This window comes from Lagopus muta, chromosome 26 (genome assembly GCF_023343835.1).
Source record: "Lagopus muta isolate bLagMut1 chromosome 26, bLagMut1 primary, whole genome shotgun sequence".
Classification (NCBI taxonomy): Eukaryota; Metazoa; Chordata; class Aves; order Galliformes; family Phasianidae; genus Lagopus; species Lagopus muta.
Window position 1 is genome coordinate 3059899 of NC_064458.1, and position 122543 is coordinate 3182441.

The 122543-nt window shown below is 51.3% G+C and overlaps 7 protein-coding genes across 12 annotated transcripts in view; 5 read left to right on the plus strand and 2 right to left on the minus strand.

Annotated features, from left to right (window-relative positions):
- The window catches only part of ADAMTS10 (ADAM metallopeptidase with thrombospondin type 1 motif 10), a 49017-nt gene extending 38643 nt beyond the window's left edge, over positions 1–10374 (plus strand). The window contains exons 16-25 of the mRNA XM_048927917.1: positions 2205–2338; positions 2647–2770; positions 3135–3215; positions 4727–4890; positions 5304–5430; positions 6045–6174; positions 6336–6540; positions 6945–7121; positions 8207–8363; positions 8699–10374. Of these exons, the coding sequence (XP_048783874.1) occupies positions 2205–2338; positions 2647–2770; positions 3135–3215; positions 4727–4890; positions 5304–5430; positions 6045–6174; positions 6336–6540; positions 6945–7121; positions 8207–8363; positions 8699–8808 (1409 nt within the window). The 3' untranslated portion in view covers positions 8809–10374. The remainder of the gene's footprint in view (positions 1–2204; positions 2339–2646; positions 2771–3134; positions 3216–4726; positions 4891–5303; positions 5431–6044; positions 6175–6335; positions 6541–6944; positions 7122–8206; positions 8364–8698) is intronic.
- An 868-nt stretch (positions 10375–11242) lies between these two features.
- On the plus strand, positions 11243–25080 carry MYO1F (myosin IF). The gene is made up of 28 exons (XM_048927918.1): positions 11243–11385; positions 14278–14415; positions 15867–15956; positions 16298–16392; positions 16730–16817; positions 16997–17086; positions 17192–17323; positions 17397–17531; positions 17606–17738; positions 18296–18492; positions 18581–18661; positions 18798–18884; positions 18978–19064; positions 19255–19422; positions 19526–19611; positions 19827–19908; positions 19998–20104; positions 20305–20403; positions 20474–20618; positions 20719–20833; positions 21447–21616; positions 21962–22107; positions 22287–22433; positions 22516–22664; positions 22845–22928; positions 23034–23235; positions 23902–24068; positions 24172–25080. The coding sequence occupies exons 1-28, from the start codon at positions 11383–11385 to the stop codon at positions 24246–24248; spliced, it is 3300 nt and encodes a 1099-aa protein (XP_048783875.1). The 5' UTR covers positions 11243–11382; the 3' UTR covers positions 24249–25080.
- Positions 25081–25779: 699 nt separating this feature from the next.
- On the plus strand, positions 25780–32786 carry ZNF414 (zinc finger protein 414). Of its 2 annotated transcripts, XM_048927928.1 has the most exons (9): positions 25780–25876; positions 27951–28060; positions 28261–28338; positions 28422–28529; positions 28715–28820; positions 29071–29600; positions 29929–29979; positions 30728–30886; positions 31149–32786. In XM_048927928.1, the coding sequence occupies exons 2-9, from the start codon at positions 27991–27993 to the stop codon at positions 31223–31225; spliced, it is 1179 nt and encodes a 392-aa protein (XP_048783885.1). In that variant the 5' UTR covers positions 25780–25876; positions 27951–27990; the 3' UTR covers positions 31226–32786. The 2 variants fall into 2 exon arrangements, with proteins under 2 accessions (XP_048783885.1, XP_048783886.1); XM_048927929.1 differs by lacking the exon at positions 29929–29979.
- A 105-nt stretch (positions 32787–32891) lies between these two features.
- Positions 32892–41557, minus strand: LOC125685123 (acidic leucine-rich nuclear phosphoprotein 32 family member B). 2 transcript variants are annotated; one of them, XM_048927938.1, is made up of 7 exons: positions 41363–41557; positions 38356–38505; positions 37788–37910; positions 36495–36693; positions 36067–36185; positions 35624–35678; positions 32892–34809 (listed from the first exon to the last, which is right to left on the minus strand). In XM_048927938.1, exons 1-7 carry the CDS (start codon positions 41414–41416, stop codon positions 34721–34723), a joined length of 789 nt encoding a protein of 262 aa, XP_048783895.1. In that variant the 5' UTR covers positions 41417–41557; the 3' UTR covers positions 32892–34720. The 2 variants fall into 2 exon arrangements, with proteins under 2 accessions (XP_048783895.1, XP_048783894.1); XM_048927937.1 differs by having other exon boundaries at positions 36067–36188.
- A 10089-nt stretch (positions 41558–51646) lies between these two features.
- ACER1 (alkaline ceramidase 1) lies at positions 51647–62342 on the plus strand. Its single transcript, XM_048927940.1, has 7 exons — positions 51647–51889; positions 53580–53683; positions 58640–58754; positions 59071–59209; positions 60435–60572; positions 60932–61069; positions 61830–62342. Exons 2-7 carry the CDS (start codon positions 53591–53593, stop codon positions 61996–61998), a joined length of 792 nt encoding a protein of 263 aa, XP_048783897.1. The 5' UTR covers positions 51647–51889; positions 53580–53590; the 3' UTR covers positions 61999–62342.
- Positions 62343–75241: 12899 nt separating this feature from the next.
- Positions 75242–103924, plus strand: MLLT1 (MLLT1 super elongation complex subunit). Its single transcript, XM_048927927.1, has 12 exons — positions 75242–75452; positions 78280–78460; positions 81227–81309; positions 89405–89548; positions 90930–91055; positions 93179–93724; positions 96799–96886; positions 97298–97409; positions 98380–98479; positions 98661–98732; positions 100338–100409; positions 100877–103924. Exons 1-12 carry the CDS (start codon positions 75441–75443, stop codon positions 101003–101005), a joined length of 1665 nt encoding a protein of 554 aa, XP_048783884.1. The 5' UTR covers positions 75242–75440; the 3' UTR covers positions 101006–103924.
- Positions 103925–105329: 1405 nt separating this feature from the next.
- Positions 105330–121598, minus strand: ACSBG2 (acyl-CoA synthetase bubblegum family member 2). Of its 4 annotated transcripts, none has more exons than XM_048927921.1 (15): positions 121470–121598; positions 117847–117976; positions 115333–115412; positions 114758–114999; positions 113676–113764; positions 113037–113157; positions 112511–112591; positions 111912–112061; positions 111560–111736; positions 110718–110899; positions 110209–110442; positions 109306–109523; positions 108328–108467; positions 107178–107424; positions 105330–106801 (listed from the first exon to the last, which is right to left on the minus strand). In XM_048927921.1, the coding sequence occupies exons 2-15, from the start codon at positions 117969–117971 to the stop codon at positions 106686–106688; spliced, it is 2202 nt and encodes a 733-aa protein (XP_048783878.1). In that variant the 5' UTR covers positions 117972–117976; positions 121470–121598; the 3' UTR covers positions 105330–106685. The 4 variants fall into 4 exon arrangements, with proteins under 4 accessions (XP_048783878.1, XP_048783876.1, XP_048783877.1 ...); XM_048927919.1 differs by lacking the exon at positions 121470–121598 and adding an exon at positions 118325–118432; XM_048927920.1 differs by lacking the exon at positions 121470–121598 and adding an exon at positions 118349–118370.
- Positions 121599–122543: the final 945 nt, after the last annotated feature.

The following is a 122543-nucleotide window of genomic DNA, read 5'->3' on the forward strand; positions in this document are numbered from 1 at the left end:
TGGTATCAGAGGATAACACTGTCTTCCCATGCAGGGGTGCAGGAAAGGAAATGCAGGCATTACAAGTAAGGGACTGGAAGTGGTGTGTTCCTTGTTTCTGGGACCCAGCACCAAGCAGCTTCTACTGATGTGAACAGCATGGGCTGCTCATGCTGGGCCCTTGGATGAGCTGGGATCACGGCGGCACTAAGGGGGCCATTCCTGTCCCCTACCCCAACAAATTCTTTGCCCAAGTGTGAGTGATGTGGCAGCACAGACACTCACCTGCCCTTCTGCTGGTAACGTCGCTGTTCTGCAGGATGTTTTGGAGCATATGTCCATATACCAGGAAACATTCAGCACTCTGGCTGAGCCTCTTCCCCAGCTGAGCTCAGCCACTGCACCCTGCAGCCACCCTGCTGCTGAAACACACAGTAGTGTGAGGATGCCATTCACCCATCAGGCTCACAGTGATGTCCCTTCCTGGATGGGAAACATCCCAGGCACACAGGGCACCAGTCCCATGGGCATTTTGGGATGGGACCAAGCCATCCACTGAAGCCTGGTGTCAGCCACAGAGACACTGTGGACTGAGGTTGAGTTCTCCATGGGGCCACACGGTGCTTTCCTGGTGGTGATTTATGACGGTGCTGCAGCTCAGACCCCAGGAACGAAAGGCAGCCCCAGCGAGAAGTGCTGAGCTCAGCCTTTCAGAGCTCAGCAGTCAGCAGATACCTCATGGAATGCGGCTTTAATTGTTTGTTTATTTTGTTTTATTCGCTTAGTTATTCATTTTGCTCTTGGCGGATGCAAGAGCCAAGGGAGGGAGGAATGGCTTACAGGGTTGGGAGAGGGCTGGCGAGGAGCAGGGGCTTGCAGAAAACAGGAGATTGCTCATCAGAAACTGTAATGCGCTTTAATTCTACTATGGGACAGAGCAGGCAGGAGGAACAAAGTATCCTTGGAGGCACAGCACAGCAGGTAAAGGTCGGTACCCACAGCAGATCCCGCTCTTACAGACCATGGACTGCTCATTCCACTGAGCACTGAGATCTGTGAGTTTTCTGGGTCACACTTTCACTGTCTTCCGTGGTGGCTCTGGTGCTGCAAGGGTGCAGCAGAAGTTGGTTTTCCATAGGGAGGGCCAATGGAGCACCTTCTCCAGGGGATTGCCCAGGCATCCTGCTCCACAGCATGCCTGCAAGCAGCTGAATTCCCCTCTCCTGTCTCCTCCTGCTCCTCCCTCCCCCCAGTTTACTCTTCCTCCCCTTCCCCCCCCCCCCCCCCCCCCCCAGCTGCGTTTTGGTGCTCCCAGGCACAGCTGGGCCACCCCTCCCCTCCATCTGCCCCTTTGATGTGTAATAACGATTTGCAGATTTAGAAGATTTCGGTTGCTGCAGTGTAGGGGCTTCCCAGCTCTGGCAGGCAGCTCATGACCGCCTCCAGTGCCTGCAGGAGCAAACTGCCAAGATCTGGGGATGCTTCTCTCTGCTGGGGTCCTCTTTGGCCAGTTCAGTAAAATCTAAAGATAGCACAGAGGAAGTTTCTCTGCTCAGTTCTCTGCTCCCAGCTTCTTTCCTCCCTAACCAGTCCTGTTCCCAAGCACCATAAGGCAATATCCACAGACCCAGCCTTCTTCCTTAGCTGGTGCCCACCTTGAGCATCCTTCCCCCTCCTCCTCATCTTGCTGTAGTTTTCTTTGCTGGGAAGGGCTCAGTTCCCATCAGTTCTGAACAGAAACAAAAGCTTCCTCTGGCCATATGGTCTGGAACTAAGGGTGGACATAGGCTGTTTAGTTCCAGCCTTTGGGGTGATCCTGGACAAATTTCTTATGAGCTGCTGCCTCAACTTTCCTGTCTGTAAAATGGACTCAAGGGTCTCAATAGCCTTTGCAACGTGCCAGGTGACCCAGAAGTGACTGACACCACATAAGAGCAGGTCAGTTTGTTTCCTTCCCTGTCACATACTGCCCATGTTTCCTAGGATGGGCAGGAAGATAAATGTATCACCATGTTTTGGTGTCCAGTTCAGGGGGGTCTCACCTTGCTACTGGTCCATACAATGTCTAGGTATTGCTGTGGGTCCCTCTGCATGGCAGGGATGTCATCCTGAGCACCCGGGTGACAAGCAGGATGAGGCCATGAGGAGGCCGAGGGCGAGGTCTGCCTCTCTGCATCTTTTCTTTCTCTCCTTTGACATCATTTAAACCTCAGCATCTTTCCTAGGAGGGGTGAAAGCCTGTTCCCTCAACTGCCTGGCCGAGGGCTTCAACTTCTACACGGAGAGAGCTGCAGCTGTGGTGGATGGGACGCCGTGCCGGCAGGACTCCAACGACATCTGCGTCAATGGGGAATGCAAGGTGGGACAGGCTTAGTGTGAGGGCAGGGCCAGCATGGTTACCGATGACACTGTGGTGTGGTGGCATGCCCAAAGGACACGATGCCATCCAGAGAAACCTGGGCAGGCTCGAGCAGTGCCCCCAGGAAAACCTCATGTGGTTCAACAAAGCCAAGAGCAAGGTCTGCATCTGGATCGCTGCAACCCCCACTACCTATCCAAGCTGGGGGATGTTAAAGGATTGAATAATAGATTCATAGCATGATTAAGTTTGGGAGTGGGCTTCAGGGCCCCACCAGGATGGCTAATATTGCACTGCTCCTTTTCCAGCATGTGGGCTGTGACCGTGTCCTGGGCTCTGACGCCAAGGAAGACAAGTGCCGTGTGTGTGGGGGAGATGGCAGCTCCTGTGAGACTATTGAGGGCATCTTCAACCAGTCACTGCCGGAGGGAGGTAGGGAGCAGGCAGCCAGCATCACCCACCATGGCTCACCATGGCCATGTTGGTGACACCAGCTCCTGGGGACACATGGGACAGGGAAGGACGCCCCAGGGAAACAGTGGGAAGGGCTGAAATCAGGGAGTGCATTGCTCCCCTCTGATGACAGTTGGCACCCAGGTGCCTGGCTCCAAGTTCCTGCCCCCCTTCCCGTTCTGTTTAATTGCAGAAGGTGGCTAAATAAGCACCTCTGCTCTGCCACCATCTCATTTTGTGTTTTAATCCCCAGGTAACAGGTGACATGCACTGCTGATGGGATGGGGCTGGCTGTGGGCTCGCAGGTTGAGCCCCCTGCTCACCACCCCGTGGTGTCTTGCAGGTTACGAGGAGGTGATCCAGATCCCCAAGGGCTCCGTCCACATCGACATTCGGGAGCTGAACCTCTCCATCAACTACCTAGGTGAGGAGGGCTGGGAGATGCTGAAATCCCAACCAGACTCTGCTTGGCCAGCCCTTAGCCCTGTCATTAGCAGAGGTCCTGGCTTGGTGCATGGGCATAGGAGAGCAGTGGGGTTTGCTAGCAGGGATTCTTGTCCTGACTCAGCCACAGCTCTCTGCAGCTCTGCCTCCATCCTGTGCTCACCACACAGCAGCATAACACTGAGCAAACCCTGCACCCCACTTGGCACTGCCTGGGGCTCCTTGGCGTTCCCCCTACTGCCAGCATGTTGGGCTGGGGATTAAAAATAGACCTTCTCATATTTTCCTCGGGCTTCACTTTCCAGCCAGGCTCCAGCTCGCTTTTTTTGCAATGGGCTTTTTTCTTTTGCCTTGTATTCCTTTTCTGTCCTTTGTGTGATGTGTGCCAATCAAAGAAGGGTGGGCAAGGTGCTTGAGTTCCCCCCAGCAGCTCTCCTGAAGCTGGGTCAGGGGAAGGTGGCCGTGGGGTCCCCTGGCTGTGCCCCCCAGGACAGTTCTCTTGGTTCAGAGATGCTCCAGGTAAATTGAGGACACCTCGTGTTCATTCAAGCTGGATTTCTGTGCGCTGGAGGCACAGCCCAAGCTCATGTCTCTCTGCTGCTGCCACCGAGGACTGTCCATGCACCCCGGGTGGGAAGAGAGGGAGCATCCTTTATCCTCAGTACTACAGAACTTCCTTTCTGTCCCTGATGACAGTGCCAGCGGTGAGGGCAGGGGTGAGGCAGATGTGGACGCAGATGTGTCGGAGGCAGAGCATGGGAATGTGGGCGAGTGCCGGTCTCCCTCTAGTGCCTCTCATAAGCAATCGCAGCCGGGCTACTTGCCTTCTCCAGCAGCCCTGATCCAGTGTGCACAGCTGGATTTGAGCCTGCCTTCTTGGCCACAGCTTGTTCCACTGCCATGTGTCCCATCACTGCCCCTAGCAGCTGGTCCAGCTCCCTGCAGCATCATTTGATGGCTGGACCAGATGATCATAGAGGTGTTTTCTAACCTTAATGATTCTATGATCCCACCTGTTCCCACTGTGGAAAATGAGGCTGAGTATATTGATCCTCCCACATAACAATGCTCTGAGCCAGGCAGATGAGATGTTGGATGTTGGGTGCATGTGGATATGGGTACATGTAGGACAAGAGGTGACGGCCTTAAGTTGCACCAGGAGAGTTTCAGGTTGGATGTTAGGAACAATTTCTTCTCTGAAAGAGTGGGCAGGCATTGAAACAAGGTGCTCAGTAGAGTGGTGGGGTCACCATCCCTGGAGATGTTCAAGAACCATGGAGATGTGGCATTGAGGAAAATGGTTAGTGGGCTTGGTGGTGGTTGTTTGTTGGACTGGGTAATCTTAGTGGTCTTTTCCAAGTTTAATTCTCCTCTCCTCTCCTCTCCTCTCCTCTCCTCTCCTCTCCTCTCCTCTCCTCTCCTCTCCTCTCCTCTCTTCATGTGGGCATGTGCTTTGCCTTCCTGCTGACTCTGGCTCCCCTGTCCTGGCAGCATTGAGAGGTGATTCTGGTGACTACTACATCAATGGGAAGCTCTCCATCGACCCGCCACGACGCTTCGACATCGCAGGCACCACCTTCCACTACAGGAGATCCCCAGACGAGCCTGAGTCCCTGGAGGCCCTGGGGCCCACCAATGTCACCCTCTTTGTCATGGTTGGTAACAGCACATTCCTTTGTGCCCCCCCCAGACCTTGTCTAAAGGGACTTTGTGGTGTCTACATTGGAATTAGAGATAACCAGCCCCTGTCCTTGCTGCTCGGTGTAAAAGGGGTGCAGGGATCAAAGGTAAATTGCACTAAATTCTCAGGTCTCCATCCCTTAATCTGCCAAGATATGGAAATACTCATTTTGAGAGTGCACAGAATCTTGTTCTCTGATTATGTCACCTTCATGCCTGTTCCAATGTCACCTCTGGTGGTTGCTATGTTCATGATGGACGGGGCTGAAAGAGGGAAGGGAAGAGACTTCAGCCACCCTGAATTCCAGACAAGACACTGGGGCTTGGGGGCACCATCAGAACAACCACAGCCATGCTGGATTCTGTGGCACTGATGTGTTCTCCACAGGTCCTCGTGAGGACAGAGCTGCAGGGGATCCGGTACAAGTTCAATGCTCCCATCAGCAGAGATGCATCCAACCAGTACTCATGGCACTACACCCCGTGGACCAAGTGCTCAGTGCTGTGTGCAGGAGGTGAGGTTTGACCTGGTGTCAGCAGAGGGAAGCTTTCCCCTGGATCCCTTGGGCTGCTTCCCATGGGGGCTGACACAAGGGTTTGCATCAGGTCTTATTGTAGAATCATTTGAGTTGGAAGGGACCTCTGAAGGTCTTGTAGTCCATCTCAGTGGCTATGGAGAGCCTGGATGAGAGTGAGAATGGAGAGCCCTTGAAAAGCAAAGCCTAATAATGTTTCCCGCTTAAAGCTAAGGCCCCTGACCTGCTCTTGTTTGCTGGACACCAACTGAGGCTGATGTTTCCATCTCCTCTGCCAACTGTGCCCACTAGTTCTTCCTGAGAGGTGTCAAAAGACAAAGTCTAGGATATTTTTCAAGGGCAATATCATAGAAGAGTGGAATGGCTTAGGTTGAAACGGACCATAAAGATTATTTAGTTCCAACCTCCTCCACAAGCTCTGCTGGATGCTGTCTGCACAGCTCTCTTGGAGATGCTGGAGGCAAAGGAAGCCTTGATTAGGAGTAGAGAAAAACGTTCCAGGTTGATAAGGTGCAGCAAGTGGCAGCGCCTGCAGCCTGGCTCAGCTCAATCCTCAGCCTTGGTCTCACCCCATTGCCTCCTTCTCTCGGCAGGCAGCCAGATCCAATCTGTCGTGTGCAGGAAACTCTCCGACAGCTCAACAGTCTCCAACCATTTCTGTAGCCCTGAAACCAAAATGCTGGAGCGGCAGAGGCCGTGCAACACCGAGCCGTGTGCCCCTGCGTGAGTACCACAGGTGGAGGGAGCATGGATGGAAGAAGGTGAAATCCTCCCCTCTGCCCCTCCCAAGTCACAGTCCTCTGCTGCAGTCCCTAAGGATGACGCTGCCTGGGGAGATGTCTGCTTTGCGCCCTTTCCATCTTTGCTTTTCTCTCTATCCCCAGCTGGGTGATTGGGAACTGGTCCGAATGCAGCCGAAGTTGCAATGAGGGCGTCCGTACACGCAGTGTCTTTTGCAAGCGTAAGATCTCTGCCACTGAAGAGAAGACTTTGGATGATGCCTCCTGCACCCAACCACGGCCAAAGATGCTGGAGCCTTGCAATAACCAGACGTGCCCTCCAGAATGGGTCGCTCTGGACTGGTCTGAGGTAAGTGCTCATCCACTGCTCTCAGCTGCCCAAGGATGTAGGATGGTGTAAGTCACTGGGGTAGAATCATAGAATCATAGAATGGCCTGGTTGAAAAGGAGCACAGTGCTCATCCAGTTCCAACCCCCTGCTATGTGCAGGATCACCAACCAGCAGCCGAGGCTGCCCAGAGCCACATCCAGCCTGGCCTTGAATGCCTCCAGGGATGGGGCATCCACAGCCTCCTTGGGCAACCTGTTCCAGTGCATCACCACCCATCACCACTGGTGATGCTGCCCATGGAGAGAGTGACATGGGGAGTTGTCCTTTTGCAGCTTAGCAGACAGGAACATTGGTGGGCAATGCTACCACTCTCTCTGCTCCTTGTTGCACGTCTTGATTGCACTCATGTCTCCTCCCTGCAGTGCACCCCAAGCTGTGGGCCAGGTTTCCGCCACCGCATCGTGCTCTGCAAGAGCGGCGACCACAGTGCAACACTGCCCACCTCCCAGTGCCCCGAGGGCTCCAAACCCCCCACCAGCATGAGGTGCAACCTGCGACGCTGCCCACCCCCACGCTGGGTGACCGGCGAGTGGGGAGAGGTATGGATGCTCCCTCCCTTATCCCCACAAATCCCACGTGAGCCTTTTACCCATGCCCTTGGTGGCATGGCTATCAACATGTCAGCGTGACATAGAGTTGTCCCCACATCTCCCAGCCCTGCTGGCTGGAGGGATGCCCTGAGGCATTTGCAGAATGTGCCATGAATTTCTGAGTGTCCCCTGCCAGGTTGGCAGTGCTCTCTCCCCTCCAGCCAGGTAGAGATTGAGCGTTCCAGCTGCTCTGCAGCACAAAAGGTGAAGGTGGGTTAAAGCAAAATTTAAAAAAATAAAAATGTAAAGTAATAATAATAAAGGGGCCAAGTGCCACCTCCACATGGCACATTTGGCAAACTTCTGAACCCCCCACCGGCCCATTATCCCTTAGATCTATGGCTTCAAACCTCACTGCTACCCAACAAGGAGGGGTGTCCTGCCATGGCAGTGGGACTGGGTGCTGCCCACCCCTCATTCACGTCCTGGGGACTACACAATGTCATCAGAGAGAGCTCAGTGACCCTGGGGCACAGACATCCCTTGTTCTGTGTGCACATGGAGCAGGCACAAACCCACTGTCAAAGACTGAGCCCCAAATGTACCAGCACCCTCCCAGCCAAGCTATAGGGTAAAGGGACACGCTGTGACAGTATGACCATAGCTGGAACATGGCAGCAGCACAGCAGGTGTCTAGGCACAATTCAGTGCGTGTGCAACCACAAGGACACCTGGCGGTCACTGCAAGCTCAGCTGTCCCTGTGTGGGACACAGCTCATCCCTGGGACACAATGGTGTGCTGGAATGGCTGCAAGTGAGGCTACCATCGTTCCCTCCAGCATGGCAATGCTGGCATCCCTTTTGACTTGGGAGCACAGGAGGTCTGGGAAGGGGTAGTGGGTCAAGGCTGCATGGACAGACTCTTGCAGAGAACCCTGGAGCCTTGGATCAAGATTCTGGGAAGCAGGACTGGAGCTCTCAGCTGTGCCACTGCTGCCAAGAGAAGGAACAATTGCTTCAAGCACCCCTTGCACCTCCTGGGAGCTGCTGGGCCCTCTTCCCCCACATCACAGTGTTGTGTTCTTCCCCGGCAGTGCTCTGCACATTGTGGCCTTGGCCAGCAGCGACGATCCGTCCAATGCCTGGCTCACACCGGGCAGCCCTCCAGCGACTGCCTGGAGACCCTGCAGCCCCCCGGCATGCAGCAGTGTGAGACCAAGTGCGAGTCAGGACCCACAGACAACCCTGAAGGTAAGGGAGGCAGTGGGACTGGGGGAAAAGCTCTGAGCCCCACCAGCTTCAAAGCCACAGGGTACAGAGGCACAGCTCTGGGTGCAGTGGGGTGAGGCTATGGGGTACACTCAACGCTGTACCTTGTAGGCCAAGGCCAAACTGGTCGCCATGACCATGATTGGTGAAGTAACAGAGAGGTATCTTTCTGAGCACCAACACATTCTGCTGCTCCATAGCAAACAGCCCATGGGAGCTGGACTGCAGGAGCTTGAGGGGGAATGGTAAAAGCCACCGCACGGGGCTCCTCATCCTGGGCTCATCTGTAACTCCACTCTGTTTTGTGACCCATCCAGAATGCAAGGATGTGAACAAGGTGGCCTACTGCCCGCTTGTCCTGAAGTTCAAGTTCTGCAGCCGGACCTACTTCCGACAGATGTGCTGTAAAACATGCCAGGGGCACTAGGAACACGGTGACCCCACGGGAAAACTGGAAGGCAAGAGGTGTGCCAGAGGGCCACCGAGCCAGGCCCTTCCTCTCGCCCCGGGAACCTTCCCCTGGGTCCAACACAGACACTGATCGTGCTTCCAGAGGGAGCCGGCGTCACCCCACCTGTCCCCCAAAGACACGCACCTTTCGTCCCCGAGCATCCCAACGGCAGGATCCCAGTTAAACCACTGCTGGCTGCTGCAGAGACCACGGCCAAGCGCGAGAGGAGCAGGTCAACGTGGTGGGAGAGGGAGAAGCTGGGCAGAGCGCGGCAGCAGGGACATTACTTGAAATTCTGAGACTGTTATTTATTTTGTAGCGGACCCAGGTCCTGCAGGTACCGAAGTTCCCACATCCCGAGGGCTGGGGACACGGGGACGAGTTTTCAGGTGCCACGGGTGATGTGCTTCTGGGTGCTGGATGGAGATGAGCTGCCTTGGGGTGCGGGGTGGGAGCAGGGCTGTTGGCTTCGTCATTTGCACCCCATCACCTTGGGACCTGCAGAGGGTGATGGAGAACAGTGAGCGGAGCAGTGACACCAGTTTAACTGGGAGAGGGAGTTCTTCCAACTCTCTTAACAGCCTACTTCGACTGGGGCTTCCCTCTATTTTTCCTAAAAGCCCTTGTCACTATTATGACTATTTTTTTATTCTGGAGGCACCTCAAAGCACAAGCTGTCAGGGCTGAGGCATGCTCAGGATTGCACGATCCTTTATGGGGCATCAAGGATGTGCTGGGCTGCAAGAAGAAAGCCAGGGAGGATACAGGAGGAGAACTCATGGCCACAGTGTCCCCATGGCCAAGCCATGAAGTGGGATAAATCTGTGCCCGGCCCTGGCTGGCTCCTCCCCAGAGAATGCCGTGGCCTCTGAAGGTGCTTTCCCTCTAAGTGTGCTTTGCCTCCAAAGGTGCTTTGCCTCCAATGGTGCTCTGCCTCCGCTGGCATCTCACTGCGTGCCCCTCAGGGTGCCAATCCCAATGCCACCCCCAGGAGACCTCCAGCCACGAGAAGAGAGCAGGTTAACATTCTTCCAGTTCCCCTCCTCCTGGCCAAACCCACCCGTCTCCACAGGCCATAGCAGCCTGCAGGAGAAGATCCGAATTTGCAATGTACCAAGCATATGCTTCTTGTTACTAGTATTATTTTGGGGCCTTTCTGGCATCACAAAGAGGAGAAACCTTGTCCCAGGCCATGCTCTGTTCTCCATGGAGGTCATCCTCAGGGTGCAGGGTGCAGGGTCAGCCCCTTTTCCCAGAGGAGACCCCTCCAGCCCTGACGTGTTCCTCTCCTGTCTGTATTTTTCCCTGCTCGGAGCTGATTGCAGCTTCTCTGGTGCTCAGCAATTCCCTTTGGCTGGCGAGCAGGTGTGGGTTTGTCTTCCTTCCCAGTGCAAAGCTCCATTCTGACATTTTGGGAGGGGGTGTTTTCACCTTTTTATATAGATATATATAATGAAAAAAAAGTGTTTAAAATACTAACTCTGAGGAGGAGCGACGTAACGGCATGATTTATAATAAAGGAGTAGCTACGATCCCAGGTGCAGCTTCTGGTCCCAGTGTTATTTCTCCACTGGAAAGCCTCAGTCCTGGGCAGCCCCCCCCTCTTCCCCCCCCCAGCTGTGATGCTGCTTTGCTGATGCTGGAAGAGGGATTTGTGCACAAAAAGAGGTTCTAAGGGGTTCCCCGCATCCCAAGGGACCACATCAGGTTTGGGGGTTTGCCCAGAGCTGCTGCATGATATGAAGGAACCAACTTCTCCTTGGCAGATCCCAAGGTATGAGGAGATCACTGAGGCTGGTTTGGGATTTTAGAGGGGGTTTTTTTCAGGAACTGGCAGTGCAAGAGATGGAATAAGAGTGGGTAATGGAGCAGAGATGCTGTGTTGGTGCCCAGCTGAGCAGATTTCAGCCCCAGCATTTACCTTCCCACAGTGACAGTTTTAATGGCATTTCCCATTCCTGCCTCCTGAGGCATGAAGCAGTGCAATGCAGGGGATGTGAGATGGGAGGCAGCCCTGCTCTCATCCCCCACACACTGCAGCCAGGGAGGGCTCTGAAACAGCTTCAGGCAAAATGCTCCTCATTTGTGGTCCATCTGATCCAAAAGACCTAAAAAAAGGAAGCAACAACCAACCCAAAGCATCTCGCTGCTAAATCCACCTTGAAGCAGAGCATCCCCCAACACAAACACATCACACTGTACCCCACAGTGGGAGAAAAGTTTCTGCAGAGGCTCTGAGCACCCTGGATCCAGGCAGCATCCATCAGCACCACCCACATCCCATAAGATGACCTCAGAACCCACTGGCAGTGGCACTGGGGACACACTGGGCAGGGCCACCCCAAGGCCCTCCAGCAGCAGGGAGACGCCCTCCTCCTCTCCCCCACCCAGAAAAAGGGCCCTAAATGAGGAAGTGGGAGGAGGAAAAAACTGAGTTGCAGTCTGTACTTGCAACAGAAACACGAAAGAGAAGCCCAGAGTGATGGACTTTGGCCCTCGGTGACAACAGCCACGGATGCTCCGTTTCCAGGGACAAGACACAGGGACACCATGGTGAGTGCCAGAGGGGTCCTTGCTGAGCTGCCTGCCCCCACCTCTCCCCCAGATGTTGTTGGGATGTCGCTTCGCTCTTCCTACTGCCACAGTGCTGTCCCAGCACTGTCCCTCTTTGCAGCCACCTGGGTCCCTCACTGCTGCTTGACGGTGCCACTGTGTCCCTGGTGGAGAGGGGACAGAGACATCCAGGCTTGAAGAGAAGGAGCAGAGCTGGGGCTGAGTGCAGGGGAGCAGCTGGTGATGAGTTCTCAGTGCAGGATTGGTGCAGGATTGGAGAAGGATTGGTGCAGGACTGATGCTGAGCTGATGCTGGGAACACTGACTCAAGCAGGATGAAGGGCAGCAGGTGGTGAACTCAGTTCAGCACAATGCCTGCAGGGGAACCCCTGTGTTCCTCCCAGCCCAGCTTCCCACCAGCACTTCTGGTTTCAGGGCTCAGTGCAGAGGCAGAGTGCATGGGTGGGGTGAGGGTTGCTGGATGTCCCTGTGCTTGAGTGGGGGGACATACTGGGTGCTCTGGGCCTTAACACACACCCTGAGGCTGCTGCAAGGGCAGCAGCCACAGTTGGAAGTTGATCTGGAGGATGAAGATGATGATGGAGGCTCTCAGAACGAAGATGATGCTCAGATGCAGCTGCACAGCAGGGCCGCAGCCACATCCTCCAGCCCACAGCTCTGCTCCCTGCACATCTCTGCATGACACTGTCCCCAAGCATCACTTCCCACCAGCCAGGAACTGAGGGACAGTGGCTGAGGTGCAGCACAGCATCTTGCCTGCAGTAATACTGCTTTGGAACTGTCATCTCTGCAAGGCCACTGCCATGCTGTCCCCATGAGAGACACTGTCCCCTCTGCGCCTGGTGACATTTTGTGTCTCCACAAGGAGCTGTGGGGCTGTATCCCCTCTCCCTGTCCAGTTTTAGCCCCAAAACATTGGGGTAATGCCCCATCCCCAGATGTTGGTGCCTTGGAGCAGGCTGCTGGTGGTGATGCAGCGCCTCGTGCTGCTCTTCTTTGAGGCTTCCTGTGGTTTCAGAGGTGTTGGCTGCATCTGCCCTTGCCTGTCTCAAGGTGCCACCTTGGGCTGCTCTGCATCCGGAGCTCACAGGGTTATTTCTGCTGGTCCATACCTGAGTTTTGAAGAAAAACAAGCAACAGTTTGTGATAACTGCTGCAGGGCCACTCCCCACGCTCAGTGCTCCCAGGGTTACTGGGTGCACCCATGCTTACACAGGCACGGTCCCCTTGCTGCTGTGAGGAGAGTCCTGGTGGCCTCTACACCACCATGCATGGGGCTGTGCACAGAGTGGCTGCAAAGGATACGGGATGCCTGGTCCAGGTGATGCTTAAGATGCTTCTGCTTGGCTCAAGGATGGAGTGGCTCAGAGAGATGTCTGGTCCCAGCGCATCCAGGCAGATGGTTGTCACACCCCTGCTCTCATCCCTTGCTTTGGCCAGTGGTGATGGAGGGATTGGCCCAAACCTCAGAGCAATTCAACTGCTGCCCTGCACAATGCTTTGCTTCCCATGGGGACTCCACCCAAGCCCCTCAGCCATCCCTGGGGCTCACTGAGCAGTGAGATCCAGCAGTGTCCAACAGTGCTTCGGAGTCCAACCACCTCCCCCTCTCGCAAGGCTGCTCCCCCGGCGGAGCAAACTGCAGCATCACAAAACCCTTCACCTCGTGGGATGCACAGAGGAAAGCCAGAAATGAGGTGGAACCACCCATGACCCTGCTGACAAACCCTTCATTCAAAGTGCTCTGGTGTTTTTCCTGCAGCTGTACTGTATCTGGCACCAGGCTGAGCCAGGAAAGCCCCTGATCTATGCCCAAGGAAGGAGAAGCTCCGGGTGTGAGCACAAAAGCTCTGAACCGCAGACCAGGAAATGCCTGTTTTTGCCTTAATTCTGTGCCGGAAATGGCGGTGTGTGAGCAGGGTGCCTGCACAAGGAGATCTGGGTGATGGGGGCTGTGAGTAGGGAAGGAATCAGTGTCCCCATGGGCTCAGGTTGGGGTCACCAGCAGAATTGTGGGAGACAACACTTGGACTGTGCCCCCTGTGTTTTTTCATGGGCTTGTTAGCATGGAGGGGAGGAGGAGGAGCCAAAAAAGGCCAAAAACAAAAACAGTGAGCAATGAACGAGAGAAGAGAAGAGGTGTGAGCAGCCCTGATCCCACCCATGTCCATGCATCCCAACTGAAGGCACTGGGACATGGGAGCCAAAAGCCCTTTCAATCACTCACAGAGTTGCTGGGTACTGAGATTTTGCATGAAACAAACGCACTGTGCCTAGGGCTGCAGATCTCAGCAGCCCCCCAGGAATGGAGGGGGTTGGAGCAGGCTGGTGCCACCAAGTTCCACAAGGTTCCCTCTGTGCTCCCTTCTAGTGCTGCTGGGTTGTGCCAGCCCCAAGGGTGGAGCTGTGAGCAGCAAAGGCAGCCAGGTCCCCTGGTCTGAGAGCTTGAGAATGGGCAGAACAATGAAACAAAAGGGGAAGAGAAAAAAAGGGAAATGGAAAGAGTAAGAGGCTGGGGCTGATGGGGGAGAAGTGAAATCAGCTCTGGGAGCATTAGGGTGAAAGCGGAACCGGGGCCGGTGGCCATGGACCAGCTCTGGTCCTCTCCTGGGATGAGGACCCTTTGAGGGGTTTCTTTGTGCACAGTGTGATCCCACCCCACCCCAGGTTGTGTGTAGCTCCACGTTGGCTTAAATTGCAGCTCACAGTTTTCCTTTCTGCTACCCACGAGGACAATGTAGGGGCAATTTGGGGCAGCAGGAAAGCAGGTTCTTGGGATTCCCTGGTTGATGCTGCTGCCATTTGGCCCATTTGGGTACCAGCAGTTTTGGGGCTGGATCCTGCTGCAAAACTCTGTGCCTTTCCCTGCAGGGCAGCAAGGAGCGCTTCCATTGGCAGAGCCACAACGTCAAGCAGAGTGGTGTGGACGACATGGTGCTGCTGGCCAAGATCTCCGAGGAAGCCATCGTGGAGAACCTCAAGAAGCGCTTTATGGATGATTACATCTTTGTATCCTTCCGAGGGTGGGGAGGGGGAGAAATGGAACTGTGCTCCAAGACTTCACCAACACCCACAGCTTGTCAACCTATGCATGGGGCTGGGATCAGGATCAGCCAGGGGGATGCAGGTGGTGGTGGCAGCCCTTTAGAGCTGGTACAGCACATGTGCACCACTGCTACCCAGGGGAAGGACCCCTTACTATCATCAGCAGCGTGATCCCACTGTTTTATGTTCACAGGTTCTGGCATCATCCTTGGCACTGGTCCAGGGTGCCCAGAGAGCTGTGAGTGCCCCATCCCTGGAGGTGTGCACGGCCAGGCTGTGTGGAGCCTTGGGCCTGATCTGGTGGGATTTGAGGTCCATTCCAACCTAAGCTATTCCATGATTCCATCATCACTGACATTATCCCCTCCTGCTGTTCTGTGATTCTGTGATTCTGTTGCCCAAACTGCATGGATGCCCACCAGGCATTCTGCACCAACCACAGACCCAAGCAAACGCTGGATGGGGTGGGAGCGTGCATGTGGATGGGACACCACTGAGCCCATGCAGAATGCAAAGCCGCTGTCCCTTACGTGTCGTCCCCCAACCCACATGCATCTGTGGTTACAGGCTGTCACAGAGGTGACACTGCTGAGCAATAAGCACGAGGTCTGGAGGCTCTCAGGCTCCTTGAGGATGGGGAACTGCTTCCAGTTGAGAACCCAACCCAGCATCTGCTTGGGTTCACAGCCAGCTCAGCACCCAGCTGCATGGCCACATGGACTCAATCCCCAGCTCCAGGGGCAGAGGAGAGGCTCTGTGGCTGCAGAATGGGACGTGGTAGGAGCTGGGGTGTTGAGCGCTCTCTGCAGCTGTGGTTTCCCCCAGTCTCAGCTCTGGCCTTAGAAGGCGATGCTCAGCCCTGGCTGGACGTGACGCAGCTTGCTGCCCACTCTGTCAGCAGCCCCAGGGCTTTAAATGTGTTTGGGGGTTGGGTTTGGGGTTGGCTTTTTTTGGAGGAGGAGGAAAAAATACCCCACGCAGCCTCTTTCTTCCTTTTTTCGTCCCCCTCCAGCTGTGACTCAATGCCCCACGCTTCTGCATTTCCCAAAAAAAAAAAACCCTGAAGTTCTTCCCTGAAAAAAGGACATCAGCCCCACACCAACTACATCCCCAGCATCAACCCAAGGGGATTGATGCACCTCATCCCCACCCACCACTGCATCACCTCTAGGCACACCCCCAACCCGTACACTCTGGGGATGCTGCATGCAGACCAAAAGGCTGAATGAGCATCAGGTCCTAAGCTGAACCCCTTGTGACAACCCTAGTGCTGTGTTTGGAAGAGGGCTGAGACCCCCTGACACCCATTGCTGATGCTGTGGGCAGGAAGGGGAACATGGGACGTGGGATACAGGGCATGGGAAATGGGACATGGGACGTGGGAGAGGATGCACGGACCTTGACCTGCTGCCCAGACCTACATTGGACCAGTGCTCATCTCTGTCAACCCCTTCAAGCAGATGCCATATTTCACCGACCGGGAGATCGAGCTGTACCAGGGGGCGGTGAGGCTGCAGAACTGGCAAGGGGCTCACAGGGGTTCAATAGCATTAATTTGCTTGCATTTGCATGCAAGCACTTGGGATTTTCCCATGAGCTTTGGGTATTGCAGGGGTCAGTGCTCCCAAACGGTGAGTTTGTAAGAAATGTGAGTACACAAAGGAAATTCAGCTCATAGCGCACACCGAAGTGACTTAAAACCATACCTCGGTGCTTGGTTCTGCTCTATGCTCTTCCACAAGTGCAGGCTACTGAAGCAAGCACCTGGCACTGTGCTGCTGCCTTCAGCACACGTGGGCAGAGCTAAGGAGATCCCAGCATCACCATCCTTACACCCCTGTTTTAGGCTCAGTATGAAAATCCCCCCCACATCTATGCCCTGACGGACAACATGTACCGAAACATGCTGATCGATGGGGAGAACCAATGTGTCATCATCAGGTAGGGGATGACCAGGTGCCCCAATACCCTTCCCCAGCACTTGGGGTGCCCCAGGCAAACACAGGATGAGGGGTGGCTGCAGCCCAGTGCAGTCTTGGGCGCTGTGCTCCCAGCTGGGGACTGAGCTTTGTGCAATGCACTTTTCCGGCTGAGTGTTGCAAGGAAGGGGTGAGGAAATGGGGCAAGGCTCAAACTTCCCCTTCAGCCCTCCCTCCAAAATCCAGCACCTCCTGCAGCTCCTTATGCAGCTCTGTCCCTGTCCCAGAGCCTCCAGCATCCCACGAGATCACCCTATGGCCCCCGTTTCACCTCTCCTCTGTTTTTGACATTTGCACAGTGGAGAAAGTGGTGCTGGGAAAACAGTGGCAGCCAAATACATCATGGGCTACATCTCCAAAGTGTCCGGGGGTGGTGAAAAAGTGCAGGTAAGTCTGATTCCCACTGTGTACCCATCTCTTCGCCTCCCGACATCTCTGCTCCCCAATCCCTGCACAGAGCAGCTCCAAGTGTCTGGGTCCCAGCTCCATCCCCAGCCCCTTGGGGCAGCTGCATTGAGTGCAGGCACGTGGTCCTGCTCCCCCTCATGCCCTGCTCTGGCCACCAGCACGTGAAGGACATCATCTTGCAGTCCAACCCACTGCTGGAAGCCTTTGGCAACGCCAAAACCGTCCGCAACAACAACTCCAGCCGCTTTGTAAGTCACCAGGGCTGGCACAGAGCATGCTGCCTGCTGGCACCATGCGGTGTCACAGACAGGATTTGTCCACAGGGATGCACTGACAGCTCTATGCCCACACAGGGGAAGTACTTTGAGATCCAGTTCAGCCGGGGCGGAGAGCCAGACGGGGGGAAGATCTCCAACTTCCTGCTGGAGAAGTCACGGGTGGTGAGCCAGAATGAGCATGAGAGGAACTTCCACGTCTACTACCAGGTATGGGGCAGCAGGGCAAGCTGGGTGCAGGGCCATAGGGCCGGTGACTGCATCCCCCCCTGATTTCCCACAGCTCATTGAAGGGGCATCCCAAGAGCAGCGCCAGAACCTGGGCATCATGAGCCCCGATTATTACTACTACTTGAACCAGTCAGACACGTACCAGGTAGAGGGCACGGATGATCGCAGTGATTTCCTTGAGACCATGGTGAGTGCCCCCAGGAGGGTTCCCAAAGCTGTCAAAGTCCAAGCTGGGACTGACGACGCCCTGTGTGCCCCCAGAACGCCATGCAGGTCATTGGCATCCGGGGTGAGGACCAGCAGTTGGTGCTGCAGATTGTTGCTGGGATCCTACATCTGGGGAATATCAGCTTTCGGGAGGAGGGCAACTATGCCCGGGTGGAGAATGCTGACTGTGAGTAGCTGAACTCATCCTTGTTCCAGGGAGCAAGCTTAGGTACCACAGAGACGCTTGGCAACAAATCACAATCTCTCCATAGCACTACTGACCCAGTAGAGAGGTAGCAGCAGTAGCTTCCCCAAATCTGATGCATCAGTGCAGGTTAGGGACTGAACTGTTGGAAGGGTGCTCTGAAGAGATGGACCTAGATGTCCTTGTTGACCAACAGTTGATAACTGTTGACCAATGACTGAACAACAGTTGACCAACAGTTGACAAATGGTTGACCAATGGTTGACCAGTGGTTGACTGCAGGTTGACCACCAGCCACCCGTGTGCTGTGGTGGCCAAGAAGGGACCCTGGTTGCACTGGGAAGAATGTGGCCAGCAGGGAAATTGAGATTATTCTCACCTTTTCTCTGTCCTGGGGAGGCCACATCTGGAGCACTGGGCCCAGTTCTTGTCCCACATCAAGCAGAGCTGCCCCATTGTTGGCCCCCACTGTGTTTGGTGGGATGGGAGAAATATCATGTAGAAGGGGGTTGCAGGAAGCCCTGACCCCCTCTGCCCAGCTCTGGCCTTCCCTGCCTACCTGCTGGGCATCGACCGTGACCGCCTCAACGACAAGATCACCAGCCGCAAGATGGACAGCAAGTGGGGCGGCCGCTCTGAGTCCATCACTGTCACCCTCAACGTGGAGCAGGCAGCCTACACACGGGATGCCCTGGCCAAGGGGCTCTACGCTCGTGTCTTCGACTTCCTTGTGGAGGTGGGTGCCTCCTTGTGGAGGAGCACGGCCATGGGATGGGGGTGTTTGCCGTTCATTTGAAGTGGATCCTGCTGTCCTTTTCCTGCAGTCCATCAATAGGGCCATGCAGAAACCCTATGAGGAGTACAGCATTGGAGTGCTGGACATCTATGGCTTTGAAATATTCCAGGTGAGTCCTGCTTTGCTGTGGGAGCCCAGTTGAGGACTGCCCTGCTCCAGAGAAGGGGACCTGAAGTAGTATCTCTGTTTGGGGTCACCTTGATATAGAAGAAAACAGCTCAACCCCTTCTTTTTCTGTTTTGTAGAAAAATGGTTTTGAGCAGTTCTGCATTAACTTTGTGAATGAGAAGCTGCAGCAGATCTTCATAGAGCTCACCCTGAAGGCAGAGCAGGTATGAGGAGGCTGAAATCCCAATTCCCCCACCCTGCACATGTCCCACGAGTATAGAAATGGAGCCCCTCCAGCTCTCCTGTTGCTCCCTCAGGAGGAGTACGTGCAGGAGGGCATCAAGTGGACCCAGATCCAGTACTTCAACAACAAAGTGGTGTGCGACCTGATAGAGAACAAACTGGTGAGTGGGGGGCAAGGACCAGCCCTGCTGGGTGCACCCCCAGGGAACAGCAGCTCCATGTCTTGCATCCAAATTATAGTTCAGTGCAAAGCTGCTTTGAGCAGCACGGGACCCCCGTTTGCAGCCAGGTGCAGGACTGAGCCCTGCCTACAGCCTTTGGTCAGCCTTAGCTTTGCTCTCCCTCTTCCAGAACCCCCCTGGGATCATGAGCGTCCTGGATGATGTCTGTGCCACTATGCACGCTACCGGCGAGGGTGCAGACCAGACCCTGCTGCAGAAGCTGCAGGCGGCCGTGGGGACCCACGAGCACTTCAACAGCTGGAACTCAGGCTTCGTCATCCACCACTATGCAGGCAAGGTGCGGCACCCTGCAGCCCGCACCCCACATCCTGCACCCTGCACTTGGTACCCAATATCCTCAGCCCCAGCATCCCCCATTCTGAGCTCCCTCCTGCCCCCAGGTCTCCTATGATGTGAACGGTTTCTGTGAGCGCAACCGGGACGTGCTCTTCACTGATCTGATCGAGCTGATGCAGAGCAGCGAATAGTGAGTCTGGGCAGTGCAGTGATTCCCTGGGCCACCCCCAACAAGAGATGGGCAGCATCCTCAAAACCCATCCATAAAGCTTTATTGGTTCTATCCCTATTGGAACTGGTGCTCAGCATCAACCTGTGGGGCAAGCAGGGCTTGGCAGAGGGCACACAGGGCATGGCACCACCCACCCAGCAGCTCTCATCTGGGAGCTCTCCTTTGCTTTTCAGTGCTTTCATCCGGATGCTTTTCCCAGAAAAGCTCGATGCTGACAAAAAGGGCCGCCCAACCACTGCAGGCTCCAAAATCAAGGTGGGTCCTGGGGTCTGCAGGAAGGCAGCTGGGGGCTGCTGGGCTCCCACCGCCACCTTTAACGCTTCAGAGGTCAATCTTTGCAACAGAAGCAGGCTAACGACCTGGTGAACACGTTAATGAAGTGCACGCCACACTACATCCGCTGCATCAAGCCCAACGAGACCAAGAAACCACGGGACTGGGAGGAAAGCAGGTAACAGAGCGGGGTATGGGAACTGCAGGTGGTGCTGAGGTGGTGGCTGTCCTCCAAAAGACTCCGGTCCTGCTGTGCCAGGGGAGTGTGGGGACACGTATCTCACTGAGTGAGCATCCCTGTAGGGTTTCATCCCATGGCATGCATGGGCACAGAGCTATGGGGATGGGTAGAGCTGTGCCATCGTGTGCACCCCGCAGGGTGAAGCACCAAGTGGAGTACCTGGGACTGAAGGAGAACATCCGTGTGCGCCGGGCAGGTTTTGCCTACCGCCGAATTTTCCACAAATTCCTGCAACGGTGAGGGGACGGGGGGCTGCACGGAAGGGACCCATGGCTCGGCCAGCACTCACGGCCCCTCTGCTGACAGCTACGCCATCCTCACCCCTGAGACGTGGCCATCGTGGCGTGGGGATGAGAGGCAAGGCGTGCAGCACTTGCTTCGCTCCGTCAACATGGACCCGGACCAGTACCAGATGGGTCGGAGCAAGGTGTTCGTCAAGAACCCCGAGTCGGTGAGTGATGGGGGCACGGTGGGCAGCTCAGCACAGGGTCTAGCAACACGGGGGTTGGACCCTGCCCAAGGCTCAGCATCCACCTGCCCCCATCCCACAGCTCTTCCTCCTGGAGGAGATGAGGGAGAGGAAATTTGACGGCTTCGCACGGGTGATCCAGAAGGCCTGGCGTCGGCACATCGCCATCCGGAAGTACGAGCAGATGCGGGAGGAGGGTAAGGCTGTGATGACCAGTGTCCTTCAAAGGGTGCCCTTGGCCAGGGATAGCCCTGCTCCTAATTACAGATGTAGCATCGCACAGTGATGAGGGACATTTATAGAATCACAGAATCATTAAGGCTGGAAAAGAACTCCATGGTCATCAGTCCAACCATCAACCCATCACCGCCTGTTCACTCATAGAATCATTAAGATTGGAAAAGACCTCTGAGATCACCATGTCCAGCCAAAAACCCATTGCCACCATGCCCACTAACCACGTCCCTAGGAGAGATACATGGAGATACCCAGATTCTTTTCCTACACCTACAGGAGGGAGGGGGTTTCTTGCTCCAGTTTCTAGCCCTAAGGAAGCTGTGGGGCAGCCCCTCGCTGTCTGGATGCATTCTGCTGCCTGCAAAAGAGATGAGCTGATGTTTGCAGAGGAATGGGAAAAGCCAACCACCATCCACCAGCATAGGCAATTCCCAACCCTCCTAAGCATACAGTGAAAAACAGAGAAAACAGAGTAGCTGAACCCCTCCTTCCCACAACACGAAGTTTTGGGGACAACTGCTGCATTTCATAGCCCGGTGATGCCCAACCAACATTGCTTTGGGTCCCACACAGCCTCCAACATCCTCTACAACTTCAAAGAGCGGCGGAGGAACAGCATCAACCGGAATTTTGTGGGTGATTACCTGGGCATGGAGGAGCGGCCGGAGCTGAGGCAATTCCTGGCCAAGAGGGAACGAATCGACTTTGCCGACTCCATCACGAAATACGACCGCAGGTTCAAGGTGAGGGGAGCAGGGGACAGGCCAAGCTGTGTTCGGTGGTGGAAATGCAATGCAGTGTGATGCAACCCTTAACCTAACGCTAACCCTAACTTCATCCTAACCCTAAGGCCACTGCAATAGAATGGAATGCAATGCAACGAAATGAAATCCAATACAATGCAGTACAATGCAAACCTAACCCTAACTGTAACCCTAACCTCACCCAAGTCCTAACCCTAACCCAAATGCAATAAAATCAAAGGCAATCCAATGAGAAAAAATGAAATTCAGGGAAACTAAATCCCTTGGGAGGGACATTCTGCTCCTCAGTAACCACCTCTCACCCTCTGAGCCCACCTTTTCCAGCCCATCAAGCGGGATTTCATCCTCACCCCCAAATACTTCTACCTGATCGGGAGGGAGAAGGTGAAGAAAGGCCCCGAGAAGGGGCAGATCAAGGAGGTGCTCAAGAAGAAGGTGGAGATTCAGGCAGTGAGCAGTGTCTCATTAAGGTGTGTTCCCCCAAACCATCCCCATCCTTTGGTACCCCCAACCCAACCCCACTGCTAGCAAAGCCGCAGCGACACAGAATCTCCATTCAATCCTCCCCCTTGGGAGGCTCACCCCCCCCCCCCCCCCCGTCCTGATGGGGTGTCTGTACCCACTGTGACACCCCTGGGGCTGCCCCCAGCACCCGGCAGGATGATTTCTTCATCCTTCACGAGAAAGACACCGACAATTTCTTGGAGTCCATCTTCAAGACAGAGCTGGTCAGCCTGCTGTGCAAGCGCTACGAGGAGCTGACCCGCAGCAAGCTGCGCCTCAACTTCCAGGACACGTAAGGACAGGGATGGGGAGAGAAGACAGAGCACTATGAGGCCATGGCTTCATGGCCATCATGGCCCCTCTCCTCCTCCCAGACTACAGTTTCGGGTGAAGAAGGAGGGTTGGGGCGGTGGTGGCACACGCACTGTCACCTTCACCAGAGGACAGGGTGATGTGGCTGCCCTCAAAGCTGGAGGCAAAACGCTGACGGTCAGCATCGCGGATGGGCTGCCCCGGAACTCCAGTGAGTGGTGGTCCTGGGGCATCTGGGGGGGACAAGAAGACCGGGGCCATAGGGAATGGCAGGGCTTGGGGACATTGGGATGAGCCACTGTGTGCACTGTGGGGTCTATGTTTTGCACAGGAGGGATGTGGGTTCCCATGGAGGAGGATACCTAATGGGGTCTTGTGTCCCCCCACACAGAGCCCACCAGGAAGGAGGTGATGCAGAGCAAAGGTGGCGGCAGGCGGCCACCACCATCCCGCAGTGCCCCCCCAGCACCCCAAGGTGAGCAATGCCTATGGGCTCCTTTCCTCATCCAGCTGTCCTCATAGAGGGGGCTCCCCCATTATGGATGCCCCCTCATAATACAGCATCTCTGGGGGGTTCCAGGTAACTACAGGAATGGTGCTCCTCAGTTCCCACGTGGGGATGGTCAGGCCAAGCGGGACACCTACACGCCAGCCCAGAAGCAGGCACGGGCACCCCCAGCCAACGCATTGCCCCCCCAGAATGCAAGCCGCCGGTCAAAGGCACGACCCCCATCTGAGCAGAACATGGAGTTCCTCAATGTCCCTGACCAGGGGGTGGCTGGGTAGGTTCAGTGCCCACCACCCCATCTTCCCATCCCATTGCCATGGAGACAAACCGAGCAAAGCGGGAGGTGGGAGCACGATGGGGTTTGGGACATGGGATGCAGTCCTTGTTGCTCGTGCCTGGTGCTGCCACCGTCACATCCTCCAATCCCATGGGGACAATTGGCTGCACTGGGAGGTGAGAGCAGGATGGGTTGGGGATAAGGGATGCCACCTTTGTTGCTCATGCTGTGTTCCCATCCTCCCATCCCATTGCCACAGATGACAAACTGAGCAGAGTGGGAGTGGGATGGGGACACAAGATGCTCCCCTCAGTGTTCATTCTGCTTCCTCACCATCCCATGCTCTCATCCTATTGCCATGGGGACAAACTGAGCAAAAGGAGGGGGAGGTGGGAGAAGAATGGAGTTGAGAACGTGGCACGTCCCTCACACTGCTCACACCATGTCCCCACAATCCCATATCACAGCCATGGGGACAACATGACTGCACTGGGAGACAGGAGCAGGACAGGGTTGGGGACATGGGATGCCACCCCCAGTGCCAACGCTGCATCCCCACCACCCCATGCTCCCATCCCAGGGACAAACTGGGCAAACTGGTAGGTGGCAGCAGATCAGCACTGGGGGTGTGCCATGCTCACACCTGGTGTCCCCATCGCACAGCATGCAGCGGAGACGCAGTGTGGGTCAGCGGCCCCCCCCAGCCAGTCGCCCCAAGCCGCTGCCCAAAGCAGCCGTGCCGCGCTGCCGGGCACTTTATCAGTACATCGGACAGGACGTGGATGAGCTCAGCTTCAACGTGGGAGATGTCATTGACATCCTCCTGGAAGGTACTGGCTAGATCTTGGCTCCCTGTACCAGCCCCATATTTCACCCGATGGATTTTTTTTCTTCTCCCACACTTCACCCCATCGATTTTTTCCCCCCTCACAGATATCTCAGGTTGGTGGAAGGGACGGCTGCACGGCAGGGAAGGGCTTTTCCCCGGGAATTACGTGCAGAAGATCTGAGCTGGGTGCTGAGGACACGGAGGCGTGTGCCACCCCGGGGTGCTGTCCCCAATGCTGTTCCTGATGATGGCTCTCCTGCTCCATCACCAGATCCCATCCCATCCCTGAGCTGTGCCATCGACAGCACCAAACTGTGCAGCAGAGCAGGGACTCTTTGCTGCTCGTTCACACGGAGTTGTGGAACTGTGGGAGTGAAATTTGGGGCACAGTAGGATTATTTTTGGTAACTGTAGAGGTAAAGATATGGGCGGTAGCTTTGGGACTACAGCATTGTTGCCACTTTGCAAACACAGCACATCAGAGTCGGACTTCAAATCTAAGCCTGGAGTTTGTGTTCCCGCTGACCTCACTGGGACCTATGGCAAAGGATCCACACATGAGGACACAGGGGACACCCACTGGCTCAGCCCCATTCCCTGCACAGCCCCTCCTGATCACAGCGCAGAGCCCAACCCCATCTCACGCTCCTGCACACCCCAGCACTGCATGGAGCTATGGGGTGGAAACCCTCATGCTATGGGGCTGGTCCCTGTGCATTCTCAATGCCCCCCGTGCTGCTGGGGACCACGGCATGTCAGGGATGCAGAGCCCTGTGCAGCCTCAGGGCCCTTCGTCCCCTCCCCGGATGGAGGAAGTGACGCAGCCCTGTTGCAGCCTTCTGCCTCACAGCCCAGCCCTCCTCTTCCTCCCTCCCCCCACCAAGGGCTGACTCTGGGCCAAATGTTGGGCTGGGAGGGTTGCCTTGAGCTCAAAGGATCCTGTGGGGTTGGGGGTTGTGCAAGGCAAAAGACTGCTGGGAAATGGAGTCCTCACGTGGCAAATGGCATTTAGGGCCTGGGGTGGGGGCACAGGGGGGGGCACGGGGTTGGGGGGTGCACGAGTTGGGCAGCACGGGACACTCAGTGCCATAGCTCTGCTTGCCACCCTATGGTCCTGGGGGGGATTTCTTCCCATAAATGCAGTTTTAGGGTCCATGTTTAGAGAGGGAGACTGCAATGATGGCACCGTTCTCCTTTTAATTATTAAAAAAAAAAAGAAGAAGAAAAAAAGAAAAAAAAAGGCTTTGGGAACTCAAAGGGTGCAGGAATCGCCCTCCTGCAGCCTCTGACCCCTCCTTGGGGATGTGCAAATGGGAACGGGATGCTGCCATCATCTCCCAACCCTACACTGATGGGGGCAGCCCGGGAGGGTCCTGGGGGGCTCGGGGTAGAGCGACGGGTTCGGGATGCTCTGAGAGATGCTCCTAGGAACTTGGGGGGGCTCAGCGGCTCATGGCACTCTCTGCTGGGTGCTCGAGGTGAGGGGTGGAGGGGGGTCTCCAAAGGATCCCAAAGGGGGGGTGCTATCAGGTGCTGCTCTGGGGGCTCCCCGCAAACCTCCCCCCGCGCTGCCTCCCGCACACAATGGGGCACAAACAGCGGCCCCCCCTCGCCCCGCACCCCTCCTTCCGTCCCTCTCCTTCCTCCTCCCCATCCCCCCCACTCGCCTTTTTCCTCCTCCTCCTCTTCCCCCCCCCCCCTCCCGCCTCTCCCCCCCCCCCGGCTCTCGCGACAGCTCCGAGAGCAGAAAATGGCCCCGCGGCCGCAACGCCGCCGCTGATGCGCGTTCCGGGCCCCCCCGCAGCCCCGGTACGTGCGGGCGGCACCGCGCTGGGAAGAAGGGGGGTGGGGGGGGCACTGCGAAGGCTGCGGTGCCCTCAGGGTGGGGTCAGCCCCTATAGGGCTGTTTGTATAGGGAATGCTGGCGGGGGGGAGGGGGGGTGGCTGCTGGCCATAAGGGCTGCTGGCCGGGATTTGGGGTTGAGGGGGGGGGCTGACAATTGTACCGGGTAGCTGCTAGCAAGGGGGGTGGCTGCATGGGGGGCTATTGGCCACGGTGCTGTTCGCCGTTGTGTGTTGTTGGGGGGCTGTCAGTAATACAAAGGGAGTGTTAGCAGGGGGCTGCCGGCCATAGGGGGGTGGTAGCAGTGGTGTATTGTTGTTGGGGGGCTGTTGGTAAGACAAAGGGGCTGTTAGCGAGGGGGGGGGGGAGGGGATAGATGGGGTGCTACTGGTAGATGGGGATAGTAGCCATGGGTGCATGGTTAGGGGGCTGTTAGCATGGGGGGCTGTGAGCCATAGAGGCTGCTAGCCGTGGTGTATTGTTGTTGCTGGAGGGTTGTCAGTAATAGAAAGGGGCTGTTAGCAGGGGTGGGCTACCAGCCACGGGTGTTGGTAGCCATGGGTGTATTATCTATAGGGGCCATCAGCCACAGGGTGCTGCTAGCCAGGAGGTGCCAGCCATAGGGCTAGTAGCCATGGGGTGAGCAGATGGGAGCTCCCCATGCATGGCATCCCTCCATCCCTGTGAGTTTGGGAGTACCAGGACATGTTGGCACCCTGAGCATCCCTGGGGTGACCCCGCATCCTCCTCCATGGGGTAAAGATTGGAGGGGGGCGTAAAGGCAGCACTGGGGTCCCTGCTTGGCTGTCACCTCCCAGGGGCGGTCCCATGAGCCAGCCTTTGTCTCTCATCTCCCAAGCCTCGGAGCTGCTGATCACAGAGATGCTGGGATGGGATTATCAGTCCCATTTCTCCTCCGGAGTGGATTTGTGAATGTCTTTAAATCATCCTCTAGTTTGCTTGAGGGAGATGAGCTGTGTTCATTATTAATGGAATCAGTCCCAAAGCTGCTCTGGCTGCAAACCCCTCGGACCCCAGCAGGAGTTATTATGGGGTCCCCACTCAGCACAGCAGTTCCATTGGATTTGCAGGAAAATGCTGTGAGAAGTGTGCAATGAGGGTGCAGTGGCTCCAGGATTTGGGTTTCCAAGGCAGGGTTTGCTCTGGGGTTGGGGGTGACATCTCCTGCCAATGGGAACGTTGGTTTACAGCCCTGTGCTCAGTGTTGCAGGATGCTGTCCTGCTAGAGATGACAAATGGCAGCAGAACGGTGCAGGTGCCACCACCTCCCCCAAAGCTGGGGTTTGCAGGGCCAAGCATGCTGTGTCCATGCAGATCCTCACTGTGTCAGGGACAGTTCCTGGAGCAGTGATGTTCCTACACTGTTTCTTGACCCTACCTATCCCTGGGATCATCATAAACCACCACCTCACTGGAAACCCAATGCCACCATCCCCAATGGCACCACTTGGTCCCAGTGCCAGCCCACTCCAGATGAGGACATAAGGCAAAGGCAATTTTCCCAAGTTTGTTTTTTCAAGAAATCAGGAAATTCATTGGAACCTGGGGGCTGCCAGCCCCTGGAATGGGTACTGCTTGAGGGCTCCACCACCAACCCCAGCAACACCTTTCAGTGTCACCCCATGTGCTGAGACAGCCCCCGCCCTCCCCTATCCATCCAGGCTGTGCTTCTCAATACAGCTTGCAATCCCACAGCACCACAAAACCATGTGTTTTAAGCTGATTTCCCCCTGAAAAGCTGAGGAAATGCTTCTATTACTGTGTCACCTGGGGGAAAGGGGGGGGTCCTGTGGGTCCAGGGTAGGATTTGCCTATGGATGCTGTGCTGCACCTGATCCTACAAGCTGGTGATGCGTGGGGCAGTGCCCCATGGCATGTGGCAGAGGAAGTGATGCTTGCTTGCTTTGGGGACCATGTGTGGGGTGGGAGAGGTGAGGAGGGAGGGTGTTGGCTTTAACACCCAGAGAAGAGCAGTTGCTCCGTGCTGAGCGTTAACCCCTGCTCCTTGGTTGGGTGCAGCACCACGAAGAAGAGGAGAGCCCCGTGACCTGCAGCGGCCATGAAGACGGAGAAGGATGAAACTCTGCCCAACTTCTCCCTGGGTGGGAAATACGTTGGGGAGGGAGCAGGTGAGTCCCTGGGATGGTGTGGGGCAGGCTGCTGTCTGAGGGGTGTGACACTGGGGGACACCAGAAATCCCACTGTAGGCATAGAGCTATGGCCCCAACCCCACCCCAGATCACGCTCTGCTCCATAGCCAGGGCAGAGTTGAGGGTTTGGGATCACGATGGCTGCACAGAGCACTGACCCTACAACCTCTTCCCTGCAGGCCCCATGACAGCACTGGGGAGTGGAGGAGCCCCCCCAGCACAGGACCTGCGGCTCCTAAAGCGCCGTCCAGCCCCAGGTGAGCTGAGTGCATCACCCACCCTGCTGATCCGTGGGTGAGTAGGGATAGGGGATGAGGCCAATAGAGGTGTCTTCTTGCAGGGAAGCACTATGCCTGCTCCAGCTATGGCTGCAAATTGGCCTTCCCCAGCATGCAAGAGTTGATGGACCACCTGAAGGTGCACTACAGACCCACGCAGTCCCTTGAGGGTAAGGGGATGGCAAGATGGGGATGCCATGTGGTGCACAAATAGTGCTCGTGGAGCCCAGAGGGGAGTGTGGGGGTCACAGTGGTGGCACAGCATGGAAGGGGATGGGGACAACACCAGGATCCTCACCCAGGGGCACAGTGCAGCCAGGACAGTGCTGACTCAGCCCCATCTCTTTTTTTGCAGGCAAAACCTTCCAGTGCCCCACGCTGGGCTGCACAGAGACCTTCCCCAGCATGCAGGACCTCATGACCCACATGAAAGTGCACTACAAACCCAACCGCTACTTCAAGTGAGTCCTGGTCCCCCCCACTTGTCCTTGTTTCCCATTTGTCCCTATCCCCTTCTCATTCCTGTCCCCACCCCATGTCTCTTCATGGATCCATCCCATGTACACACAACCCCATCCCATGCCTCATTTGAGGCCACCCAGTACCCCACCATAACGGGGCAGACCCCAGGTCGGGGGGGGGTCTGTGTGCCCCAAAGTGACCACGGGAGGACTGACTGCCCCAGACCTGACACTGCCTGTGGCCCCACAGATGTGAGAACTGCCTGCTGCGCTTCCGCACCCACCGCTCCCTCTTCAAGCACCTCCACGTCTGCTCCGACCGCGCCAGCAGCCCCGCACCGCCACCCCAAAAGGCCGAGAAGCCCACCCTGCCTACCGCCTCCACCCAAGAGAAGGAACCCACAGCCAAACCACCCCCCGAGGGGCTGCCCAAGCCTCCCACTGTCATCCGGCACACGGAGAAAGAAGCCATCACCACAGTCCCTGGCACAGACACGGCCTCCAGCCTGCCCGACCTGCCCGGCTCGCTGGAAGCGCTGCCGCTCGTCCCGCCGGCCCCGCATCCCTTCCCGCTGCTGGAACCCAACCTGTTTGGCCCTCCGACCTTGACTCGCTTCTCGGGGCCTCCTCCTCCTCCTCCTCCCCCTTCCTCGGTGCCGTTCCTCTCCTACATGCACCCCCCGGTGCCCTTCAGCCTGCCCACAGCCCAGCCCCGCCTGCGGCCCTGCTCGCCCAGCCATGGCCCGTCAGCCTCCAACGCCGTCTGGAAGAAGAGCCAAGGTGAGCACAGACGGCCCTTAGGGCAGTGCTTCTTCTGCTCTTGGACCAGGACAGCACGACGGCCAGCGAGGATCCCCCCTTCACCCCATAGCCCACAGCCTGGAGCTGCCCACCTCCACCGCCCTCTGCCTCATCCCACCGCCGTTCCCCGCCTCCCCCCACCAAATTGGGAAAGAAAAATAATGAAAGCAATCGCCAAAATCCTCTAAATTGGCTCAGCCCTGCTGCTCCCCCGCATGCTGGGGTGCCAGGCCTGCCCCCCACGTCCCCCCCCCACCCAGGGAGGGGAAGGCCTAATGCTTGTCTCGCCCCTCGATTCCCTCCGCAGGTGTGAGTGTCAGCCCACTCCTCCCATGCTTTGGCTCAGGAGTGACTCCAGGTTAGTTCGGCACCGACTGGTTGGGGGCTGCTTTGTCACTGGGGGGGCGGGGGGAGGTGTAGGGGGGGACTCTAGGGGAGGGGAGAGCCCCCCGAGCACAATGGGGAGGGAAAGCATCCTCATTTTGGGGAGCCCTGTGCAGAGGGGACGCTGCTCAGGTAGGGGGGGGTTGTTGCTGTCTGCATCATGCCCCCCCACACCAGAATCTGCTGAGCTTGGGTTCAGCAGCAGCACCACCAAGAGGGGGTGCAGCAGTTGCTTGGACTCAAACCCCCCCCATTTTTCCAGCAGCCGTGGCCAAGGGACACTGTTTCATGTGATGCCCATAGCCAGCTCTGCTCTTAGATCTGGGGGCCTCTCCAGGATTTGGAGTCCCTCCAACAGAGAGGGGACTTATGCATATTGCAGGGCTCAGCGTGGAAAACTCCCACCCCACGGGTCCATGTGATTCCCATGGCCATCTGTGCTCCAAGATTTGGGGTCCCCCCTCTAGATGCAGGGGGCTCTCCCAGATTTGGGGTACCTCCTTGGAGTGGGGTTCTCCTTCCCTGCAGCTCCATGGCACAGCTCCACGCAACACCCATGGCCAACTCCGTTTTTGGGTTAGGGACCCCTCTTGCTGTGGGGTCTCCCCCAGATCTGTGACCCGTTCATATTGCAGTGCTCAGAACGGGGAGCTTCTACCCCATTCGTGCCCACGGGTGCTGCCAGCAGGCTCTGTGCTTCCCTCCTTCACCTGTCCTTGCAGGGCACTCCTCCAACAGCCGGATCGTGTGGGAGCACACGCGGGGCCGCTACACCTGCATGCAGTGCCCCTACTCCACTGCCTCGCGGGAGGAGATGACTCTGCACATCGAGGAGCACCGCAAGAACCCAGCACCAGCTGGGCGCATGGACACAGACGTGGGTATGGCCTTGGGAAGGGGGCTATGGGGGACCCCAGGTGCTCTCTTTGAATGGGATTGAGCACGAGCATCCCCTTCTTTCCCTTCAGTCCCTAAGGGGGCTCTCAGAGGGTGTGGTTTGGAGGAAGAAGGTGTTAATGGGGATCAACCCCACTGCTGTCCTCACGATAGCATCCCAGCATGCTTCCGGGCCACAGCATACCCCCAAAGCAACCCGTGCAGCTCAGCCCCCACACCTGACGGCTCTCTTCCTTCTCCCTGCAGATTTTGGGGTGAGCATCGCCTCCTTCCACTCGAAGCTGACGCCAGAGATGGAGAACTCCCTATACTCGCAGCTCTGAGGAGCTCTGCTCCTGCTGAACTGAGGGCACCGCATGCTCCACACCTCAGCACTGGGACCCTGGGAGCATCCCCCAGCATGGGCTGCCAGAGGAGGGTGGCAATTGGTGTTCTTTTTTTTTTTTTTTTGAGTCTCCCTTTTATTTTTGAAATGCTAAAGCCCCCCAGGAGCCCTCGTGTCCCTCCCTTCCCTAGAAGTTCTATTGCTCCAGCCTGCGAGGAGGGGGTGAGAGGTTGGGGGGAGCCCAATGGATGCTCAGGAACAAGGTCTGGAAATTAATAAATAGGAATTGTACAGGAGGAACGGCTGGGAGAGCCTCTGTGGGGGGCAACAAGGAGCTGTGCCAGCCCTAAGGAGCTGCCCCTCCACCCCAGAGAGGGGGGCAGGTGGGGCAGCAGGGGCTCTGCATTGAACAGCAGGGGATCCCACCATGGGAAGGGTGTGGAAAGGGTGGGTTTGAAGGAGACACAGCATTTAGAACAAACTCCATAGGGAGGAGGCCAGTATCATCCAGGTGCAGCCCCCGTCGTCCTGCTGCCCTATTGGGAGCTCAGGCTTTGCCCCCTGTGCTGCAGCACCTGGAGCTTTTATTTTCTTTGGCTGGAAGATGGATTTGCTGCAAGCAGTAGCTGTGAGCTACTCTACTACTCACTCCATGTGTATCGCTCATAGCAGCTGGAGGGGATGCACTGCAGGATTCCTGCAGCAGAGCTGAAGCTGCTCTTTTCCCAAGAACACCGACCCCATAACACAGATCTTGAGGGGGCTGCATGCTCCCAGCTCCCTCTGTGCAGCCCTGCAGCCACAGCTCCAGCACGCCCAGCTTTGTGCATAGGGGAAGGTGAGCACAGGGAGCAGCCCCAGCCACTCCTGCTGGGGATTGAACACTGAGCAGCAACAGTGAGGCTGCACAAATCCTCACCAGCCCCTGGGCTGGCCACAGAGCAATGCACTGAGCACAACCACCCTGCAAAGAGCCCACACAGAACTGGCACTCACAGCTCACCAGGACCACACTGCCCTACAGGCACTTTAAACCCTCAGGGAGGGGGCACAGCTCACCTTTCTGAGTCCTCCAAAGCCCTCCAACCTTGCCTGGGTTCAGGTCCCAACACCCAACCCCCACTCCAGCGCTGCCTTTGGGGTGTACCAACACCGGGGCTGTTCACCCCTCTCCACCCTTAAGCTGTATCACTGTCCTCAGCAGGGCCTCCCAGCAGAGTCGAAGCCGTTCTCATGCACTTCTCAACATTTAACCACAGACTTTTCCTACAGATAGAAAAGCAGATACACACCTACCTGTCCTTCAGCAGCCCCACAGCTCCCCCTGAACCTGGTGCTGGTAATTCACAGGAGCAGCCCACAACAGAGCTGCCATACAACCATACAGACCCCACAGACACATCCTGCATGGATTCCCCAGCACGTTTCCCATCCAAGTCCCCCCTCCCCACCCCAATGATAACAAAGCTTCACTTACCGAGAATCCTCCACAAATAATTAAAAAAAAAGGCCATGGAAAGGTGAGCAGAGCCATCACTGCTGTGGGAGAGGATCCAGCTGCTCAAGAAAAACTGCCCCAGAACTTCCAAGGCAGGGCTCCATGGGCTGCTGGCAGCTCTGGTGTTCCTAGAGCAGAGGCAGTGAAGACGACATTCATTGCAATGGATTTTTAAAAACTGAAGTCTTTATTAAAAGTTTTATCCAAATTTTGTAACAAAAGATACAAAAGGGCTGGAGATCCTTATTCCTGGGACTAGTCTGACCAATCGAAACCTGACAGTGACTAGGCTATTATAAAATCCATACAATCTGCTAAAAATGCAGGGAAAAAAATTAGAACTGCTGCTCTGATTATTTTTTTTTTTCCTTTTTAAAATTCCTTTAACATTTATAAGTTACTCAGTTTGCATTTTACAGGAGTAGTTCTTCTCTGAATGGTTACAGCTACTGTACAATGCAAGAGACAACGGCAAGAACAGAACAAAGCAACAGAAACTCTGATGTGCTGCAAACACACACCGCTCCTGAAGGAACTCTGTGAGCCTCACCTCCAGGCACCGGGTGCCAAAGCATCGCCTGGAGCACCGAGCAGAGCTCTGCAAAGTGCCAGTGCCCCCGCAGCAGTGGGATGCTCCCAGCACCGTGTTGCTCCCTCTGTCCCCAAACGCAGGCACCCAGCACCCAACAGTTCCCCACCCCTGCAGGCCACAGGGCCAGGTTTCTCCAGAAGCTATCAGCTGTGCCATCTGAACACGTCGTGGCAAAGGAAAGAAGGGTCAGAGGCCATAAACCCTGCGGTGGAGAGCTAGCCCTGGTCCAATTCCCCCCTTCCCTGCTCCAGCCACTCCAGGTCAGAGGGAGACATGCCCCATGGCTGCTCCTGCAGCACGTGAATAGCATGAATGGGAGCAAGCTGGATTTCTGATCAATGGACTTCTCTTCATGTTGAAAAGGAAAAAGGAGGAGGACACACACCAGGCAACTGTCCAGAGCTGTTACTGGCTAGCAGAAGGACCCTGAGAATATATAGGCTAACACGGTCTCCTGGGGAACGCCGAGTTAGGTGCATCACAGTGATACTGGTTGAACGTGTTCTGTACAGTGCGAAATGGAGTTTGACAGAAGTGCAGTATCCCTAAACCTGCTATTTCCTATCTCTTCCCAAAGCACAGGCTGCTAGAACGATGACATGCCTCAGCACAGCAGATGTTCGGGACCATAAACCAGCACTACTTGGGCATCCAAGTCAAAGTTATTAGGTGGCAATCAGGAAAAAAAAATATTCCAGTTTATAAAAAGTAGGAAAGCAAGTACAGGGCTACTGCAAGGTGCTTCACCAGAGGTACCAGGTCTTGCAAGCAGTCAACCCCCCGCCCAAGACCCCAGGCACCCCACAATCCCAGCACTAAAGTATCTTCAAGCATATCCAGAGATCACATCACCATTATTTCTGATCAGAGAGACCTCAGTGATCGGTTGCTTAAGAGTCCATTCAGATGAACCAGATTTGCACCCACTGCTCAAGATGGCTCGAGTGTCTTCAGAAAGCAGGTCTGAGGGCATGCAGATAGCAAACACCTTCTTGGCTGTCAGGCAGGGTGGCAGGCTGGAGCTCTGGGTCCAGTGTGGCAAGGCTGATTTCAGACACCAAAGATACCCTAGGAGGAAATTTTTTTCTTTTTTTTTTTTTCTTTTTCTCTTTTTTTTTCTTTTTTTTTTTTTATCTTTTTTTTTTTTTTTTGCAAACTGCTGCACAAACCACAGAACGGAGAAAGCCTTTGGTCATGAGATACTTGTGAGAAAGAGAGCCTTGTATGGAAGATTCCCCTGAATGCCTACAGTATTCTACATCTTAAAAAAATATATTGTGGACGCTGCAGCCATACAAAGGGGAGGAGGAGTGGGAGATGGGGATTTACAGTCTCACATAGACACAACGGGGAGGTTAAGACAAGCACAGTCATAGTCTGTAAAACTGATTGGCTCGCTGGGATCAGTCATCCTCATCATCCTCTTCGTCTTCTGGGTCTTCCTCTCCTTCATCCTCTAGATTTCGTTTTCTCTTCTCCCCCCGTGGAAGGTCTGCAAACAGAGGTGAAGCATGAAGTTCTGTTCAGTCTTGAGGAACAGCACTTGAATTGCAGCTACAAGCCTCAGCAGCCACAGCTTGCCAGTGAGCAAGCACAGACTAGACTCTCACCATGACGTATGAGATCCACCCAGCTCAGTTTCTCATGCTACCCAAAAAGCATGGACTCAGAAGCAGCAGTAACAATTTTTATGGCCTCCAAGCATCCTACATTTCATCAAGTGCTCCAAAGCAGGCTTTTTGTTGAGCAGTCCCAAAAGCTCGACTATACAATTCAGTCATTTCTGACCGAACTCAAGAAAGAACATTTAAAGTCATGTCAGCCACCACATTCTGTCAGTGTTTGGGTGCTTACAACCAGAGGAGTCTGGGCTCAAGTCAAGCTCAGCTCTATGCCCCTCTCTACAGCTGACAGGAGAGAGGAGCTCCTCTCACAGAGGCTGCTAACAAGAGAGTCTATGACAGAAGCCCCAGTCTGGCAAGAGCCATCAGTTCAAGCTACTTAGACAGGTTCACTAGGCAATTTACCCCTAATATTTGGCCGGTCTACCCAGCTTGATAGGCATTAACAGGCACTGAAACCTATTTCCCCATCACTACTAACTCTCAGGTTTTAGCCACTATTTTATAGTTAGCTCAGACACAAGCAACAGCTTAGCAGTGCCTCCAAGGAGGAACGCTGCATTGTCATGGGAAAGCTGAAGGCAACAAGGCACAGAAGCTTGGGAAGCTCTAAGAATAGAGCAAACATGCCAAGACTGTCAAGACAGCTTTGCAAGGCACATAGGTTATTAGAATTCAACTTACCATCATCAGCTTCATCATCTTCTTCATCCTCACCATCTTCCTCCTCATCTTCCTCCTAGAATCAAAACAAGACACCATGTTACACAAACCACAATGCTTTTCCTTCAACTCTGCTCCTGCCTTACTTAGGGTGCCAGGTACAAGCTGAGCATGGAGAAGCTCCTCTTTCTTTAACAGCACTTGTTAAGAGTTTACATGTATGGTTTTATGGCTTGACAATTGATACAGAAACATCAGTCCAAATAGAAAATTACTGAACCAGAAAACTCTGATGGAGTAAGAATTTTCTGGATGGGAAAAGCCAAAGCCCAGGGTATGACCCCTTGAATCTGCCCACAAACAGGCACCTGTGACACCTGGTCTGATGGGTCACAACATACAAACACACTGTAAAGCAAGCCAAAATGCTGCTGAAGACATACAGTAATGATAGAAAGCCTCACCTCATCATCTACTCCATCCTCCTCCTCTTCACCTTCCAGATCATCATCTTCATCATCTTCTTCATCGATGACTTCCTCATCCAAGTCATCTTCCTCATCATCATCCTCCTCTTCCTCACCTTCTACCAAAGGCAAAGATATTATGGTTTCCAAATACTTGCTAATCCCAGACAGAATGCCCACAACTCCCAGAGCAGAGGTAATAGGAAGGACCTCACACCAAACAAGCACACATAGGCAGTACCAGCAGCAAGCCCTGCCAGCTTGCAGCAAGCCTCACTTCTCTGCAGCCCACCAAAGAAAGGAATGAGCAGGGCTGTCCAAACAGCCCCTACTTCAGTGGCAAGTTATAATCATTTATATAGCAACACAACCATAGAGAATGGGAAAATGGGCTGTTCCCCAAGAAAAAGGATGAAATTTCTTACCTTCCCCATTCTCATATTCATCTTCCAGGCCATCCCCATCTGCCTCAGGGTCTGAGTCAGGAGCTTCCTGCTCATCAGCATCAAATCCATCTAGGTACGTGAGCTGGGGCAGAAGGGTGAACACACTCTCCCTGTAGTTGATGAGCATCGTAACCTCGCAGTTGAAGAGGTCCAGACTATGCAGGTTTGGCAACTTTTTCTGCAAAGATTAAGTCAGCAGATCATTCACAAGTCAGCACTTTAATAGAAGATCAAGCAGCCATTAGAATTAGAATACAGATGGTTTGCTTACTACCCATATCTAATACCAAGAAGGATATTTGCATGCATTATTTTCACCATATGCTCCTCATGTGGAGATACGTTGCTGGTTTTCCTAAGTGCAGGACAACACTTATGCTGAAAGATGACTCCTTTTCAGCTCCCCTGTCCTACAGCTTCCTCTCCTTGGACCCATATGGGAATCTTACGCCTTCTTAGATGATGGAGTGGGTAACAAACACAGTGCCCAGCTCCCACACAGCAGGAGGAATTACAAAATCAGGCTCACAGTGCCCAGAAACATCAGGCAAAATGCCCAAGAGCACAACACAGGCAGCTCAGTGCTTGCAAACTGTACCTGATGTGCTTTTCAGCACAGCCACCGCAGCTCCTCCAGTCAGGCTACCACACTGTGCACCCAGCTAAGCAAAGGAGAACAGATTCCAGCTCTTTCTGGAGAGGATGGAGGGACCAAAGATAACAGCTACTGAGGCCAACTCCCTAGATCAGGCCTTTCACAGCTACTAAGTCTAGATGACAAGGCAAAAGCCTTCCTTAGGGCAGTTTAGCTGCACCAGCAATGGTGCTCCTGCATTCATAACAGGAACCTCCTGCAATGTAAGTTGTGACAGCACCCACGGTCACAGTGCAGCATCATTGTCTTTGGATTGATGCAATGGAAGCCCTCACTGGTGTCCAAGCAACTCATCTCCATGACACCCCAGGTGCCACCTACCTCAAACTGCATCCGACCCATTAACGGTCCTTTCTCAGATGGACACTGAGCACTGCATCCACAGTTTTACTCATCCAGCCCAAATTTCATGCTTCTTTTTAGCAACTGGCTGCTGGTTTTCCAGACAGTGGAGCCATTAACTATTAGCCCAGCCTCAAATTGGACCCACTCATCTGTGCCCATCAGAACCACGAAGTGCTGTTGGAACAGTTACCAAGATGTTGGACTTCTGCTGCACAGACATGCTCCCCAAAGGAAATATCATCCCTCAGATCCCAGCACTGCCTTTCACTCACCAAGGGTTCCAGGGTATTGATGTCTTTGATCTTGTTGCCACTTAGATTCAAGTGTGTCAGGTTAGGAGTTCTCTCTGCTAGAACTTCAAGGCCACCAGAAATCCGGTTATCACTCAGCTCCAGCTGCCAGAAGGAAACATCATATGGTCACAAAGTGTTTCAGCTTTTCACAAAGGGAATACAGTTCCCTGACAACTAGACCGTAGCAGAACCCTGTTCATTAGAGAAGCAGCTCCAGTTTTCACTAAGATCCCATTTCCAAGTTAAATATAGCACCACTCCCAGCCACTTCGTACTGCAGGTTTGAGGGAGCAGTTATCCAGCCACCTAACTACAAACACTGAAACCTAAAATACAAGACTGAAATTTACAACAGTAGAAACACAAAAGGATGCTTAAAATGCAAGCTTAAAAATATCTTCTCACACTAGAAAATAACCTCTTAATTGCTCAGCTTACAGACTGAGAATCCAAGTGTCTTATCTCCAGCTAATGCAGGAATAAGCTCTGACCAGATACAGATCAGCCTGCCTGTCTCAGAGCAAGGACTGCTGGAGATGGGACTCACCTTTCGGAGCTTGTTAAGTTTGGGGAGATTGGAGATGGACAGCAGGTTGACGTTGATCATGCTGAGGAACTCCAGGTTCTCAAAATCTGAAGAGAGCCCGACGATCTTCCCATCATCCGAACGGCAGTTATCAAGAACCAGCTCTTTCACCTGCCAACAGAGACACCCAGGAGCTGTCACTGCACATCCAGCTGAGCCTCACCTCAAATCCACCAAGCTGACTGTGGGCTCAGTGAAGTTTCACAGCAGCAGGCATATCTAGAGGTCTCCCTGCGCTCACCCTAGGGGACATGCAAGAACTTAAAGCCGAACCACTTCTGAGAGAGCACAAGTTACTGCAGTGAGGATTTCAACCTTTAAATATAAGCTGTACAACTTTGCACCACCATACATCTGACTCCAGCCGAGGCCTGCCAGAAGCCTTTCTTCACGAGGAAACCTTCAGAGGCTGAACCATAAGGTTGCATCAAAGCATTTCACACAAAGCTTCAAAAAGCTTCGAGAGCCACAACCCAGGTTGAGCTAACAAAATACCAAACTAAGTCACCTGGTTCTGTCCCCTTTGGTCCTCCCCACAACACTAGGCCTGCCTCGGGCACTGGAAAGCCTGCCCCAAACAACCACTGAAGGCACATTCCCCACTAAGAGTCTCCACATGGACTCAATGATCCTGATAGGTCCTTTCCAAATCAGGATATTTTATGGAGCAAACCCCTCACACCCCGTAGCCTCCAAGCTCTTCATACACTGATGGCATCCAATATCTTGCCAAGCACAGACTACATGCACAGCAGTCATCTTTACCTGTTCTATCAGTATAAACCCCCCCCACAACAATAAGACCACAGATCTGCACCCTGGAAGCACCCAAAAAGCAGACACACATACCTGCAGCCACCCCCCCCTCTGAAGCACAGCTCCAGTTGTTGTGTGCCATTCCCAAAATTTGCTTTACCCCATACATTCTTCCTCACAAAGATGCAAAAATGAGTCTTGGCCAGAAAGCTCTTGTTGCTCTCCAAATCCCTCCTTTGCAGATCTCTAATTTTACCTCCTGCTCAGATCAGCCAACTCTTAGGAAGTCATACGAACTTCATTTGGTCCTGTTGTAAGCGGAGCTTTCTTCCAGGGTTGCCCTGCCAACTTCACAGCAGCACCCCAGGTCAAAATGAGTTAACACAAACTCCTGAGGTGGCTGTACTGGTCAGGGCTCTGAGCAAAAAAGCTCAACCAAGAGTTCTGCAGCTGAACTCATTTTGCTCCTCAAACAAAACTCTGATTAAACTGAGACTCAGTGTCCAAGCACAGAGTACTTTTCTGTCTGGCTGTCGCTTGGTTCACTCTCACCACAGAAGTGTGAGTGAACATTACTGGGTTAAGAACCAACCTAGCTGAGGAGAGACCTGCTTAACTTGGAGCAGAGCCTTGCCCTGGCCAGCAGAACAAACGCTGCAGCTGGCAGTGCAAAAGCAGAACAGGACTGAGCAGCCAGGACTGCTCCTTCCAGCAGCAGTACTGGCTCGTACCAGCCTCGGCTGCAGGGCACACACGCTCTGAGCCTGCTCTTTTCCCCAGCATGCCACACACTCAAATTCCTGGTGTCAAACAAGAGGAAACCTGCAGCTTGCAGCCTCGAAGGGACACTTCTGTTCCTCACACTGTTCTTGTTCTGCAAGTTCCTTCACCATCCAGAAAGGCTCCAGCTTCAACCACAAGCTCCATTTATGGAGCGTTTTCCTTGTGATCCCAGCTTGATTTTAAGCAACCCAGGGCAACGTGCTGCAGAGACGCAGCGATCTGTCCCAGGAGCTGGATGACAGTCACAGCTATCTTGCCATGAGGAAGCCAGCAGGATGGCACAGCCGGCCTCAGATAAGGACAGGCCTCTTTGCTGAAGCACTGCACACAGCAGTGATGAGCTGCTCCAGAAGCTGAGGCTTGAAGGACAACACAAATGGCTTGGAAGGGTGCAGAAGTCCCAGCCTCAAGCTCTGGCTGACCGCTGTGTGCAGTGTGATCTAAACACCATAGCAGCGAGGCAGTTTAACTGGCCCCACCAGCTGAGCAGACAGCATTCCTCAGCACAGCAAAGGACACACAAGCCACAGGCAGGCACTGGGAAGGAGAAAGTTCAGCCAAAGCGGCAGTGGAGAAGGAAACTGAGCAGCAAAGTGATTTAGGACAGCTCAGCTATCGCCTCGCTCCTTTTTTTAGGCTGGGTAGGTCTATCACAGCACCCTCCTCCTGCCAACGTGGGCTCTTCATGTCCGTGCTTCAGCACTGAGCTTCCCCTCCTCCAAGAAGGAAGAAACCCCACTCCAAGGCATAGGCCCAAGCATGGGAATTTCCACCTTTCTTTCCCCACTTTCTCTTCTCACAGCGAGCCCACGCAGCCCTGCCTGCCTGCGCGAAGGAGAGGCCGGGCTGTGAATCACCACCAGCAGCGGGGAAAGTACAACCCGTGCTGCTGCCATCGCCGGCTACGCTACGAGCTCGGCTCACCGGGAGCCTACAGGGCGATCAGAGCCCCGCACACCGGGCAGCCCGCAGCCCCGGGGGCGGCACGGCGCCTTCCCACGTTCCCCACGCAGCAGCGAGGCGGGCGGGCTGGCAGCGGGGCGCGGCCGTGCCGGGCTCCTGGGGGCACAGCAGGCTTTAAGGAAGGCTCGAGGCCGCAGCCCCAACACGAGGCACCTCCGGACCTCACCGCCCCTCAGCTCCGGCCCTCGGCGCAGTGCCTCCATGGCGCCCGGGGCCGCCCCTAACATGGCCGAGCCGCGTGCGCGGGGCCGCTCCGGCCATGTTAGACGGCCCGGCGCGGCGGGAGCCATCTCAGCACCATTTTGGGCGAGCTCCGGGCACGGGAACGGCGGCAGCGCCGCCCGGCCCCGTTCCGACACGTGCGCACGCTCCGCCGTGGCGCCCACGGGCCGGGCCGGGCCCCGCCGCTCGCTTCGCGTTCCTCCCCGCCCTCCCGGCCCCGCCATGTGCTCGGCGGCAGCGCTACCTCTCCAGGCTTCTTGTTGCGCAGCTCCAGCGTGAGCCGCTTTTTCATCTCCATTCTCCCGCCGCCGCCGTGCCGGGCTGAGCCGAGCCGAACCAAGCAGAGCTAGAACCGAGCTCGCCGAAGCCGAGCCGAGCCGAGCCCGCCGGAGCCCGCGCGCCGCCGCCGCCGCCGCTTATATAGAGGAAGGCGCCAACGGCAACAAAGGCGGCGCGCCAAGCGCCCCCTGGCGGCTCCGCGCCCCTCCGCGCCGCGCCGCCCCGGACCCCGCCGCGCCACAGCGCCCCCTGGCGGGTTCCGCCGCGCGTGGCGGGCGAGGGGCGGCCCTCGACAAAATGGCACCCCGGGGCGCGGGTGGGGGTGCGCGGGGCCGTGCGGCTCTGCGCCCTGCTTCAGGGCTCCGTCTCCTCGGGGAGAGTGCTGGCGGGCGGCCGGGCCCGTCGCGCAGCCGCAGTGTGTGGTGGCACAGCCATGTCCGGCGTGGCTGCGTGGAGTGACGGTGCAGTTCTGCAGGCTCGCCCTGTGCTTATCGTGGCGACGTTTGGACTCAAAAAATGCTGTCCCGGTCCGAAATGTTCAGATGGTCCCGATGCCTTCAGTCCTTGCGGATGGGAGCCAGGACAAGGTTAACCCAGTGCAGGGGAAATCACCACATGATGTCCCCTCATGGCTGCGGGGCTTTGGGATCTCCTCCATGTCCCAGTCCCTGGTTGGGACAAGGTTGCTGTATGATCTCCCCATTACCAGCAGTTCACCACGTTACATCCCCTCACTGCTTCCCTCATGGCTGTGGAGCTTCAGGGGGGACACATCCAGGTCCCATTGCTTGGACATGATAGGGTCACTGTGTGGTTTCCCCATTATCACAGCTCCCATCACGGCTGCGGAGCCTCAGAGTCACCTCCAGGTCCCCAGGGCATGGCCAGGGTGAGGTCACTGTGTGACTTACATGTTATAAGGAGGTCATCACATCTCACAGCTCCCCCCATGGCTGCAGGGCTTTGGGATCTCCTCCATGTCCCAGACCCTGGCTGGGACAAGGTTGCTGTATGATCTCCCCATTACCAGCAGGTCACCACATTACATCCCCTCACAGCTCCCCTCGTGGCTGTGGGGCCTCAGGGGGACACATCCAGGCCCCATTGCTTGGACAAGATAGGGTCACTGCGTGATCTCCCCATTATCACAGCTCCCATCATGGCCGTGGGGCACTGGGGACATGTCCACATCCCAGTACATGATTGGAATGAGGTGACTGTGTGATCTCCCCATTGCCACAGCTCCCATCACAGCTGCAAGCTGGGATGTGGCACTGCCCTCTGTGCTCAGCCTCCACTCCAAGATTCCTCGGGGATGTGGCACTTTGTTAAACCTTGGCTTAAAAACATGCTGGGAAGCCTCTCCCATCACTCCATGTAAACAGGAACAGGAGTGCAGGCAGAGCAGTGCTGCAGTCCCACATTGTCCCCTTTGGCAGTGGGCCACCAGCCGTCCTCCTCTGAGGAAGTGGCTTAGCTGTGTTACCGTCCAGCTCTGCCAGTTGGCTCCAACACGAACTGTGTTTTACGAGGAGCAGCAGAAGGAAGCGGCCATGTTCCACAGAGGGCTTGGACCTTCGAAGGGGTCTGAATGAGTGCTTTGTGGGAGAAGCATCGTCACGAAGAAAAGCTGTGTGTGGAAATGGTGTGTTCTGGCATCGATGTGATCTGCTTTGCTCATGCCGTGGTTTCTCCAGGTCCACTGCATGCCAGGAGCTCCAGGCTCTCTGCCACAGGGCATCACAGTGCCGTCCCCTCTCCCTGATGTCCCCTGAGGAGCTTCAGGGCTGGGGCTGCATGGAGGTGTGCAAGGGCTAAAGAATGATAGAATCATAAAATCATTAAAAGAGGGGCAATTTAGGCCAGATGTTAGGAAGAATGCTTTTTACCCAGAGGGTGGTGAGACCCCGGCACTGCTGCCCAGAGCTGTGAGTGCCCCATCCCTGAAGGTCCCCAGTGCCATGGATGGGCACTGGGCAGCCTGAGCTGAGGGAGAGGGATGTCACCTAGGCCAGAGCAAAAGGATTGGAGCTCAGTGATCTTTAAGGTCTCTTCCAACCTAAGCCATTCTATGATGCTATGATTAAGGTTGGAACAGACCCCTAAGATCACCCAGTCCAACCCCAACCCATCACACCATGCCCATTGACCATGTCCCTCAGTGCCACATCTCCACATTCCTTGCACATCTTCAGGGACGGTGACCCCACCACCGCCCTGAGCAGCCTGTGCCAATGCATTACTACTGTTTCTGACAATAAATTGTTCCTAATGTCCATTAAGTGTCCTGCATGCTGGATCCCACTGGGGACACCGGACAAGCATGGAGAGCAGCCCAAGACTGGAATAAAGCCCAAAGCCTTGCAGCAAAGCCCAAAGTGTCATCTCCTTGTCCTGTCCCAAATGCTGCACTGCCCAGGCCCCATTAATTGCATTCCCTCCTTCACTGGGTGAATCCAGGCTCCTCTGGTCCCTCTGGGCCTTCCCGAGGCCCTGCCCTTTGGACTGAGGACAGCAGATCCCAAAACCTCATCCCTCCTCACCAAGAATCCCATTTGCTCCAAGCTTCTGCAGGCTGCCCCTGGGCAGAGCAGCTGGGAGATGAGCCGAGAAACCCCCTCCCTTCCCCCCCCCCCCCCCCCCCCTCCCCACCCCCTTGCTGATCTGCATTTGTTTTAAGGTCTCTTTTATGTACTCTTTGAGGCTCGTTTCCTGTTCTTTGTAGAAAACAATGCTTCCCTCCCCAGCCCCCCCTGGCCCATCCCAGGGCGGCTTTATGTCCTCCCTCCCTCGGGATTCACTGCGCTGGGTTCCCTCGTTTTAAGTTCGCCTTAAAACACGAAACCCCGCTCTGATTGAACCCAATTGATTTTAAAGCTGTGTCTGGTATTTGATGTCTGCTAGATGCATTTAAACGGATCTCAACTTTCTGCACTGGGCAAATCAGCACGAAGCTGGTAATTCACTGTGCAAGGGACAGGGATGGGAAGGCTGAGATCTGAGTGCTGACTTGGGGCAAAATTCAGGTCTGAGGCTCTGTGTAAGCTGCAGTGGAGATGCTCAGAATAACGCGTGACCTATTATACAACACGATGTCATGGCTGTGCTTTGCACTGCTTGAACTGCTTTGTTCTTGGCACAGTGCCTCGCTGAGTGGATCCTGCACAAATAGGGCATCGCTGCTGCCTGCACCACAGTGACTTTCACACCACACCGTACTCGTATCCCAGCACAGAGATGAGATTCCCCAGGCCTCCTGGCTGTTGTGAATCCCAAGCATCCAGTCCTGCGGGGATATACTGGGATCCAACCACAGGAGACCAGAGCAGCTCCTCCAGCAGCACCTTGGTGCCCGTGTGGAGATGGAGGAGCGTTTCACTGGGGCATCTCACTTCTAAGATGGGATGTGTGGGAAGGTGCAGTGATCTTCTCCTTTAGCTGAAGGAAGTAACCCAAAGATTCTGTTACAGATTTACAGACAAATAAAGCATCGACTGCGAGATGAGAAAAACGGTGTTGCATCCAACAGCCCAGCAAGAAGAAGGTGGATAAAGATAACAGTTCTCCGAAGCCGTGAAGAAGGAATTGCGTGATTCTTTCTGCTGGGAAGTGGGGCTGTGAAGCTTGCAGGACTGCTCGGTGCCAGCAGAGGGAAGCATCCCCCCGGCTCCGGATAGACCTTATATCGGCCTTCAGTGCCTACAGGAGTCCACAGGAAAGATGAAGAAGGAGTGTTTATACGGGAATGTAGTGATAGGAATAAGGGGCAGCGGCTTTCAGTTAAAAGAGAGGAGATTTAGATTGGATGTTAGGATAAATATCCTTGCCGTGGAGGTGAACAGGCTGCCCAGAGAAGCTTTGGATGCCCCATCCATGAAAATGCTCAAGGTTGGATGGGGTTTCGAGCATCCTGATCCAATGGAAGGTGTCACTGCCCATTGGGTTGGGATTGGATGGCCGTTAAGGTCCCTTCCAACCCAAACCGTTCTGTGATGGATGATTCTATGGCCACCAGGCAGCTCTTCCAAGAGGGCAACGCAGAGATGCCCGAAGGGTTTGGATGCCTCCAGGCACTTCTGCTCAGTGCCTGGAACAGGAGCTGTTGTCTGAGGGCTCCCAAAAGGTAGCAGGATGAAGGAGGCACATCCAGAAGGAGGCTCAGCCTGATTTTGCCTCTGACTTGAACGCTGTGCCTCCAAGAGCAGGCAGGATTGATCCCCAAAAAGCAGAGGCACTGCAGTTTCATGTGCAGTATTTCCCCAGTGTGGAATAAAGTCACGATTCTCTCCTATTTGCAGTGTTGCTCTTTTATTGGTGATTCTCCTAACGGTGCACCTGGGACATCAGTCTGTCTACCCTGAGCTTTTTGCACAGCGAGGGCCCTACAAGCTTTGCAGTTTGTGCTTTAATATTTTATCTGCTAGTCCCTGGCTGGAAAAGAAAATCCAACCACTCTCAGTGGAAATTATTCGTCCTGCTGTGTGACTCACAACAGAGGCTGTATCAGGTTTGAAACATGCAGGTGGCAGACAGACACCCGTTGGTTCCTTTGGACTCTTTACAGATAGATTTTTTTCAATCCCAGCCCAGGGGTTCCTCAGTCCAAGATGTTTTATTCTCTGTGCTCTGCAGGAATTAGCTTTGCCTTATACCTGTGTAACCATACAACACGCAGCTCCTATCTCAAAGCAGATCTGGAGGCACCTTGCCCATCACTGAACTGTCCAAGAGGGAATAGAGCAGGGAAGCTGTATCCCATCACTCTCCAGAGATTATACCAGTGCCTTCTGGGCCACTTTCTCCCAGCAAATACCCCCAGCATCATTTCCACCTCATCCATGCTTGGAAACGTGGAGTGCGACCATGCAGCCTGAGGGCAGTGGGGATGTGTCCAGCCCTAGTGAAGGATGGGGTGCATTCAGCCTCACCCCAGCACAGTTGTCACCTCTGAGCTGCCTCTGACTGTTTGCAATACGTGGAGAGGAAAAAAAAAAACAAAGGAAGGTGGTGGATAATTACTGTTTTTGCTGGCTCTGTAATGTCCTCCAGCTCAGCTGGACCAAACAAAACAATGCCAGGAACTGTCATTATGGCTATTACTGCGTTGTGCTACCGCAGGATTTCAGATCCTCTGTGAGGAGTCAGCACTGAGGGAGACCACAGAGAAAACCTGTCCTGGGAGCTGGCAGGAGGCACACAGCTCCAGCGAGAAATAAACTTTGGGTGCCTCAGGCCCTGAGATGCACCACAGCTGCTGGGATGAAGCACTGCTGAACTGGCACAGATCTCTCCATAGACACTTAGAAAAATTGGGATTTTTATCCCAATTTTATCTCTTAAAATCTCTTTTATCACACCACAGCTCAGCCAAAGTGCTCTTGCTGCTGTGTTTGTGCAAATATTGTTCTTGCAGGAGCAGCATCACAACAAGAGCATCCCTGGATGAGCTGGAGCTTGTCCTCGTCACCTCCGCAGAGCCATGAGCGTGCCGGGGCCGCTGTGCTCTGTGCAAAAAAAGAGGATTTGGGAAACTGCTCATTGGGAAATAGTCCCATGGGTGCCACAGGGAGAGGTGGGTTGGGCTGCAGATGGGACAGCTCCATCTCCTTGTTCCCATCTCAGTGCCAGGAGATAGGCAAGGACATGGCCTGGAGGCTGGGTTCCCAGGGCTGCCTCCTCCGCTGTCACTGGTGTTGTGCAACCCTTCCCTCCTTACAGAGGGTGTGGGCAGGAACCCTCTCACGCGGATGCAGCTCGGGGTGCAGCTGAGCTTTGGAAGCGGCCGTGCACCGGCACCAGCGTGGTCCATCCTTTGTGCCATGTTCTGCACTGCGGTTGCATCCAGCCCTGCATTAAGGTCACCACAAAGATCTACAAGAGAGCGGTGCAGTCGTGATGTGAGGATGTTTTATTGTGGCTGCTGTGCTCAGACTGCTGCACAGGCACAGGCTGCTCAATGGCTCGCAGAAGGACACAAGCATTGCTTGTTATCCAGCAAGGCTGAGTTGGAACCACAAAGGATGCTCTCTGCATTTTGTCTGCTTTAGGAAAGAGGAGGATGGCTCGTGCCATGTGGTGGTTTCAGGTGGGTGGAGAGGGATCCAAGCACATGGGGTGAAAGGTGCATCTATGCACACAGGTGGGAAAGCAGATGAGGCAGTGGGAATGAGCAGAGTGGGTGGAGAGCTGCAGGAATGGGCCTGGAGGTTTTCCAGGTCTGACCAAGCTGGAGGGCATCAACACAGCCAGCAGGCAGCAGGTTTAAAGCAGGTGAAAGGAAGTACTTCTTGACCCAGCATGTAGTTAAATTGGAGCTAAGAGCTGTAGGGCATGGCCTCAAAAATGGGCTTTAAAAAACTGAGATACACGTGCATAGCATGGCTCTGATCTGACCTATGAAATATGACGGCCCAGGACCTCCAGCCAAGGAAGTGCTAAGTCACCGACCACCAGAAGATGGGGCAGGATTGTTTCCTGCTTCCTTCCTTTTTACAATCTTTCAGAGAACAGATACTGCCATGGGCAGGACTATGGGACCATGGGACCATAGAATCATGGAATCATTAAGGTTGGAGAAGAGCTCTAATGTCACCAAGCCCAACCCAGCCCATCCCACCATGCCAACTCACCATGTCCTCAAGAGCCACATCCCCACATCTTCCAGGGATGGTGCACCCACCACTTCCCTGGGCAGACTGTTCCTTCCCTGCTCTGCCTTCTTTGCTGCTTACAGAGTTAGAAGGAAGGCACCAACTCCCCATGCTTTACTCTGTTTTTTGCAATGAAGGGCAGCAGATGGGGGTGACCATAGTGATTTCTCCCTTCCTGACACAAAGGCATCACCTCCTTCTTTCTTGTCCAGCAGGGAGGGGAGTAAAGGCACCGGGGGGTCTCCTCTCAAGGACTTGGCAGCCTCTGGCTCCCAGAGATGCTGCCAACACTGCTATTGGGTCTCTCACCAAACTTGCACAAACCTTCACCATCTCCTCCTGCCAAAGCTTTGCGCCACTCTCAGAAGGGATTGCAGTGCTGGATAAACCTGGTGCAAAGCACTGCCAGGCTTCTGCCAGCTTGGATGGAAAGCTGCAGACTCAGCTCAAGTGAGAAGGAGTCTTCTCCTCATCTCTTTCCATTTTTGAGTCTCTTTAGTCAGGAATCTTCCAAGTAGGAAAGGATAGAAGGGTTGGTTAGCAAGGGTCTGCCCTGCCCTGCTCAGTGTGATACTTCCCAGGACTTGAGCAGCCCTCACTGTGTTCGTGTCCTGAGCGGGGAGAGCTCTGCTGGAGCTCTTTCAGTGCTGCTGAGAATGAGGGGATTTTCTCTCTCCAGATGCAGATAGCTTGGGCTTTGGAAAGAGAAAAGTCCATGTTCAGCCCCTGCACATGCAGCAGCTCCTGCTGGGTTGTGCAAGCCTGAGTCTGCTGCACGTATACATGACCACACTGAGAAGTGCATGTGACAGATGACAGCACTGGCAGAACTTCATTTAATTATCACTGTTATTGTTGTTCCTATAAGCAATTAAATGATTTGGTTTTTAAAACAAACCTGTATTTCAAAACAAGCATAGCGGGTGGGGGGGGGGGTGTCAGTTTGGCAAAGGATATTCGGTTGATTGTAAAGCATCCTGTCTGGAGCAGAGATAATGGAGTGCCTGGATGGTTGCTCAATGATGATGGATTGGTGGGGAATTGCTCCTGGACCCTGTGAGCAGCCCTCTGGGGCCTGACAAGGCTTGTGCTCCGCTCTCCTGAGGGTTGTCTTGCACAAGGGCTGGGGCAGTGATGTTGTAAAGAGCAGGTGGGTCAGCCCTGAGAGCCACACCTCGCGTGGGGTGCCATCCGTCTTCGCTGTCACCGCTGCTGCTTTTTGGTTGCCTGGAGCCCTTGAGCTGCGTGGTGGAGAAACACAGATATTTACAGCTCTGCAGATGTGCACAGGAGCAGTGCACGGCTCCCGCTAGGCTGCGCAGCAGCAATGGAGACGGATGCTTTCATTTGGCACTGTAAAGCTCATCCGGCTTTAGCACGTCTCCCGCTGCTGATTTTATATCTTCCAGACCATGGTTTGCTAAACAGCTTCCAAACCAAGCGGAGGCTGCAATCCCTGCCCTGTGGAGCTGTGAATGTTAGGAATTATCCAACTGCTCAATGGTAGCAAGGCTCCCAAGTCACTTCCCTGTGCCTTTATACCTGGCAGCAAGAATTGCTGCTCCATATCCAGCATGTCCACCTGCCCCGGACCCTCCTGGATGTGGGCAGTGAGATGGAATGGGGCAGTGGGCAGCCAGAATATCTGAGTTCCTCTCTTGGCTCATCCAGTGTGAGAACTGGGATGAGTCCTTCATCTCCATCCACCCCAGGGCTCTGATTCATACGTGCTGAGCACACAGCAGTGGGTCTGTGGGATGCCTGTGCACCCTCCTCACCGTCCACCAGCAGTCACAGCCCTGCAATGAGCACATGGAGGCACGTGCCCCTGAGCCACAGCTTCTCCTGATGAATTGCTTAAAGCCTCCCACAGCAGTGCAGATGGAAGCCTCCATGTGAGCTGCCCTGCTTTAAGCCCCCCTGCTTGCACTGCCAGCTCATGGCTGTCCCATTCTGTGGGGGATGGCAAAACCACAAAGCCCAGCATGCTATGTCCTGTGTTAGAAGCAAGGGGGAGAGGAGGCAGGAGCTCTTAGGTGGGAGGTAAGGACCCATGGGGGTTGTCTCCATGTAGCTCTCTTGTAAACTTTGACCCCATGCTCTCCACCTCCAGCCCACCCCACATCCCTGCTGCCCCCAGGCAGGAGAATGCAGCCATTAGGAGGAGACGGGACTGAGGACTCAGCAGGAAATCAGCCCCTCTCCCTGTGACCTGAACACTGCTGACTGATGAATCAGGGAAGATGCAGATTCCTGACATCCTGCCATTACTTATTCATCGTGTGGTACAGGATACATCAGTGATGCTCAGCACTTTGCTCGTGCAAAGGATGCCAGAGCTTTGGGGGTGGGAAAACAAATTATTTTTGAAGGTGGCTGCATGAGGCAGGCATCGTGTGTCCAGGCAATGCCTTATTCTCAAATCCCCTCTCAGCTTCTCTCTCTGCATCTCACTGTGAGCCCATGGTACCCTGGGTACCTTCAGCACACCAAATGCCATGATCCATTCAGAGGCTGTAAGTGCATAAGAAGCAAATTTCACCCCAAGTTTCTCCAGCACAGCAGTGAAGACATCCAGGGACAGGAGCAGCCTGCTGGTCTCTGAGCTCCTGCTTTGAGTTGCAGTGTCTGTCCTAGAAAGAAGCTTTGTCTTAGTGGCATGCAACGTGGCTCAACCATGCTGCAGATAAATGCTGCAGTAATTAACTAGCATTGCATTTCAAAATCTATGTGAATTTGCAGAATTCTTGTAAGCCCTGGCATCTCTGGGAAGTGTTGCGTGGCTCAGGTCTCCCTTTTTATAGAAGTATGAGAAGAAATAATTACACTTACCAAAGAGTTCCAGGGTAAATTCAGCCTGGGCAGCCTGGAAATGTCACAGCAAAGCAGGGGTGTGAGCCTGAGCCTCAGAGACTGCATGCACAAGCACAGAGATAGGGAGAGGGACTGAAACAGGTATGGGGATGGGGACAGGGATGGGATGGGGACAAAGGAAAGGGACAGAGACAGAGACACAGGCAGGAACACCTCAGGTCTTGGTCAGACCCTGCCTGGTGATGCTGAACCTGATGCCTCCCCTTCTCCATCAAGACAAGCTGGTCAAATAATGAGCTTTTATCCTTAAGAAAGCAATGTAGTTCTTCTTCTCCCAACCCTACATGAAGGCAAATGGTGTTGGTCTTTGGGAAAGGTACAAACACTGCCAGTTTTCATGATGCCCTGAATGGGATTGAGGAGGAAAATGTTTGCAAAGCAGTCACACAGAGGTGTCCCATCCAGCCAATTCTTTCACTAAATAACAAAATGTACAGCTAGAAGTGGTGTGGTTTATCTTTGGTAATAGGTGGCAGCCATTGGGGGAAAGTTGAAAAGTGGCTTGAATTTAATCTCTGGAAATGAATGCAGTTTACTGCATGGTTTTTTTGGGGGGCAGTGAAAATGGTTATACTGTTTATTAAGCAGCAATCCAAAGGAGGCTGTGCAGATCTGTTCCTCCCTTAGGAAAACCAGGGCTGGGAGCACAGTGTGTGCGCCTGCGCAGGTAACCCGCCTAGGGGCAGGCGGATGATTTCAGGCTGCATTTCTACCTGCTCTTCCAACCCTTCCAGCTCACGCTTCCCTGCCCTCCCTCTCTGCCCCTGCCCATTTGGGAGCACAGATATAAACCCTCCAGCCAATATGTTTCCTATGGGGGACAGTGAGCTTTGCCTGGAGGGTGCTCATGGCTCTCACCTCATCCCAAAGCTGTCCTTAAAGACGGAGCAAGGCAGTTCACTGCCTGCAACCACAGAAGCTCCAGAAGCTGGGCAAGTTGTTCTCCTGACAATTCACCTCTCCCACAGGTAAGTACTGCTGGGATGAGCAGCAAGTACTGCTTTTCTATTCCTTTCTGCTTTTCCTGTGCATGTCTCCAGCATCCCCTCACCTCTTCTTGACTCAGCGAGGAGATTGCATTTACCCTCCAGGATCTGCTTCTTTTTGCTCACTTGGAGATGGGTTTTACCCTCCTGGGTCTACTTCTTTTCCTATGCAACCACTTGTGTTGCTGTAAGCACGTGATGCACAACACCAGGGAGCAGCAGCTCATCTCTGTGGTGCACATGAGCCCATGGAAACCCAACATTGCAGAGCCAAGGCACAGCCCAACCCACCTGCATCTCCTTTCTGCTGCTTTTATTGATGCAGTCTCACCTGCTTGGGAGGAATCAGCCTGGATTAAAGAAAGGATGTCATTAATTTGTAATTGGAAGGGAGCAGTGGAGGTTTATCCACAAGTCAGTTTGCCTGATAGAGGCAGGGGGCTGCAGACAAGCTTGTGGCCATGTTGTATTTGCAGTCTTTCTGCCTTTGAACTTCTTGGGAAGAGAGGCAGAGGAAACTGGTTGCTTCTCAGCCTTGCACACCTACGGCCACTGCTGAGCTCAGCGGCGTTCCTCAGCTGCTGTAAGCAGCTTCTCCATAATAACACAACTAACCAAGGAGTGATTGTAAGATAAACTTCCCTTCCTTGTGCTAGACCCAAAGCTGAGAGGGATTTAAAGGGAACGCTGCTTTCCACTCATTTCTTCCTGTGCCTTGGGCATGCTCAGTGCCAAAGAGCCACAGCAGCCCCAGGAGCTCCAGCGTCCCCAGCACTCAGCCCCGGGGTCTGAATGGTGTTCCCAAACCTCCAGGTTTGGCACCCGTCTCTGTCACCTCCAGAATAGCTCCAAAGCCTCAAGGATTTGTGAACAAGGAACTTGATTGGAACATTGATTTTTTTCCAAAGGCTGAGAAATGATGTGCAGATGGTGGGTAGGAAAAGAAATGAAGAGGAAAGGTTGGATTTTGGTTAGAATCCTGCTCGGAAATGCAATTCCTCCTCCATCAGAGGCCAGGCTGAGGATAAGAGGTGTGAAGTTTGGATGCCTTTCACTTGGCTTATTGCATTCAAAGTGGAATCACTGCCGGCAAAGGGACACAATCCCAGGCCTTTGCTCCATGCCTCAGGATTCTAGGAACATCCCAAGTCTGAACTGGTGCTTGCACTGAGCTCCAGCCCTGGGGTGAATGCTGCAAAACGATGAGAAAGGACGGAGCCAATGAGCAATAAACCCTGCAGATCTCCACTCCCAAAAGGTAGCGCACAGCCCATGAGGTGTGGGGAAGTCCTCTTGGCAGCAAGATCTGAGTCATAAAGAAAGTGAAGCAAAGGCAGAAGGCAGGGTGACAAGGGCAGGGCTGGGACATGGAGCAGCAGTGACCCCCAAAGAGGGATGTTAGTGCTATGGATGTGGCGACGGTGACCATTCCAAGCTCAGAGCTCAAGGATATTTCCTAGGGTCGTTTGTGACTTCTGATTGCAGGGAGAGAGCAGGAAATGTCTGCAATGCAATGCGTGCTGGGAAGAGGATGAATCTTTCATAGCAGGGTAAGGATGCTGTGCAACATGAGCGCATGCAGGTGTGCAAGGGGCCGGTGGGCAGCACACTTCTCCCCATTCCGTTTGTGCACGCAGGTGCATGACTAACCCACTCCTCTCCTTCTGCCCAGGCAACCCAACGATGCCGAGTATATTCTCCTACCAGAGCTCTGAAATCGACTGGTGTGAAAACAACTTTGTGCGCTCGCCGATCATTGCAGAGTACTACAACACGGTGAGTGTGGGGCATCCCAAGGGCAGAGCTGCCTTTGGGATACGAGATGGGATGGGTCAGCCACGTTTGCTCCCCTGCTCTGAGCTTCCTGCTGTTAGAGGATGTTTAACTGGGGAGCTGTATGTAAATCCTGGGGGTTTGCTGCCCATAAGCAGAGCTGGGGTCTGGGATTCTCCGGGCACACATGGGGCTGAGTTCCCACTGAGCAAAGTCTGGCAGTGCTCCTTAGCCCAGATTGGTGAGATCCTGTTATACCAGTCCTGCAGCTTGCCTGCCAACTGGGGTAAGTCCCACACAGGGCTCGTATATTCCAGCTAAATGTACAGGAGTGGCAGAATGAGAGACAGTGCTTGCATGAACCGCGTCAGGCAGGTTGGGAATCTGGAACTCTGGGCAGAGGAAAGCTGATGTGGGAGTTTCACCTCCTGTGATCCCCTTTGTAATCAGGCTCCTTTCAGCACCAGTCCCACATGCACTGACATCCATCTGCAGGCACCCACTGTCTGCGAGTGCGTCCCTCTGCCTCCATGCAATTAGTGCTGGCAGGGGCATGAAGCCATTTACAGCCTTCCAAAGGCCTTGTTTACAACCTTCAGCAGTTACCTTTGAACACTGGAAGTTCTTGTTTCTCATGGAAATGTCTCTTCCTTTTTTTTTTTTTTTCTTTTTTAAAAAGCATTTCCTGTTTCTAATAAATGACCTCTAATAACTATAATACCCTCTCCAGTCACACAGTTCCAACTGACCTGACAGGGTCGTGCAGGAGGGATGCACAGGCTGTGTGCAGTCCCTTCTCTTTCAGGCACTGAAATAAGGACCTGCTGGTCCTGCTGCCCCCCAGTACTCAGCGCCTGGTCTGGTGTCTGCTGCCCCTGATGGATGAGTACAGGGTGCAGAGCAAAGGGGTGCAGAAGTCACTGATGCTCCCAGCAGCATTCTGAATGTCGTTGGAAGTGCCAAATGCCTCTGAGTTTGAGAACCTCATTGGCAAGAGTGGAGAGGGGCTTAACTCCAAACAGATCAGAAAGTCTGAAAGTTGGACTTTTAAAATAAGAATTAATACTGGAAGAAACATTTGCCCAAGCTCTGAGGTCAGCACTCAGATAGCATTTTCCCAACGTGTCTTTGGAGCTGAGACCACATTTTTACAAGGACTGTGATTTATACCCCCTGTTGGAGTGGCTCAGGATCACACCAAGAGGTACCTCAGGATCTCAGTCCCATGTCTGAGCTCCCAGTGGCACACTGCCAGACCCCAGCTGCTATGGTCAGGTGCACAACCGTCCTCCTAACGTCCCAAATTCCTCTGAACCCCATAAAACATTAACTCTTAGATCTCTGCCTTTATAGCAGAGGAAACCACTCCTGCAGTTTCTGGCTTGGGATATAATTCTTGTTTAGGGAATGGCCAAGATCAAGACTTGCCTTGCTGCCTGCAGCAGGACTGCTGTATGGACTTCTCTCCAAAACATAGGAGGTAGAAGAGCAAACCCTGAGGAACCACTGCTGTCTGAGCAACTGACAACAGTCCCCAGAGCTGCACTGTGCTCAGAGCAGGGAATCCAAAGCCAGCAGGAGCATCACCTCCATGGCATCACCCTCGGTCCATGCAGGCTGGCTCTCGGCCCTGCAGCACTGGGAAACCCTCTGCTCAGAGCACCATCCTAGGTGTGATTCCAGAGTCCTGTGTCTCCCTCTCTTCTCCATTCCTTTGTTCCCCACATTCAAATCTTCAGATCGCTTGCTCCCTGCTCAGGCTTTATGGACCTTGTCTCACTGCCCTGCCTGGAGACAATTATATCAGTATTGACTTCAGCACCGCTTTGTCAGAGTTTTAGACTAGCTGGGAACCCAGCCAGCTCCTACCCAATGCTCCTAAAGCAGCAGGGCTTCCTAATGGAGCATCCTTTCTGCATCTTCTTCCCAACACTGCCCATGGCTCCAGCTGGAAGCTCTGTGTCAGCAGCAACATACTGCTGAGCATCGCTCTGCAGCAGCCGCTCTCACTCTCATCCCTGCCTGGGTTGGATGCTTTTTATTAGGAATAAGCACCAGGGGTATGAGCAGAGAATGTAAACAATATCGTAAAGTCCCTAATAATTAATACATCGTGGCTCATGATTGCACTGCAATTCAGTGACAAAGCTCTAACTATTTATAGTGAGACTCAGTGACCCAGAAATTTATTGTCTTCTGGCTGTTTGCAGTTGAACAGTGTTGTGCTACATGAGGGTCATCAGTCAAGGACCTGTCATTCTACTCCCCTTTTTTTTTTCCTTCCTGCAATAACCAATGAGGATGCTGGTAATGACATCCAGATCCTCAGCACTCTCTGGCTAAGCACCAGGAGCTCTCACACTGTCAGATAACCACAGCTCCATTGATAAGCCTGGAGATAAGCCTGGCTGCAGGTGTAAATCACCCACATATGCCAGATACTCATGCTGGAGCTCAGCAGCCCCATGGCAGCAGGGACACCTCACACTCTCCTCACCCTGCAGTTTGTGTGCAGCCACGCTGCTGCTTGCTGCCGCAAAAACAGTGTGACACCACAATGCAGGACGGGCAGCCCCAGCTTCTGGCTATTAGGAATTTGCTCTGCACGTCCAGAGAGCCTTGGAGATATTTGCTTCTGTCTTGGGCTCTGCAGGCTCTGCTGTCAGTGAAAGCCAGGTCTTTGGTCTTTAAGGGAGTGAATGCACTGCAGCAACACTTTGAGAAATCTCCTTCCACTGCAGAAAATCATACAATCAGAATTCCAGAGTGGTTGGGATGGAAGGCCCTTAAAGGTCATTCTGTCCAGCCCAGGCCACGGGCAGGGCCTTCTCACGTCAGATCCATTCAGCCTGGCCCTGAGCACCTCCAGAGATGGGGCACCCCTACCTGCTCTGTGGCAGCACGCACTTGGGTTTCCTCTGTCTCATTTCTGTGCTCACAGAGCACAACCAGCACCTGCTGTCCCAGTCCATCCCAGGAAGCCATTCTCACTCTGCTGGGCATGGAGAAGCGGATGGCCCTCTGCAGGGCTTTCCTTTCCTTTTAGGCTGCACAGTGTACATTGCACAAGCCCTGGGGCCTTTCCTGTGATCCTGCTAATGCAGCAGGATTACAGGCATGTCACTGTTCCCAGCCTCACTTTTCTCCTAGAAAAACAAGCAGGGCTGGGACCTGACAGGTGTTGAAGACCCCCAGTTGTGGGTCCCTCGCGGCTCTGCCCCAAGCTCTGAGCCTGGCTGCTCTGCAGGGAATCACTGCAATCTGCTGGCACGGTTCTCCTGATCATCCCTCCCTGCTGATATCTGATCTTGCACTTCTCAGGCTGAATTAATGAAGTGATAATGTTGCTATCATGTAATTAATGGTGCTGTTGCAATGCCCACTGCAGCAGGGATCCGGACCTCCCTGTGTGCAATCTCAGACTCCCGCGTTTCCTCACTTGGACACACATGCTGGCACTTGCATACTGCTGTGTCTTCTGCAAGCATTTGCTCTCCTTGTGATCCCTGCCTGTTTTCCAAAACCCTCTTGAACCATTTCACAGGAAAAGAAATGCTTACAACGCAGTTGGTTACTTCAACACATAGTTTGGTTTCGTGATCATTTCCAAACTGTCTGACCTCAAGCGTGCATTGGAACCAGCACTTCCCTTCTCATTTTGGAACAGAGACAGGCCTGGATTTGGCTGTAAGCACACACAGAGAACCTATACATTTGCCCTAAGAATTGCTGTTTGTAGGCACATGGACTGGTTTCATGAAAACCACAGTGAAATTCAAGATTGATCTCTGTTTGTTGAAGGGAATTGAGGCCTTACATTAAACGTGAAGGGTTCTTCCCTCTGCAAGGTGAGGGGATGTGCTTCAGGTCTATGACAACATCCCTGGGATTTGCAGCCCTCTTCCCCTAAACTCACATCCCTCTGTGCCATTGCAGTGTACCTGGTGCACAGTGGGGATGCAGAGGGATGAGCCTGCAGCTTTGGGGTGACACTCCAGGCTGGGCTCTGGGACAGTGTCTGGCTGGAATATGAAAGGAGAATTGTCAGGGTGAGATAAAAGCTGTGCTGGTGGCTGGCCAAATAACAGCATGGCAGATGGCTGTGCTTGGCTCTTCCAAACCCACTGCACTGCCTGGCAGGTGGAACATTCCACCAGATCCTAACCTTTCGTGCGCAAGAGAGATTTTCCTTAGGGACACTGAGCTTCCTGGTTATACTCCATTTATTGTGTTTGCACACCAGGTGACAATGCCTCACTTGCAGAGGTGAGGGCTGCTTCAAACTCTCTTCCTCCCTTGCTGCAGGGTGGAAAGGGCCCAATCCAGCAGTCAGGTGCAGGCTTAGAGCACTCCCTGCTCCTTCCCAGCTCCTGTGTTCTGCCCATCAGCATCTGCTGCTTCTTGAAATGCTGGCACTGTCACCAGGATGAATCCCCATGCATTTTCCTCCACCCCAGCTGCACCAAAGCCTGGCAATGCAGCAACTGTGCAGAGCTGGAAAACAGGGATGAATTATTTTGCTATGCATTCATTCACAAAGCATGTTCAGATAACTTTTATGACTTCATTTAATTACTGGCGTCCAGCCTACCTCCCTCCCTAGGGCAGGTGGCTTTGCATGTGACACCACAGGATGCCACCTCAGTCCAGCCCCACCTATGGGTGTCCTGCAGGTCCTGCTGCTGTCCATTGCACCTGGTTCACAGAAGCATACCCTGAGCTTGCTGTCCTCACAGAGAGCACAGCCCAGCTGCTATCACATAAGAGCCATCCTTCCAGCCCCAGCCTCACACCTCAAGAAACGCCTCTGCTCTTCTCCAGTGCCAAGAGCATTGCCTCCACACAGTGCTTTCCTCCAGAGATCAGTATGCTCTCCACATGGGGACATACTGAGACATAAGGTAAGATGGGACCTGCTCAAGATCATGCAGCAAACTGACTGTGTCTCTTGTTTTGCAGGTCAGCAATGTATGCTTCTTCATCCTTTCGGCTGCCCTGCTCCACCTGAACCGGCAGTACTGCCAGCAGCGCACCGTGCCCATGTACTTCATCTCTGGCCTTCTCCTCTGCGTAGGTGGGTGCCAATTTCTTGAGATCAGGCTGCAGAGCATTCATTCACGCTACCTTTAGCTTTGGAGATGGGTTTGTAGTGGCCAAAGCAAGGAGCAAGCTGGGGTGAGGAACTGGACAGCCATATACGTGTGAAGCTGCAGCTCGTGGCTCCTGCTGGCTCTGGGTACAGAGCTTCATGCCCTGTAAAGCCATGGGTCTGCCATTCCTGCCCTTCAGGAATGGTGTTTCTCTAAGAAATGTCTTAAATACTTCCCAGTCCAGATAGGCTTCTCCTGAGACAGAGCTGCACTGATACAAGCTGTCCTCACTCCCTGCAGGTATCTTCTCCATGTACTTCCACATGACCCTGAGTTACGTGGGACAACTCTTGGATGAGCTCTCCATCCTCTGGACACTGGCTGTGGCATATTCGTTTTGGTACCCAAGGGCTCACTTCCCCAGGTGCATCAAAAGCAGGTATGGCTCAGTGGGAAATGAGTTTCCAGGCTGCAAGGGATGGGAAACTGCTGTTGATATGTGACCCTAAAAACCAGCTCTCAGCATTTTGCTCTTTGGCCAGACCCTACACTACTCACATCTGGATCCTTACAGAGGGGCACAAAGCCCCTGGAAAGGGCTGTTCAGAGCTCCTGTTGCCTGGAGCTACCTGCCCTCACAAAGCTGTACAGGAAGCTTTGTACAAAGGATCTCAAAAAGAAGAGATTTGGGCAAGTTTTTTTTCTTGGTGTGATTGGATGGGGACAGCTGTGTTAGGAACATGGGGACTGCTCCAGTTTGTGCACATCTTTGAAGGGACTGGAAGTCCTCCAGCCTTTAAGGGAAGCAGAGAACCATCTGGGGCAGTGCAGGACTTGGGCACTTCACACATACTAGGAAATTGCATGTTCCTGAGCACTGACATTGAATTACCCATGCTGTCAAACTCTGGTAGCATCCCCTGCCATTATCAGAGGGGATGGGGCTTTCCATAGGCCAAAAAAGTCCAAGATAACATCCCGTGTTGCAAAGGGTGTTTGCAGAAGGGCTGGATGCAGAAGGGCTGGGTTGCAGCAGGATGGATGGAGGGATTGAGATCAGCAACAGGAGCTCAGCAGAGTTTTGTTAAGAGGATGCTCCCGTCCTGGCAGGCTTGCTGAGCCCTCCGATACAGCCCTTAACAGAGCTGGCTCCCATCCCGCTCCTCCCATGCCACGGAGGAGGTCACCGGGAGTTCACTGTGGAGACGTGGCTGGGGGAGGCAGCGAGAGGGGAAGGGACTTGGGAAGGGATTTGCATGTGAAAGGCCTCTCCGAGCCCTATTGTTGCTCAGTCAGCCCGAATCCGCGCTGCTGAAGGCCCTGCCCCCGCTGCTGGGACAGCAGCTCTGCAGCCCTTCCCTCTGCACAGATCCATGCCTGGCTCTGGCATCGCCGTGGCAGTGCACGAGTCATCCTCTGCTCTGTCCTGGACCGACCAGGGGATTTAGCAAAGCAATTTCTCGGGCAGTTCTTGAGAAACATAAAATATATCCCGGCTTTCCTGCCAGGACTTCTGCAGAGCCTGAGGACAGTTATATGCAAACAGGTTGGAGGTGCTGGAGGGTGGCTTCCTTTCTCAGGCAACAGCCAGCACCATCCTTTACCTGCTGCACTGCGAACCCTGGAGGCACTGATAGTCACTCGCAATTCTGTCGTCCCTTTAGGAAGCAATTCTACTGGTTGGGTGGTGTCACCACCGTGATCACCACCTTGATGTCCTTCATCAAACCATCCATCAATGCCTATGCGCTCAACTGCATCGCCTTCCACCTGCTGTACCTGACCTGGCGCGAGCTGAAAAAGTAAGGAGGAGGTTGAGAAGTTCATCTCTGCCATCTCTGCAGCTCTTTCTCCTTTGTGCAGGATTTGGGAACCAGTGTGGGGTTGAGGGGAACCCACTGGGATCTGGGGAGAAAGACGAAGGTGTGTTAGCATCTTGTAGCATCACTGTCACCCACTGAAGGTCAGAAATTCCTTTTGCAGAGCCACACTTTTCCAGTTCTTGTGCTCTGATGAATATTCTTGAGCAGAAACCCACCAGGTTTTGCCCTGTTGCATCAGCACATGCAAACAGGAACCTGCTGGCCCTTTTTCAAACTCACTTTCCTTCCATCCTTCCAACACAGCTCCCATCTCCCTCTCTCCTCACTGTGTTTTCCAGGTGCAATGACCAACGTGTTCACCGGATGGCCAAAGCTATGGTGGTGTGGTGGGTGCTGGCCATCACCAGCTGGTTAAGTGACAGATGGCTTTGCTGGCTCTGCCAGGCGATCAACTTCCCTTATTTCCACAGCTTCTGGTAAGTCTCCAGCGGAGAGGGAGGAAGCCTGGCTTAAATGTTTCAGAGCTGAAGGGCCACAGAGGAGGAGGAGGGAGGGCAGGAGGGATGTGGTACTCAAACAGGGAGCAGCTGCATCTGTGCCTCCCCCTCTCCCACTTTGCTCTGTCACTGTTGGTGCTGCTCCTCATCCTGGCCCCAGCCCAAGGACTCGTCCTAATCGCTGCTTAATATCCCTTACCTCCTCCATACCAACAAATGTGAAATTGTTCTAAAACCACTCCATGTAAGCCGCTTCCTTTCAAGGCACTACATCTGCTCCCAGGAAGCCATACAAAGTGCAATGCCCTTTATTTTAACAACCAAATTGAAAGACGGTGATTTGCTTTAGGAAGACATTTCAGTCCCTCTCCAAACATTGTTGTAAGTGCCATACAATGTGCGCTTTCAGATTCATCCTCCCAAGTAACTGGGATGACCAATTCAGATACCCAGACCTTCTGTGCTATGCCAGGCAAAGTAAACGGGGTGGTTTGGGGTTTAAGTCTCCTGTGTCACCCCAACTGCCCCAAATCCAGCTCTCAGAGCTCTTCTGGGATTTCTCTGTAGGCACAAACCCTGCAAGACCCATAGATCTTGTATACATTGCATGGTTGTATACATTTGACATTTGCCTGCCATTGCCATGCAATGTGACAACTTCAGCCACACGCAGTCACAAGGTGCAGGAGGGCTGTTAGTGTTACTCCTCTCCCACACATCTTTTCTGCTTCCTTGACAGGCACGTGCTGATAGCTGTGTCCCTCCTCTACTGCTTCCCACTGGTCATGTACTTTGACGTCACCTATGAGATGCCAACATTCAAGCCAAAACTGGGATATTGGCCCAGTGACTCCTGGCCCATTGTGGTGCCTTACATTGCCTTGGAGGAGCCTCACAAGCAGTGCTAGAGCCAGCTGCATCCTTCGGGCATGGGGTGTGATGCACACATGTGCATCTGCACGGGGAACACCTCAGCTGTGTGCCTGCTCCCTGGACAAGGGCGATGTGGCTGGCGGATGGGGCAGGGAGCAGCTGAGGCCCCGTGGTGCTGGGCGTGAAGGAGGGTGGGAGCCCACAGACTTAGGAGACTGCCCAGGCCAACGCTGGGGAGATGAAGGTCTCCTCCTCCAGCTGATGCTCACTGAGAAGGGGACAGTGCTACTTCTGTGTCCTCTGCATTACTCAGGCTGTGGCACCTTTCGCTGACAAGGGCACAGCTGGAAAGACAGAAGCCAAGCTGGTGACAGATGGGTTTGTTGGGGCTGCTCTAATTATTATTATTAATTTTATTTATTTATGTATATGATCTTGCTCAGGAGAATTGTGCATTAAAGCTATGGACACTTACTTGCTCTTTTCTTTCCCCTGAGTGCACTGTATCCCCCATTATCTGTCAGCAACCTAGGGTGGCCAAAGTTCTTTATGGCCTGGGGAGAGAAATCCTCCTAGCTGACAGCCCAAGAGAGGTTCTGTTCTACCTCTTCTCAGTCCCTGTGACCCTCATCCCTCTCCAGCTCTGTCGGTTCCCAATGTGTAACTTGTAGAGTCACCCGGAGCACTGAAAGTGCCGGCTGATGGCAGAGCTGGAACATGAGATAAACATGTCAGAATCTTTGCAAGGACAAAGCAGGAGATGTGAAGCTCCAGAGAAGGACACTGCTGTGAGAGATGCTCTCCAGGTTCTCTCCATAGCACAACAGTGAAGAAGCTGCTTCTGCTGTGGATGTGCTCTGAGCCCTGCTGCATCACAGTGACGTGGAACCTGGGGCCTGGCACAGCCACTGGTAGGACAAGAGGTAATGGCCTTAAACTGCACCAGGGGAGGTTGGGGTTGTCTATTAGGAACAATTTGTTCTGAGAAAAAGTGGTCAGACATTGGAACAGGCAGCCCAGGGAAGTGGTTGGGTCACTGTCCCTGGAGTTGTTTGGGAGCTGTGGACAGGTGGCAGGTAGGATATGGTTAGTGGGCATGGTGGGATGGTTGGGGTTGGATTGGGTGATCTTGGAGGTCTTTTCCAACCTGAATGATACTATGATTCTCTGGGGGCACCAAGAGGTCAGTAGAGCAGCTGGAGTTGGCTCCCTGAAGTACAGCCTCAGCAAGGTGATGTCCCTCCAGGGAACCACAGGGGTCTGGGGACACTGTCAGTAAAGCAAACAGCAGAAGCCCTTTGGGGCTCATCCTGAGCAAGAAGTCAGCACACAGCTCCACCACCGTCGTGTTGTGGGTCCTCTGCAATGGTCCCCGGAGCCACTAGATGGCAAGTTTGGCTCATGAACCCTGGGCAATATTTCACCTGCATCAAGTCTGGGCCGAACCCCCAAACCTGGTCCATATCCCCCAGCACTGCACAAGGCCAGCTCTGTGCCAGCACAGCCACCATGCACGGCACAAGATGGGGACACCAGTGGCTTTTGTCTCTCTTCACCCGTCTCTTCCATCCTCCTCTTTGTCTCTCCGCATGCCATCACTCCTGCCTCTCCCTGTCACCTCGTTTCGCTCCCCCTCCTCATTTCTCTCCCCCTCTCCCTCACCCCTATCCCCAGCCCATCACATTCTTCTGCAGCCTATTAATAACTTCTGGGCAATTGCACCGGGTCCCTGCTGGGCCCGGCCCCTCGCCCGCCGCTGCCCTGCGCAGCCACTGAGCGCGACGGCAGCAAGTTCAAAAGTGCAGAGGGGCTTTCACAGCCCCGCTCCCCGTCAGGGGGTGGAGGAGGCCGCTGGCAAAGAAAGGCCGCGTTGCCAGGGAGCCTGGCACAGGAAAAGGGGGTCACTGTCACCTCCGAGGGGACCGAGGGAGATGGACGCGAGCCAGCAGCCTTTTGGGATGGGGATGCTAGGAGCCACGCAGGGACGGAGGCTGTGATATGGAAGAGGGCGAATGGACCGCCGCGGGTCTGAGAGATGATGAGGAGAAATCCCACAGCAAAATCCCCCGTGCTCTATGGTAATAAGGGAGGTGTCCCAGGCGCCTGGAGAACAATGTTGCTGCAGTTGAGTGACTGTAACAGGCCCTGATGACAGCCGGGGCCGCGTTAAAAATGCCTATTCAAGCAGATCAAGACATTGAGAGGCCTCGTGGGGATCTGAAACCCTCAGGGATTTCTGGATGAAGCCAGAAGCTGAATCCCCAGCCCTGGGAACCTGAGGGGGGGGGGGGGGGGGGGGGGGGGAGGAGAGGGAGGGGGGAAAGAGAGAGAAAAGAAAAGAAACCCACAAAGCAGCTTTAAAAGGAGTGCAGTGCCTGAGGCAGGGCCCCCTGCGCCGAGCGGGGCCGCAGTCTGAGAGCCAAGCAGCCCTGATACTGGGATGTGACTGCGGTGCTGCACCCCAAAGCTGTGCAGGGTTCCCCAGAGCACCTCCAAAAGGTCCCCAGGCTGCTGGGGACATCCCATCCCTCCCACCAGGGAGCCACGTGTCCCGCAGGCAGGGTGCAGCCTGCGCCGAGCACCTCATCAAAATGAGTTGCTGCGTTTCTGTTGCGAGCAAAACAGGGACCAGGAGGAACAAGCAGCACAATGCAGGGGTGCAAAGGTAACAGCGGTCCTTCCTCTGCCCCCAGAACCCTGGGAAGCTCTGCAGTTCCCCTGCAAAGAGACCTTTGCCATGTGTGTGCCACGCTGGGTGCATGCAGCCGAGGCACTCAGCAGAGTAATGCTGGAATTTGGCAGGGCAGGAAGAGCTACAAGCCCACACACTCAGGATCTGAGTTAGGAATGGTCAAAATTAAACCCTTCCTTCCCTTATTTTTGCCAGATGAGCCTTAACCCGGATAATTTTACTGATTTGGTTTGCCATGTGGCTGCCTAAACCACAAGAAAAGAAGCAAGAGAGGGAGCAGGAATGAGGAAGAGAACAGAGAGGCTGCTGCTTTCAACTGATGCCAGATTAAGAGACGTTGTGAAACAACAGCATCAGCCGAGTCTATTTGGTGCAATTGCAACACAAATGAACTAGTAATGTTGATAAGGCACCAGTCCTGCAGGATAAACAATTAACTTTTACCTGTTTTGCTGCACCAAATTGCCTCCTGCTGTTATAGATTTACACTGCAGGATGTGGCCAGCAAGCTGGAAACTTTTCAGAGCAGAGGGATTTATCCATAAAGGACAGTGCACATTCACGGACCTGCATAAGTAATGCAAAAGTAATTAATAATAACCTCTTAACAGTGCCAGGGGAAGAAACTGCTTCACTGGAGCTGTTTGCAAAAGACCTTTATTTGTATCTGTCTCAAAGAGAAAGGAAGATGGTGGTTTTGATACACAGAAAGTATGTAATAGGGGCTGGGATTTTAGTGATGCCTGGTCGTCTTTGTGATTTAAAAACCCTGCTCTGGAACTGTGTTAAAACAATGTTAATTCAGGTTAAACTTTTCTCAGTTTTAGTCTTCAAAGTCAGCAGTCAAAAGTCGGAAAGCATGAATGCAAAGAGCTGAGAAACTCGGGAAGGAAAGAGAGAGGCTCCAGGAAACATTACCTCTAAATTCTTGTCCTTACAACTCTAAGCACTGCTTCTGAGCTTTGACTCAGGATTTCCAGCTCGGAGGTTGGCAGCTCTGCTACATCCCCATCAGAACTGCTAGCAAAAAAAGTTATTTCTTTTCTTTCCCTGTTTTACTTACATCCTTGCTATCCACTTTTTTATACAAGACAACGTTAACTGTCGAGCCATAATCAAATGCCAGGATCTCCACATATTAAAGGTTATTCTGGACAGATAAAAGGGATCAGATCCTGCTTAGCTGAAAGTCCTGGTTCAGTGAATACAGTCTTGCAGCAGTCACAGTCCTGAGGTGCCCTGCCTGTGTCTCTCTGTGTTATTTCACACGGTGGCTGCACACATTATCAGGGCCAGATTTGACCAGTGAACATAGGGGAGTTGTGGCTAAAAGCTGCACTTCAATAACGTGAAGCACGGCTGTTACGTGGCCAAATCAACCAGTTGGCAAAAATGATTTTAAAAGATCAAATAATGTTTTCAGCTGTTTCTATAAAGCCTCATGCTTTGCTTCCACTTAGCAACACATTTTCACTGCTGTTTTCAGAAGAAACACAAGCAGTTCACATTTCTCTGATAAAGTGGTTCACATAACTTCAATTCTGTAGTAATGACTGCTATAAAAATACCTGAGATGAAAGGATTCGCTTTTCCCTGCCTTCACACTGAAGCTGGTGGTCTCACTTAGTTCTGTCCTTCATGTTTTCCCATTCACTTTCTATGAGCATTCAGTCCTTGGGTCCCAATTCATGAGCTGCATCGATTTAGACAGACATTCCACGAGAGACCAGGTGTCTCATTTCACTGAAATGCATAAGCATATGTTTAATTTTAAGCACATGAATATTTCCATTGCTATCAATGGCACTCGCTTACACTTAAGGATTCATTTTGTTGAGCAGCAGCCAGAAATAGTGCCGTGTAATGCCAATAAAGTGCAAACTGCAATATTTCTCTAAGTGCTTTCTGAGACCGTTCTAAAAATTAATCGATGAAGAACTGCAACCTGAAAACACAAAAACTGATATATGTGGGATTTTATTGTTTACTGCCAAGCAGTAACATCCACCAGAGCACTGCCAAGTGAAATTAAAACCAAATCTGTGAAATGGAGCAAAAACGGCAACAAGTTAAATTTGTTCTTCGTCGCCATTCATCCTATCTGACTTAAAGATTTAGTGGTGCAACACTGAAAAACATGAATCATCTTGACAGAAAGACATACACAGAGATTAAAGGCAGGGCTTGACCCCGTCTGTACCATCCCTAATGCACACTGACTCTATTCAGTCCAACCTGGAGTGGGTACTTGAAAGAGAGAACAGGATCTGCTCTGTGACACTCAGTACAGAGAAGTGCCTTCAGCAGGGGTAACTTTTAATGATCAAACCTGATGAAGTGTCACTAAAAACACGACTCTGCTCTCCCTTACCTTCCACAAGACTTTATCAACTGCTCTCTTATGAGGAACTGATGAAAATGTCCAGGCAGCAAGCATCCTAGCTACTTCTATTTGTTTCCATCACATTATGCACCACAAGTCCAAAAACGCTGCCATTGCCAGTGACCCACGCAGACCTGGGACCCCATTCCCCTATGATGGGATCATAATATAAACAGCTATATATCTGTATGCAAATGATTGCTGTTTTCAAGCTGTTCATCAGTGACCTTCTAGCACTGCCCATACGGTACAGTAATATGTTTTCCACATATGTCAGATGTTTCGTGACACATTTCACGCATATATTTAAAATAGATTTCATAGCATACAAAAATCCGCAGGCAATGGGAGAAAACAGCCTGCATCTGCAATGTTTACATAATGCATTGCAAAATTGCATGAAATGTGTCAAATTGATTGTATTCTTCATTAATCCAAAATATTGATGGCATATAAAATGCATGTAATGAATAAACTCATGGGCACGTATTACAATGCCCAGCTCTGATGCCTGAGTAACAAAGGGACAGAATTTCTAACAGCTCTGCCTCCACTGTCTGACTGCAGAGAGTCTTCAGTTCACACTGCATTGGCTGAAACAGTATTTGTTGCATCTGTGTGTTGTTTCAGATCCCATCCTGACTCCCTTGAAACTATGCTGGCTGGGCCACAGTGGAACAAAGTCAATCTCCAAGGCATTACAGGAGTGCCAAGATATGACTTTGCAGCAATCAGGTGCACTATTGTCTCACAGGTAGTGATATCAGTGATAACGAGTAAGTTTCAGTGATAGAAATTTCAGCATGGTACTGCCAGCCAAATTCCCTGAGTCACAGGCGAGTTTGCATAGCCTGCAATGCAGTGTGGGGGAATTATCTCACCTGCTATCATACCTGAGCTAGCTAGATTAGAGCTGGTTTGCATAGACTAACATATGTGGCAACCCCACCTCCGTTTGCTGTGTAGACCGGTGGAAGCCACAGAGAAGCTGGTTTCATGTAAACCCAGCAAAACAGCCTGGTTGTGGTGGCAACTCTCACTATAACAGCTGACTGAGGAGCCACAAAAACCAGAAATTCACATTAATTTGAGCGTCACAGGTTCTGAAATGCTGCTCTGGGATGTCTCACAACCTGCTCTTATTACGGTAAGGATCAAACTATAGGCTGGGTACCTGCTTTTGTTGGAAAGGACCAGTTGCTCTGTAAACCAGCAGGCTGGGTGATTAGGGCTGGAAATAGCAGAAACACCAGTCCTCAAGAGGAAAAGGCACCACACTGTGAGCTCAGGATGCTCAGAAACAAGGCATGCATGAGTGTGTGGCCACAGGATTGTTGCATGTTAGGCCTGGGAAACTCGAGACACTGGGAATGCCTTGGCTATGGAGAGGCTGTATTTCAGACAGTATATTTATCTGAAATAATAACTCCTGCTCCTTTTTTGGACACTCTTTTCAATCCAGGAAATGATTCAGAACAGGCTTTTTGATGCCGGTCAGATTCTGCTGCTGATCTCATCCTGCCATGTCCTTTTTTTCAAGCTGTTTCCCCCCTCATCTTGTATTATTTAGTGCTCTAAAGGTTATCCTGTCCAGGGTCACAGTTCCCTGCCAGAAAGTGGCCTCTCTCTGAGCACACAGATGAGCATCCCTCAATGACTTTGGCATCAACCAAAACAAGGCACAGGCAAAGCAGACACAAATGTCAGCACTGAATCTCCCTCCCTTCTGTTGAACCACGTTTGCTCCTTAAGGTGCTTAGACTCATCTTCTCCAGCCTGAGCTTCTGCCAGCAGCTCGTATTCAGTGCTGGTCGAATCCATGCTCTTCATGGCAGGTCAGCCAGCTGGTGAGATTGGCATGACACAGCCTCTTACATCATTTGGCCAACCCTGACCTCTGTCTGCAGAGTGCTAACGAAAGGTATCGTCATCTGACAGAACGAATTGATAGGTGTCAGCTCAGCCTGCAGCGGGCCAGTAGCTACATTATAATGCCAACCTCACCTTTGGTGCTAATGAGGCCCCTTCATTAACAGCCTTGAGCAGAAGGGTCAGGGACTGAATAGAGACAGACTCCTTTCTCACCCAGAAAGCTGGTTCTCCTCATTCGGAATTGAAGCACGTTGGCGGGGCGGTTTGAGGATGCTTGTGCTGCCCATGTTGCATCTGCAAAGGACATGACGTATTGTGACTATTCATCTGGCTCCTTTCACCAGCACTAGCGACACAGAAAGCATCAAATAAATTCTCATTGTGTTCCTGCTTACTGAGAAAATTTTCCCTCTTCCTTCTGTTTCGGAGGGTTATTGCCCATTAAAAGACTTCTGCATTTTTCAGAACCTATAGTAAGCTATAATTTAGATTTTCCTCAGGCACAAAAGAACTTAGTTAAGCTCAATTGTATTACAGTGGTTTTGGTGGCTTTTTTTCTTTCTACTAAGTCCTTCATTAATAAGGGAACTAAAGAATTTCCAAGCTGCCTGTAATTTTTTCCCCAGATGCAGCTAGTTGTGGAAAGGAACATCTTTCTGGCAATCAGAGGTTTTGGCCATTAACAATCTGGACTCTTGCTGCACTATCCTGGTGTTAAATGCATGTCCTGAATACCAAATCCTCTCCTGACTTCAGATTCAGGACTTTTTCTGAGGCTGTAAGGAAGGAGATAGCACTACTGTTGGTGAACCCACGGTAAATGCCAGCCCTTACTACCTCAAATATCATCAGTTTGATTGTAGTTATATACATCTCAGAAACTCCACAGAGTATTTGGCTCATCAAACACTGCTACATGAAATTAGACAAGGACCACTGTGATCACTGTGCAGCTGGTAAGTTACTTACAGAGGTCCAGAGGAGAACTTAAGGGTCTTTCCACTCAATAATATTGCACGCGGATACGAATCAAAGTGTGAGTTTTCTCAGAGAAACTCTGCTCAAATGCAAGCTCAGTGTCTTCAAGTCCATAGAACCATTGCAACATCACCATTTTTCTAAGCTGTTTGACTCTAGGTGCTGGGGACGGCCTTCTTTGTTAGCTGGCAGCTCTCCAAGCCACTCAAAGTACAGATTGACCGCAGAACTTGTGGTCTTGGGTTCAGAGTAGAAAAAGGGAAGATGTAACCAAAATAGTAATGAGAAAATAATGGTGAATGGCAATAAACAGCGAAGCAAGCTTGTTTCTCCAAGAATAGGAAGGGCAAGACTGTCACAGAAGTGGTTGGCTGCTGTGTTTGCAGTAACACAAACATAATACACACGTACATATCAATCGATCATAGGGCTTTATGGCAGAGGTGTGAGCCAGCCAACACAAAGAGTGGTGCTAAGCCCACAGGAAACTACTCTCATTGCAGAATGAGAGATGTTGCTTGGATCCTGGCCAGTCAGCAGTCTGGGTGTCTCCTGTGTTTACCTGGCCAAGGGAGGGACAGGTGCAATACAAAGTATTTTTTCCACTTCTTTCTCCAGCATCCCCAGCTCTCATGGGACAGAACCACCCCTTGGCACAGCGAGGGCCAGGCAGGATGAAACACACACCTCTGAGCACAGGACTAGGATCTCAGAAGCAACGCTTTTGCAATAAAAAGCCCAAACAGAAATTAGGGAGAGCTGTCATTGTCCATTTGCATATTTGAATATGCAAATCAGATCTGTTTCTTATCCATTGGCACTGGCCCTACTGTAGATGGCAGCAACACAGCAGATCTCTGCCAGACTACAGTGCCACAAAGAAAGTAGCTAATTGGATTTGCAGACACTTATTGCAAAGCCCAGAAGTTGCTGGAATAGATATAAAGAAACAGGAGCTCAGCCCACGGCTGCCTTGGGTGCGAAGGCACTCAGCTGACAGCTCGTTAGCTTGAGATGTCCCTGCAAAATGAGAAGTTTGGAGGAAGCCTGCGTGGCTGCTGGCTACACCTTCCCCAGCACTACCAGACATCTAAAATCCCAACGCCCTCCTACAGAGCCTGGCAAATCTTCTACCTCTGGCTGCTTTGTAACTGCCCAATTCCTTCAGTGTAGTTTGGTTTTGTGGCCAGGCATTGCACAGCCTATCAGAATGGAAGCTGAGTTTTCTCATACCTAACTCAGAAGTGGCCAAATTCATGCTCGAATCCCATCCCCGGCCACAGAGCACCTTGCAAGCTGGAGCAGTGAGTCGAGATGTCAGCATAGATGGGGAATTGCAGTGTCCTGAGCTTGAGTGGGAGGGCAGTCTGCATCCTGCACTGGAAGTGCGCAGCAACAACAAGCTGGGAAAAATAAAGGCACACAAATATATCAATTAAAATGTAGCAATTGAAATAAAAATCAAATTCTAGTGAAGTTTCACAGGCTGTAACTATGTGGCAGGAAAAGTTCAGGGGTTTGCATCTCTTAAACAACATCTCCTACATTAGGGCCATTCAACAGAGGGAGCGTGGGATCAAATACTCCTCTGTGGGAAGATGGAGGATTGTCCCTGTTCATTGCAGGGAGGTGGACTAGATGAGCTGTAAGGGTCCCTTCCTTCCAACTCAAATGATTCTGTGATTTCCAGGAAAGGTTTAGACCTGGGGGCTTGTAACCAGCAAAGACTGAGAATGAATGGCACCACGAGTTGGAAAATAAAAGATTGAACCCTCAGAGTCATGAGCACGGGAATAACGTCCACAATTAAAGATATGAATGGGAATTCACAAGAAAGAGGCCCAGTCTGAACGGGGAAGAAAAGAGACTGTCCGAGGAGATGTCCTTTGGGCCTGCATCAGACAGAACACAGAAAATTAGCAGCGGGCACTTAAAAGCAAGAATCAAACGGAGCTCTTTTGTTTTGTCGCTGTGAACTGAAGCGATGAAGCATTTTGCTTTACTAATATCTCCTATCAAAGCTGATGAGGTGAAGTGGCTCTTTGGAACGATTTGGGAGCCCATTAATCCCCGCCTGTGGCTACGGGTGAGCAGCACGCACCGCGCTGCGGGCTCACACGCATTTTTCCGCTCTCCCACAACGACGGGCAAACGATCCCAACCAGGAACCCGCACCAAGCAAACGCCTGCCTGGCTTCGAAGAGGAAAACTTCCTCAGAAGCAGTCACCAATTTGGAGGTTAATGTAAAGCTCGGAACGACGAGGGAAATAACTCGTCGTTTGGAGGTGTAAACAAAACCCACTTTTCAGATGCAAAGGCTACGCTGGGTGTCAGCAGCGGTGCTCGCGGTGCCCGCGGCCAGGACGCTGAGCCGCAGGCTCGCACCCAGCTGATCACCGCTGTTCTCCGAAGGAATCCCTCGCATGATTTGCATTGCAAATGCCCCGCGCTGCAGACGGAACACGGGATGTTGTTCGCCGCCGACGGGCGCTGCGCGGGCACCGCTCCCCAATACCCGCCCCGCGGTCTCCATCGCGGTGCTGTGCGCGCCGGGAAGGGCGGGAGGGGAAACGGGGGGGGGGGGGGGAATGAAGGTGTGTGAGGGGAAAGGGACAGAGCGGGGGAAGGAGGGAGGCTGAGGGGGGGGTGGAGGTGGGAGAGAGGGGCGCTGAGGGAAAGAGGAGGTGTGTGAGGAGAAATGGGGGAGGAAGAGGGGAAAGGCTGAGGGAAAATGGGGGAGAAAGGAGAAGGTGTGCGAGGGGAAAATGGGGGAGAGGCTGAGGGAAAAATGGAAGAGACTGAGGGGAAATAGAGAAACTGAGGGGAAAACGGGGGGAGAAAGGAGAGGGACAGGGAAAATGAGAGAAATTGAGGGGAAGATGGAGGATTCTGAGGGAACATAGAGAAACTGAGGGAAAATGGGGGAAAGAGAGTAAGGTGTGTGAGGGGAAAATGGGGAAAGGGAGGCGCTGAGGGAAAGTGAGAGAAACGGGGAAGTGGGGGAGAAAGGAGAGGAACGTGGAAGGAAAATGGGAGGCGTTGAGGGAAAATAAGAGAAATTGAAGGGGAAATTGGGAGAAAGAGAAGGATAAGGTGTGTGAGGGGAAAATGGGGGAGAGAGGGGAACACTGAGGGAAAAAGAGAGAAACTGAGGGGAAAATGGTGGAGAAAGATGTGCGAGAGGAGAATGGGGGAGGATGCTGAGGAGAAAATGAGAGAAATGGGGGAAACTGAGGGAAAATGGAGAGAAAGAAGGATAAGAATCAAGGGGAAAATAAAGGAGAAAGAGAAATGTTGAGGGAAAATAGGAGATACTGAGGGAAAATTAGAAACAGAGGAAAATGGGGGAGAAAGAGGAGGAGTGTGAGAGAAAAATGGGGAGGATGTCGAGGTGGAAATGAGAGAAGATGGGGGAAAAGGAGAAGGATAAGGTGTGTGAGGGGAAATGAGGGAGAAAGGGAGGGGAAAATGGGGGATGCTGAAGGAAAATAGGGAAAGGGAAATGGGAGATGCAGGAGAAATAGAGAAACTGTGGGGAAAATGAGAGGAAGGAGAAGGTGTGTGAGGGGAAAATGGAGAAAGAAAGAGAAGGTGGGGGGAAAATGAGGGGCAGTGAGGGAAAATGGGGGAGAACAAGGGCAAAAAAAGATGAAAGAAACCAAGGAGAAATTGAGGGAGAAAGAGGTAAAGTGCAGGTGTGTGATGGGAAAATGAGGGAGAAAGGGAAGGTGGGGGGAATGCAGGGGGGACACTGAGGGGAAATGAGTTGAGAAGGGGAATGTGAGAGAAAGGAGAGGAAATAAGGGATATTGAGGTGAAATGAAAGAAACTGAGAGGAAGCCAAAGAAAATAAGGGAAAATGGGGGGATAACCAGGAAAATCAGTGGTGTATGAGGAGAAGGAGAGCCTGAGAGAAAAATAAGGGACATTGAGGGGAACAGAGAGAAACCTGAACGAAAATGAGGGAGAAGGTGTGGAAAATAAGGGACACTGAAGGAAAATTGGGGTATTGAGGGGAGAAGTGGAAGAACAAGGGGAAACGAGGGATAAGGCAGAAAAATTGAGAATACTGGGGGGGCAAAGGGGGGAATGCAGAAGATCAAGGGAAAATTGGGGATAAAGAGGGAAAATGAGGGAAAACCAGAGAAAAGAAGGGTGAGGGAAAATTGGGAACAATGAGGGTATACAGGGGAGAGAAAGGGGAAGAAAATGGAGGGGGAAATAAGAAAGAGGATAAGTGAAGGTTTGCGAAAGGAAAATGAAAGGAAATGAGGGCCAGCAAGGCAAGAAAAAGGCAAACTGAGATAAAAGGGAGGAAAATGAGACAGGATTAAATTAGGGAGATTGGGGGAAAAGTGAGGGAGATGTGGCAATTGAGAAGAAATGAGAGAAAAACAAGAGGGAGCAAGGGAAATGAGCAAGAAAGAGGGAAATGGAGGCACATGAGGGGAAAAATGGAGATGGAGGAAAAATCAAGAGAAAAGGGGAGATAGAAGGTTGTATGGGAGTATGAAGGGTGACAAAGGGGGAAACTGAAGAGCAGTGAGGAAAAAATGATGGAGACTGAGGGAGAACATGGGAGTGTGAAGGTGCCGCTGGGAAAAATAATGGAGATGGAGGAAAAAAGAGGGAGATTGAAGGAGCACAGTGCCGCTTCCTCCCAGCCACGGCTTAGCCCTGCCCAACCATTCCTAACAGCGGCATCCGCTGTACTGGGAACCGTGGTTTCCCTTGTTCTCAGCTCATTTGTGTGTGAAATTAACAAACGGGTGAAATTCGCAGCCACCGATGGCGGCGGGAAAGCGTAGGCCGAGGGAGAGAAAGGGGCAGCGCGCAATGAACCCCAAACTCTGGTCTCGGTGCCAAGCCATGCGATACTGGGTGACTGCGAGGGGCTTCAACGGGGCGCGGGGCCGACCACGCCGCAACACCGGAGCGCGCTTCAGCGCAGCACCGCGCCCACTGCTAAGAGGGGGAGGGGAGGGAAGGGGGCACGGGAGGCGGTGAAGCCCCGCCCACTTCTCGTCCCGCCCACCACTCCCCGCTTGACCCACTGGAGGCTCCGCCCCTTCCCCCGCCCACTCGGCGTACCGCCCGCCTTCCGTTGGACAGAACAGCCGCCCGTTATGCGGAGGCGGGGAATACCGGCGGAGCTAAGGCGGAAGCCCCGCCTCCCGGCATGAAGCCGAGCTGCTGTTGGTGGAGAGCGTGTGCCTCTCTGGTGGCGTCGGTTTCCGGTTCCGTGGGGCGGGCGTCGGGGGGTGGCGGGGCTGCTGCCTGTGAGTGACACACAATGAGGCGAGCGGCGGCGGCGGGGCCGTGAGGGGCCGCGACCGTGCAGGCGGCGGCGGCGGCCGAGGCGGCGGCAGTCGGGGAGGGGGGTGGGGGTGGGGGGAAACGGAGCGGAGAGCGGCTTCGCTTGTAAGGCGGGGGAGAAAGTGGGGGCGGAAAAAGAGGACCCCCCCCCCCCCCGTCGACCGTCCAGAAGAACCGCCGCGGCGGCAGCGAGCGAGCGAGCGAGTGAGCGGGGCCCGCGGCGCTGCACTCAGCCATGGACAATCAGGTGAGGGGAGCGGGACCCCACGCCGCCCTCAGTGCCGCCACCCCGCATGACCCCCCTCCCCCAATAGAATAGGGGGGCGGGGCCCCTTTAATGAGGAGAGACTGAGATCCCCCTCCCCTGGCTGGGGTAGCTCCCCCATTTCCTCTCCATCTTCTTTTGTGGGTGGGGGGGGCCGAGCTCTCGCCCCTTCCTGGGCGGCCGCGCCGCAGCCTCGCCCTCGGCGGGGGGTGGCAGCCGCGCTTCCCGCACATTCCTGCCCGGGCTCATTGGGGGGGTGGTGCCGGCCCTGCTCCCCCCACCCTTTCCCAATGCCGTGAAGGCATTTGGGAGGGGGGTTCCCGCCGCCCCAGTAGCTCTGCAGGGCCTCAGCGGGAGGAGCGGGGGCTGGAAGTTCACCTGGGCGCCCTGCAAAGGCCTTTTGTGTGCGAGGCTGCAGGCAGGTCGGCCCGGCCCGATGTAGGGCCCGCTATACTGCGAATAATAACCCCGAGGAGGCCGGATGGAGCCTGGTCATGGCTTTCAGGCAATTAGCGCATCAAACAAATAGCAGAGCGCGCTACAGAGCGTTTATTAAGTGGAAAAGCAGACTCCTTTTGTATTATTACAAATCGTTTAATGGGATCCTGGTTTCCCTTTGTCGAGAGACATGCTTGGGGGGAAAAGAAAAAAGAAAAGATATGCGCTGTTTTTAGCAGAGAGACTTCGGGTGTTTGTTATGGGAGGTGTTATTTTCAAATGTGTTTCAACTTCTGGCTTAATTCAGAAGGGTTGTTAATTGGACCGATATGTGAGGAGTATCGCGAGTACAACTTTCACTCTCTGCTAAGCAGTTCTTTCATGTTTAATTTTGTTCTCTTCCACATAGTCCCATCTGTTTCTCAGCTAAAATTTCTCAGCCGTTTCAGCTAGGAAGGCAAATAGTGTGGAGTGACAGCCATTTGCACTGCGCTGGAGGGGGGTAGGAACTGGCAGCAGTCACAGAATTTAAAGGGGAATTACAGATTCGATAAGGTGAAGCTGCAAAACAGAGTAGATCGCTTGATGCCCGAACAGCGCGACGTGCCCCAGGTATAGGGCGTGCCTGTGGGCACCTTCCCCAGTGGGCCAGGGCTTTAGGCCACCTCTCCATATAGTGCTCATCCACGAGGGGAAAGATCACCGTGGTTTGAGTGAAGCACCTTGCCTTCATCTCATTCCTTAACATGGCACAGGGGAGCAGACAGCCACACAGCATCATTTTAGCGCGGGAGTGAGATGGAGCCAGCGTAGATAAGCCCTAAAGCACAAAAGAGGAAAATGGCTTGCCAGGAGAGCTTGCAGAGGACAGCAATCTGAAGGAATGTGTTAGTAAAGCAGGTGAAGCAATTAATTACATGAGTTTGCCTCTGAGTCTTTGGATTGATGGCAGCCGAAGCTGTTTTACTGTGAGGATAATTGCCTGAAAGACTGTGTTAAGGTTTATAGTTGAAATTAGAACTGAACTGTGATTTGGGAGATGGAGCTTTGATGCCCGGTGCTCTGTAGGCTTCCCGTGTGATCTTTGTACAAAGGAACAGAAAACACTGAGATGAAGTGACTGAAAAAGGCTTTTTCAGAAAGTATTAACGATGCTCTGAAAATTACTTTCTGATAAAACATCAGGTTAGGTTGGACACGCAAAATGGTCTTTGAGCATTTATCATGGTTGTGTTGTCTGCTGCAGTTCCTCGATAGGAAAACGTGGGTAATACTTTTGCCGAGCGTTTGTCTGGAGCTCAGGAAGCTTTTCCTTTTTGCTGCTCAGCATTTGACATCATGCCCTCAGGTTGGGTCTGTGTTTGCTTGTAGTGACAAATTTGGTTGCCTTTCCTCATTGAGAGCTGGCAGTGCATTTATTTTCAAGTCTTAGGTGAAGAATGGCATAAGGACTGAAAAGCAGCCCGCTTATTTTTCATAAACTTCCAGTTGTTGAATATGGTAGTGGTTAATTTGAGATGGCTGTGCTGCTGGTTTGGTTTAGATAACATACACATAAAATTAGCCTGATAAGTAGTCAGGTACCGTGGGTGTGATTCCATCTCTAGCAATCGTGCCCTAAGATGTGCTTCCTTTAACTTGTGTCTGAATCACATTGGCTTTTCCCTATTACATCTTTTTAATTCATTGCTTTCTTCTGACCACGAGGTCTGAAAGAAGATGTGGATCTTTGCAACGTCTAAATCTGTTTTTTAGGATGTTTAAGGAGATTTTTAATTTTTATTTATTTTTTTACTTTGTGATACTGAATACACCTCTGTTATTCTATGATTAGGATTCAGGACTACACATCAGAATTAGGTCATTTTAGCATTGGGTATTGTGCAGGCATGGTACATGTTGACTTTGAAAGCCAGTTAATACAATTATTTAAAAGAATCCAGGATCATAGCTGTGTTCCAATGAATTACAGAGTCTTGAAAATACCATCAGGCACCAATTTGTGACCTGATTTTTCCCATTATGGCTTTGTTAGTGCTGTGAACATCAGTTTCTATCTCTGACTTTCTAGAAATAAACGCAGTTCTGCAGTGAGGACTTTGCTGACACTGTAGTTGATAAGTGAAGCAGATAAACCTACCCCTCCTCTAAAGCCCTTTTCTCTGCAATGCTAATATTAGGGAAAAAATTAGGTACAAAGAGATGCTTGGAGCTATTTTTATAAAACCTTTTCTGGTTGATAACTGTAGCTGTCAGAACGAGACTAATCTCCCTGTGGAGGCTGTTGTGCAGTTGTTATCCAGCATCTTCAGTCTGGGGGCTCAGCATTGATGTGTGGTTTGCTTACGTTCTGACCTCTGTCCTCAAACAGTGCACGGTTCAAGTCAAATTGGAGCTGGGGCACCGAGCCCAGCTGCGGAAGAAGCCCACAACGGAGGGGTTCACCCATGACTGGATGGTGTTTGTGCGCGGCCCAGAGCAGTGTGACATCCAGCACTTCGTGGAGAAGGTGGTCTTCAGGCTGCATGAGAGCTTCCCGAAACCCAAGCGAGGTGAGTCGCGTTTTGAAGATGGGATTTCAGGTCTTCTGTGTGAAATAGCACTGTGAAGTTTAGACTGTCCTGTACTGTCATATTGCTGTAAAATTTCCTCTTGAAGAGGAACAAAGTATGTCTTCTTGCACTTGAGTCTTAACTTCACCTTAACCATCTTTATTAGAGGAAGGTGAGGGAGAAAGAATGAGACCATTCTCATGATGGAAGGTTTGGAGGTGAGGTGCTTTTTCCTCCCAGGCAGCAGAAGGTGATCCGTGTTACCAAATGGGAAAGGCGGGTTTGGTTTGTTAATATCAGCCAACAAAAGCTGGAAGTGTGTGATGGGTGAGAGGCCCTCAGATAGGGGACTGGTGTATGTGCTGCAGCAGGGAGACTTCTGTGCTGGTCCCTGGGTTTGTTCAGCCCAGAGCAGAGAGGGGAGGGGAAGCACTGATCTCCGTGACAGCAACAGGGCATGAGGGAACGGCATGGAGCTGTGTTGGGTGGGAGGGGGTTCCAGTGGGGGTTAGGGAAAGGTTCTGCACCAGAGGATGGTGGCGATGGAACAGGCTGCCCAGGGGCAGTGGGCATGGCCCCAAGCTGCCAGAGCCTGGGTGGTGGTTGTGCAGCACTGCGTCAGTCGTAGAGGATGGATTTGGGTTGGTCCTGTGTGGAGCCAGGGGTTGGATTTACCTGTGGATCCTTTCCAGCTCAGGATATTCAGTAATGTATTTTCTGTAAGCGCTGGTGCAGTCTGCAAGGTTGGGAAGCTGCACGACGGAATAACACTACAAAAATTGCAGTGCTGTTTTCTGCTGGATCATTTCTTTGCTCTGAGTGTGCAGCAACATGAACCTTATTGTCGTGGGGCAGCTGGAATGCGTGGTGGAGGAGCAGGAATTGCCCTTCTTGGCAGCAGCAGGGCCTTAGATCTATTTGAGATTGTGTAACTGCATGCTGTTATTATGTAGTGTTACCAGGAGTGCTGACTGCTTAGCAGTATTGCTATAAATTACTTTGTAATGCACATTCTCTCAGATACTTTTTTTGGAAGACTGCTGGTCATGCAGGATGTGTTGGGGCTGCCCCCTGCACCATTTATTTGTGAGAGTCCACAACAGAAAGCAACCGCGAGGTTTTCAGCTCCCAGGGATGTGAATTTAGTGTGGATGTTAATAATATCTCCTTCAAACTGACGTAGTAAAACTGATGTATGATAAGGCAGTGCAATACTGAGCTGGGAGCTAATTTGTAGAACAGAAATTACAATCTGCTGTGCTACAGTTCTTGTCATCCAGTGTAATTACATTATTACAAACAACTGTACTGGGATGGCACATTGTCTTTGCTCAGCGGGTTGCCGTGTCATCTACCTTTAAAGAGAGTTTTTCTCTTCTCTTAGGGTTTAAGTGCTTTCTTAAGCTTGCTTACGTAGATTGGAGAGGTTTCTTCTGGTGGCTCTCCCTTAATTGAAGCAAAATCTGGTGGTGAGGGTGGGCTTGTGCTAGGGGCAGATTGCTGCTGTGTCAGGTTTAGTTTCTTAGGATAGGGTGGAAAAGGAACGAAGGCTGCTTGGCAAATGGTCTTAAGATTCCCGACTCCGTGCTGACGCTGTGTTTGGATTTTGTGCTTTTTTTCCACGAGTGGTAGGGCTCCTATGCAGAAATTCAAGTGGTTCTAGGTTGAGTATTTTTAGATAGGTTCTATTTTCCCTGCAGTTGAATTTTCAGTACTGCTTACTGGCATCTTTATGATGGTTCTTAGAGCTGGGAATAACGTATCTGTGCTATGAGAAAATTGCTGTGCTTTTTAGGTTTGAGGTACTGCTTCCTAATCATACTACTTGCAGTTCTTTAGAGAAAGTCAGAAGACTCACACCAAACTCCCCTAATTACTTTATTGACTTGATTTACACGTATTGTAGTGCATGAATTGTGCGCAGTGCATCCGGTTCCTGAGAGGGAGAATTTCTGTGTCGGTCTCATGTTTCTGCTGGCAGTTGCTATGTATAGCTGTGCCGTGGCCAAGTGATCCTAGAAGCCTTTAAGCTGCCTCTCACTAAGCACAAATACAGCAGTAGGTGACAGGGAGGATTTAGTGACATGAAAACACAACAGGTAGTGGAACGAGGAGCAGGAAGCACCTAGATTAATTTCTTAAAGTGATTAACTTCTGCCATCTGTATTCCTGCAGCAGGCAGCAGCAAACTGTTTCACCTCCCTCCGTTTCCACACATACGAAATTACACAGCAGTGTTTGTGTGCCCTTCAGGTTTGTTACAGGGCTTGGATGAGGCAGCTCCAAGTGTGGCTGTTACGTAATTATGAAGATGAAGCATTGCAGGAGAGCACTCCAAAGGGAAGAACCAGCAACCCTGGTTGCACGTTATCCTGTCTTGAGGAATAAATGTTGGCATCCAAGTAAATTTTCCTTTCTGTGCTGTTCACCTTTTGAAGCACTGCACTTTTTTCATGGTGGCTCTGATGGAGCAGCACAGGGATGTAATTGTATCACGGCAAAGAGGAGGGGGGAGAGCCTTACTGAGTCTCTGGCACAGTGTGTTTTATATTTCCTTTCTATGGGGGGAGCTAATCACAGATTTTCATGCCCTTCACTGAGCCCGTGGGCAGCATCTCATTGCGGTGGTGTTTTTTCCTCCACAAAGATCACTGTTTTAACGAAGCCATCGGTTGTCAGAGCCACGTTTCTCATCTTACAACTTGTTTTTGGCTCAGATGAAGAGGCATTGTATTCCGAGTTAACGTTTGTGTATTCTCTTTTCAGTGTGCAAGGAGCCCCCGTACAAAGTGGAGGAGTCTGGCTACGCAGGCTTCATTATGCCCATTGAAGTGTACTTCAGAAATAAGGTAGAATCTGATTTCTGGTCTTGTAATTGTTTTGAGCTGTGCCAGAGACTGAAACTGCCTGACAGAAAGACTCTAAATTATGTGACTGTTTTATGTGTGTGTTTTTTATTACTCTAATAAATAGAATTTAACTGGGAGTTGGAACCTCCTGCCAGACTTCAAAAGAAAGCTTTTGGCAGAAATGGGATTGTATAGAAAGGTGATATCAGGACAGCGCGATGGCCCAGGAGATTCTGCACAGATATTGTGGCACTTGTGGCAGCCTCCTCTCCCATGGATAACATTAAACCCATTTAAAATATGTTTTGCAAATGTGTAAGTAAATCAGTGTAAAACACTGACTCTTAAACATTTGGAATTGCTGTGTTGGCTGGCAGTATATTTCAAAATTAATTAATTTTTTGCAGGGTTTATTTTAATAGCTGCATAGGTATAAAATTTACGTGGGCTTGAGTCAAAGACTTGCATTTGTGGAACAGGTATTTAAAGCTGTGTTAAAAATGCTGTCATTTTGATGCAGTGCTCTTCCAAAAAAGAAAACACAAAACGGTTTAAATCTTAAGATGCACTGCCAACAAATGAGTGTTAAAATTTGGGATTTATTACTTGCTTTAAGTCTTACCACAGAGGTCACGTGCTACATGACTTGAAGAAGGTTATGAAAACAGAGATTTGGACACTTGCATTTGTATTAACTCAGTTTCAGTTGAATTGTTTTGTTAAGCAGGGATACAGAATCTTTCTGGTTTTGATTACTACTTCAAAAAAAGAAAAGGGGGGGAGAGGGAAAATGTTCTGCTTATTATTCCTGGGAGGGCACTTAGATAAGTGAAACGTTAAAGCTTGAAGGTACTTCAGTAATGTGTGCTGTCCCCCCCCCCCTTCAGCACTAAGCACATGACCCCAGGTTGGCTGTGCAGAGGACCATTTGTTATGACCTAATTCTATTGAGCTTCAGCATCTTTTCCACTGCACCTCCCACAAACGTGGCTGTTTTTCCCTTCTTACTGAGCACACTGTTCTCCTGGTGGTATCATTTTTGAATCATCAGCAGTTTAGGGCTGTTTTTTTTTTTTTCTTTCACTTGCCACATTGATTTGCCTTACTTTCAATGTGATTTTAGTAATATGCCAAGTAATGAGACTGAGGAACTGGGACAAGAATTCTTTGCTTACAGCTTGGTTTTGGGTGGGTGGATGGGGCAGTGCAAGGGTAGAGGATGAAAGCTGTTAGTAGAACAGCTCTATTGCTAAGCACTGAAAACTGACTTGAATGCTCAAAACCAAAAAGCAAACAAAAAAGAACACCAAAAAAACGCCCTCACCTGGAAAGCTTAGAAGCAGTTTGATTTCTGTTGGCATCTCTGAGGTTTTGGTTGGCAATCAGGAAACTCTTTGCCTCTCTGTGTTTGACTTTGCCTCACTTCAGGTTCAAAATCTGCCTTTACATTCCTGACCAAAACATCTGAGCTTCCCTGTGCTAATTGCTGTACCCATTGCATTGTAATCCCTGTTACCCATTGCTATGGGTGAGATATTTTGTTCTGCCTTTTTCTCTTCCTTTCTTCACCCAGTCTGTTCTCATGCCTGTCTCCTGTGGTTTTCTTTCACTTCTCAGATCCTCCTCTCTCATTTCTGCCTCTCCTGTATCTCCTTGTAGCTGCCCTTGTTTGCATTGTCTCCATCTGTATGCTTTCTTTCTCTCCATTCCTTATATGCTCCTCACAGAACACAGGGCTGGCAGCTTATTTGAGCATAGCTTGGTTTTGCACCCACCAGGATCATCACTTCCCATTGCTCCTGTTAACACATCACCTCATAGTTGTTCTTTGTAGCATCAGGGACGTGATGGCTTTTATACATAAGGGTAAGAGCAGCATCTGTCCTTGGTGGAAACAATGGAAGTAGCATTTAATTTGGGAGAAGGTGGTTGGCTTTTGGCAGTTCAGTCTTTGGAAGCACGAGAAATAAGTAGAAAAACTGTTAGTTGTGAAATGCTCATCAGAAACACAGCAAAGGTGCGTGTGTTGTGGAGTTCTTGTTCACTGTAAGTTGTTTCATTGACTGATGGAGGGGTTCTGTCAGCAGTGTTTGAGGAAGAACGTGGGAGCTGCAGTCTTCCAGTGCTTTATTTGAGCAGAGACCTGTTTCCAGGCTCAGCTGCGAGCTTGAGACGTGTGAGCTATGCTGAAGTCATTTTAAATTTGCTTTTATTGCTTAGCAGTGATTTTTCCATCTTTATGTTGTATTTTCTGCCCATTTGGAGGCCAAGTTCGGCCCCTATGGGTGCTGGAAATTCAGAAGCTGCCCACTGAGGAGATTCGGGCTTGTTGGGTGTTCAGTGCTGAGACTGTCCCAAATATGAAGAGTTCTGTGGTTATTTCCAGTGCTCGGGGCTCAAGGAAATGTAAGAGGTGAAAGACAGAAATGCAAAGGCTGGGATGCAGTAGAGGTTAAAACATGTGGGTAAGAAGAGAAGGATGAATGGTGAAGGCTTAGAACGCAGTCTGATTTTCTCCTTCGTTGAAGAATGTGACATTCAAGCACCAAACAAATAAGTATTTATACTGAACGACCATATGTTCACTCTGATCTCTGTAAACCTGTTGACACTGGCGGGGATCAGCTGTTACGTGGGGAGCACATATTGTTCTGAATTGATGGCAGCACTTTGCAGCGTTTGGGACTCATCCTTGAGTCAGTCTCTGCACGGGGGTATTATGGATTAATTTGGGGATGGGATAAAAGGGGAGTTTTGGAGCTGGCTGCCTGGGATGAGCGGGGTGGCTCTTTGTGGCCATATGCTCCCTACATTCTAGCACTTGTTGTTGATTGAAGTGTATCCTCTCTGTTGAAACAAGAGCTGTAAAGGCTTTGGGATTTGTTTATCGATGCATGTTTTGGCTTTGTAAAGGTGAGAGGGAAAAGGATTTGAAGCGGGAGTGATCTTGGAAGGCTGATCTCTGCCATGGTTGGCTGGAACTTTTTTCCCCAGTTGAAGCCTCCTTTCTTAGCAGTTTCCTTTCTGCGTTCTAATTTGTTACTGGGATGATAAATAGTGGCTGTCAGAGCCAGCGTGCTCTTTGCTTTGGCTGATGAAAATGGGCCTGCTCACTGCTAAGGAGCTGGTTTACGAAGAATGGCTTCAGTGTGTTTTTAATGAATCTCATCAGGGATTTTTCTAGGCATGGCTGCATGAAGCTGCCCACCAGTTCCTCTGGGCAGAGACCTTTCTGTGCCTGCCCGGAGTTCTTTGGAGCTCAGTGGTGCTCTTGGTCCCACTGGGGCTTTTGATTCCTCCCCATCAGACAGAGAAGTGCCAACAGAGCATTAAGAAATCCTCAGGAGCCAGCTCTTGTCCTGCATAAACAGTTATGCCTTTGCCTTGTTGGCGTGCACTTGTCCTGTGCTGTCATGTAGCTCTTCATGAGGAGTTCTCTCAGTCGTGTCCTCCGAATCACAGAATATGCATATTTTGAATATTGCTATAAACATGAAGGGCTCGTGTTGGCTTCTGGACAGCCCAGGAGCCGATGCTGGGAGCTCTGCAGTCCCACTTGGTGCTGCTGGCAGCTGAAGCCCCACAGCTGAACCTGAACAATAAATGTCAGGAGCTCAGCAGGTTAAATAATAAAGCTTCTGGAAACGCTGTTGACTAATGATACTGGATCATCTGGGAACTTTGGGACTGAAACTGTTAGTGTGTTATTTCTATTTTTAAGTCCTTTGTGTTCCTTCCTGTAACGAGGGCTGCTGCAAGTGGCTTCTGGTGCTTGAATCAATACAAACTGGGTACAACAAATGTGGGCTGTTTTTCTAATAATCTTCCCCTCCCCATTTCAGCAGTGATTCTTCTTTCTTGGCATCTTTGTCTCCAGATCCGTGTCTTGCAGTGGCACACACTTTAATCTGGAGGCTGTAGTAGTACAGGTATGACTTCAGCTTCAGTTACATTTTTGATCCTAATGAAATAGGTCAGTTCTGTGCCTTCATGTTATTCTGATGTAAGGCAGGCTGTCCTAATGCAGCGTGGACATGGTGTTGTATTAAGACAGGGCCTCCCAATTTCATTATAAGAGATAAAAGGCTTCCAGTATTTACACAGCGCAGTACATGTGATGTAGGTTTTTCTGTTAGTGAAAAGGGAGGGATGTGAAGAAGGCATCAGTTTGAATCTTCCAGTGAGGTTCAAAATAAAAACGTATGTTTTGCCCCTTTCTGCAGTAGTTATAGAAGTGTTACATAAATGATGCACTAATGATCCTGTCTTTCAAGTTGGAACTCAGTGAGGACGCTGTGTGTGGGTACGTGTGGCAGGAGGGGTGAAACCGAAGAGCAGCTGAGCTAAGGATGAGCTGTGTTAGCTGGAGAAGTGCTCCTAAGGAAGGTCTGTATTGATGCAGGGCATTTGTTTTACCCAGCAGATGGCTGTGTTCATGGGCCATTCTGGTTCCAGGATCTGTGCAGGTGTGAGAAGGCTGCGTTTCACCTCTCGCTGTTTGCTTGCTGTTCTGAAAGTTGTGCAGGGAGTGAAACTGGATGTTGTCTGTGCTGTAAGTGCAAGCATTTGTTGCTCACATTTTTGAGGTCTGTTCTGTATGACCTGACTACCAAACCCGCAGTGCTCAGTGTGCTGCTGAGCAGTGAATCTTTTTTTTGCTTGTTTCTGTCCTAAATCCATACACGTTATCCATAGCTGTCCTTCCCTCTGCCCTGGATGGAAGACCTGTGCTGTGGCTGTGTCTGATGGAGAGGTGGCAGGCAGTGCTTGGCAAGGGAGCTTTGTCAAGCAGCAGCCAGCATCGTGTTGTGGGTTTGTGAGAGATGATGGAATGCTTCTATTTGGGCAGAGACCGTTTATTTCACATTCAAAGAAAGCAAAAGGCTTTGAACAGAAGCTGCTGCAAAATGCTGTTCAGTTATTTTACTAAACCCTGTAGAGTCTCAGCAAAGATCAGGGCGCCGTGTGAGCAGGGTGTAACATAAGGCTGCTTGCTTTAGAAGTGTATATTGCCCTGTTCACTGCAAGTCTGCAGCAGGATGCAGGGCAGTCCTGAGGTTGGGTGGGGGGTGAGGAAGCAGGGCTCATTTAGATGGCATTACCAACCAGGTCCAGCTGAATGGCCCCCGTTGAGCTGGATGTGTGGCAGAAGGGAAGTGCTGCTGGATGTTATGGTTATTGAATAACCATTGAGGCTGCTTCCTTGGTGTGCTAGATTTCGGTAGATAATTTTGTTTTATGGCTTTCTAAAAGTGATTTATGAACTGTATGCGCACGCTACCAGCGAAATCCTTTCGATTTGTGTTTGGTGGCAAAGGGCACACCCTGCCTGCAAAACAGGAGGAGGAAATTTTAACAAAAGACTTTGAAAAATTCCTGCTCTTACCAACAGTGCCAGAAGAACTTTAACCCATTGCTTCAGAACTCGAAAGGAAAACAAAGCGACTCCACTGGTCAGAACTGCAGCAGCTGTCAGTGCAGGCAGGAAGCTGGAAGTAGTGAAAATAAAGCCTAACAGACTCAGGTTTGGGGTCGGTGGTGGGGCAGGCAGTGCTCACACGTGCAGTTTGGCACTGGCTGGGCCCTAATGCGATGGCACAGCTGTCTGCTTTGCCTCTCCCAGCTGAGGTTTAAGGGTAGACGTGAACTGGATGTAAGGTTTTTCTCAGAGGGAAGGAAAATGCCCACAGAAAGCCTCTCTCTTTGGTTTTGCTCAGCAGCAGCAAGGCTCAAATATGGGAAGGTGGAATCCTCTCAGAGCAAAGCTTGTCTCTGCTCTATGGGTGCTACTCAGTCAGTCAGGAGTAGATAAGTGGTGCTGCTGTGTGAAAACTGCCTGCAGAATGTGTGAATCCCAACATCTTATTCAGAAAGATTCCAAAGTGTGGCTTTCTGTTAGAGGATATGTAGGTCCAGATCAATCGGCTTTCTTCTTTCTTTCTTCCCCCCCACCTCCTGCTCTTAATGGTTGTTTAGAAGGGAAAACCTTTTAGGGAAGACCGGATGGGTTAAGCTTTGGAGTGCTGTGAGCTGTAATCATTAGCAGCCAGTGAAGGCAGTAAAGGGTGTTTATTTGCAGCTTTTAGCTTTGAGACTTTTGTACTCCTCCTTTTAGGAGTGCTGTAAGCTCAACCATTCACTTGGATGAGGTCTTCTGATGTCCTGAGCTGATACAAAGGATATTTTAATGGCAGTGGCGTTTGTCTGGGATTTGGTTCCCAGATGGGTCATCAGCTGAGAGCTGGAGAAAGAAGTGTTTAAAAGCTGTCTGAATTTTAGAGAAAAATAAGGGGAAAACAAACCAAACAGCTCATCACAGAGATCTGGTAAATATTTGGGAGGTTCTATGAAAAAAAAAAGAAATGAAATACCTGAGACAAAAGGGAAGTGGATCTTCCCTTTTTTTCTCCTGCTCTGAAAGCAAAGGGGCAAAATGACAAAGCAGAGCCCTGTGTGCCATAAGGGCCTTTGACCAAAGCCTGCTTCTGCTAATGCATCCGAGATCAATTGATTCCATGCTGTAAAGCAGGAAAAGCGTTTTAGAAACAATTCCTAGGCCACATTTGGATTACTGTTCATCCTTCATTTAAGTTTATTAGACTTTGAGGGACCCTTTACAGCTGCTGTTTTAACTCCAGCATAGGCACACACACGCCGAGCTCGCTAATGATTTGGTTAATGAGGACAGGTTTTGTAGCAAAGAAGAAAAGGACGAGGGGGGTTTTCTTCCCATTCCTATGTTGTAGCAGACACTGAATGCTTTCAGGTGGCACTGGGTTCCTCAGGACCTTCTCAGGAGATGTTCTGCAGACCCTCGTGTCGGTAGCATGCTCTTATTTGTTAATTTGAGACTCTTTTATTGCGTGTGGCTGCTTAGATGTCTGCCTTCCCCTGTCTGGGGAGACCTTAACTCCCAGGTGGGCTTACAGTGCTGACTTTGATGTAAACCAGGTGTGGCAACAGCACTTTTCATTATTAGGAGAATAGTTTGTACAAGCAGTGGCTTATTTAGGGATGCTGGCATCCCGTAAGCAAGCAGCAGGAATCAGTGTGGTCTGAAGCTGTTTGTTGCTTCAACCTATTTTCAGCAAATCTAATGGCTCGGGCTGGAAGCCTGCGGCATCTGTTCCCATCCAACAATGCAGCTACACCAGGAAATCGAGCTGCTGGATATGAATTGTGGAAAAGACTGCTGTGCAGCTGCTTGATGTTGCGCATTGAATGGGGCATATGGGATGCATTCATGTAAATACTGAATGTTCTGTAGCAGGAGAGTCGATTTTGCCACCGTGGAGTTTTCATCTTGAAATGCAGAATGCAGGGTAAGGCCAGGAAATGGCATATCGACGTTCTGCAGTGCAGAAACAGCACGAAGTGTTTGCCACTGGGGGAGTGGGAGCGAAGGGGTTTCCAGTTTGTGTGCGGCCAGCGCACAGCTTGTGCTTCTGCAGCAGGTGGAGCAGAACCAGCGAGGCACAGAGGATCCCCACAGAGGATCCCCAGCGTGCACACAGCTCAGGATTGCTTCAGTGGAAGTGCTCTTGGAAAGTTCAAAAGGCCCGGATAGCTCCCATTCAACCCCTGCTGTATGCACAGTGAGTGGGGTTTTACCACATGAGTCATCCCTTTGCCATTGTGTTTCATCTTTCCTCCGTAGCCGCGGAGATCCTGCAAGTTCAGAAGTTCTAAATAAAGGGTTATGGGTTTTTTCATGCTGATAGTTGTAGTTCAGTTGCTTCCTGGAGGAGCTGCATTTGATTAAAAGCAGAGCAGCAGATAAAAGTTGTGAAGTTGCTTTCCTAGAATGACTTAATGCCTTCAAACAGCACGTTGCAGTCGCTGTCCTTCTCTGTGAGTTTCTTTTGCAGCAGAAGCAGTGCCCGAGCTTCTGGTGGAAGGTATGTGAGCTCAAGCTGGAGGTGCAAGCTGTTTATTTTCCAGCCTTGGAAAGTGCTCTGATCTCATGATGCAAAACGATGAATGCAGCACTTATTCGGTGGTTTATTTGGGATTCTCTGGAGTGACTGTCTGCATCCTCTGACTCAGGGTGCTTGCCAAACGTCTTCCTTTTTCCCAAAGTCTGTCTTGTTTTTAGGAGGAGCCGAAAAAGGTTTGTTTCACATACGACCTGTTTTTAAACTTGGAGGGAAATCCACCAGTGAACCACCTGCGTTGTGAGAAACTGACTTTCAACAACCCCACCAAGGAATTCAGACGCAAACTTATTAAGGCTGGAGGGGTAAGTGCCAGAGGGATCAGAGAGCTGAGGAGGTGCTGCTCGGATGTGTGGGGATTTAGTTTTGTTCCGAGGTTTCTTTCTCCTTGTGTGCAGCCCAGTAAGCTGCAGCTCTCTATGTTTGTTGAAAGGACCCTGCCAGCTTTCACTGCTGGTGATGTGAGCGCAGCGCTAGGAGCAAAACGAAGCCGTTGCTTGTGTGATTAGTGGTGCTTTATTTTCAATTAAAATGTGGCTGTTAACATCAAAGCAATGAGACCCCCTCTGGAAATGCAGATCTGTGGATGCTGCGTGCTGTCTGGTGGGCAGTCAGGGTTATCTATGACCTTCAGTGTCACGAGATGCATCTGGATAGAGGAGCTCGAGGAAGAGAGAGGCTTCCAGTGTATTTTTACTCCTCTTGGCCACGGGGAGGCTTAATAGATAGCATTTCTTGGTCAGTGAATGTCCTCTAAAGCTGGGTTTGGCTGCTTGTGACTTAGCTAATAAAAAATTAATGGAAAATACTGGAACTTAGAGGAAAAATGGGTGTGGGAAGGAGGGAAAAAAAAAAGCTGTACTCTTGAAGGCACAATAAGGATGTGAGTTCCAACATACAGTCGTTGGATAAACTGTTACTTCTGGGAAATTAATATGCAGTGATAGACTGAAGAAATTATCCTGAAATAGGCAAATGAGTACAAGCCAGCCATGCAGTACACGAAGTTTTAAAACACAGACATTGTCATGGCTGTCCTGGGACACCCCCATATTTAATAACGTATAATTCTGGTTTCTTTAAGGACTTTATTCAGGATGGTCCCCGTGGCTGGCCAAGTTTTCTTTGGAAAAGCATCTTTCCAGCCTGAAGAATAAAATGTGTATATATAAGTTTCAATAATAAATCTCAGGGGTAGTAAGTACTCCAAGCTATCTGTCCTGGTCTTCCCCATAGAGGAGATAAGGAGGGATGCTGTTTCATGCAGGTCAGCACTTGGTCTTAAGGTCCTGTCAAGGGACGTGCCCAAAGTCTGCTGGTGTCTGTTTGTTTTCTAATGAGGGAAGTTTTGCTCCTTCCTTCCAGATTTCCCTCGATCCCTGTTTGCAAAGTAAGAGCGTTTGCTGCAGATTGCACAGTTTCTGCCTTTATGCTCAGAATATAGGGGTTTCCTTTAGGAAAGGTGTTGATATTGCATGATGTCTTTTATTCATGGTATTTCAAGAGTTGCCTTGAGACTGAGCATCTGGAACTGTCCAGACAACCTCTGCAGTCTCTAAGGTAGAAAAAATAAGCGTATAAAAGATGAGCAGCATTGTGCTCACTGGGCAGGTGACTGGCTATAATCACGTGTTAATGGTCTGCTCAGCTTCACTCAGCCCTGTTTATCCTCTTCTTCACTGCCAGGTGATGGTAATGCCAGAGGGAGCAGAAACTGTTTCAAGGCCCAGTCCCGATTATCCCATGTTGCCCACAATACCGCTCTCTGCCTTCTCCGATCCCAAGAAGACCAAACCATCCCATGGGTCAAAGGTCAGTGAAACCTGCTTTTGTTGCCTTGAGCTGAAGAGTTCTTCCACAACGAGCTAACAAGAGTTGTTCAGTAGCTGCTTCTACTGGTTCTGCCTCTGAAAAGCTTTCCCTTGTGCTCTGAAGTTCAGTCCTGGAGTGATCTATATTGTCCCCATTTCACTGCAGCTTTTTCCTAGTAGGAGCTCGTCCTGGTTTCCCTGGGACAGGGGTGATTTTCTCCATAGTACCTGGTATGATGCTGTTTTCCCAGTAATTAAAAGGAGGTGGAGTCATCGATGACAGAGGCTGTCACCCTGTGGAAGCCTGAAATAAGAACATCCATCAAAGAGTTCAGAACTTCTTTTCTTACTATTATTTAATACCAGAGTAATGCAGCGAAGACAGCTTTGGAAATCTGTACATAAATGTGTCACTCAGTTCCAAACCAGTTAATGGACTGGAACTTACAGTGTCAGCTGCATCAGTCCTTTATTTGCCCTCTGAACTGAAGAAAACCTTTTTATGATTTGGTAGGTTTATCTGAAGAGAAATTTAGGGGAAAAAAAACCAAAATACATAATTCAATTGGGAGGTCTTGGTGAGCTGTGTCTTCCTACTGAAGTGCAGTAGCAGATTGAGTTGTACTGAATGTTTTCTGGTTGTTTAGAGTTGTCCTGAATGCTGAAGATGAGCTGTGTGGCTCTTCTGCTTTCAGTCCTGTAGGTCTGGGGCTTTCAGTCTCACAGCAGGCTGATCAGACGCTCAGCTCTTCCTCTGTCATTAGAACTGCTTGGCATCGTGGTGTAAAAAGCATCAAGTATGTTTGGCCCAGCTGGTGATTTCAGGATTCTGTGTTTGCCTCAGCAGTTTGTAGCTCCTGAGAGGTTCAGGAGAAGCTTAAGCTTTCTTTGTCACTTGTGTAATAAGGCTGCTTTTGTGTAATTCTATGCAGGGGTGTGAATCCACGGGCAGTGTGCTCTGAAGCTGATTACATAGCCTTTATCAGGCCCAAATGTTAGCAGCAATGTGTTTTTTGGTGTAATACCACCCTGATGCCCGCTTTCTTCAAGGCTGTGAGCACTCCTGGCACTTTGAGCATGCCTTCTGACATGCTGAAGCAGAATAAAGATGACTTACCTGGTAGTGCCTGATTTAGTTTTGGTCAGGAATTACCCGTTAGAAAATGGAGAAGACAAAAGAGAAATGAAGGGCTCTGATGCTGTCAGTGTTTTACAGGCTGGTCCCGATTCTGTGACTAATGGGAGGGGGGACCCACAGACCCACAGCCTAGGGAAGGGGGCAGGGGGAAAAGGGGAAAGGGCAGGGAGATGGGAGATGGGCCCAAAACAGCAGCGACGATCTGAGGAGGAAAGAGAATTTACTAAATAAGATGTGGGGATGCAGGTTGACACAATATATTGCATCAGTATAGTAAGTATTGAGGCTAATAAACAGAATGAGAGCATCCAGAACCAAAGGCCTTCCTGTAATGCTGAAGGCAGACAGGCAGGGAGGAGCACACGACTGCAGAGATGAGCAGAAAGGGAAAAAGGAGATGGCTTGTGAGTGCAGTTTTATCTTTCCCTCTGGACAGAAAACGGAAGCAGAAGAGTGCAGAGTCCTCTGGGCTGTGTAGTCGTTCTCTTTGAGACAGGTATGCCCAGAACTACCAACAATCCTGGAGCTGGAGCATCAACTCGTTAACTCCCAGTGCTCTACGTGATGTTATGATGTGGAATATCAATAACAAGAACCGTAAAACCTTGACAGGCAGAAGCTCTGCTGAGAATTGCCAGTAGCTACAGCCTGTGAGTCTGCTCCTCCAGGCTGCCCTCTGAGCTGCCCTCAGATGTTAACCCTGCACGTTAACTCTGTGTCGTCCTTCTGAAGGCCGTGGGGAGGAGCAGGTGGTGGTGAAATGTTTCGCCCTGTGCTGAGGCTGATGTTTGTCTGCTGTCATTTTTTGCCCAAAAACTTGAGGGAAGCCTGAATGTCTGCCCAGATGTTTATGAGTATATTTGCAATCAGTGGGTGTATGTCTACATGAAACAAAGGCTTTAGTGTGATACATGAGAATGAAATTCTGCACAGAATAAAAAACCAATGTCATACTAAGCTTGCATATTTCTGTTGCTAAATCTTAGGATGCCAACAAGGAAAGCAGCAAGGCATCCAAGCCACACAAAGTAACCAAGGAGCACAGAGAGAGGCCAAGGAAAGACTCTGAGAGCAAAAACTCCTCCAAAGACCTTGAAAGAGAACAAAACAAACCTTTGAAGGACTCCTCCAGAAAACCAACAGAGAACAAACTGCCTAAGGAGGAGAAGGCGCCTCCGAAAGCTGCTTTCAAGGAACCAAAACTGGCTGTGAAGGAGACCAAACTGGAGAACACCTCTCCAAAGGGTGGGCCGCAGCCGGAGCTGAAGTCTTCCAGCAAGAGGCCTTCCAACGTGGAGTCACCAAAGCCCAGTGCCAAAAAACAAAAGAAGAGCAGCTCCAAAGGGGTAAAGAACATCCTGGGGACGTCTCCCAGAACCTCGTCTTCCTCGTATCCAGAGAAGAAACAAACCAAGGAGAAGATGAATGCCAAAGTGGAGAAGGTAAAATCTGAAAGCGAGGCCAAGGAGATCAAAAAGCCGGTGGAAATGGAGGAGTCGAATTCGGAGGATGAGAATTCTTTCAAGTCAGAGGTGAGTGCAGATGGGTGCCTTACGATAATGTAATGTTCTTGAATCTGATCCGAGTCCATCAATGGGGCAAATAATTTCACTTCTGCTTTCTTCTTTTCAGAAACAGCCTAAAAAATGTAAAGAACTCTTCCTGCCGTAGCCTGTAAGCAGTGTTACTGGCTAACGCTCAAATTACAACCACGTGCCATTAAATCTAAATAACTTGTGTTGTAAAACAAACCAAATTATGTTATTCTACTACTATTTTAAAAAGCTGTCTAAATATTTTTTTCCTCTTTACAACGAAGAACATTCCTCACCCTCTGTCTTCAGAAAATTGTTTTCCCAAAGAAGGCAAAAAATAGGAGGGGAAAGACACGACCCAGGTCCAGACAGACTGCTTCTCTTGTGTGCTTTTATTTACTATAAAGAGGCTGTATATCTTCTAATGGGATTCCTGGGTTTGTATCGCATGGGTTTTTGGACTGCTTGCTTCTTTGAGAAAGGTTGGTTTGACTCGAGTGAATCTGCTGGGGATGATTTGCATTGTGGTTTAATCAGCGCTGTGGGGCTGTGAGCACGGATGTGTTTATTTGAGAAAGGGTTTTCACAGAAAATTTCCAGTCGAGGAGTTTGTTAGGGAAGTGCTAATTAAAGATAATCTGCAAAGATTTTTCCAGATCAAAGTGTGAATTTAGGGGATTAGAGAGAAACTGCTTCTCTCCGTTTAGAGCTTTGCGACCAGGGCGCAGCAGTGTGTGCTGAGCCCCTTGTCTGTGCACAAGGTGCATGGCGCTCTGTGCAAGGTTCAGTTCTCTGCCGACCTCTGAGCCCTGGAAGTTTTGTACTTGGTTATTTCTCAGGTCTCCTCCCTTGGGGCTCAGCCCACAGCTGTGAGCTGGTAGTGGTGGTGAGGCTCTGTGAAACCACGGCCCCTGTTTGTGTCTGCTGCAGCCCTGCCCTGTGCCCTCCGCGCTGCGCGCGCCTCCGTCCTCCCCTGCACCAGCTCTGCTGTCTGTTGGATGCTTTGCAGAGCCCTTGGTGTGAGCCCAGGAGGAGAGGAATGCTCAGGGAGTTGGAGGGCAAAGCGTGGCAGCTGCCAGTCGGACCGGCTTGGGTTTCTGTGGAACGTGAAGCATGGGGATCTGACTGCATAATGCATTGGCACCGGCAGCAGAGAAAGCTGCAGGAGTTCTTTTTCCATCCTGGGGGGCTCTTTTTGCTCCCAAGACTGCAGTTTGCTGCTCCGTGGTTTGTGCTGGTACAGCTGTTTGTGGATCTGTGTGGTAAGCCACATCACTAAAGTGAGTGAGCAGCTGGAGGTGGACCGGGGCCCGGAAACTCTTAAATCAGCTTTGCTGCTGAAGCCAACACATTGTGCAACGTGCTCTGGGGCTGCAGCTCCTCACTGCTCTGAGCTGACATCCTCACAGGCTGCTGCTGAAAGGAACGGCCTTGCTCTCATTTGTGCTGCTGGCATGCGAGCTCGTGTGACTGCACAGGGCTGGAGGAGTTCCTCCTTCCATTTCAGCCCCGCTGAAAGTTGGTTGTGCCTTTCTGTGTATTTGATTTTTTTTTTCCATCGAGACCAGTTCCCTGATGTGGCCTCGTGTTTGGCTGCCTAAATGCTGGTGCTGACAAAAGGGAGAGGCTGAGACGTGGGAGCAGGATTGCTTCTTCCCTTTGTTGGTGGGAGCTTTGTGCCATCATGGTGAGCTGGATGGGCTGGGTGCCTTGGATGGCTGCAGCAGCCCAGGGGGGTAAAGCAGAAGGAGGAAGGGGCTGCCCAGTCCCTGCCTGCTGCTTCTCCAGTCCTGGTGGGTCATTGCAGGGGAACACCTGCCAGGTTAGCAGGAATGAAGGTGATGGGATGGAATCTGAGGGCAGGACACGAGCACTGTGTTCTCCGATCTTAAAAATAGTGCTCTTCACTTTGTGGTAATTTTTCTCAGCAAATAAGGCTGCCATGTGCCACTATGTCAGAAACTGGCATTAAATCCTTCTGCTTTGCTGCCAGTTGACAAGGGTGACACCCATTTTTATGTCCCCCATCCACTCCTTTTCCTCTCTTAAAGCTGAGCAAATGCAGCTCGAACCTTTGGGTGAAAAACTGTAGGGAAGGACACTGAGTGCTGAGATGGAAATCCTTCTGCTGCTTGGACTTCTTAGTGCCTGAAGCTGCTGATGTGCCTCTGCCTGCTGATGGATCATTCTGAGAGCATGAATGTGTGCTGTGACAAAGCTCATCCACCAGCGAGGATGTGAGGGTTATCTGTGGCAGGATTTGGTAGCAGAAATGATAGCTGGGTTCCCAAGAACGAAATGGAAACGTTAAATTTCCAGGGAGTTACTCCTAAAAAAGCCCCAAACCAGCGGGGTGGCACTGCAGGAAGTCAAGAATCTTTATCCTGGATTGCAGAGAGGCAAAAACCCCCCGGTTATTGCTGCAGTCACTGCTGCTGGGGAGGAAATGGTTATTTGCCTGCACTGCCACCTCGTGGCCCTCACGTTGCAGCACCAGAAGGCTCTGCTGCTCCTGGTCTTGTTTAGAAACTTGGTGTAGCATTAAACCTTTGTTCCTGGATGCTGTCAGTAGTGCTGGTGCTTCGAGCTCTTTATTCACACGCGGTGCAGTGTGGTGGGGCGTCAGTGCTGCCTGCTGGGCCAGGTTCACAGGAGTTAGCTGATCTGTGCTGTCAGAACGAACTGGCAGCAATGCAGTGCATCACTCAGGTCAACACAGAAACGACTGTTTGGAGGACATGGTGACACACTGGAATAACTTTTAAATCTTGGAACTGTGTGGGTTGGGTTCCTTTCTGTGCTCAGTGGGTTAAAATCTGTGCAAATCCTGGGGGAAAACTGGCACTGTGATGGGGGGCGTCCATCTGCCACCTTCTGCCACCCCTCTGAGGTGAGCAGCACGGAGGGTTTTGTCGGGAGCTGTTGGTGCCACAGATGTTGTTTTTGTGTACCTTGCACTTTGTGTGTGCTCTGTAATTTCAGTGATGTACGATGCTGTGTTTGTGCTCTGTGATTCTCCAGATTAGAAGGATTAAGATTCTTTTTCTTTTTTCCTTTTATGGGGGGTTAAGTCTGTCCAGTCCAGCCCTTCCAACTCCAGCTCCAGCTCCGACTCCAGCTCCGACTCCGACTTTGAGCCATCTCAGAACCACAGTCAAGGTGTGTTGCCACAACTGAAGTGCGTTACAGTCGTCCTTGTGTAAAGCTGAAAGGCTTTTGAAAATTAGACCTGCTCCCCAGCATCGTACAGCAGGTTCACGTGGTTTCTTCTATGGAAGTATGTGTTGAAGCTGTGATGCTTCAGCGGAAGGCAGTAAGGTCGTAGTGTAAATTCAAACGAGCATGTTCCTTGTTTTGGCAGTTATTAACCATCAGGACTGGGCTCTTTCCCCCCCCGACTTCGCTTTCTGCCTCAGTGGGTGTTGCAAAATTGAAACAGCAGTGTTGTCTCCTCGAGAAACCTCGTTTGACGTTAATGATAACGAATCCAATCCGTGTCAGAGTTTGGCTGCAGTTCTGCTGTGTGTCTCACAGACAGGTGCTGCAGCTCTCTCTCCCCTCTGCTCGCAGGGCCGCTGCGCTCCATGGTGGAGGATCTGCAGTCGGAGGAGTCCGATGATGACGACAGCTCCTCAGGGGAAGAGGCAGCAGTCAAAGCAAACCCCGTCAGCAGGGATTCCAGGTGGTACCGAATCACGATGGGTGTCTGCTGTCCCTTTGCCCTCTGTGTTTGGTATTTTTGCTCGGAAGAATCGAAGCCATAGGGTTCTGTGTGATGGGAGAGTGAGGGAAAGAGGCAACGCAGGTGTGGCGCTGAAAGCAGCGGGGTGAGAACAGCAGTGGGTAAGGAGGGATGAGTGGAGCTCAAAGAGGAAGCTGCTGCGAGGTGCTGTGTGGAGCTGGCGGGTGTGAGTGACTGAGCTCCTCAAAATAGTCACCTAATTGCCATCCTCAGATCTGTGCTGCACGGAATGGTGCGTGACAGCTTTCATCTGCAGAGATTAGAGGAGTGTTGTGGGTGCTGTCAGCGTGTGCCGCTCACATTTGTGCTGCTGCTTCAGAACTGAGAGGTCTTCATCTCCACTGATGGTGCAGGCTGACAGTTGGTTGCTTGGCTCCCACGGGACTTGTTTAACAGCTGCTTCCTGCTTTAGTCAGTGAAAATAGTTGAATTTTGTCCTTCTGCCCTCAGGAAGAGCTGCTGTAGCCAAAACCTGGAGTCTTAGGCTGAATGTTTGAAGCCACGTGCTTGGACAAGATAGCAGCTGCAGATTGCAAGTGGTGTTTGTGCTCCACAACAACCAAAAAATCCTTTGTATTTTGCCATTATCAGCTAAATTATTATCAGGAAAGGAGATTTCTTCTAAAGCACAGTTTTTATACTGTTGAGGGGATGAGCGGTGGCTTTACAAACTCATCAAAAGTAGGATGCAGCTGTTGGGCAGGAGAAGAACGGGATTAAAGAGGAAATCTCAAAGGTCATAGCAGAAACACTAAGGTGATGTGTTGTTTTTACCCTTCATCTGGGCAGTGTAGGGTTCAGTGATGAGGAACAGAATTAGTGGGAATTAGTTTCCCTTAGCTGTCACCCAAACCACGTGGACTTCCTGAAGCTTCCTGTTGATGCTAATTCTGTGCTGCTTGTTTTTCAGACTGAGCCTCAGCGACAGTGACAGCGACAACAGTGCAGACTCCTGCCTGCCCAGTCGAGAGCCTCCCTCTGCTCAGAAGCTGCCCCCAGCAAACAATAAGGTACGGCAGCTGCGTGCCCACACAGCACTGCTTCCTGCTCTGTGAGCTGTGGGTAGCAGCAGTGCTCCTCTGTTCCGCTGTGAGGTAATTTCAGTGCTGCGCACGCAGGCTGTTGAAGCAGCACGTTGTCTGATTGTCTGAACTCACGTTTGTCCCTGCTGTTGATTTGTGTTGCCCTCAGGCATCTGGAAGAAAAAGCCCGGAGTCTTGTAACAAACCAGAGAAGATCCTGAAGAAGGGAACCTACGACAAGGTGTGTGTGAGGATTTGCACATCGTGGTACTGCTGTGTAGAAAACAGCTGGAGGTGGCCAAGCTGGTTCACATTGCTCTGTGCTGGCAGGTTAACAGCTCGAGTGTAATGATAAACAGATGTTGAAAGGACAGACGTGGGAGAGGGACACCATAGGAACTGTGTGCATTAGACTGGGACACCCCCGTGTCTTTGCCATGTGCAAGATGTTAAAATGGTTTTATTTGCCCTTTGTGTGACCCACTGGTGTGGCTGCTGCTGCAGTAGTGAGCACCTATTCATTACAAGGCAGTTTTCATCTGCCTTTGATCTTACAAACTAAAGATTGGATTTTCTTTGGAGCTCTGCTTTGCTGTTTTAGTTGAATTCTTTGTTTGCTGAGTGAAACTCCCTTCTTTCTTCCCTCCAGGGAAAGTCAAGCAGTGTGTATGCGTGCTGCTTTTAAGCAAATACTCAAATCTCGAGTTGTCCAGGACGTTCTCCCCACGGTGGTTTATTTTTGTCCCATAAATCAAGCAGGAGCTTTAATGCTTTTCTTGAGTCTAATCATGGAGATCCTTAAACTAATCAGTCTGTAGCTCTTCCCCTTTTTTAACACGCTTCCAGCAGGAGAATAGATCACAGGATAAATGTTTGATGTTGGTTTAAGTGTGGTATTGGAGGTGCTAATCTCCTGCTGGCTGCACAGCCTTTACCACTGATACTGTTAATGTAGCTGAGATAGCTTATCTGAGCAGAGCTCTGTAGGTAATGGTGTCTTTTATTAGACTACTTAATGCAGATAGAAGGGGACACCCTCGAGACCCATCGAAGGGAGAGGGCCTGAAATATCATCAGCTTTTACAGCTGCCAGTGTTTTTGTGAAGATATTAACCCTCCCAGAAAGTGAAGCATTCCGTACAGCTGCAGTGTTCTGGGAGAAATGCTTTTCTGTGCATAGCTGTGTTGGGGGGAAGCCATGTCTCACAGCTTTTTTGTTTTCCTCCTGCCTTGGTACAATTACTTACATGGGTTCAATTTTGCTGATACAGACATGAACAACTCTGAGAGTGCTTTAGAAATTAAGAACCCATCCCCTGTGAGCAGCAGGGGCTGCAGTGTTGAGATTAAAAATGAAAAAAACAAAACCAGCCGAACAGCCCCTTATATAAGAGCAGCAAAAATGATGCTGAGCTCATAAACCATCCTGGGCTCCCCATTGTGTTGCACACAGGCCAACGAGGAGCACAGCACTGCAGCTGAACACTGCTCATCTCTGTGCATTGGTGCAGCTTTCCTCAGCAGTGAGTTACTGGCGTGCCCTGCTGATGGAGAGCTGCACTGAGCTTCACCACGATGCATTTCACTGCGTTGAGCTGCTCTGAGCTCAGAGGTTCTGAACAGAGGCTTTTTTTAACGAAGCAGCCGAGCTGGTGGTGTTCAGACATCTGCATTGGTGTGAGGTCTGTGGTCTCCCAGCACTTGATAGAGTAGAGGAGGCAGCACAAAGTGTAGGGTGAAACGGGTTAGGAGCGCGTCTGAAAGAGCCTGGAGCTGCTCCGATCGCTTTGGCAGTCACACAAACATGCCATGTGTGTCACTATTTCTGTTCCTGCCTCCTTTACAGGCCTACACTGATGAATTAGTGGAGCTTCACAGGCGACTCATGGCACTACGAGAGCGCAATGTGCTGCAGCAGGTAGAGATCATTGGTCAGCTTTCTGTACTCTGGTAAACTCCGTGTCCAAGGGTCTCAGGCAGACCCCTGTGATGCTTGGCCTTTCGCTGCCTCTCCTTGAGATGGTCTGGTTCACTTTAAATGCAGATCTGTAGAAAAAAAAAAGTAATCAGATGTGCATGCGTTGCTTTTGTTGAAAAAGGCACTGAAGTGTGGTTTGTGCATCTCTCTGTCATTCTGGTAGCTGTCCCAAAGCTGGGCTGTCTGATGGCAGAGGAAACGTGCCCAGGTCGCTTCCCAGACTGAGTTAGAGCAGGAGGAGCTGCTTTGCTTTTCTGGGAGATTTTCTGGTTGTGAGAGGCACGTGACTCTGAGGCTTTTCTAAAGGGATACAGAAAGGAGAGGAGGGTTGCTTTGTATCTGCCAGTCCTTCTGGGGTGCTTAATCTTTACGGGCTCTATCGATATTGTTGCTCATCTCCGTTACAGATTGTGAACCTCATTGAGGAAACGGGGCATTTTAACGTTACCAACACAACCTTTGACTTTGACCTCTTCTCCCTGGATGAAACAACTGTTCGTAAGCTGCAGAGCTACCTGGAAGCAGTAGCAACATGACCTCGGCCTTGGAAGCAGGCTGCTTTTGAAACCAGAAATCCCCTTTATTGGTACCAGGAAACGAACCCATGGAACTAGGCCTTCTTATTCTCTCGATTCACCCGAAGCACTGCCTTAGAGAACAGCCATGCTCTATGAATGCACAGCCAGCTGCACTTTCTTGTAGGCTTCAAACAAGCACCCATATTGCTGAGTCTGTCCTCCCCAGCTTCCTAAGTCCGCTTGGGCGCAGGTCCTAAGCAGAGCAGAAGAACGGCTGCGCCCGACCGCAGCGCGGCCCTTCTGGTTTTACTTCAAGAAACTGTTTGAAGGACGTTTGCAGGCACCTCTGAGACCTGAAGAAGCGCGGGCGATGTTTTCCTCCCCAGGTCTTTGGGACCAGCCTGCAGAGAGCTCCGCTCAGTCCGGTTTCCTTCAGCTCCGTGGAGAAGCATCCGTGCCGCGTTGGCTTTTACAAAGCTCGCCGAGAGGCTGCTGGTGACAGAGGAGCTCTGGGAGTCTCGTTGGTCCGCCGTGGAGGAAAGCAGACAGATGCTGGTTTGGCTCGCTCTGTGAGTTGTGTTGCAGTTGGGCACGGAGTGCTGCTGCCGTTCGGTGGCTGCAGGGCTGTGCTCTGTTCCGGCTGCCTGCAGGGTGGTTTGTGCTCCCTAAGAGGCCCTCTCCAATCTGCTGTGTCCCATTGGGGTCTGGAGACGTCTTTGTTTGTTGACCTGAGCTCCTAAACAAAGTCTCACTCCTTTCAGTCTGCTTTAACTGTAATAGGACTACAAAACTGTAAGCTGTATATTTTATATATATATTATATATATGTATGTACTGTATGTATAAGAAGGGCCTAGTTGGGTCTTATGATTTTAAGGGTGTGTTTTTCTGTTGTTTTTTAATGGCTATGGCAGGGGAAGGGCGCTTAATAAGATTGACTTGTTTGTTAAAATGCCTCTTGTGGACAATTTTTAGTGTATGAAAGCTGAACAGCGATCTTCAAAGCGTTTTGTGCTCTGGAAGGGACTCACCTGTTGTCTTTTTCATTTGTCAGTGTTGAAAAACTTTGCCAAAATACGTGATTGGTTTTGTTCTATGTTCTCAAAGAGGAATCTCCTACAGTGGCCCCTATAGTAGTGGCTGTACTTTGGGAAAACCAAAACAAGGGAGAATTTTATCTCGGGACGCACCTGGAAAACACTGATGTAACACCGAGTGAGACCAGGTTCCTTTCCTCCTCCCTCCTCCCCCTCACAGCCGTGCAAGAAGTGGCAGTGAACACTAACCCAGAACCATTTGTGTATTTCTAGTTAAACTAGACCTCCAGGTGTCGTCTGTGTGCCGTGTGGGTATGGGGAAAGCCCTGTAGCTCTTATCAAAGCTGTGTTACGCTCCTGTTCCCTACATTCAGTATTTTTGGGGGAAGAATTGCTCCTTTTTTTCCAATCAGCGTTGTAAGCTTTTGCCAAATGCTGGGTGGGCTGCTGGCAGTGAGGAGAGCAGCTCCTGAGGAGCCTCTGCTCTGTGCAGAGCCGTGGGGGGGCTGCGTGGCTCCAGGGTTTGCTGTCCCTTCTCAGTGATGAAATTGCAGTCCCTTGTTTTGGGTTCCCCCTTTCTTTATCATGGAAATGTTGCAACTAATCAACTGAAGTGGCAATATGATGATAAGCTTGTTTGAGTTGGGTCATGTTGACCCGATTCCCATTAATTTTGTCTTTGTACCATCTTTCATGTGTCTCGTGCGTGTGTATATACCTATATATATAAAAAGAAAAATAATCCAGCTCATGCCAGGTGCGTTCCCTATCACAGCAGTGATCTCAGCTGCTTTCTTTCCCGATGGACGATGCCAAGCCTGGATAGAAGCCCTGTGTGCACAGCGAGAAGGTGGAGGACAGCAGGAAGAGGAGCTCAGCTGCTGATGGGATGTGCTGCGCTGGAGATGGCAGATGTGGCTCACGAGCGTCCACGGCTTTGTTCTGGGTGTGGTGGGTATTTGGAGCTGCTCCGGTCCCCGTCGGCTCTGTGGCACACAGGAAGCTGCCCCAGCCCTCACGCAGGGTGGGTTTGTGACCCTGCCATCCCCCAAGCAGTGGAGCGGTGGTGACGGGCAGCCACAGTGCTGATGTTCTCCCAAGGCCTTTGCCTGCTCTCCCCACGAGGTCTCCTCCTCCTGCAGCTGTTCCAGCCGCGCTCTCCGTCCTGGCAGCAGTTTCTCCTGGCGCTGTCAGGATCTGAGTCGCCGTCCTGCCTCCATCACACACGGATCTGTCACTGCTGCTGCCGTGGGGCCGAGCGCTGCGATGGCGTTCCTGAGCCTGGCTGGAAGCACGCGGGGCTTTTGCCCACAGCTGTGGCATCGTCCTGCCCTGGAACCGACTTTATTTGTGAAGTCTGACGAGCGTCGATGGGAATTTTGTTCGGTTTTTATAAGAAGTATTTTACACATGGATTTTTTTAGACTCTTTATAATCTCCTTGAAAACCCAAAATAGGATTGTTCCCCCAGCAATAGTTCTCCTCCATTGTGTGCACATGCTGATTTGTTACTAAAAGGTTTCTTGCAAGTACTTAGTTGTTCTACAGAGTTGTTGTTTTTTGGGGTATGTGGTAGCGTTGGGGACCGCAGGAGGAACGACTCTGCAAACAAAGGATGGTCGAATTTGGGCCTCATCTGGTGTCCCCTCCTAGTTGCATATGGACGAGTTCCCTGTGTAGATTCTCTATAGGCTGGCTGAATGCTGTTCTGGACATGCCGTGTACAGGTATTTGTGGATAACGTGTTTGTTCTTGTGTCACTCTTGAGAGCATGGATGGATTATTGTTCAATAGGAAGGAGGTGGCGGTGCTGCTGTCAGCATTGCTTCAGGTCTTCGAGGATGTGTAGTAGCATTTGCATTGTTTAAAAAAGGAAAAATATATATATATCCAAAATTGACTTCTAGCCATAACGGTTTTTCCATGGCAAGTGGACAGAACTCGGTTACTTTCGTGTCCTTCACCTCGACCCTGAAGGCACGGATCAGTGCTGGTCGGTCTGAAGGCTGTCAGAGTTGCTTTGAATGGCGCTGGAGGTTAAGATCAGGACGCAGCTTTTCCTTTGTCCTTGGCCTTCGTATTAAAGGGCAAAAGAAGGGTCAGGAGAATTTTCCTGTTGTCTCGGTCTGGCATGTATTAAGCCTTGAGGCTTTGATTACTGACATTTACTACTAAAAAAGAAAGAAAACAAAAGGCAGTAAGGCTGGCTGGCTCCCGGAGCGCCGGCTGAGGAGTCGCGGACGCGTTGGTGACAAGACTGGCTGCGCTGCGGTCAGGCTGGATACGTGGAAGTGCAATGGCTGCCACCAGTTCTCAGTGCTGTGTGCTGCGCCAGCATCAGAACTGGCAGAGAAATGGATGCAACCATCCAGGAGCGGTTTGTCAGATCTCGGTGGTGTTTGATGGTGGGAGGTTCAGACTCAAGATGAGCTCAGCCCATCTGCTCTGCCCGCGTGGCACCTCCAGAGCGCTGGAGCTCCTCTGTCCCACCCCAGGTTCACCTCAATGCTACAGCCATCCCACGTGGTGCTTCTGAAAGATGAGAACTGCTCGGCGTTGCCGTCATGGGGGCACGAAATAGCCATCAAAAACGGAAGAGATGAGTTTGCACTCCTAAAGAAAAATGTAAGTACTTCAACTAGGTAATTTTTAATTGTATTTCTGCCTAGAGGTATTAAATACCTTCTCACTTGAGGATTTTCAGAGTTGTGTTGGGAAATGAATTCTGCTCTCAGCTGTAAGAAGTTCAGCTGGCCCAAGACTAACTTCAAGATGACAAAAATAATCATGTTTGTAATACGTTACAGGATTGTTTGTCCTGAATTTTAAACCTTTTTGTTAAATTTGTGGAACTACGGAGGAATTTTCTAGAAAAAGTGAAATAAAGTAAGATGGAAAAGTACGACTTCCAGGGTTTTCTGTTCATTGCATTGCTTCTGCACAGCCGCATCTGTGGTCACCTCCCTGTGTTGAGTCAAAGCACTGCAGCTGTGGCCTCAACCTCAGACCCAGCCCTGTGCTTTTTGCAGCTCCTGAGCTGCCTGCACAGCTCCCAGGTGCTGCTGCTCCTGCTGGGGGCTGAGGGTCCAACTGAGCCCAAGGGGGCAGAGCCTTCCTCCCCTGGAGGCTGGGAGCAGAGGCTGTTACAGAGCTTAATTCCTGTGCAGGGTGCTCAGGGCTGGGAGCACGTCTGCACCCTTGGTGCTTATTGAGAACAGTTCCCATGCAGTGGTGATACGGAAGGGTTGGTTTGGACCTTTGTACCTCAGAGCTGAGCACTGTTGTACAAAAATTACCAAAGCATGAAGACACAAAGCACAGGGCATTTATTAGGCATTGCTCTGAAAGCTGAGACACTTCCAACTCACACAGCTGAGAAATGGTTGCACAAGAAGAGCAGCTGTTCCCATGGTGCAGAACCACACTCCATGCAGGCGCTGTGGGCACCTCACTGAGCTGTTTGCTGTGGTGCTGAGCCCAAATTAAATACAATTAAATACAATCTTTAACCCCCCCGCGGTTCCTGGTTCTGAGGACTGCAAACGCTCCCTGACCCCTGCAGGATTTGACAGAGGCACAGAACCAACAACGTGCAGGCAGGGGTTTGCTGGAGCTCTGCGTTATTTAAAGGGGTCATTGCTTTTTTCCCTGTCTGCCGTTTCCACTCAAAGCACCCAACAGCTCTGGGTGCTCCTGTTTTGTCCAGGGAAAAACAAGAGTCAGGACCAGCACACAACTTCTTCCGCTCTCTTTTCAGATCAAACATTTCTAGTTTGAAAAAAAAGCCATTTTACAAACAGTCCTTCATTTGCTGAGGGGATCTGAAGGCCCTCCAGGCAGGGACAGACAGGAACGAGCCTCACAGAACCACCGAGGAGCTCAGGAGCTGCTGTTCCCTGTGCTGTCTCTAAACTTCTCTGTACATCAGCCAACAGCCCCACAGCTCCAGAGTGCCACCTAAACAACGTTTCTATGATTGTAAGACTGCAGGCAGAGGTTACACACGTGAACACAGCCTTTTAAAACAATCTAGTCCATGTATGCTACTTAAACAATATAATTTATGGTTTCCTCGTGACTCAGGAAGCTGAAACAGACTCCAAGTATTGCACAAACCCACCTGGTGAACTCCAGGTTCCACGCAGACTTGCCAGGGTGTGCAGTCCCACAGCATCGGCCTCACTTAACAGATGATGGGTTGTGGATAAAGCCATACAAAATAATTCCCATGTCATCAGCATGCAATTGAACATGCATCAAGGAAAACAAAACAGACTGCTCTAAAAGGAGCTCTGCCTTCCCTACACAGCAGGAAAAGGGCAGATCCTGGTTGTTTTACATTCAGCTTGGGAAAAGAAAACTTTGGTAAAGACACACCATACACTGTGAATTGACACGGTAAATGCATTGCCCTTATAAAAAACAAAAAGGAAAAATAGAAATCAGGGACACACAGCAACCTCTCTGCATGTGAACAGACACAGGAAAACGGGGTGTGAGCACCCTGCAGTCATAGGGCCCATAGATGTACGGCTAAGCACCTCAGGAAGGCTGCGTGGTTGCTGAGTGTCATTTATTTCTGCAGAACCCTCTGAATCGGTTGCAGGGAGCCCAGGCTGACAGAATGCTGTGCACCAGGGGAAGTTTCCTACCGCGCCCCCTCACTGCCGCAGCGCGTTCTCCGACGCCGTCGGTGTGTTTGCATCCACATAGAACTCATCAATCAGCTCTTTGTATTTCTGTGCCACTGCCGGTCTCTTCAGTTTCATTGTTGGGCCTGTGAAGAACGCACAGCACGGGGATCTAACAGTGCCAGCACTACAGACAGCATCATTTTGGGACACAAATCAATGTCAGAGCTGAAGGAAGCCTGGAGGATCCAGAGCACCGACTTCTAAATGCTGTTTGTGATTAACGACACCTCTGCTGCCCCCCGAACACAACCAGCACAACCCCCTGCAGCAGACAGCACAGCACCAAGGGCTGCTCAGCTCAGTGCTGTCAGGCAGAGCTGGAAGTCCAGGAAAACCCAACCTGCCCTCCCAAAGGCTGACACAGCACAGCCACAGGGCTGCATGTTCCAGGCTCTGTTTGTGCTGCCTGTCCAACACCCACAGGTGGGACCCACCTCCCCGTTCCCCCCCACCACTCACCCAGCTCTCCGCCACCGACAGAAAAGTCCTTCTCCAGAATGACCCACTTCTGGATTTTCTGGGCATTTGAGACAGCTCTCTTGTTGACTTCTGAAACTGCTGCCTGGATGGCTGCATAGACGGCCTTGTCTTTGCTGCTTACGATTTCAGAGGCTTTAGTAGCCTTGCTGCCCAGTTTTTGACAATATTCAACAGCTTCTGCAGTGAGCTCATCTCCCGGCTCCCCACTTTCCATATTTACAGTGCACTGCAACACAAGTCAGGAGAGGTCACTTGATGTTGAAAACCCCTCCAGCCCAAAAAGCCTTATGCCCCCAAAAGCTGCTGTGTCTCTCCCCCACCTCAGCACCGACTGTCAGTTGGCCACTTTTTATATGCTTCATACAAACTGCTGCTTGCTAAAACACCTTCATGCCTCCACATATTCAACAGCTACGTCCAACACCCAGAAGCAAGCAGAGCTCAGAACTCATGCTCCAAATCCTTACTTGCCATACAGACTTAAGCAAGACACCATCTTCCCCTCTTCTCTGGGCCAGAGCTTTACTTGCCCACATCCCACAGCAGCACTGCATCCTGCTGGAAGTCAGCACTGCCCCTCACCCCAACAGCAGCACCAGAGCCTGGCTCAGCATCTCCTGCACAAGGGCAAGAAAGCTGGCAGCTAAAGCCTCACTAATGAGCAATTAACACTGTCCTGGAAAAACACTGGCCTACCAGGTCCCTCCAGCCATAGACAGAGGCAGCAGTGGAGTCCACCCCCACAGCACTGTGGAGTTTAAAGCCACTGTCTTTAAAAATAAATGGCTGACATCTCATTACTGTCTGAACTGCTCTGGGAGATCCTGAAATTTAGGTAAGGAAAGCAAGTTTCTTTTTTCAGCTTGTCTTAGTACTGTTTCTGCTCTCTGAGGTGGTACAGAGATAAAGTTGCCCTGAACAGTGGAACGTTGTTGGCTGATCAGATGGCAAGTGCTCATTTTCCTCTACAGTACAAGCAGTGTTTGCAACTCAGCTACAAACCATGCACTGCATCACCCCTGGGCTCCAGCAGCTGTAGAACATTCAAAAGTTCACCTCACTGTATTACAATAATCTGCGTCCTTTCAGCCCACCCCATTTTCCACTCAGCAGGCACAATCAATCCCACCTTGAGCGTCAGAAGCATGGCAAGGAATTTTGCTTTGTCTCCAACCAACATGGCGTTGCTAATGATGGGACAGGCCTCTTTTACAGCATCCTCAATTGGAACAGGAGGAACGTTCTCACCTCCTGCCGTGATGATGAGCTCTGGAAAACAACCAGATCTTGATTATTGCTTATGGCTTCCTTTTTCCTTCCTTCACAACCTGAAATGACTTCATAGCACCTCTGTGGCAACACGGACCCAATCAGGAGCGTGTCCCAACATCTGGAGAAGGCAGCAAACCAGAAAGACTCCAGCCAGGCTACAAGAGCTGGGACTGAGGTGTGCAAATGAGCAGCCATGCAGGAGCTGCTCGAATGCTCCACAGATATTTGCAGCTTGGGATCACGGGCTGTGCAGTACGACCACCTCAGCACATGTCCACAGTCACCCCAGGCCGCAGGGAATCCAACCAACTTGTTCAGAAACTGAAGCCAACAATTTACTGAGGCAGAGCAGAGCTGAGCCCCTTTCCTATTGTCTTTCATAGATTGCTGAAAGCACAACCATTTATCTCTTGCTCATGATTAGAGCTTTTCATGAAATTAGATTTGTTTGGTGTTGGCCAAGAGCTGTTGTTGCTGCAAGCCATTTTCACAACAGCATTAAGCCTTGATTTCTCTTACAGGTTAACCAGCAAAGCCAGGTGGAACTGGAGGGAGCCGGCAGGGCGCACAAGGCAGCAAAGCTGCTGAAGAAATCAGGATTTCTGCCTTACCCTGCTGACACACGCTGGTTTCAGAGGTCATCCTTCTCCCTTCCCAAGCTGCATCACATGTTTGCTGGCAGCAAACCCTGCAGCCATATTCAGATTAAAATCTTCACAAGGAGAAGTATCTCAATATTCTGTGCAATCCACAGCTAAAATCTATCAGGCCTTGATGCTTCCGACCCCAGCACTGCGTGACCCCAAGACACAAGAGTGACAAGGTGCAGCATTACCTTTAATTCTGCCAGTGATGTAAATGAATCCATCTTTATCACACTTGCCAAGATCTCCTGAATGCAGCCAGCCATCTTCATCAATTGCCTCTTTGGTTTTCTCCTCCATGTTCAAATAGCCCATAAAGATGTGCCTTCCTGCAAAGCAGATCTCCCCAATGCCGTCTGCATCTGGTTTATGGATCAGAGTCCGACAGCCTGCCATTTCCTTCCCACAGCTTCAACAAAGAGAACACAAACACAAACACAAGGCTTTTTTCATCATTACTATTTTTATATCCAGTAGCTGAACAGCAGAGCGAAACGATAGCAGCACCCACTCACCCTGAAGTGTCTGAACCAAGCCAGGCAGCCTTTTATTACAACTACTCCAATGGGGAACTTAAAGATTTAAAAGGCATCTGCTTATGCAAAGGGAAGTACAGAAAGCTGTTACTGCAGAGATCAGTGCTCACACACCTGGCGCTTCCACCCACTGCCCTCAGACACCTGAGCTTTGAGTTAGGAGACTTATGATCTTGGTGGCAAACTTCTACCAGCAGTGATGTTACCCTGCAGCCCAAACCCCCGGGGACTGAAGGAGCCATTCAAAGCTGCAGAAGAGTCCGACTGTATTTATTCATTTGACATTAAGTTGAACTGTGGGTTGAAGTCACTAATTTGCTTCTCCCACAAATCCTGTGCTTTCCACTCAGTTCCCAGGGAATCCAGGCCAACTCTAAGTAATGCTGCCTTTGCCCTCGGCAGATCTCTTCATCTGCACAACTGGCTCCCCAGAGATGTTCCACTGGCTGCAACCGTGGGGCTGAGCTGCAGTGGCCGAGACAAAGAAGCCAGGCACAGGAGAAACCTTAAAGGATCTCTGCTCCTCCCAGCAGAGCTGTGCTTACAGCAGTTATTTACCTGGTAAGCCTGAACGCTTGAGCTATGGAGACCGTGTGAGGCCCTGAGCTCTCACTCATGCCATACAGCTCAAACACAGGGATGTTCAGACTTAAGAAAAACTCCAGAGTCTCTCTGCTAATGGGAGCAGCTCCTGTGAAGCACCTGGTGCACCGATCCAGGCCGATGGCCTTCCGAACCTTCTTGTACACCAAGTGCCTGGCCAGGCGGAAGTTCACCGGGACCTCAGAATACCTGTGGAAGGGAAATTACGACAGGATCTCAGGTTAGAAAGTAAAACTTCTCCTCACCCTCCTTTCATCCATCTCCTAATTTGCCTTCTTCAGTAAAAACCAACAATAGAAATCACTCCCGCCTCCAACCACTGCTGCCCACCCTCTCAACCAACCATTATATCTGGTTTTTAATTGAAGCCCACGAGTCTGGCCTGCTCCACACAACGTAATTCCTCCCTGGGAGCTAAAGTTCTCTTAATATTCATAACCCCCCCTAAGTTAGCTTGTAATTACCCATTCATCCATTTCAGGTTTGTCTGCAGCCCGACCCCCTTGGCCCACGATGCCACTTTTCTTCGCAGCGTCGATGATTTCGCACCGATTGATTTCATTTTTTCCTCTATTTTTTCCCAGACACGAGGAACTCCTAAGAAGGCAGTCGGCCTCACCTCACGCAGGGTGTCTACCAGGGTGCCCTGACAGGAAGAGAATTGAACACAGCTTTCACAGGTGCTTTAGTACAGATTCAGGTCAGTGCTGCTCACCTGCCAAGGCCCAAACTGCCATCAGCTCTTGAGGAATCGTTTTCAGATGAAGTGCCACTGCTGCCGAGTGCAAACAGAGCAGCACTGAACAACACCAGCTTTCTTCTTGTCACGTTCCACCAAAGAGCCTCAGAAGCATTCCTATTCTGCACTGGTTTTGACAAGACAGCAAGGCTCAACACTCTTGATCCCATGCTGACACAGCATAGGGACAAAATTCTCTTCCCAGGGCACAGATGTAAAGGTGGGGGCATTTTGCAATATGGACAGAGCAAATCCAGCAAACATGGAGCTCAACCAAAACGTCAGGGCACGGAAGCGGTGCCAGATGAGATATTGAGGAGCTCCCAGTTGTGAAGCCCTTGGTCAGCTCATCCTGGCATGTCATACAGACCCAAAAGGCAAAGGTCAGGCTGCCCACACTCTTCAAACCAACAGACCCTTAAACAGGAGCGCTCTGTCCCTACACAAACAAACATCTCGTGATTCTGAAAGCTTTGTTAAGCCACCCAGGTTTGTATTCAAGCGCCCCCTCCCAGCTACACATGCAGGTAGAGGAGCACAAGTTCTTTTGTCATCTAATATTTTTACCTTTAAAGCATCTGGCTGAGCAAAGAAAACCTGTCCTCCAAATGTTATCGATAGCCAAATATCCAGAATCTGTGCAGCAACATGACTGAGGGGCAGATAGCTGACCACCAGCTCTTGCTTTTCAGTAGCTTCCAACAGCATTAAGGAATGGCCAGCTGCTATCGGTGTCCACGTCAGCTGCAACAAGAACACAACCCAGCATGAAGCAGCAGCTCAGCAGGCACAACGCACAACAAGCAGCTCACAAACGAAGGCTGTAAATTGCTGTGACTCTTCAGCTGACCTCTGCCAGCCCTCAGCACCCACCCAGGGCCACAGCTCTCAGAATGGATGTCCATACAGAGATACTTACGTTGTCGTGACTGAGCATTACTCCCTTTGGCTGCCCGGTTGTCCCTGAGGTATAAATTAAGGTACAGCACTGGTTAGGCTTCTGTGAGTCAATGATTTCACGGAGCTGGGAATCTGGAACATCTTCACCAAGGTCCAAGAACTCCTTCCACTGTACACAGAAGTGAAGAACTTCATCACTTTATATATAGGCTATGATTCACAAACAAAATTAAGCCCAAGATGAAGAGTAAGAAACTGTGTTCAATCCTGCAGCAGAATCTCAGCCCCACGATGTTTCCTGGCTGCCACAGGAGGCATGGAAAGAAACAGAAAAGGAGACAGATCGACCTTGAAGCTTCCCAGTTCTGCAGCAGCCCTGGGAGTGCTAAACAGGAGTAAAGCTGGGACCCAGAGCCATCTAGCAGAGGTCAGTGTGTTGCACCTTTCCCTTACAACGTGGATTATCAAGGTTTGAACAACAGTAGACATCTACCACTTCATCCAGGCAAGTGCTGAACCCAGTGCACACTTGCCATGACAGTGGAAGGTGATGGTTGCTCCCAAGCCACCAGCTAAGCACAGCCAATATTTACAATCCAGTAAGATGCCAGTACTTACAGAATACAGATTTGGTCTCTTCTCTTTTATCTCTTCTCCATACTGGATGATAGCTTTCAGGTGAGGTAGTTTATGCTCAATCTGCGTTAGAAAGGGAGATTCATGAGAATGAGCAAACCCTGCTTGTTCCTTTCAATCCCAAGCAAACCACCACTCAGTGTGGCTACTTCCATTCGAAGTAAAGCTTAGAGAATTTCATCTGTGGTATTGAAAAAGAAGAGGGAAGCCTCAGTAAACACAGTAATCATCAGGACTGAGATGTTCCAGTCAATATAGGGGATCCCCAATTGTTTATTCTAGATTATCATACTTGAAGCTCAAGGCTTTGCCATGCTGCAGAACCACCATCATCTTACAGTAAGATTTAGCACCAGTGATCACTCATCCGGATCAAACATGGAACACATCAAGTTGGCTTAATCAGTTCACATCTGCTTCCAGATCCAGCACATCCCACAGGCAGATTTACCCTCCCACACCCACCAGCAGGACGCACAGCCTCCTCTCATCCAACGACTCCACTTACTTGTAAGATTTTCTGCAGCTGTGTGTGGTTTTCCACAACCAGAATGTTGGCACTACAGTTCTCTGCCACATAATGACAGGCTTCAGGAGAGTTGGTAGTGTAGATCCCGACAGCGAGTCCACTGCAGTAGGAAAGGGGGAAAAAATGGAGAAAAAGAAAAGAGAAAATGACAGTGCTGGGGGATAAGCAGAGTTGTTGGCAAATAATCAGATTATTTTAAACTTGAGCAGAGGAATGCTCTCAGGAAGAACGTCCCACAAGGCAACAAGAAAAAGCAGAAAGCTTAGTTCTAAGGACAGAGGCTTTGTTCTGTGCGTGGGTAATGTCAGAACCGACCAAAGTGTCTCACACAGAAGGGTGCTGTGCTGCTCTGACCTTTCCCACCACCACATTTTTAATCCAAATGTAACCAATTGTGATTCTGGATTAACCCACTGTTCATCTCACTTTAAAAAAGAAGTACCTTGCTAAAATATGATTTTTCGGTCTCATTAATTCGTAATGAAGTAAAGAGAGTTTAGGTTGTAGCTACCCTCATTAAGTTCAAATATAAGCAGAGCTTGCTTTGCTTTAAATCAGAAGCAGGATTAATATCTAAAGGCTAAAACAAAACGCAGTGAGAGCCAAAACTCATCTTACCCTGCAAAGATGGCTCCAACGTCAGCAATGAACCACTCTGGGGAATTAAATCCCAAGATGCACACTCCATGGAAACGCTCCAGTCCCAGCTTGAAACAGAAGATGAGATTACAGCAATCTTGTTTTCCTTCTAAAAACACTTCATTCACAGATCTTTGCTGTGAGCACAGCGTCAGGCTAAAAGCTCCTACTATTATGTGCAGGAATTCACACGCACTTCCCAAGCACACTTTCTTAGCATGAAACCAATCAAAGTTTCATATCATCACACTGTCCAACTACATCAGTAGGTGGGAGGGGAGAAATTAAAGGAAAAAGGGGTTTTCTTGATTTGCTCAGGTCTGCATTCAATGATTAGCTCACTGACACACACAGGGCTACAGAACTACAGGCTGTCAGCTCCCTTGGGCTTGGAAGGTAAGAAGTTGAAGTTAAACAACTGCTGATGAGACATTTAGTCATTTAGTACAGGTTAGAGAAGTCAGATGTGAGTAATGACCAGAAGAAGCTCTGCTGGCAATTGGAGACACTTAGCTAGGAAATTCCAGCTGCTGAAGTTCAGGTCTTTAAATCTGCTTCAGCCATTCTTTGGTTTTGCACCAGGGTGGAAGTGCATGCACTGGAAGATACCACAGCACGGGTGGAGAGAAAAAAACTGGCTGTAACTTCAGGAAATAAGACTTTCTAAAGATAAGACAGGGAGAACATGTAACACTGCTTTCTCTCTTGGAATGCCTTAATATCCAACAGCACAAGCAAACGGCTCAGAACATTTCAGCTGGACTCACAGGCAGCTTCCTTCATGCTTTCTCCTGGAAAGATGACTGGTGAGGGGCTCTGCCAAGGTCTGGCACATGCCTCAAGTCCCTCTCTCTCAATATAACGTGGAAACAATTTGTATGCATGTACAAAACCCCTGCAGCAATCACCAGGGTGTTCATGGCACGTTCAAATATCTTCCTGTCACCTGAAGTCTCATCAGCTTTCAGAGAATTTGCAGCTCAAGACACAGCTGACTGCAGCTGCTTCAGCAGCCACACTGGCTGGACACACACATGGAGTAGAATTCAACAAAAGCTCACCTTCAGAAAGCTTTTGGCTGCTTTCCAGCACTTGTCATAGTACATCTTGTACGTCAGCTTTACCCACTGGCCATTCTTCTTGAATGCAAGAGCATGATAATCACTGTATTTGCTAACAGCTTCTTGGAACAGGTCATGAACAGTCTTCGGTGTCCTGCTGCCTACGCCCTCCTCATCCATCCTCAGTTTCACTTCTCCATCTCGTTCTGTTGTCCACATGCTGGAGGCAGGAGGTAAAGGGGCTGGAGATAAAGATCAACGTCTCGTATTTAGAAACTCCCTGCTGCCATAACAGAAATATAAACAGGAGCAAATGCCAACAGTCCCCCCCTTTTTTTTTTTTTAATTATTACTAACTAAAAAGAAGGACTGGAATACATGAATACCTGGTAGGTTTGCATTAGTCAGTGACATGAGCCATCTTACTCCTTGGAGCACAGACATAAGTCTATGCTTAGAGGTTTCTGGACAGACCATCCTACACTTCTACCACTTCTTATGGCTTTGCAAATCACTCCCTCATTTAAACAATAATTTTATGCACACAACAGTAAATAAAAGCACTTTCCACTTACATGTTAAGCCAATCTTGTTCACCTGAGATCTCTCTGTCTTAGCATCTTCAGCTGGCTCCATGCTGCAGACCTCAACAGCTCTGCAAGGCAAAAGCAATCAGTGCTGGACAAGCACAGAAGAGGCTGAAGAATGCCTGAGGCATGCTTGCTCCATCACTTAACTGCATTAATCCTCATGTGCCAAAGATCAGTGGTTCCTGATGTTCTGTACTTGGCTTTATTAATTTCACTAGCTCAGGCTGCGTGGATATAGGAACAAAACAGGCCCACCTAAGCAAGTGTGCCATCTTTGCCTGCCCTGCTTTTGTGTGCTGCTCTGTTTGGAAGATACGCTGCAGAAGAACACAAGAACACAGCATCCAGAAAGCCTGATAGTTTACCAGCACCTGAACGCTCTGTGTGCCTGAAACAGCAGTGAGGAGGGTGAGGACAAAAACAGGCGTGCAGAGCTGGTGCATGATACAGGTAGGAGAAAAGCAAGTTGAAGTGAGGGCAGCAGCCCCAAGGCCTTCCTGCTGTGCAGTGCAGAACCACCCAGTGACCCTTTGGAAAACCCAGAGATTTCCTGCAGAAGGTAAGGCCAGCTCAGAGCAGGAAACTGATTTAGCAGGAAATCCTGTTCTTAGGTACTCCTACTAAAGTTCATCCATCAGGCTCCAGTAGATGTTTGTGAAGTAACTGAAAAGGCACTCAGATGTGCCTCTACTTCAGCCGTGCTCCTCAAGCAGTTTGCACTGTGGTTCCATATGAAAGCGGCCCTTTTTACGTTCAGTCTTGCAAGATTTGGTAAAAGCCTCCTGTCTGCATTGGTAGAACAGTGTTCTTACTCTGATCTTTTCCAAAACTGACTTTCGTAAAGCTTTAAGCGATGAGAACATGGAACAACTAAGTCACAAATCCCACTTCAGGTGACAAATTGGAAGGCAGCCCCCATGAGATTTAGTATTGGAGTCTCTGTGTTCTGCCCCCAAAACAACACCTCCCACCTCCAAACTACAGGCAGGTGATATTTGTTCCCTACCCTGCACGGACCCCACTTGTACCACCTCAGCACAAAGGCCCAAGCTTTGCTCCACCCAAGATTACATCCCAGAGAAACTACAGTTCCACCTTGCCTTGCCAAGCAGCCTTCCTGGGGGACCTCTGCTCAAGGGTGTCATGACAGAGTTTGCTCCTTCAAACCATTACTCTTCCCCACTGCAACATTGAGCATGGGTTTCCTGCAAGCACTCAGTGATGTTCCAGAAGGGTCCCCCCATGACATCACAGACAGGGCTCACCCAGCTCTTCTGTCTGTAGGCACAGCAAAAACACGGCTCACTAACTGTCACTAACCAGGAAGCACTCAGTCCCATGCAAACCCTTCAGTCTAACCCCAGCAGGCTGCCAGCCAAGCCTCACGTTTGCTTCTCTTTCTGCTGGATCAAAGCAGAGATAAATCAGCCACAAAGCCCCACGTGATCTCAGTCTAAGCTGTAAATTGCTTCTCTCCAGTTTATGTTTTGTTTGAATTTCTAAGGGATATTAAACAATTATGGCTTTGGACATACGATATGATTTAAGGCACAGAGCTTTGACAGCTACTCCTATGCACTGCCCAAAAGCAGAACCACTTCTACCTGATCTGCAGGGTAGAAACCAGAGAAACATCCATCAGTTTCCTTTATTTCTCCCGAAGGGATCACGAGATCTTCCTCAGTACACATTTCTTCATCAGCACTGAGAACAGTTTGCAGCACAGATTACCCCCCTGCTGCAGAAGGTCTGCATCATTTCTGCACCTGCTTTCGCGGGCAAAGCATGGAAGTGACTCAGTTATACGAGAAGAAAAACCCCGCAGCCACTTCCCTTACAGTGAATCAAAAGCCATCTTTCCCTCCTCCACAATATATGTAATTTTTACACAGCCCCTCCCAAAATAGGTAAAGAGCGCCTCGGAAGCCTGCTAGCTCTACCCCATTACACTTGATTAGCAATCAATTATTAATCTGCTCTTCAGCATTGAGCTACATAGATTAACAGAGGGACTACAAGGCTGCCTAGCTTGGTAAAAATCAGCACAGATGCTGCACACAAGCTGTGCCTAAAGAGGCTCACCTCTGGTTTACAATACAGCAATGCTTCACAAGTGCACACAGTGCTTACTAAGAATTTCATCAGCGTCCTCCCAGTTAGGTTGAATTAACAGTTATCTGAGTTCCTCTGTAAGTTCATCTTTCTGAAGCTGCAGAACATTCTACCATTTCTATGGCTTGGGTCTCTATCAAACACACACTACCCCGAGCTCTGCACTCTGTAGCTACACACAGTAAAAATAATTCTGTTCCTTCTTTGCAGGGGATGAGAGCACAGATTCAACTTCTGGATTTTGTAAGTAGCAAGAAATGTTTGAAATTGACTCTAAAACTCAGAATGTCCCGATTAATCCAAGTCTGTTTGAATCCAAGCTATGTGCTGTGCACACAGGTAATGACAGGAAAAAAAAAAACCAATAAGATCTCAGATTAGACAAACCTAGCTGAGGAGCTGATGGTGATATCATCCAGCGACACCTCACTGCTCCCTTGAGCATCCACACTGAGATAAGCCATGGGGACCGGATCTGCAAGTGTCGAACGCGCCTCTGCCTCACACAGCATCGTCCCTGTAAAAGCAGGTTTTAAATTAGGATTTAGGAATCGAACAGTACAGTGAAATCAGCTTCAACTCATGGGACCTTCTGACCACGACAAACCCAAAGCTGATGTGATCTGAGATTGCTATGTCTGCATTAAATATGGTAAATTCTATCACCAGACAAAGTGCACTTCACATCACGCCTGCTGCATTTGGCAAGCCTGATGAGAATGAGATTACACACCCACTCTCACACTTAAGAACAAGTACGACGATCACAGCTTACAAAAAGCACAGCGAGGTTAACCTTTACATTCTGCACTCTCCTGCCCCAGATGTTAAGGCTCAGCTCTCAGCCCTCCCCACGTTCACCCACCGCAGTGCTCCGGCTCGGCCTTACAACGCATCGTCTGCTCCTTTGTGCAGCCTCTCCTCCCGCAGCCTCTCTGAACCAGCACCGATGCAAAATACCCTTTATTTTTAAACTAGCGCCCATGAGGCAGATCTGGAGCATCTTATGTCATGTGCTCCCTGCCTTGCAATTGGAAGCAGCCCGTCACCCCACACCGCCGCCTAATGAGGAAGCTCTGGCCCCACGCCTGCTTGCCGTGCTCAGCTCTCGGGGCGTGGGAGGTTCGGGGCTCCTCTGTGCACGCCTGGGGCAGCTGGGGGGGCTCAGCCCCCTGCATTTCTGCTCCCCGGGGATTTAAAACCTCATCTCGTAAGAATCGGTGCTTGGCAGCTGCTGTGTTTTCAGCACTGCCTTCAGTCCTTTGTCATTAAGGGGTTTCATCATCTAAACGAAGGATTTTCTTATACTGAAAGCAATGCTGTCTTTATTTAGAGGTTTACAGTCATCGAAAGCTTTTGATGCTCACAACCTGACAGGCTGAGCTTTAATTGCTTCCGTGAATTTGTAACTGATTCAAAAGTGAATCTGATCCTTCATCCTTACAAAATTGGATTTTAGCATGCCGCGTTAATGATTTCTCCATTAGGGCAACAGAAAGCAGGCAATGCGAGGAGCACGTCTGCCGGAACGATGACAGATACCAGCAAGAGGAAAGAGACGTTTCTCTAATGAATCAGATGTGGCCTGGAGGTCTGGAGGAAGAAGTGACTGTGCAGCATCCTGCTTCTGCCAGCAGTGGAGAAAGGCACGGCCAGCTGCAATTCAAGCATGCAGACCTGCTCTCTTGGCTAGAAGCACACCCCCCTTCCAACTCCTCGTCTGCACAAGGGCACAATGCTACGAGCTACAATTAAAAAAACTGCAATTCATGAGCAGCAGAGAGAGGGGCGTCTCCAAAATCCCATCTCAGAAGCATTGGACTAAGTGGCAAATGCTGCCCACCCACTCTAGACTGAAACACCACAGTGGTTTATTCTGTTCTTTGTATAAGGCAGCTGGGAGAAACCCAGGCATTACTTCTGCAGAGTAGCCCAGTGCTTGCAGAACGGTGGAGCACGGGTAAAGCTGCCTGCCCAGCCTGGAGGAACTCAAACCCAGGTCTATAAGAGCACGCCAGCTTCTGCATGGCACAGTGCCTGCCCTGGGAGCCCCCAACAGCCCTCCTGCAGTGCCTCACCGTGTTACCTGCTGAGAGCCACAGACCCTGCGGGCAACCAGGGCAACGTGAGATTGCACAGCCTGGAAGCCCAGGGAGAAGCACCACTACTCCAGGTGGGCCTGGGATCGCCCAGGAGAATCAAGGTGTTAATGCCACATGGCCCTCAGCATCTAGAGAAGAACAGCACAAGCAGCAGAGTTTTTGGAGTACCCAAATATACTTGGATCATGAAACATCAGCACACAAGCAGACGGCCAAAGCGCAACCTAGCTGTGTGACTTCCCTTGTGAACGCAGGGCTGAGGGAGCCCAAGCCAGCCATGCATTTCATACAGCAAACGTATGAAACGTGTACTCTCCTCACCAGCTCTGTCAAGCAATCTAGCTATGGCCCTATACTTTGTGTTGCTTTGCCACAACCACAGCTGTGCTGCACAAAGCACCCGGTGACGCACACACTTCATTCCCACAGCAGCTTGATGGGTGGGGGAACAGGATCAGGAATGAGCACACACAGTTTGTGGGGGAATTAACCCTCTGCAACGTGCCACAGCTGTTAGAAACACGAACACACACCCAGAGAAAAGCCTGGTGAGAGAAAGCTCCCTTTTAATTACATCTGTGTGAAAGCAGAAGTCGTTTAACTACAAACTGCCCCCTGCTTTGAGCGCTGTATCCTGGAGACCTGCGAGTTTATGAACTATTTCATGGAAACAGCTCTGCTTCCAGAACAAGCTAACAGTGCAGCTGTGTGCACACACGACAGGCAGAGCTACAGAGCTGGAGGTTTCGTTGATGATAGGATCTCAACATGCCCTCACTCAAAACACGTGTAAAGCTTCAAAAACACCCATCCAAATTAAGGTTATGTTCATCAGTCATCCCAACGCTCGCTACCACAAGCCTCCTCTGCTCCCTGCTGTTTTCTTCCCCTTTTCCTCACATGCTCAGCACTCCTGAGCCTGCCCAATCCTTACTGCGACTGTCACCTCACCGGGTATCCAGAACAGAATTCCAACAAAAGCAAAAGTTGGACTTCTAGTTCTCTGCAGATTTACAAAGTGAGGAAACAGATCCTTCGCAACCCACTTTTCTTAAACATCACCTGTACAGCGATAGCAGCTTTCTGAGCACTGTAACCTCTCCCTGGGACGGCCCTGCTGAGCACAGCGAGCCCAAGGCACCAAACCCAGCCTGGAGACGGCTGAGCCCACAGCAAGCGGGGCGCGCGAGATGTGACAGCAGCTCCGAGCCTCGGGTTAACGAAGGCACCCACAGAGCGGCTCCGGGCGCAGCGCCTCTCTGCAGGCGACGCAGAGCCGGGCTGTGTATCTGAGTTACGTGGCTGTTCTCTCTGCCACGTAAACCATCACGGCCGGCCGCTCAGCTCCGCGCAGCTCGGGCTGAATCCCGCCGCGCCTCACGGGCTGCCGCCGGTTCCTCTTTCCTAAAGGACCGCTGGCTTCATCGCGGGGCAACGCGCATCTGTCTGCAGAAGGGAAATTCCCTCACACGCGCTCAGAAAGCACGGAAATACACTTTTGGAGACGCACTGCCAGCTTCTATCGAACTCAGGGCGGATTTTCTCTGTTTTTCCTTCAGACTCGGAGCCGACCGGCACCAAACGCCACATCCCCGCACGGCATTAAGGCGTGGGCAGCGGCTCCGTCCCGCACCCGCAGCCCTTCAGCCGGGATTTTCTCTCGTTCCCATCCAGCCTGCAGTCAGCTCTCACTTCCCACCCCACTCACCGACACTTCAGCTCCATTTAAAAGCACCTCGTTCCTAAACGAAGGCTTTAAGGAGCGCAGCCCTTCACAACCCGATCCCCGCACACTCGTGATTTTCACGCAGCCGAAGCTTTTTCCACGCGGCAGCCGTTCAGCGGCGCCCACCGCCCCACCCGCTCGCTTCCCTCAGCCCCGCCGCGCACGCGCGCACGCGCCGTTACCTCAGGAGCGGGCGGGCGCGCGCAACCCCCAGCGCGACGCGGGAACAGCGGCCGCGCGCCGCCACGCGGGGTCCCTTTAGCGCGCGCGGGAGAAGGGGGCGGGGCCTCCGCTGCCGCGCGCTGCTCGAAAGACCGCGTGGCCACGCCCACCTCCGGCTGAGGTCACCCGCGGTTATTGACCCCGCGCTGCAGCGACACACCGAGCGCACGCGGCCCATTCCCGGCTGCAGGGGAGGGGTGAATCGGCCCCGAACAGAAGCAGAGAGCAAGGGAACGCGATGGAAACGGCCGCACGTCTATTTCCTATCCGTGTTACGAGGGCTTTGCCCTAGCAAGCAGAGGAAGTGGTGCGATGATTGCTCACAGGACACGGGCTCGTGGGCAGCGCTGCAGCTCAGAGCGCCGAGCACCAACCGACAGCACCGAGCAGCCTGGCTGCAGCAGCCTGTGCTGCAGCAGCCTGTGTGCCCCCTTTGCTTCTTTTATTTGTATAAAAGCAGTCAAATAGGTCTTCTGTTCTCAGTTGGGAAGTTGCACAACAGCCAAGATAGTGTTTATCCTGATGGCCAAACAGCTGCATCCTCAAATGAGTTATTGCTGCTACCGTGCCAGCACAGACCAAAAATTCCCCAGCCTTGTTTTTCCTGCATATTCCTCTCCCCAGCGCCTCCACTTCCCAGACACATTCCTCTCTCCCTTGTGGTGTGCAGGCACGGGCCAGGTCCTGCCAGCAGCTCAGGAACACAGCTGGAGCAGCAGCAGGTGCAGAGGAGAGGACAGCGCTGAGAACATCGCAGCTGCAGAACAGCCACAACACAGAGCTGGGGCTGCCAAACCGGCCCCAGGAACCTCACAAGGCGAGCTCTGCAGATTCACAAACCCAGGAGCTGTTGCTGTTATGGCTGCCTGCCATCATCTCATGCAGAATCTCCACCCTGCTACCTCACCTGCTCCTGAATAGCCCGTCCGTTTCCATATGGTGAATTAACTCTGGAGAGCGAGGATACAAACAGCACTGAATAATAACAGGTTGGATTGGAAGGGACCTTAAAGCCAAGTCAGTTCCAAGCCCCC

What these genes read in the sequence shown, in the direction of transcription:
- MYO1F (XM_048927918.1), top strand. An exon ending in TTATGGATGATTACATCTTT is followed by an intron (nt 14,416 to 15,866) that starts GTATCCTTCCGA and finishes CCTGCTGCCCAG; the next exon opens with ACCTACATTGGACCAGTGCT. An exon ending in ACTTCCACGTCTACTACCAG is followed by an intron (nt 17,324 to 17,396) that starts GTATGGGGCAGC and finishes GATTTCCCACAG; the next exon opens with CTCATTGAAGGGGCATCCCA.
- ZNF414 (XM_048927928.1), top strand. Translation starts at nt 27,991, where the DNA reads ATGAAGACGGAGAAGGATGAAACTCTGCCCAACTTCTCCCTGGGTGGG. An exon ending in AAAGCGCCGTCCAGCCCCAG is followed by an intron (nt 28,339 to 28,421) that starts GTGAGCTGAGTG and finishes GTCTTCTTGCAG; the next exon opens with GGAAGCACTATGCCTGCTCC. An exon ending in AAACCCAACCGCTACTTCAA is followed by an intron (nt 28,821 to 29,070) that starts GTGAGTCCTGGT and finishes GTGGCCCCACAG; the next exon opens with ATGTGAGAACTGCCTGCTGC.
- LOC125685123 (XM_048927937.1), bottom strand. Translation starts at nt 41,416, where the DNA reads ATGGAGATGAAAAAGCGGCTCACGCTGGAGCTGCGCAACAAGAAGCCT. An exon ending in GCAACAAGAAGCCTGGAGAG is followed by an intron (nt 38,506 to 41,362) that starts GTAGCGCTGCCG and finishes CTCTGTTGGCAG; the next exon opens with GTGAAAGAGCTGGTTCTTGA. An exon ending in AACTTAACAAGCTCCGAAAG is followed by an intron (nt 37,911 to 38,355) that starts GTGAGTCCCATC and finishes TCCTTCTGGCAG; the next exon opens with CTGGAGCTGAGTGATAACCG.
- ACER1 (XM_048927940.1), top strand. Translation starts at nt 53,591, where the DNA reads ATGCCGAGTATATTCTCCTACCAGAGCTCTGAAATCGACTGGTGTGAA. An exon ending in TGGCCTTCTCCTCTGCGTAG is followed by an intron (nt 58,755 to 59,070) that starts GTGGGTGCCAAT and finishes CACTCCCTGCAG; the next exon opens with GTATCTTCTCCATGTACTTC. An exon ending in CCCAGGTGCATCAAAAGCAG is followed by an intron (nt 59,210 to 60,434) that starts GTATGGCTCAGT and finishes TCGTCCCTTTAG; the next exon opens with GAAGCAATTCTACTGGTTGG.
- MLLT1 (XM_048927927.1), top strand. An exon ending in CTTCCCGAAACCCAAGCGAG is followed by an intron (nt 78,461 to 81,226) that starts GTGAGTCGCGTT and finishes TTCTCTTTTCAG; the next exon opens with TGTGCAAGGAGCCCCCGTAC. An exon ending in AAGTGTACTTCAGAAATAAG is followed by an intron (nt 81,310 to 89,404) that starts GTAGAATCTGAT and finishes TCTTGTTTTTAG; the next exon opens with GAGGAGCCGAAAAAGGTTTG.
- ACSBG2 (XM_048927919.1), bottom strand. Translation starts at nt 118,355, where the DNA reads ATGCGTTGTAAGGCCGAGCCGGAGCACTGCG. An exon ending in TAATGCTCAGTCACGACAAC is followed by an intron (nt 111,737 to 111,911) that starts GTAAGTATCTCT and finishes TTCTTGTTGCAG; the next exon opens with CTGACGTGGACACCGATAGC. An exon ending in TGTCGGTGGCGGAGAGCTGG is followed by an intron (nt 106,802 to 107,177) that starts GTGAGTGGTGGG and finishes CGTTCTTCACAG; the next exon opens with GCCCAACAATGAAACTGAAG.